Source organism: Carya illinoinensis, chromosome 13, assembly GCF_018687715.1.
Source record: "Carya illinoinensis cultivar Pawnee chromosome 13, C.illinoinensisPawnee_v1, whole genome shotgun sequence".
Classification (NCBI taxonomy): domain Eukaryota; kingdom Viridiplantae; phylum Streptophyta; class Magnoliopsida; order Fagales; family Juglandaceae; genus Carya; species Carya illinoinensis.
In genome coordinates, this window is record NC_056764.1 from 28,538,594 (window position 1) to 28,682,772 (window position 144,179).

Here is a 144,179-nt window from a genome sequence, read left to right on the forward strand (position 1 = left end):
GTTTTTCAATATATCATTTGAAATCTTTAAAGTAAATATTGGTGAATTAAAATTTTCATAATTTACATATCAATTATATATGTGAATAATTTTATTCACATAGTTCAGATACAAGTTTTATTTATTCTTTTTGTACTTGTTATGAATTATTGATGATATAATTTATCTTAGAATGGAAATGGAGCATCCCTGAAGGATCGCTCTAAATCAATAATTTTATTGAGTACCTCATAGTTTAAATGAGTGATACGTGTACCAAAAACTCATTAGGATTTATGCACCTGAAGTTGCATAATTAAAATTGTGGAAAGAATATATATTTAAATGAACGTCTCGAATATGCTCCTGAAGTAGCAATATCGAATATGCTCCTGCAATATGAAATGCAAACGTTCACAATATATTCTAAATTTAAATCTGGTCTTTCAGTGATTGGGCAAAATAATGAGTTTTTGATAAGAATTATTAATCACGTCTTACTAGATCTACATCATTCTCTGAAATGAATGATAATGAATTTATATCATTCTATTCCCTGAAGTGAAAAGAATGATGCGTTTAATTCAAATAAACTAAGAGATTGGACGTGATAATGAATATCTTTTCGAGTCAGAAGCTCGTATTGGAAAAGCTATAAGCTTTCTCTTTGAGATGATATTATACAATTATTGAATCAAATATTATGATGCATCAAAAAGTGATATGATTCAAAATATTTGTATCATTTATGGTTATCTTGATCATCCAAAATCAATTATGATAAGTCGAATGATTTTCATATGGACGTTCATAAAAGAACCAGAAGATTCTTTTACTATAAAGTCTTACCACCAGAAGTGGAAAGAAAAATTTGCTTGAAGCAAATAAGATGAAATTATTCGACGTTATCTTGATTATCATATGTGAACCAGAAGTTCAGATGATAATTAAATTTTGGATGCAATAAGATAAAAATGTCTCATATTCTAACTGCTAAAATCCCAGCGAGGATTGAAGTCCCTGTAGGACAATTAAGAAATTCAGCAGTCTGAAAGCATGTGAGACCTATTGATACAAAAGGTACTGCATTTCAAAAGAGAAAAGCACAAATAATTTGGTGCGCAATAAAGTCCATCCAAATTTTCTATATAAAATTCTCCTATATAAATCTCCTGAAGAGTGCCTCCTGAAGAGGTTTTTCATGAAAATGTCTTCCCTTGAAGAGGGACAGGTACCTGAAAATAACGAGATCTCGTTACATTTCATGAATATTGGAGAAATTATGGATAGAAATAAAATCGTTGTCGACAACGTATTTCCATATGAGATGGCAATTGACATTACCAGAAGTAATGATGAAAGTGAATTAAGAACCGTCAAAGAATACCGACGTAAAATATTAGCCAAATTTGAAAGAAACAATTCTTGCAGAATTGATTCACTAGTAAAATATGATGCATCAGGACTTATTGTCCAAACACCTAAAGAGGTGATGCTTATTGAATGTCAGTGGATATTTATAGAAAGGAAATAAAAATGTGATATATAAATCACGAGTTAGTTTCTCAATTCCTGCAGAATTGATATCACTAAGTAAAATGTGATAAATATGGACTTGAAATCCAAACACCTAAAGAGGTGATTTTTGTTAAATATCAGTGGATATTTATATACATGATATAAAAAGCCTGAAACTTTTAATATGAAAATGTGATATAGAAATCACAAGTGAGTTTCTCGAAGAAACAATATTGATATGATTTTAAAGTGGTTGAAATCATATTGAAATTTTTATTAGCTTGAAAGTTACCGAGAGTTTGGATATGCATGATTAACTGCATATTTATATGGATCATTGGATCATGATATATATATATGAAAATCCTTGAAAGATAGAAAATGTCTTAAACTTCTAATATGAATACATTTGGAAATATGTATTCTATCAAGTTTCAAAGATCCTTATATGATCTAAAGCAATCCAAACGCAAATAGAAACAAGCTATTATTACAGTTTATATATATGATTTAAATGTTATTGAGGCTCCAGAAGAGCTCATGAAACTGCACATATTTGAAATATAAATCTGAAACCTTTGCGGCTTCAGGAGGAAGATGGATGATGTTATTAATCATGAAATACCATCTTTTAAATACAATTAGTATTTCAGATTCATATTATGGGTTTGATAAGAAGTGTGCATTATTAAAGAAGAGATAAAATGAAGCACACAGAACATCTACCAGAAGATAGAAACACAAATATGAATATTTGTGAAATATTATTTTATTATCTTGAAGCAAGAATTACAGAAATTTGAGACACTTTGCCTCATTCTTCAAACGCTCTTGTTCTTCAAAAATCTGCATGACATCCCTATCTAAAGGGGTGGACAATCGAAAAGAAGATTTAAGTAAGGATTTTAAATTCCTATTCTCTTGCTTTATTGATTCTATCTTCATGTTGGACTCTAGAAGAAGTCGCTGAAGTATAGCAATATTCTCGTGGAGATTGTCAACTCCACAATTTCTGGATTGCAGTCGCTGAGAAAATACGACAATGGATGATGAGTATCGGGTACCGAGACTCACAAGCTCATAGATAGCTTCATTATCTGACCTATGAGTCAAATCATTATATTGCATGATAGCACCTGTGGTAGAAGCAGAAACAGCTGATGAACGAGGTGCAGAGTACCTCATATATTGGCCATGAGAAGATCGCTGAGCCATTGTAGGATAAGAATGCAGAAAGAGATTGCAGAGTAAAAATGCAGTATGATTACAGAAAAGTGAAGAAGATGAGATGCGAATGAAGATGGGCTGAATATCTCTTTTATAGAGAAAATTATGATACAGCATCTCTCGTGAAGTAAGAGAAAAGAGATGAAATATAGTTTCATAGCTCTGCGGCGTCTGACAGCTGCGGCGCTTGATAGCACGCCTGAGACCTACAGAAGAGTTGAAAATCCGCGGTGCTTGTCTAATCTAAAAAGGCTGGCCACCATTTTTATTAAAAAAGGAGGTTAGCGGTTTAATATTGATGAATTCTCCACTAACTGTGTTATTTACAAAAATTCCAGAATAGTACAACTTCAGAAGAGTAGTGATGAGCAGAAAGATCCAGTTGTGATTATTTTATCAACATGGATCAAGTCCACAGTTAGTTGGATGTACAAATGCAAGTTATCTTTCAGATACACACAAGAAGATCATTGCAATTCATGAGAAGAAAGTTGAAATTGATATCAAGAAGGTACGGTCAAGTAAAAATCTGGCAGATTTATTCACTAAAGCATTACCAACTGCAACATTTAAGAAGATTATGCAGAACATTGGAATGTGGAGGTTTGAAGACCTGTTATCATGCACTTTTCAGGGGAAGTAATGTCTTGAAGACTTGTGCTGATTGTACTCTTTTTCTTTCGCTAAGATTTTATCCCATTGGATTTTCCTTTGCAAGGTTTTAATGAGGCAATCCTAAAGCACTCGGCGATACACATGAATACTGTCACTACAAGAAAATTGACCTTTTGCGGCCAATTTATAGCGGCAAAAAGACTATTAGCAACCAAAATTGGTTGCTAATAGTCTTTTCGCCGCTATAAATTGGCCGCAAAAGGCCAATTTTCTTGTAGTGTGTACTTTTTTTCCTTCGCCATTGGTTTTTTCCCACAGGGTTTTTCCTTGGCAAGGTTTTAACGATGCATATTTTTTAAATATGGTCATCCAAAGGGGAAGTGTTATAAACTATCTTGAATTGTATGACCACATTTAGCTAGCCGTCAAATGCATAGTGCTAGTCGTCAAATGCATAGTGCATAGTACTAGCATAGTGAGCTAGCCGTCAAAAGCATAGTCCCCTTTGTACTCCTATATATATCGTTGAATCTTTTAAGGAATTCATAAGTTTGATAACAGATCAATAAGAGAATCTCTTCTCTCGTTCTCTCTCAATCTCTTGAAACTCTCTCTTTTTTTTCATTGAATTCATAACAAGAAAATGATTATTCTCTTCATTTCACTTGATATGAATCGAATAACTATAAACTAATAGGGGCATTTTGGTTATTTCACATTATGTTGATACGTGAAATGTCTTAAACACCCAATATTTTACGCTAAATAAACACTATCCATTTCACTTGATATGAAGAAGATTCCTGTCCAATGAAGACACTATCCATTTCACTTGAAGAGAATGCTTTCCTCACCGAAATCTCGTAATGAGGAAAAAAGAAAAAAAAGATGACTTTGTATGGTACCATCTCACTAAATTTGAAGATGTCGAGTGTGGGAAAAGAGAGATACATGAAATGAACCTACAATAGGAAAGTATTAACTCTTCAATATTAAATATTAATATATAATTTTTGTAATAATGTTTTTATCTCTCTCCTAAAACTGATAATAAGAATTTGAGAGTAGCTTCATCTGTATCAAAATAGCTTTTGCATGTAAGCTAGTTGTGAATAAGAATGGTGGAAGTGCAGCTAAACAACCACTTTGTGGCCCGCATGCGCCGCCCAAGCCATGCGCCATTTTAACATGCCGACGTGTTTTCCAGCTTTTGATCACTGCACACCTGGTACAGTTGGACTCGTCACCTCCAAATTTATTGGATCTTGGTTTTAATATTGCCCCTCATGCGTTGGCACCACTGCGTGCTCCTGCGTTGAGTTGCCATCAATCTGGATTAATGTCTGATTCTATATTTTTCATTATGTTACAGCTTTCTCTAACTGAAGATCTTGGAGAAAATGATCACGTGAAGATCTTTGCCAACAACTTCGAAATAAATTATTACAATCCTTCCTTCATGAATGTGGATCACAACCTCATTCAACAAATCCACCAATTAGATTTCAAAACGCTTTTATAGTGGTTCCCTCCTTTACAGCTTGTTCGAGAAACAATGGCTCAAATTCAATCTATGATTCTATTGGTTTATATTTAATGCCCATTTATTTTTATTTGCTCTTTTCGAATGCCTCATAATTTCTGTAATGGAGTATTCTTTTATATGATTTTAATGCAAGATTTGATTAGGAAACAAAGAAAGAAAGAAAACGACAAAGAAGCAAGAGCTCCTTGAGAATCAATTAACTTTAGAGAAAATCTTCTCATCGGCCAGTTCACAAATTGTACACCACACACCTAATATAGCAAACTGAGTTCATTAATTAAATATAAAAACACAAAAACTAGTTCCAGGTTCTCCGTGTTTTTGTGCCTCTGCGTGTAGAAAGTTGATGAAAAAATATAGTGAAAATGAAGCCAACCCAAAACTTAGAGAGAGAGAGAGAGCTTGAGGAGAGAGAGGACTTGGTGAGAGAGAGGGGGTTCAGTGAGAGAGAAAGCTTGAGAAGAGAGAGAGGCCAATTAGAGAGAGATGGGGTTCGATGAAAGAGATTGAGGAGAGAGAGAGAGTGCTCGAGGAGATAGAGGACTTGGTGAGAGAGAGCTTGATGAAAGAGAGAGGGCTCAGTGAGAGAGAGAGAGAGAGAGAGAGAGAGAGAGAGAGAGAGAGAGCTTGAGAAGAGAGAGATGCCGATGAGAGAGAGAGATGGGGTTCGGTGAAAGGGATTGAGAGAGAGAGGGGCGTGTATGGGTCCTAACATACAGAAGAAAAAGAAAAAGGAGGGAGTGCAGTATACAAGCTGATGTATAGCAGTGCTCTTAAATTTTATTCAGCTTGGATAAATTACTCATGAAGGTTTTAATTTTATTCAAGTATATATGCCTAATTACTAACATTGTATTTCTTAGAATATAATTTATATAATTAAGCTTATTAAATCTTTAATATAAATGGTAATTAAATATGGAATTAAAGTAGAAATTTTGAATTAAACCCCTAACTCCGATTACATTCTTTCCATTATTAGCTTAAGCTTTTGAGAATGGAAAAATCTATTTGTCATCCTCACACTTCACACACCACATTTATTTTAATTTTTTTTTCATTTTTTTTATAATAAATATGTAGCGTGTGGATGATAAATAAAATAATTTAATTAGTTTAATAAGAATAAAATAAAATAAAAAAAATAAAAAATAAAAAATAATATTTTAATATATAAAGTGTGTAATGTAGGATGATGTGTAGTATTTCTCTTTGAGAATCAATTAACTTGCATGGGACTCGCAGTACTTTAGTTACCCAATGACGTATTAATTCACATAATCCAATGATCATTAATTCATGTATGGACATGAAATTAATTAATTCAAACAAGTTCATGAGGAAAAAATGATGGTGATATTGATAACAACAGATTTCGCACGTGTTAGACGTTGCACTACTGAAAATGACGCAAGTACGTGTCTAGTGTTGAAACAATGATACTGAAATAAGTAACATATATGCATACATTTTCGGTCTTTTTAAGCTATATATACTAATTAAAGAACACAAAGACAAGAAAACAATTAACAAAGAGCATGTTAATTCGAATAGTTATAAATGTTACAGGATTCACTTTGTATATTTATCTCTCGAACTGTAAGTTCTAAAATTCGGTGAAGAAATCTAGATCCAAATCAATAGAAAACTCCACAAACGTCGTGAGTAATGCTCAAAGCTCAAGATCGCAATATTTCATATGAAAGTTGTTGGAAGAAGACAAGTGCACCAGGTCGAAGACAGGAGAACACCAAATCCTCAGAATACGATCTCGAGACTTCCACGATCCCACCTTAAGCCTCACCCTTGTGTCCAGCAGAACAGTTAATTCGACCTGTCCCCGCGATTTATCGAGCCTGAGCTCTCGAGATATCGACCTCGACAGCGAAACGTTCTGAGCAGCAAGCTTCACATACAACCGAGTCACATTCCGATGAGGTTGAAAGAAAGGATCGACGGCGCTGAAAGCAATGTCATGATCATCATAACTCGCCCAAACCTCGATGGAATCATAGTAGAAGGACACTCTGCGGTTTGGATTATAGGATATTATGGAGAAACCGAAGGTGGCAGTGAGGTGCTGGTCGTGGGTTAAGTTGAAATTATGGACAGAACCACCTTCGACGGTGAAAACGAGTCGTTTAGGTCTGATTACAAGCCAGGCGATGAGCACGGATATGGCTATCAGTATCATCAGGGCGAGCAAGACTATAGCCGTGTATCGCAGCAGCCTTTGGTGAAGGTGGCCGCGGCGGTGTCTGATCTGCTGCGCTGCTGCTTGTGGGGGCTGAGATATTGTTGGATCCGCCATTATCAAAGGTTGGTTTCTTGCGCTAATTAGCTTTGTTTGATGATCAAGCTGGCCGGGGCAGCTTGGTGCTGTTCATGTGTAATAATATAGAGAATCATGCTTTCGATCGCTTTGTTTCATTGGCATCGAAGGGTCTTTCTCTTTTTCTTTTCTTGCATGAAACTCAAGACATCTTAGGGATCAAGTTCTGAGCATCGACCCTTTGCATTTATAATTGCCTTCCCGATCGACTAATTTTGTTATATATATACTACGAAAATTTTATTTATAAGTTGGCATAAACAAGACATTTAATAAATTGTTTATATGACATAATTTAATTTTTAAAAAATATTAAATTTAAATCTTATAAATTAAATCTTATAATATAATTAATGTGCATGGTATACTTTATACTAGCTTAAAAATAGAATAAATTATATATATAATTCATAGTCGAGAAGAATGGGTACTCAAATATTGGACTTTGTTTGACTTGATTTTTAAACTTTTTTTTTGTCTAGTTTGGTTATACAAACTAAACTATTTCATCTCATCTTATATCTAGGGGTGTCAAATCGTGTTAACGGGTCGTGTTCGTGTCGTGTCAAATCGTGTTAACGGGTCATATAGGTCAACCCTAACCCGACCCGTTAAGCTTATCGTGTCAAAATCTCAAACCCTAACACGACCCGTTAAAAAAACATAACGGGTCGTGTCGTGTCAACCCGTTTTGACCCATTAATAAATATTACGAAATATGTTTTTTTTTTATAAATAAACAAATAAATTAAGAAAATATTACGAAATAGGTTAATACGACACAATACAACTCATTTTAAACTATTTATATAAATGGGTTGAATAGGCTTGAAATTAACCTTTTTAACCTGATTAAATTTAGCATAATTTTATATAAATGTTAAAATTACAATATCTATAAAAATTATAAAACTAATTATAAGTCCAAAACTACAATCCAAATAATAAAAATATCAAAATTGAAATTCTAATAATTTTATTTTTAGATATAAGGGTATAATTATAATTTTAACTTTCTTAACGTGTCATAACGGGTTATAACAGGTCAAAACGGGTTAACCCGTTATCAACCCATTAAGCAATCGCGTCTTAACGGGTCAACCCGTTTTGACCCGAACCCATTAAGGCTAAACCCTAACCCGCTATTATCGTGTCATGTTCGTGTTGGGTTAACGGGTCGTGTGACATATTGCCACCCCTACTTATATCATATAATAATTATAATTTTCTTAAACTTTCACACAAAATATAATAAACAATTCAACTTTTTTCAAATCTCAAAACAAAATTTACATTAAAAAATTATATTTTAATAATATTTTATTTAACTTTTCAATTAATTTTATCTCATTTCATTAGTAGGTTTTTTTTTTTTTTTTTGGGGACCCCCTCTTGGCGGCCTCCTTGTATCTTTGACGTTATTAATGCATCTTTTGATTGGAAAAAAGTTCCAATAATATTATTCTTTTCTTCCAACATGATCGAGTGTTGTTTATAGCTAGCTAGCTAAAATAATGTACAACTTGCCTGATCTCTGTTATAAGTATAGTGTTGATCAAACTGATCTCCATGCATGCATCTTGTTTTCAGAAGTATTCATGAATTTAGCAGCGCGCAGCGGAATCATCTAATCATCTATATATATATATATGGAAAGAGATACACATAATTGCCTCCATGCAGAAAGATGGAGTTTTGAATAGAATCCGTACGTATAAAAAAATGTACAAAATTCCTTCTGATCATCATCTTATCCCGTTAATGGGTCAAAATCAAGAAGATGTGAATATTATAGAACACATGCATTCCCGTATATATATAGAAAATGTGACTACATGAATTACAAATGAAACCTTCTCTTTTGTAGATCAGAAAGATCGCTAAAGTATGCCAGTTGGGCTCGGAGCCTCGGCCTCATTTTTTAATTTACAAGTATTTTTTTTTATATTTTATTTTAATTAATTTCTTTTGAAGATATTATGATTGCATTACTGGTTTACAAAAGTCCATTGATCGTCCATATATAAATTATACATGAATGTCCTTTTCAGAGGCCATATATCTTTCAGAAATATAATTATTTTTCCTTATTGATTCTTGCTTTGCCTCCAAGCTATTCTAAAACCATGCATGCATGTTGCACCCACTAATTAAAGCTTGCAGCTTTAAGATCTGAATTTCCCTCTCAATTGGCCTGGTATCTGAAGAACATGTCGATAGATAGGTCAATTGTACATTACAAGAAAAATATTACTTATTTGTTATTAGTTAATTACAGTAAAATAACTATTTCTAACTAAAATTAATTGTAAATAATCTTTTAATTGTAATAAATTAGTTACAAAAGTCTAATTTTCTTGTAGGAGCAGTACTTATATGTGTTTTGGGGGGGGGGGGGGCGGCTTCGTGAGCTCGATCCAATTCATCTGCCATTAATTCATTTATAACTTCATTTTATAATTTTTTTTCAGTGCTAGCTAGTTCTCCCAAAACCTTCCTAATTCCTTGGTAAGAAATGACCCAAACATGAAACATCTTTAAGGATCTCAAAGCCACCAACCACGTTGTAATTTTGTAGAGAGAGAATATAATTAATTGGTTCCTACCTATATAGCCTTGATCATTGATGTTCAAGGATTTCATGCCACCAAAAATTGTCATGCCGATCGATATACACCATGATATACAAAATACATTTCACTTATTAAGCATATTATTAGAGAAAAACGTTGAATGCAATCACCTAATACAAACGGCGCACGAACGGCTGTTGATGTGGCAACGCTATTTGCTTATAACTTATATGACACGCACAATATCACTTAAAATTTGCTAAGCAAAGCTGTAAAGGCTTGACTTTTTGAAAGCATGCAGGCATAAAGTCGGAGTAAATTTTTATTTTAGACTTTTTACTAAGCAATTGATGATCTATCTCCCATCTTTGGTTTTTTCTATTAGTTGTTAATAAAAAAGTATAAACTCCAAGAATTTTAAAACTAGATTATCTTGTAAATCAAATATTCTGATATGTCAACAACGCAACGAATATATCTTCTGAAGAACTCTTGCATGGTACATGAGTAACGACTTGATCAGAATATTGTAATTCTCCTCAAATCAAGTGAAAATGTTGTACATGCATATTGCATACTGATCAAGTGAAAAATGCTGTAAGTGCGGACCCCATATGCAAACAGCTAGCAGCTCTTGCTGGGAAGCCAAGTTGAAATGAGAATACCAATGCGCCCCCTGCAAGCAATTCTCTTCCATACTTTAATTAACGAAGTTTCCATCTTTTTATTTTGAAGGTAATTTATATATGATGAGGTTTAGATAATGAGTTTAATTGATATGAGAAGAGATGAGATAATAGTTAGAAGTTAAATAAAATATTATTAGAATATATATAAATTTTTAATATTATTTTTTTTCAAAAATTTAAAAAAATTTAATTATTTATTATATTTTATTTAAAAATTTAAAAAATTATAATGATTAGATGAAATGAGTTAAATTAGATTTATCTTGTTTGTTTATGCAGTTTATATGAAATGAAATAAGATTTTTTATTAAATAAAATATTTTTTTAATATTAATTTTATTTTAATATTTAAAAAATTAAATTATTTATTATATTTTATGTCAAAATTTAATAAAAATTATATAAAATAATTTGACTTTACTTAATCGAATCAGTCCGGATCATCGAACGTGGCTTAATCCTCGAAAAGTGAAAAAGCATCTTTACTGGTCAATTAGCAAGGAGATTCTCCTTGAGCAGTTTGAACCATATTGGAAGCAAACATCATGAATCGATATTGTAGTACGTACGAGATGGTGAGGAAACAGTCACTTTATGATGTTGTTCCTCCAGATGAGCATCGACATGAGAACCTTAAAAAAGTCACAACACAGAACTAATTTTGAATTAGGTATACTGTCTAATATGCCAAGGATCTATCTCCTCCTACATGGTGACCATGGTGCCCTCACCTAAAGCTATCCGTACGGTATGTCTTTTATATATATATATATATAATATTACTCAAATGCTTCCGACTTTCTGTCAATTAAAGGCATTACGGCACTGAGGAGAATATTAATATTGGGGATCAAAACTCTGCTTACCGCACCTTCTGTATCCATCCACTATGCCTTTATGACAACATGAAAGACATTGAGTTCTTCAGCTTTGCTTAAATTAAGAATTAATGGAGACATGTATAAAACAAAAAGCATAAGCAGAAAACAGTTCTTGAAGGAGTGGAGACCATTTGCCTTAGGCCCGTGTCAAGCACTTGCGGCAACCATATCATGCAAACCCGCTCTACTCAACTCTAATAGATGCGTGAAGCGAGTCGTCGTGAGTTAGCAAAATTACAATGAAATTATGTTTAAAAAATAATTAAAAAAATGTAATTTTCTTAAAAACTTTCTTTCTTTTTGACGATGAAACGTATTCACATGACCTTATACTCATATTACTCGTTAAATACATTAGTGAAGCACAGATGCATGTAAGAGAAAAGGTAAAAAAGAATAGGGAATGGACATGACCAGAAAAGCATCCACATGTACAGACCGTCGATCATAGAATGTGGGGCTGTGGCTTGTGGTCGACGCATATACCTGGAAGATTCGGACATTTTAGAAACCCACATGAGAAGAAACACAAATCTTCCACACTCACTCTCTTCACGCTTTCCTTTATAAAAGGCTGCTGCCACCCAGCTCTTTAATTCATGACCTGCACATCAAGCAACTTCATCTTCCTTCTTACACGATGATCATAATGAGTTTCTTTAGGCTTGCGAGTTACTTTTCTTAGCATTGGTGCCACCTCCACTATGTTATAGACCAACCAACAAAAGGTGTCCGGCCGATGGCTGCTTATTGGCCGGGTATGGGTCTAGATCAATGGGTGGAGGTGGCGGCTGAGAGAATTAAAAGTTGCATATTTCGTTGGGAGAAACGGGGTTTTGTTGGAATCCATCAGCCTCTCGATCTCAGGTATAGCCGCCCGGCCGGTTTCTCCGAGATCATCATCACTCCCCCAATGGGCAATTCCATCCTTTGGCATTTTTACACTTGCTCAAGTGTAAAAGAAATCTTCTTTTCTCGTTCCCTTAACAATCAATGGAATAATTAGTCTGTTAGCTTCTTCTTCTTCCCTTTTTTTTTAGTGGTTTTGTTTTTTCTTCTCGTAGATACGTACTTAGCAGAAGTACTCGAAATACATGATCTGGTGTGGAATCGAAGCTTCAAAATAATTAAGCATATATCTTGTATTGTATTGCTTGCTAGTAGTACTTCGCTGCAATATTTGATGGTTTGTGGTCATAGTTTTCGCAATGTTTTGATCATTTGCATAGCTGAACAAAGTGATCTATCTCAATATGGTACCAAAAACCCAAGTTTTCTGAGATATTGTTTTTTTTTTTAATGCAGAATTTTAGATGAAATTGGGGCATCATTTTGTAATCATAAAATTCGGAAGGAACCTTGTTCCTGTTTGTCTGTGCGCGCATGGTCTGCAACATATTTCTGGATTAATTACTCTTCGGTTAATCAGAAACATTTTGTTCTGATCATACACAAATTAATTAGCATCCGTTGCAATGTTGAGAGAGAGAGCCACAACAGTAGTCCCCAAGTAGGTAAGCTGGTAGCCAGCCATAATGATAATGAAGATGTACAGAAGTAGCAGCACTTTTACGTTTCCATCATAAGCCTTCGATTATGCGTTCGTTCAGTACTGATCACAACTTATTAGAGCCATCCAACTAAATTGATTAGCTTTTCTCACGTACGGAACATCATGTATATGAGTGGTATATACTACTGTATCCTTTCTTTTTCTTTCTATCCAAACAAGAATTATATTGATCAATGACGTATTAGAGCATTGGCAATGGGCTAGTTATTGCCAAGTCTAAAATAGAATTATAATATAATCTTTTAGCTATAATATGAACTCCTAGCTAAATTAGTCTATATAAGATTAACTATTTTAAATTTCAAATAATAATAAAATATTATATATTTTAATAATATTTGATCATTTTTTTAATATTTTACTAATCCACTTCATAAATTAATTAATAACTTAATTAAAAAATAAAATTATTATTTTTCAACTATTTTTTCCCTCAATCTAATTATTCAATAAATATATTTTGCAACTATTCACCCAACAATCATATATTTATGATCTACCTCATTTAATGTGAATTAATGTAAGTATAATTTTTTGAACTGTATCATGTAAGTATAAGTGCAGAAATATTAAAATATTCATTTGACCTCAAAATAGTCACTCTTCAAACATGGAGAGGTTCTAACATTTACTATAGCTAATATGTCAAACTTTCACACTATAGCTAGGCCAATGCAGTAGGTTTTTCTCACATTTCCATTTAATTTGGACTTGCATTGGTCAATGGCGAGGCCATTGCCAGTACTTTTAGTCTTGGATCTTGTTTGGATAATTAAAGTGTTTCATCTTATCTCATCTGATCATTATAATTTTTTTAAATTCTTACAAAAAATATAGTAAACATTTCAACGTTTTCAAATTCTAAAATAATAATAATATTAAAAAATAATATTCTAACAATATGTTATATAACTTTCATCTCATCTCATCTCACTATCCAAACAATACCTTAGAGTCTAGAAATTTCATATATTTCCTTTAAAAAAATAAGATATATTCTTAAAAAAATAAAATTTTTATATAAGTTTCAGATTTATTTATTTATTTTAAATAAAATATATAAAATTTGTACATCTTAAAATTGTAAATATCATTCTTGAATATTATTTGATGGTTCAGTAGAAGCAATTCAATGACTAATTAGTAGAAGGAAAAAGTAATATGCATGTTTCTGGATCATGTCATCCATTATACAGACAAGCTATGAATTAATTAGTTCTTCTCAATAACTCATTTTTCTGCTTTCTTTTGTATTTGTTTTAAGCTTTCCATAAATACACCACGAAGATCTCCGGCCATTATTTGTGAAGACCTGAATTAGCTATGTTTGGGTAGTGAGATCATTACAAAGAATATAGCTTTTTGCATCGATTTTTTATACATGGCAAAAGAATTGGATGCAAATAAAGAGTAATTGCTTCCAAATTATGGTTGGATGCACATTAACAGCGTGAGCTTCATAAAACCGCGTAAATGTTTTCGCTTGATCACTGCTCAACAGTGCGCTCGAGCTAACTAAGCAAAAGTTGAACGCAAGATCACCACTCGATAGGGCGCTCGAGCTAACCCAGACAGAGTGGAACGCTCGACCCTCGCTCGACAGGGAGCTCGAGCGAATCCAGACAGAGTAGAACGCTCGACACGCGCTCGATAGGGCGCTTGAGCTAACTCAAATAGAGTTGAACGCTCGATATGGAGCTTGAGCTAACTCAGTAGATTGGAACGCTCGACTTACGCTCGACACTGAGGATGATGAGGATGGTGGCAGTCCTACAGATGGTAATGATTGAGATCCTTTGCCAGTTGTGACAAAAAGGGAGAGTAGTACAGTACTAATTAAGTCATGAGAGCTTAGTACTAACTTAGGGGAGTGTTTTTGTGTGTAACACATTTTTTTGTACGGGAATAGCAGCGTTTGGTTTTATCTTTTGGGTTTCAGTATTTCATGTTAGCTGCTATTGTATGATTGATTGTCATTGGTGGTTTCTTTTTAATTGCTTAATGAAATATTTCTGGACATGAGTGTGATCTTGTCATGTATATTCATGAATTGTGGTTTGTGATTTGCCATTGATATTTTAAACATCAAAGACATTCGCTCAACTCTCTCTCAATAGGGAGCTCGAGCGAACTCAGACAGAGTTAAACGCTAGACTCATGCTCGACCCTCACTCGAGCTCACTCAGACAGAGTTACACGCTCAACTCCCGCTCGACATGGAGCTCGAGCAAACTTAGGCAGAGTTGGACGCTCGAACCTCACTCGACACTGAGCTCGAGCGAACTCAGGCAGAGTGGAACGCTCGACATTCGCTCGACCATGAGCTCGAGCGAACTCAGGCAGAATGTGCCGCTCGACACTCGCTCGACACTTCGCTCGAGCCAATGTTCCATATCACTTGGAATTTAGTGTTTTGAAGTGCCTCCTTTGATTGGATCTATAAATAGAACATCTTAGGTCTAGTACGATTGAAATCAACTTGAACGTCCCAGAGAATATTGGTTGAATCCATTATTAACCGTTAGGGACCATATGTACCCATATGAATGTTAACAAAAGGAAGCATACCACATTTGGGTGCCCTAAGCTGCTAGTCAAAATTAGTTTTGGGAAATCTCTAGCCAAACCCAAATTATAATATCTATTTGACTCTATCTAACTAGTTGGCATTGCAACTAAACTGAAAATGTCTTATAATCCTTTATAGATGGATAAAAGTTGGATGAGTTTGACTGATCGAGTTCAATCACCTGCATATGTCAAAGGGGTCAACTAATTTCTCACCACAGCACGAAGCCATGCTATGGGGCGTGATCGTATTCGGTGTCCATGTCGTATATGTTGTAATAATCTCTTCAGGCTTATACCTGAAGTGGAGAGTCACTTGTTCATCAATAGGATTAATCCAACTTACACCCAATGGATATATCATGGGGAGGAGGAAACACGACGTTGCAATGAATAGGATAACCAATTGGAGCATAGTGATGACGACAACTACATTGATGACATGGACCATATGCTAGATGACGTATGGGCGGGTGCACTATTTGATGAGGAGCAAGATGGGACTCCATACACAACTAACCCATCCATACCTGAAGATATATCACTGTCATCTTTTTCCCAATTATTGGATGATGCCTGACAACCACTTTTTCCCGGATGTACTAAATTTTCAAAACTCTCATTTGTTGTGAAGTTGCTACACATTAAAACCATTGGTCATTGGTCAATTGAGTCATTCAACATGCTGCTTACGTTGTTAAGGTCTGCCTTTCCTGATGCATTATTGCCACAGTCATATGAGGAGTCAAGGTTACTAGAGCGAGGCTTGGGCTTCAAGTACCAAAAGATACATGCATGCCCCAACGATTGCATATTATTTTGGAAGGACAATGCTGAGAAGAATGAGTGCCCTAGGTGTGGGGCTTCGAGGTGGATTTCAAGTACACATGGGATACGAGTCATCTCTCGAAAGGTTTTGTGTCATTTCCCGTTGACGCCAAGATTGCAGCGGCTATATGTGTCTACATAGATAGCAAGTGACATGAGATGGCATAAAGAAAAACGAGTGGCTGATGAATCTACCTTGAGGCACCCAACCGACTCTGAGTCCTGGAAGAAGTTAGATACATACCATAGTTAGTTTGCAGAGGATGCTCGTAATGTTAGGCTAGGATTGACAAGTGATGGCTTCAATCCGTTCAACAATATGGTGAAACCTTATAGCATCTTGCCAGTGATCCTCGTACCGTATAACTTGTCTCCATGGTTATGCATGAAAAATCAATTCTTTATGACATCCCTCATTATTCCTGGGCCGAAATCATCGGGGAATGACATTGACGTTTATTTGCAGTCTTTGCTCGATGAGTTAGTTAAACTATGGGAACATGGGGTACCTATATATGATGCATCCACATCAGAGACATTTGTGTTGCATGCTGCTTTATTGTGGACAATCAATGACTTTCCAGCATATGAAAATCTATTTGGTTGGTCAACTAAAGGAAAACTAGCATGTCTATCATGCAATGCGGGTACAAAGGCAATTTGGTTGAAATATGGCCGAAAGCATAGTTATATGGGACATCGTCGTTTCTTACCGCCTGACCATATTTGGAGATCGAGGAAACATTTGTTCAATGGTTAAGAAGATCACAAAGTGGGTCCAGCATCTTTAGTTGGCTCAGATATCCTTAGTTAGCTAGAACTGCTTGGGAATGTGCAATATGGTAAAACTCATAGGAAGAGAAAACGCACTGTTGATGAGTTGAACTAGACAAAGAGTAGCATATTCTTCAATTTGCCTTATTGGGCAACACTAATGTTACGTCACAATCTAGATGTTATGCATATTGAGAAGAACATCTCCGATAACATTCTCAGAACCTTAATGAACATTTCCGAAAAAACAAAAGATAATGTCAACGCACGGCGTGACCTAGAGATTTTGGGTATCAGAAAAGAATTACATCTTAAGCGTAATGGTGATCGGTTGACAATGCCAAATGTTTTGTACACATTACACAGAGATGAAAGGCATAAATTTTGTGAGTGGCTGTCGGAGGTCAAATTCCCAGATGGATTTGCTGCCAATATTAATTGTCGTGTTTCTATACGTGATTGCAAAATATCTGGGTTGAAAAGTCATGACAATCATGTGTTCTTACAACGACTACTTCCTATCGCAGTCGACGAGTTCTTAAGAAAGGATATTGCCTTGGCATTGATAGAACTGAGCAGTTTCTTCAAAGAGTTGGTTGCTAGGACACTGGATAAAAACCGTTTATTGCAATTGAAAAATGATATTGCCATCATACTTTGCAAATTGGAGATGATATTCCCGCCTTCACTTTTCGATGTGATAGTCCACCTCGATGTTCATTTACCCCGTGAGGCCATAATGGCGGGCTCTGGAGGATGTTCAGACGAAGTTCAATCGAGCAGACTGTAATATTGATGGTGGAGAAGAGGTGACTATAGATGGATTTTCAATTTTCAACCAAAAAGTTCGTCCCTTGGGTGTAGCCTTTAATGTGGCTTTAGATCCTAAACTGCTTAGCTCAGCAAGCTGGTACATTCTTCACAACTGCACAGAGGTTGGGTCCTACCTACAGTATGTACCCATAATTATCCCAAAGAAGCTGCTTAGTTTTTTTATGTGTCCCACGCATCGGGGACTATAAGTTCTCCACACTGATGGGTTAATTTTATGCAAAGAGCACTACGAAATATGTCAGCAATTGAACCCAAATTTAGCTGATCGCACGCATCAACGCGACTTTGAAACACGGTTCAAGCAGTGTGTAAGTTCTTACCATTTGTCTAATAAATTTATGACATCCCTCATTAATATAAACATTATGATGAAACTATAATAACTGACTTGGGAGGTAAAAAATTGCGATAGGTTAAATACCAACGTACACTCAACCCACTTGTTGTGTCCGAAGATCTATATGCGTTAGCATGTGGACCTGAAATGTGGGTTGCATCATACTCTAGTTGTATTGTGAATGGAAAAAGGTTCCATACGAAGCAACGTGAAGTACGACGGTGTGCTCAGAATTCAGATGTCTTGGTAACTGGTGACAATCAGACTAATAATTTAGACGTCTATGGTATTATTGATGACGTGGTGGAGTTACGCTATATGGGATGACGTCGTGTGTACTTATTCAGATGTTCATGGTTTGAAGTTGGTGATCAAAGACGAGGGGTTCGAGTGGATGATCATATGACTAGTGTCAACTTGGACAAGACTTGGTATAAGGATGAGCCATTTGTGTTGGCATGTCAGGCTTCCCAATGTTTCTACATTAAAGATCTAAGGGCTAAAAGTAACTGGTATGTAATGCAGGAGTTCACCAATAGGAATGTGTATGATATACCACCAAGGCCAACAATATCAGAAGATAATGTGGCCGAGCCAAGTGATGATGGGGCCTATCAAGACAACGAGTCATCATTTAATTACACACCAGCCCAATGTCTTGATGATGGGGAATATTCAGATGAGGAAGAATTTTCCTCATCAAAAGAGCATAGCTCAGAGTAGACTTTAAAAGGCTAGTGAATTGTCGTACGGTAGGTAAACTAATGTTTATGTTATTTTACAAGGCACATAGCAATTAGTTTTGAGGAAATAATTTCATTGTCATTAAATACATTGTAACATGTTGAATTTAATTGCACAAGTTCAATTATGTTGAACCCCTAATATACCATCTTCCTTATTCTTATATATGTTGATCTCAAATAGGCTGGTTTTGTTATGCTACAAGCTTGTGCATGCAAGAATAAATTCCTTTAGCATGTGTAAAGGATAAAATTGGGCACAGAATTCAGTTTGTGTTGGAATGATGTTATAGAGAACTCTAGTACTCAATTATATTATATAATTGAACTGGGAATTATATTAGTTGTACCACTGGGAGTTATTAAACTAATGTATAATTGCAGAATTTTAATCATTCATCTACATTTGTGGCAGTTCAAAATAAATTTAATCAATCCAAATATGGCCATATTTATGTATTATAAACTATTTTATATTCTTAGCAATTAGAGACAAGATTGTTGACAAAAAATAGTTTTTATTGCCACTTGAGCATTGAGGAGTTAAGGGTACGTGAGCCATTAACTAGGTTTGAAAGTTGGTTCCAATAATTGTCAATGTTGTAAATTATATTCTTATAAAAACAATTTCAGTGGCAGTGGCAAGTGTTGGCAAGCTGAAGTAATAACAGATGAGCCACTAATATGGACCAAGTGTCTATACTTCAATTGACTTAATTTGGACTGATGTGTTTAAAGGGCTGTTCGAGTAAGTGTATCTTAATTGTAATTCATTAGTTTGAGTGGAAGTGGCTGTGAATGTGTTAAAAGTTGAAGTACCACTAATATTGACCAAGTCATGTCCATAGTTTTGACTTAATTTGTCTGATGTGTTTACTTGGCTGTGATTAATCTCAATCTTATAAAAATAATTAGTTTTTATAGTGATTGGCTGTTAAAAATTGAAGTAATATTTTTAAGCCACTAATATTGACTAAGTGGCATAGGTTTGACTTAATTTGGGAAAGCTGAAGAAATATCTTTAAGCCACTAATATTGACTTTCAAGTCAAAGCATAGGTTAATAATAATTTAGGCTGATGTGATTTAAAGGGTTGATAGCAAGTGTATCTCGATCGTATTTCAACAATTTGAGTGGCAATGGCTGTGAATGTGTTAATCTGATAAAAACAAAAACCATGATAGTGGCTGGCTGTTAAAAACTAGTGCACTATTGTTAAGGGGCTAATATTGACTACGTTGACGTTGGTTGAACAAAATTTGGGTTTTAATTGGCTGTGTGGGTGTAGCAGCAGTTTGTGTTGGTATTTAATTGGCAGTTCGGTGTAGCTCTCAAGTGGGGGGAAAAGTATCCAATGTAGGGAAAACCAAAGTACAAAGGCTTTGAGGAGCAGGAGATGTACAAGCTGATATTTTTTATAAGAGGCAAAACTGTAAAGTCATATCACTCCTCAATACAAAAGCTAACATGCAAGAGTATCTCATGGGATTTACATAAGTGTATTCTCAGGACTTTCACCTGGGTAAGTTTCTGTGTATACTTGTCACTTCCTCTTCCCTCGCACCCACATATATTATTATATATGTTTCTTAATTAATTTTGAAATTAATGTTTCATATGTTAGATGGATTCCTCATCAACTCCAATTGATCTTGATAATGATGAACAAACCGTAAATTTGGGAGAGACCCAAACACCAAAACCTTCAAGTGCCCTTAGTAGTACTTGTCCACTTCCTAGGAAACGGAAGGGGAAGGACCCGTCAGTTGTTTGGGATCATTATACAAAAGTTGAAGGTTGTCCCGTAGATGATCCGAAGGCTAAGTGTAACTATTGTGGCAAGATTTATGCTTGCCACTCAAAGAGAAATGGGACTTCAACTATGCAAAACCACTTATCTGCATGTCCAAGAAATCCTCATAAACGCGGGCCTCTAGATAGATATCAACAAACATTGGCGGGTGAGGAAGTTGGAGAGAGTGATAGTAGCGTGGTAAAAAATCTTGTAACCCACAAATATAGTGAAGATGCAGTGAGGTTGGCCATTGCGGAAATGGTAATTAGTGATGAATTGCCATTTAGAATTGTTGAAGGACAAAGATTTAAGAAGTTGGTTTGGTTACTTGAACCAAAATTTAAAGTGCCATGTCGTGTTACAGTTGCAAGAGACTGTATGAAATTGTTTACATCTGAAAATGCCAAGTTTAGAAAGTTGTTTAAAGATAGGGAGATGAGAGTTTCATTGACTACTGATACATGGTCATCGATACAAAATTTGAATTATATGTGTCTAACTGCCCATTTCATTGATAATGATTGGAAGTTGAAGAAAAAAATCATTAATTTTTGTTTGATCCCTAATCATCGAGAGGATACAATTGGAAAATATATTGAATCGTGTCTCCTTGATTGGGGCATTGATAAGATATTTACTGTGACTGTTGATAATGCTAGCTCAAATGATACTGCAATTTCTTACTTGAAGCATTTTTTGACGGGGAATGTGTTGGGTGGGAAGTACATGCACTTGAGATGTTGTGCTCATATTTTAAATCTTGTCGTGAATGAGGGTTTGAAGGTGTGTAATGACGCCATCACAATGGTTAGAAATGCAGTTAGATATGTGCGCTCCTCCCCTGCTAGATTAGACAAGTTTAAGAAGTATGCAGAAAAAGAAAAAATTGATTGTAAAAAATTGTTGTGTCTTGATGTGCAAACCCGATGGAATTCAACTTACATGATGTTGGATGCAGCTGAGAAATTTGAAAAGGCTTTTAGGCGGATGGAGAGTGAGGATTACAATTTTCTATCTTACTTTAATGAGGAACACATAGGGCCTCCTAGAGCTGATGAGTGGGAGACAGTGCGGGTTTTTGTGAAATTTTTGAAGATGTTCTATGATGCCACTTGTCACTTTTCTGGGTCCCTTCATGTCACGGCAAATACAAGTTTTGTGGAGATTTGCATACTCCAAAAAGAATTGGTTAGGCTGAGTCAGAGTTCTAATAGTTGTTTGATGAACATGGTCATAAGCATGAGAACGAAATATGATAAATATTGGGGTTCATTAGATAAGCTGAACTTGTTGTTGTTGGTTGCCATTGTGCTTGATTCTCGAAATAAGTTAGGCCTTCTAACCCGCAACTTGAGAAAAATTTATGATGAGACTCGAGGATTACATTTGGTGTCTAGTGTGAGGCAGTTACTATTCGACTTATACGATGAGTATAATGCTACATTTTGTTCTAATTCGAGTAGTCGAGAACATGTGCCCGCTTCGACATCTATACCCTCAGTAGAAAGTGAAGAAGAGTCACAATTGTATATAGATTGGTATGAGCCAGATAACGAGATTGAATCAGTTGCTGCTAAAACAGAGGTGGATCGATATTTATCAGATGGTTGTGAGGCACTCAGTTCATCTTTTGATTTGTTGATCTGGTGGAGACAGAATGAGGTTAATTATCCTATACTTACAAGGATTGCACGAGATTTGTTAGCCATGCATGTTTCCACTGTTGCTTCAGAATCAGCATTTAGTACAGGAGGGCGTGTACTTGATCAGTTTCGGAGTTCATTGGCTCCGAAAACAGTTGAGGCACTTATTTGTACTCAGAATTGATTACGACATCCGTCGGCGCCAATTGATCTTCGAGAGACCATGGATAATGTGGAGAGTTTTGTAGTAGAATCTAGTAATGTATTCATTCAATATTAATTTATTTTTATAAGTTAATTTCATTTATTTATTGATTATCCAAATTTATTAATATTTGATGTTTAATCTTAATTTTTTTTTCATATTTATATAGAAATGAGAGCACAATCAGGCGTCACAACTATTGAAGATTGAAGACTTTTCGAATATGGAATGAAGAATTAAAGATCCAAGATTTTAATGTTTAATTTGTGTTAGTTGCTTGTTTATTACTTAAAACAATTTGTGTTGGTTTGTATTTGTATTTGTATTAAACATCTACTCATTTAGTGATACTTTTATTGATTACTTAGTAGTTAGTTATTAACTAACTTATTAGATTTTAAAGTATTATTTAGTAATTACTACTTACTAGTTACTATTATTAGTTTCTAAAACAATATTATTTTTTTTGTTTAAAACTAGTAATGAATTTTAAAAATACAAGAAGAAAAATTTAAAATATTGTGAATATTGACTAATAAATTCACTAGATTGAGTAGAAAAAGTCCAAAAACTTTGAAATGAGCAAAAAAAGCCTTCTGAAAAGGGGTCCAAAAGAGGCCCAAAACATTGGCCCAAACCGGTGAATCGACCGTGAACCGACTGAAATCGGTTCCGGCCGGTTCCAGCCCCTTGAACGGTCGGTTCTCGGTCGGCAAAATTAAGGGGAAATGGTGGTCGGTCGACGGTCAGTTCGGCGCAGTAGTAGTCAGTACCGAACCAAGGATGTCGGTTTTCGGGCCTAGATGCAAATGTCCATTCGCATGCAAAAAATATTTTTGCATTGAGTTATTATGGATGCGAATGGACAAACATATGAACTCACCTTTACTGATTGCATCCAACTATCCTATTTTGCATCGATTTATTATGGATGCAAATATCCATTCGCATCCAAACACATAGGTGGTTGGGATGAGTAATTCCAACCAAATTTGGGTTTTTTTCAACGTATCAAAATCGATGCAAAAGGTAAGGTATTAGCAACCATTTCATTAAACGGATACTAAAACTTAAAAATAACTAAATAATAGCATCCAACTGGCAACGATTAAAAATTGATACGAAAAGATATTTGCATCGATTTTTCCTAATTTTTGCAACCAAAACTTGCGATGCAAATGACCATAATTCTTGTAGTGGATCACTCAACCGCTATTTACTATTATTCAATATTTTATCATTATCTTTTTACTATTTTTCATTATTATTCACTACTATTTAATATTTTATTAATATTTTTTTATTACTATTCACAAATTATCTAAGATTATCTCAATACCCAAACTTATCTTAACCTCCATCGCATGAAACAGTAAACCAAGCCCTTCCCCGCCCAGCAAACAAAAAACTTAGTCAAATTCTTGTTGGAATGGGATAGAAAATATAATAGAATAAAAATTAAAAGGGAGAAGAGAGAAATAAATCAGAGAAATGAGAGAAAAAAGACTTCAAGAGCTACATTTTTAATATTCTCAATTGTGATTAGTCCATGTTTATAAAAAAATTAAATAGAAATAAGATAAAATAAATATTTTTTTATCACGATACACATTTTAATTTGATAATTATGAAAACTAAATATAATAATTTGATAATAATTAAATCAAATCGAGATAATAATCTAATCAAATTCTTAATTTGATATTATCTTAAATCCGTTGAGTGATGGCCGAATACACATATTTTGTTTCAAAATGCATATCCCACATTCAATGGCGTAATTCACATAGCCATAGTCTTGTTAAAGTCCCAAGTTTGGCTCTAGTTACCTTTTGGTTAAACAGATAAAATAAAATAAAATAAAATATAAAAGTTAAATAAAATATTATTTTAATATAATTTATTAATGTAATTTTTATTTTAAGATTTAAAATTTTTAAATTAATTTTTATATTTTATTTTAGAGTTTAAAAAATTATAATAATTAGATAAAAAAATATGAGATGATTTATGAAAAAAATCAGGCCAAAGGCAAAATATACGTACCTACATCTATCTTTCCTTAATTATTGGCTGATAAGATCAGGGGCGTCAAAGACTCATCGAAGGCATTCATTGGGGACAGATTCTCATATAGATCCCAATATATATCGTTAATTTCGAAACTTTCTTCATCGATGAGTACGTACTTAAGAAACGTATGTACGTATGCATGATGTCTTAATTTCTTTCTCAAATAATGTCTGATTTCTACGCTAGTTTATTAAGAAGGTGAGAAAAAGATGATGTTGATTGGAGTAGATTCTCTTTAATTAATTAATTTATTTTCTATTGCCTTGTTATTCTTCAATTTCAAGCTGGAAATTATAATCCCAAAAATGAAATACTGCATCAGGTCAAGCAGCTAATTGATCAAATGATACAAAAGGTTTTCCATAATTGGTGTTGAAAAATGATAGACAATTAATATATATTAGAGAAATGATAATTGCAGTCGTAGAGTATGTAAATGTCTCATTATTTCTCTAAAAAAATAATTAAATACGGAATTTACATAAAAATATTTTAATTTTTTAATAGTAAATTTCACATTTTTTCAAAACGATTGCGCAGTACTTACAAAGTCTATGACTGTATATAGCATTACTTTATATATTAATATGACATAATCAATTTTTCGCGATACTAAAATATAAATAATAAAATAACAATTTATTGATGCGCATCAAAATTATTTTTTAGAATGGTGCTACACCTATGTATAATTTTATGTATAAACTACAATATTATTATACCTTATTGAGCAACAATCTCATTTTATTAGTATTTTTTTTAATTTGAGTTGTAAATTAAATTTTAAAATTTTTTAACTGACAAGTCAATATGTATATTCATATAAATAAAATTATAAATATCAGTAGCATTTTATTACTTCTTTTATTATATCGATAATGCTGAATATATAAATTATATACGTAATAGTTACGCAAAAGTCGTCGCTATCACCAGGCTTCAATGGCCAATGCTTATGTTGTCTGATGGCGAATTAGGTCAGCTAAAATCTGAAACAATCTGGAATGACAATTGATAGCCAATAGGGGTAGGATAGATAGCCAATTGAGTTATAAGAAAATGATAAAAGAGGAGTTGGTCATCTACCTTTCTCTCCTCCACATTGCTCATCGTGTCCTTATCAGTCCCTTGCCATAAAATGGGAATGTTACAGCACACATACTTATATATATATATATATACACACAAACATAATATTATATATAAATTTTAAATAGATAAATTTTGTATAAGCTCTTTATAAAATAATAGGTCATACTAAAAAAAATAATTTTATTTTTCATTTTTCTAAAGTGAGATCCATACAAACAACATATGACCTAGTTTGGATTGAGAGATAAAATTAGATGGTTTTAAATTAAAGATAAAAGTGAAATAAAAATATTGTTATTATTGTTTTGAGATTTAATAAAGTTGAATTAAGATTTGAAACAGTTGAATTGTTTATTATATTTTATGTGTGAAAATTTAGAAAAGTTATAATGATAAAATAAGATAAAATAAGATGAATTGAGATGATATGAGATCACCTCTTAATCCAAATCAGGCTAAAGTAATGCTAGATAAACTTTTGTATACTTTTTATGCATTCTATTAATGTAATTAGCTGCATCAATTTTTTTTAATATGCAGTCAATCATATAAGTAAAGTGCACAAAAAAGTATATAAAAATAATTGTAAATTAAATTTTTGTATATCATATCCCGTTTAACAAGGATATACCATTAGTGCTAAAACATGGACATGTACGGCTACCCATTCGTTGGGAAGGGAAGGGAATGGAAGGGAAGGGAAGGGGGGTTTGGTGGCGGAACAAAAAAATCGTATTTGCTGAATAGATTGTACTGCTTCTGGGTGTGGAGTTTGGGTATCACAGAAAACATGCCTAGAAGGACCAGATCACTCATTTTAAACTTTACAAATTTTATGTGCAGTCACTTTTGTGTACTCTAATGATATGATTGGTTGTGTTTAAAAAAAATTAATCCAGCCAATCATATCAATGAAGTATGCAAAGAGTACGCAAAAGTAAATATATGTAACATTACGCTTTTAACCTTTAAGCAGCTTTTGTCTTGTTGAACATTTTAGGAAAATGCCAGTGTTCTCTAAATGGGTCTTTAAGAGTTAATTTGGGTAGTGAAATCTTCTGAAAATATTCCATTATTGGTTATTATTTTGACATACATTTTATTATTTTGTATTACTATTTAATATTTTATAATTACTTTTTCACTATTATTTATAGAATATTTAAAATCACTTCGCAACCTAAACGTAACCTAAAAATTAAGGGTGTCAAATCGTGTTAATAGGTCGTATTCGTGTCGTATCAAAGCATGTATATTATACTATATAGGTCAACCCTAACCCGACCCGTTAAACTTATCGTGTCAAAATCTAAAACCCTAACATGACCCATTAACATAACGGGTCGTGTTATATCAACTCGTTTTGATCTATTAATGAATATTATGAAATAGGTTAACACGACACAATACAGTCTGTTTCAAATTGTCTATGTAAATGGGTTAAATAAGCCCGAAATTAACATGTTCGACCTGATTAAATTTAGCATAATTTTATATAAATGTTAAAATTATAATATCTATAAAAATTATAAAACTAATTACAAGCTCAAAATTACAATCTAAACAACAAAAATATCGAAATTGAAATTATAATAATTTTACTTTTAGGTATAAGGATATAATTTTAATTTTAATTTTCTTAACTCGTCATAACAGGTCAAAACAGGTTGACCTGTTATCAACCCATTAAGTAATTAGGTCTTAACGGGGTCAATATGTTTTGATCCGAATCCGTTAAAACTAAATCCTAACACACTATTATCATGTCGTGTTCATGTTGGATTAACAGGTCGTGTAATATATTACCACCCCTACTAAAACTGCTCTTTAGTGTTTTTTTTAATTTTTAAAAAAGTTACCATTAGTGAATTTGTGTATTTCTTTTTAATATTAAAAAAAATACAAAAATACAATTAAAATACACTAAGAGGCAATTTTGGAAGCATATTTAGAAGGCATCCTAGCATCACCTAACAATTAAAGAACGTAGAAAATAAAAACAAAAACAAACATAATAGAAATAAAAGAAGGAACTTGTAGAGTTGAGGTATGCATGGTACTTCCCCAACTTTCACGCTCTCTCGTACTTCGGTTCAATTGACTAGCATTACAATGCAGAAGATTTAGAACAAGGTATACATATACATGCATGGAGAAATTATGTTATATACTATGCTCATATCTCACTCGCATCTCATTATATTAATGGATATTGCCTATTAATAATATAACTTTTTTTTCTCGAAAAAGTAAGATCAAGTTGATCCAAAAAGCATGGGGTAAAGTCACGCAAGTAAAGTAAGATTAATATAAAAGCATAGTATATAATAGCTATTTGTATTTAAATACTTGGCAACATTTCAACTCCCAAATTTGTTTTAGAATGAGCAATTCACCATATAAAAAAGTCATTTTTTTTCTTTTCAGATTGAGCAAGAATGGATGCATGTCATCATCCACATTAGATGTTTCTATAGTTTTTTCTTCCATGACAATGAAAAAGTTTTGGATTGTGATGGGGTTAACTTTATTACCAGCTTAGATTATATTCTATATGAGAGGGGTTAAGGTAGTAGGGTTTTATATGAATTATAAATAAATATTCCAAAATTAGGCCTCCTATTGATTATATACATATTAAAAACCATATCAAAAGAATAGCTGTTTTGGTTACATAAAACCAAACCATTTCACTTCATCTTATATAATCATTACAATTTTATTAAATTCTTACATTAAGTATAATAAATAATTCAACTTTTTTAAATCTAAAAATAAAATTAATATTAAAAAGTTATATTATAATAATATTTTATTCAACTTTTATTATAATAACTGTGTAACTAAACGAGACTAAATTTAGGCCATTCCTATATGAAAAATGTTTGGATATTGTATATGACTTTGATGTGATTGAAAATCAAAATCAAAGCTATCAATAAAATTAGAGATCGTCATCATGTATAAGATGGTTGGATTAATTTGGTAGTTCTTTTCCTCTCAAGGCAATTCAAAATTGCAAACCACTCTGGATAGAGTTAATTTGGTGAGAGTTTTGCGGTCTTCTTCATAGTTAATTGATTCTCTCCTCTCTCTAGATAGAGTAGGGGTTTTTTTCCTCTCGTCTCTCGTACGAGGCTTTCAGCATGGCGGATGCCTTAGATGAACTTTATGCAAGTTTGTCATTAATTGAGAAGGAGAATGAAGCAGTTTCAATGGAGATTAGCCGGCTGAGGGATGTTTTAGAACGTGGGGCGAGCTGTTTGATTATGAAGCTTTTGATCAAGAAGCATTATAATCATGAGGCGTTTAAGCAAACGATGAGGAAGTTTGGCATTTGGTCAAGGGTATGAAATTTCGTGATCTCAATTCTGAGTTTACGTTGGTTGAGTTTGATGGTATAAGGGATAAGCTCAAGGTTATGCGTGAGGGTCCGTGGTCTTTCGATAAGCATCTGGTTTTGTTGAAAGAATTTGATGGTAGGTTGTAGATTGGCAAGATAGATATGGTGCATGCTCCTTTTTGGGTCCGTTTGATTTACCGTTAATGGCCCGTAATGAGTACATCGGGAGATTAGTTGGGGGTGCATTGGGGGAGGTTTTGGAAGTCGATTTAGACAATGGTGAGATGGAGTGGGGAGAATACATGAGAGTCCGGGTTCTCATCAATATTTCCAAACCGCTTTTGCGTCAGAAGCGTATGATTGTGAAGGAGGGGGTGTCCTGTTGGGTACGGTTCTCTTATGAACGACTTCCAGATTTATGTTTTCACTGTGGTGTACTGGGTCATTCTTTAAATGAGTGTGAGGATATTGATGAAAACCAAGTTGACTCCCAGAGGCTTCCTTATGGTCCATGGCTACGAGCGGGATTCCTTTCTTCTCGTAGGGGTGGAGGACGTGCTTCTACAATGGCGGCTACGGCTACAACAGGGGCGACTACGGGTGCTCCAGTTGAGTCTAGGTCACGGACGGTTGCTAACAGAAAGGGTAGTGGAGGTCTACCCGTTACGGATTCAGGGGGGGTGAGAAATCCGAATTTTGAAGGGGCTGATATTTCTGCAAACAAAGAATCTTCATCTGTTTGACTATTACGCCGTCTGCGTTGAATGAGGGGGCTGCTGTTTTGGAATCTCCTGTGGATGAAGCAGGCTCAAATAAGGATGTGGTTGAAACGGTTGACTTCAATGTTGTTCAAGCGTATCAAATGGAAGATGGGCTTATGGATGTTCCGGTTTTGGAGGCCCCTCATATGTTTGTGGGCTTTGACTTTGGCCCATCGGGTAACAAAGGCTCACCAGGCGCATGAAGGCAGTTCGGTGACGGGTGATGAGGCAACTTCTGTTCTTCAGTTCGAAGGGTTTCCAAACCATGGCAAGAAGAGGAAGGGGATCCCAATTGTGGAAGCTGTTGCTAAACGAGGTAAACCCTCTTCTATTTCATCTATTTCGGTGGAGGTGCTTACAAAGAGAGCGGCGGTGGCTGATGATCAGCCCCGCCGAGCTCAATGAAAATCTTAACTTGGAATCTCCATGGGCTTGGGAACCTACGGAGCATTCGTACTCTTCGTGATTTACTCACGAGTGAAGATCCCAAAATTTTGTTTCTACAAGAAACGAAATTATCATCACGCCGGTTGGATTTTTGTAAGTTGAGATTGGGTTTTCGGTGTTGTTTTGGTGTTGACAGTGTGGGTCGAAGTGGAGGTTTGGCTCTCTTTTGGAAAGATGATATTCATATGAGGATGATTAGTTATTCTAGAAATCATATTCATGCATCTATTAAAAACTGTGATGGGGTGGAATGGTTGTTGACAGGGGTGTATGGTCATCCCGATAGTGGGCAGCGGTCTGAAGTTTGGAGGCTCTTGAAATTTTTGGGCCGTGGGGTTGTTTTACCATGGCTAGTTTTTGGGGATTTCAATGAAATTTTAGATCATTCTGAGAAATTAGGTGGAAACATAAGAAGTGATTTACAGATGAGGGAGTTTCGAGAGGTCTTATCAGATTGCCACTTGAGAGATTTGGGTTATGTAGGGCCTCCTTTTACTTGGAGTAATCGTAGGGGAGAGGAGAGTTTAGTGAAGGAAAGGTTAGATAGATTTCTTGTCAATTCTTTGTGGTGTGATATGTTTCTAAACCTTCGAGTAACACATGGAGTTGCAGCCTACTCCAATCACATTCCATTATGGTTGGATACTGAAGGGGCTTTGTTTAGAAGGAGGAGTAGGAGGTTGTTTAGATTTAAGGCTATGTGGGTGGGCGAAAATGAATGTTCTTCGATTATTGAGAGGGTTTGGTGCCAGAGAAATGGTCCTATTTCTATGGATTACATTATGGGAAGGATTTCTCGCTGTGCTACAGAGTTAGGTAGATGGAATAAGGCTTCTTTTGGAAATGTGCAGAAAAATTTAGCTATTGCTAAAAGGAGGCTTCAATGCTTAGAAGAGAATGACTCTAGATCAAATCTTCTAGAGGAACATAAACAAGCATGTCTTGAGGTTCAAAAATGGCTTGAAATGGATGAGTTAATGAGGAAGCAAAGATCTCAGGTGAAGTGGCTCAGAGAAGGGGATTGTAATTCCCGGTATTTTCATTCTAAGGCATCCACTAGACAAAGAAAGAATAGTATTATGCAGTTGCAAGATGAGTCTGGTCTTTGGCAAAGAGGGGATCGGATGGATGTCTTAATTACTGAATATTTTCATAATCTGTTCACTGCTGTAGATCGTGTGGATATGGAGGATGTTCTTTTGGGTGTTGAGGCCAGAGTCACTGCTGAGATGAAATAGGAACTGTTAAAACCTTATGTTGCTGAGGAGGTGGAGGTAGCTTTAAAACAGATGCACCCTTCTAAGGCCCCTGGGCCGGATGGTATGCCTCCTCTTTTCTTTCAGAAATATTGGAGTGTTAGGTAACTCCATCACCAATGCTTTACTTTCAGCTTTGAATTCTGGAATGTTTCTTAGTGGTTTAAACCATACTTTCATTACACTAATCTCTAAGAAAGCTTCTTATTCAAAGGTAGCAAATTTCCGTCCCATTAGTCTATGTAATGTGCTCTATAATATTCTCTCTAAAGTCATTGCAAATAGACTTAAGAGAGTTTTGCCGGATATTACCTCTGATTCTCAAAGCGCGTTTGTTCCTGGTAGACAGATTTCGAATAATGTTCTTATTGCCTACGAGTTGCTGCATTTTCTTCGTACTAAGAGAAAGGGTAGGAATGGGTTTATGTCCCTCAAACTTGATATGAGTAAAGCATATGATAGGGTGGAATGGCTGTTCTTAGAAAAAATTATGGAGTCCATTGGTTTGGATAAGAAACTGATTTTTTTAATTATGCAGTGTGTTAGAACAGTTTCTTTTTCTGTTTTAGTCAATGGAAGTCCTAAAGGCCCTATTATCCCTTTTTGGGGTCTTAGACAAGGGGATCCGTTATTACCTTATTTATTTCTTTTGTGCACGAAAGGTCTTATTTCTTTGCTGAAAAGAAATGCTGGTAGGGAAGAGGTGGATGGTATAAGGATTTGTAGAGGTGCTCCTATAATAAACCACTTGTTATTTGCAGATGATAGTGTCATTTTTTGTAAGGCTGATGTGATTACAAATGTGAAGATCCAATCTTTGTTGAACAAGTATGAGGGAGCTTCGGGCCAATGTATTAATAAGGAAAAAACTTCTATGGTTTTTAGCAAAAATGTGAATGATGACCTGAAAAGAGATATTATGTAGTTGTGGGGTGGCGGCTTTACACAGCAGTATGAGAAGTATTCAGGGCTGCCTCCCATGGTTGGGAGGTCAAAAAAACAAGCTTTTTCTGATATAAAGAAGCGAGTGTGGCAGAAGTTACAGGTATGGAAGGGGAATCTGTTATCTCAATGGGGTAGGGAGCTGCTCATAAAAGCTGTAACTATGTCTATTCCTACTTATGCCATGAGTTGTTTTTTGTTTCCTAAAACTTTGTGTCATGAGTTAGAGATGATGATGGCTAAATTTTGGTGGGGTGATCAATCTCGGAAAAATAAAATACATTGGTGTAGATGAGAGAAGTTGTGTGTTTCAAAATTCCAAGATGGGATGGGTTTTAGAGACCTCCATCTATTTAATTTAGCCCTTTTGGCTAAGCAAGGGTGGAGGCTTTTAAGAAATGAGGATTCTCTTCTTTACAAAGTTTATAAAGCCAAGTATTTTCCGAACTCAAGTTTATTTGAAGCCAAAGTTGGTGCTAACTCATCTTATGTTTGGAAGGAAATTTGGGAAACTCTTGATTGTTTGAGAAAAGGCTGTAGGTGGTGTGTGGGGAATGGGCAAACTGTTCGTATATTTAAGGATCCATGGTTACCGGAGTGTTCAAGTGTCTAAGCTTTGATAGAGGTTGATGAAAATTTAAAAGTTCATTCTTTGATAGATGGAAGCACAGGTTGGTGGAATGTTCATATGGTGAGAGCTCTATTCAATCCAAATTTAGTTCAAAAGATTTTAAAACTACAAGTTTCTGTATATTCTGAAGACTCTTTGTATTGGAGTCATGAAAAGAATGGAAGTTTTTCTGTTAAGAGTGTTTATCGAAATCTTCAACAGAATCAACATCTTTCAAATGGGCAGTCTTCTAGTGGCAGATCTGAGGCTGTGTTTTGGAAGTCATTATGGCATCTGAAACTTCCTAAAAAGATGAAGGTTTTTGCATGGAGAGTGTGTCAGGAGAAGCTTCCAACCTACCTAAATCTGAAGAAGAAACATGTATTGGATGATGCTACCTGTGTGCTATGTAATCAAGGTATGGAAGATGCTGCTCATGCTTTGTATTTTTGTTCGGAAGTAAGGAGTGTGTGGGGGGTTTTTTGTTCTCAAATGGATAACATGCAATCTGAGATCTGGCAATCTGAGATTTGTCCTTCTGGGATCTGGCAAATTTAGCCCGTGTAAGAGGGTCCGATTCTCTGTTGGCCAGATTTGTAGCTATAACATGGGGCCTTTGGGATAGAAGGAATAAAAGGATTTATGAGAATATTTCTATGCATATTCATGTGACTGTTAATAATGCTCTTTCTTTACAACAAGAATATGCACAGGTGGAGTTGTTTGATGTTTCAAATCAGAAGATTACTAAGGTAGTAAGATGGCATCCTCCTCCAAATGATTTTCTGAAACTGAATATTGATGGGGCCACTTTTCCTGAACATTCTATTGTCGGGATTGGGGTGGTGTTGCGGGATCAGTATGGTGAGGTTGTCGTGGCTTGTTCTAAGGTAGAGAAAGAGGTATCTTTTGTTGAGTTCATTGAGGCAGTTGCACTTCTTAGAGGGTTACAGCTGTGTGCTCAATGGGGTGTCCCAAAAATTATGCTTGAAACCGATTGTTTGGTTTTGGTTAATGCTTTGAATGAAAATTCTGTATGTTTAACAGATTTTGCATTTATTCTTCAAGACATACAAAGGCTTATGGAGGGATTTCAAGAAGTTAAACTTGTGCATGTCAACCGTTTACGTAATTTGGTGGCTTATTTTTTGGCAAGACATACTTGGTTGATTGATGATATTTGTATGTGGTGGGATTATTGTCTTTCTTTTGTTAATCAAGCTTTATGGCTTGATAAACTTGCTATTTGTAAGGATATTTTATTTGAATGAAAGGTTATTCTGATTATCAAAAAAAAAATTGCAAACCACTAAATTTTTGTGCAATCAAAATCTAGTTACATGGGTATCATTGACTTAAAACAATATTACGATTTAAGATTTATTAAACATTGATATTGTCACGTCCGCAAAACGAGATAAATATAAAACAATAGCGAAATTCTAATTACTTTTCTAGATTTTTTATATCTAATAAATATTTGGGTCAAACCCAAAGTGCATATACTAATGGGATGGTAAAATCAAAGGCAATATTCCACCATGATATGGTGTACGTCATCATATCTCCTACTTTTTTATTTGAATAAAGTAATCATATTTCATATTTCTTTCGGCACCATTAACAAGCATTTCCCGCCAGCTCCAAAATTTTGAACGTGTATGGCCAATCCCTCCTTAGCTAGTTTCCATTTTTGTATTATATAAATTAGAAAACAACAAACGAGTTAATTATGAACTCACTCCTTAAGTTTATTGTGGTTACATTCTTGGGTTTTAAGTAACTCTCATTTTAATTGATTTTTATTTTTTTGTTTGATGGAAAATAGATTTCATTTAATTCGATAAAACTGAATTGTTTTTTTTTTTTTGGTTTGATGGGAAATAGATTCCATTTCATTTAATAAAACTGAAATTACAACTATAACTAATAAATATAGGAAAAAACCTAGATTGCAAATTAAACTATTCATCTGTTTGGTACTTTCCCGTATACAAATTTCTTTGTAACGAGTATTGTCTTAACTTTTATAAGCTTTCTAATAACAAAACCTTCTGAGATATTAGATTCTATAAAACAGATATTTCAATTACGATTTGTTTGAAAATATAATACTCTGTAAAAATAGAGATAATCATCCCCAACCTCTAAAAGAAGAGAAGGAATCCGACCTTTATCCTCCAAAAAATGAGAAGGAAACCCACTCACTATCCTCCAAAAGAGGAGAGAAAAAATCATCTCTCATCCTCTAAAGGAGGAGAGAGTACTCCTGTAATAGACAACATGACCAATAGCCTTTAAAAAATATATATATATATTTACCTAACACACATAATGGAATAAAAATATGTAGGAAATATTAAAAAACAAAAATACAACAAAACAAAAATTTGAAATAATATTGAAAACTGAAAAAAAAAAGTATTGAGCAAGGAGACTATAGTGGCGCGAAAGACACGCGCCATGTTAGGAGTGTGCCGGATCGTTGATCTTGAAGCTACCGAAGTCTCTGGCCCCATAAACGCCTGGCGTGGTGACAACAGAGCTCTCTGTGTGGTGTCTTGTTGGGGCCACGCACAAACTTTGAGCCGCACGTGTGAATCACTCGTCGCTACTTTTGGTGGTCGCTAGCAACCAAAAAACATTAAACGCCGCTTCTCCATGCTTTGACCAGAATAACAACAACTAAAATACTAACTAAAAAATTAAACACATGGAGAAACATATAAAATATAATAAACAATTCAACTTTTTCAAATTTAAAAATAAAATTAATATTAAAAATTAATATTATAATAATATTTTATTCAACTTTTAACAAAATATTTTATTCTATCTTATCTTAATTGTATAACCAAACGAAGCCAAATTTAAGTCATTCCTATACGAAAAATGTTTAAATATTATCTATGACTTTGATGTGATTGAAAATAAAAATCAAAGCTATCAATAAAATTAGAGATCGTCATCATGTATAAGATGGTTGGATTAATTTGGTAGTTCTTTTCCACTTAAATCAATTCAAAATTGCAAACCACTAAATTTTTGTGCAATCAAAACCTAGTTACATGGGAGTATCATTAACCTAAAACAATATTACGATTTAAGATTTATTAAATATTGATAATGTCACGTCAGCAAAACGAGATAAATATAAAATAATAGCGAAATTCTAATTACTTTTCTAAATTTTTTATATCTATTAAACATTTGGGTCAAACCCAAAGCGCATATACTAATGGGATAATAAAATCAAAGGCAATATTCCACCATGATATGGTGTATGTCATCATATCTCCTACTTTTTAAAAGTATAGGAATTTATTTGAATTAAGTATTCATATTTCTTTCGGCACCATTAACAAGCATTTCCCGCCAGCTCCAAAATTTTGAACGTGTATGACCAATCCTTCCTTAGCTACTTTCCATTGTTGTATAATATTAATTAGAAAACAACAAACGAGTTAATTATCAAATCACTCCTTAAGTTTTTTGTGGTTACATTCTTGGATTTTAAGTAACTCTCATTTTAATTCTTTTTTCTTTATGAGAAATAAATTTTATTTCATTCAATGAAACTGAAATTATAACTGTAATTGATAAATACAAGAAAAAATCTAGATTAAAAGTCAAACTATTCATCTGTTTGAGATTTGCCAGTACACAAATTTCTTTATAATGGACATTGTCTTAATTTATATAAGCTCTTTAATAACAAAACCTTTTGAGATATTAGACTCCTTAAAAATAGAGATTTCAATTCTGATTTATTTAAAAAATATATAAGACTCTGTAAAAATAGAGATAATTATCCCCAACCTCTAAAGGAATAGAATGAATCCAACCCCATCCTCCAAATGGGGAGAAGGAAACCCACTAACTACCCTTAAAAGGAGGAGAGGGAAAATCATGTCTCATCCTCTAATGGAGGAGAGGGTACTCCTATAATAGAACCTTCTCCATGCTTTGACCAGAATAACAAAAACTAAAACTAAAACACCAACTAAAAAATGCAACACGAAACTGCATTTGAGATGAGGGACCTTCCTCTGCGGTGAATTTCGGTTTGGATTTCTAAAAAGAAGGTAGACTCTAAAAATATTTAGGACCGGCTCTGATTTTAATTCATTTGTTGATTATATCTTTCTTTAGTTAATTAATAGGAGAATCAACACGTGGCTTAGAGTACACGTGCGAGTTAATGAAAAGTTTACACATGAATATATTTCTATTACCCTGCTAGAACTTCAAATTCCATTCAAAATAATTTTAAATAACAAATAAAAGCGAGACAAAATTCAAATATCGGCTATCGATGGTGGTTATCAAACGTGTCTGGCTCTCGCGAACCATGGAAAATACCGGTCTCCGGCTAATGTCAGGCCATGCATTAAATACTAACGAGTGAGTGTAGTGACCAAAAGAGCATGTCAATGCCAAATTCAGATTCAAAAGTGGGGTATAATGTAAGAGAATTTTTTTTTTTTTATTTTTCTTTAATTAATTGAATTATTATATTCATCATTTATATATTATATATTTGATAAAAGAAAATAATAATAATAAATAAATAAATAAATAAATGTGACATGTGGTATTTAAAGATGATGAATATAATTTTTCATAATGTTGTAATGACACTACATTACTTTGTTCATAGAATACCCAAGCATGACCTTCAGCTATCCAATTATCATGATTATTTGGATAGAGAGATGAGATAGTTTATGAATAATTGTAAATTAGTTTATAAATACTGACCAGTGAAATAATTTGAATCTAAATAATGGAGTTTTTTCTTTGCTTCCTAATCATGGCAGAAACTTAATTGGATTAATTGTTGCTGCACTTCATCCATTTCCAGCATTGAACACTATAAATTAGTCGCCTAAAAACCTCCATACCCTGGAGACTTGATTTAGTTACTATTTATGGTACTGTAAAACAAAACTTGATTTTTGTATAAACAGAAGTTGGATAGCTTGTTCTAAAGGTTAGGCCCGGTTTGGATGGCCAACAGACATTTCATCTGTACCGTACACTAATTTTTCCTATTTAAACACATTATATTTCATTTCTAAATTTTAAAAATATTTCTTTAAAAAGAAGTAATGAACAGTATATAAATAGTGAAAAGCTAACACAAACCGTGTATGAACAGTATATAAATAGTGAAAAGCTAACACAAATAGTATATGAACAGTATATAAACAGTGTATGAACAGTACAATCTAACATGAACTGTGCGTAAATAGTATACAATTCGGCTACCTCATTAAATAGTGGGACTCACATATTTTTCAAATCTCAAAAATTAAAAACTATCTCATCTCATCTCACTATCCAAACATATATTTTTTTTATAAACTATTTCATCTCATTTTAACTCAAAAATTTTATTACTATTCAAAATATCTCATCTTATCTGAAATGTATATCCAAACAGGACCGAAGGATCATGTATTGATTTGTGATTTCTACAGTTGATGGAATAAAGGTCATGGAGGATGGGATTGAAACAAGTGGGTTTGACTCGTAACATAAATGAAGTTGAAGGATTGAGAATTTGCCTTAAGTTGGTTGATGTCTAAGTGAAGAGAAAGTGACATAAATATTTTACTTCCTTTTTGTAACACCCCGTTCTCCAAAATTATTTTTAGGTCTCATTTGGTTATGTTATTAAGATAAGATGAGATAAAAATTTTTTAATAATAATGAGATTTTTGAGTTAAGATGAGATGAGATAGATTGTAAAAAAATATGTGTTTGGATAGTGAAATGGGATGAGAAAGTTTTTATTTTTTAAGATTTGATAAAGGGGTGAGTCCTACTAATGATTGAAAATCATTTTATAATTATTGAATAATAGTTATAAATATATTAATAAAAAATTAACATTTATAATTAATTAAAAAATATACCATAAATAAATTTATATCTCAAAATATATATATTTTAATATTGGCCGAAATTACTCTACATTTCCATCAAAAATTAAAATGGTGGATTCTGGCAGCGGGGAAGAGGTGTGAATAGGGAGAAATAATGGTCTTGGAATGAGATGGAAAAAAAAGAAAAGAAAAGAGGATTGTAGGAATTGAAGAAGAAAATAGTGCTTTTGTACTATTTACTTAATGTTTTGAACTATTCATTTACTATTTATGTCAGTTTTGTATTGTTCATTTAAGGTTTTCTGTCACTTTTATATTATTCATTTAACTTTTTACTGTTTATATAAGTTATTAATTTCAAAACCTAGAGATGAAATAAAAACTCTAGACATACCGTTTGGTGAGGCAGACTAGATTGCCGTATAGCTTAGATGTTTGTATCTCATCTGAGCATTCAAACCAGGTCTTAAAATTTTTGAAGAACCGATGCACTACTAAACTTGATTTTAAAAACTTTTCCACCTAAAATGCTCCCTTTTTATACAAATGCTTCTATGTAGTAGTAAATATATATAATGTGTAAGCGTTTCTTGATAGCCTATATTGGACATCCTATTCATTATAAATGTGCTATAAGTATGATGTCAAAAATTCATATTCAAGTTTGAGATGACAGCAATTTATCATGTATATGTTTTTCTAAAAAAAAAATAGTAACTTTCCTCATGCAAAGTTATGGCATGAATTACATAGTACTTTTGATCCAAGAAAATGCATATTTCATTTCCTGACTAAAAATAATAATAAAAATGTTTATGAAATAAAAAAGGAAGTAAAAATGAAATCAAATTTTTGTGTGTGAAAACACGTAATGACTAATGACTGAACAATGATGGTACCGAAAAGAGAGGTAGATTGCAATGTCGTAATGCCAGAGAGGGGTGGGTTGCAATGCCAAATCGGTTCCATTAATAGTATGTTTAGTGGTGCCATTGATTTACAACTTGCTGTCATGGGTGGAATCGGGTCGAAAATATTGTTAACCCTAACACATGAGATGTAATAATGTGTCTTGACATATGGAAAGTGAAAATTGATTTGATGTTTGATTGAGACGTTTTGGATTTGTATGGTATTTCAAAAGAAATTGAATTATTGATATATGGTATAAGTGAGTATTAGACTTGTTTTTATATTTAATATTTTAAACGTTCAAATAATCATGAAAATGAAGTTGTAGAGTAGGACACTACTTAGGAAGGAGAGATTGAGTAGCATTAGGTTGGGTTATGTGATAGAGTTTGAGCTGGGGTTTTGTTACACAATCTGTCAACATCCCAATACTCTATTTTTTTTAAATTTTTATTATTTTATTTTTTATTAAATATTTAATATATAAATAATGAATAAAATAATTAAATTAATTTAAAAAGAATAAATTCAAAAAAAAAATTAAAAAATTATTAAAAAATTAAAAAAAGGTGGGATGTTGGGGTGTTGGGAGGTTGTGTAGATTTTTTCTTTGAGCTGTGATGTATTTTGTGAATTTGTTTTTGATAAATATGACCGATCTTGCTATGTATTTAGAAAAAGAAAGTTTCGTAAATGGGATAGGAATTTATACAGCGTATAAATAGTTGTTGCTTTGATGTGTAACTAATAGGATAATTTTTACATTTTGAAAGATATCTTATTTATTTTCAAGTTTTAAAGTTATATGATAAAGTCATTTTTATTAAATGTTAGATTTTATATTATTTATTTATTTATATATAAAACTATGAAATCTACCAACTTATTCAATCTCTAAGAATTTATTCAAAAAATAAAAATAAAAAATCTCTAAGAAGGAGTTGTTGTTACATATGTCTATGTAAAAAAGTTAGATCTAACCTAAAACAAGGTTGTTTGGATGATTAGATAAGGTAAAATGATTTTAGATGATTTTAAAAAAGTTATATTGTTTATTATATTTTGTATGAGAATTTAAAAAAATTGTAATGATAAAATGAAACAATATGATAGTATTTTTCAATCTAAACAACATCTTATTGTCTCAATTGTTTGATATCTATTCATTTCACCCTTTGCCACTTGGCCCTCATCCTTCAACGACGACATCATGCCACCAATACTTTTTGTTATTGTTGTAGATTCATTTGAGGTTGGTTTGGATAGAGAGATATTTTCATCTCATATTAATATCTAAATACTAGAAATATAAATATTTTTCAATTTTAAATTTTCAACTTCTTCAATTAATCATTAAACTTTCAAACAAAACACAAAAAATAATTTAATTTTTTTCAAATCTCAAAATAAAAATTATATTAAAAAATTATATTTTAACAATATTTTAACTTATAATATTTTTATTCAATTATTTTTTCTTATTTTTTTAAAATTCTATAAAATATTTTAATATAAATTCTTTTTTACTCATCTTATCTCAATTTAAATATTTTATTACTATTCACAATTTACCTCAATAAAATACGTCGTCCTCTTCGTTTCACTACTTGTATGATTGTATCTCCATATTCCTCTCTCTCACCCTCGCGGTAATATTCTTTTTCCTTGGTCTTTCTTCTCTCTCTCCCTCGTTGTAAATCGTTTCCTTTTATTTTTGTGTCATGTCTCCACCTCGCCCGACCGAACTCTCCGTCTCTTCATCCAATGCAAAATCTCTTTTTATCACTATGAATTGCAGGCTTTCTCGGCATAGGTTAAACTTATAGGCTTTCTCAACTCACACCATTGCACAAGTTCACGTGGCAAGAATGGAGTGAGTCGGTTGAATTTGAAATTTATTTGTAAATTTGAAGTTGGAATTGAAATTTTGTTGATCATAAAGGCTATATTTATTGTGGAATTGATATTGATTTCAATTTTGAAATCCAAATCCAATTTAGGATTTAGGGTCTCAATGAGATCCAAAAAATAAATGGCTTCATAATCGGCTCGATTACGTAAGGTTTGTTTGGAGTTATGGTAAGAGTTTCAAAAAGTGCTTAAATATTCTTAAAAGTTTTTTAATAAAAAAATTAAGTCGTTTAGGTGTTATGTATTAAAACACTCTTAATTTCAAATAAACTAAAAAGTACGTTTGAGGAAAAACATAATTTTGATACTTTTCTAAAACGTACTTTTCTCAATAATGCAGAACGTAATTTAAATTTTAAAAAGACTGTTAATAGACAAAAATATCCATATAACTTTAAGATAATTACAACTTTTAAACTTTCAAAAATATAATCATAATCTTTAAAAATTCAAATAATGGTCATTTCTACTTAATAAAATATTTTTTTAATTTATTTCTAAACAAACGTAACATGTTTGAAAGTACTTTAAACATATGGTTACTAAAAAGTAAATAACTTTTTAATAATAGAACTTATTACTTAAATTATAAACTATAAGTCCTAAAGTTATAAACTATATTTCCTACCGCAATTTCAAACACGCACTTAATTATTAGTGTTATTTAAAAATCTTTATACTACATATTATATACATTACATAATTTGATTCGTGATATTTAAATTTTAAAATTTAATATTTATATAAATAATATATTATAAACATTCAAATAGAATTATTCTTAGTCAAAAGTTGAACAAGGATGGGATGGATTGCAGCCCGTAATTGATATAATAAAATCTTATTTGCATTTTCTTCTATAAAAAAAACATTATATTTATATTTATATTTATATTTACACATATATGAAAAAGTAATGCTTTATATCCTTTCATTTATAACACTCACTTTGCCTAATTGACATGACACTACAATGTAGTACTGTAGCTTATTTAAAAAATTTTAAATACATATTAAAAATAAAATGGTGCAAAAAAAAAAAAATACATAAAAAGAAAGATTGAGACTCTATTTGGATAGTAAAAATATTTAATTTCGTCATTACAATTTTTTAAAATTTTTATATAAAATATAATAAATAATTTAATTTTTTTAATTTTTAAAATAATAATAATATTAAAAAAATAATATTTTAATAATATTTTATTCAATTTTTAACTTTTATTTCAACTCATATTATTTAAATTTATTATCCAAACAGGACTTAAAATTCTAAATTTTCTCTATTATATTTGAATTTTAAATTTTTTTAATAAGTCACGTGTCAATAAATTATGATAATGAGACGAAATTAGTGATATAAATTGAAGAAATAATAGCATTTCCCTAAGTAAAATAGAAAGGTTAATTTTTTTGGAAGACATAATCAATAGATTTTTTTTGAATGGAAACATAGGTAATAGTTTTTAATTCTAATGGAAAGATAGTTAATGGTAAATACTAGGATATAGGACCTCCAGTCGGAACACACAGAAGACAAAGATGTCGTCCCTCAGGGCTACTTTAGTCATTACGAGAGTTATAGGTGTGCTCCGTCTCTCCCGACTCCCAAGCCTCCTTCACCAAGGAAACCGACGTGTGTACACTGTCCCTTCCTATTCCTTCCCCCAACCAATCTTCCCTGTTTATTTCTCTGCAACCCTAACAGGTTTTCCCCTCTCTCAATCTCTCTCTTCTCTCTGTCACGAACATCCAAATCCCTCCAGGTTTGTTCTTTAATTCATGCCTTTTCGAATCAATATTCCATGTGTCTTTCTTATTATTTGTGTTATTGAGTTTTTCAAATCGAATATTTTCAGGGTTTGAATCGATCCGTGTGGGCTCATGGCGAACGGTACGGATTCTGAGGAGTTTGTGCTGCTCTCTCGGGTCCGGGCGGGTCACAAGCGCGAGTTTGCCTTCGCTTTGAAGGCGCAATCTGAGATCTGTGGGTCTCTGGGTCGGACCCGGTCCAGGAAGACCCGGAATGAAGTTTTGCAGACCTATACCAGGAAGAAACTCAAGAGGTCGGAACCGAAGGAGGCCAAGAACGACGCAGCAAGTGATATGAAGAAGGCCAAGGATTCGGAAGATCTGGGGGGTTCGATGAGCGAAGAGGAGGCCAAGAGTGACGTGGTGGACCTCGTGAGCGACGACGAGCCAAAGAGTCTCGTGGGTGAATCGGAATCGGTTGCCGAGAGGGGGTCCAAGGACGACACTTCGTTGCCCGTTCCTGAAGAGGAATTGAGAAGCGGAGTGGTGGAAATGGCTGCATATTCGGGGAAGGAAGAGGAAGAATTAAAGGATGATACCTGTGCTGCTGAATTGATGCGTGAAAAGGAGCGGAATGATAATCAAGAGAAGACGAGCGAAACGGGAATTGATAAAGCGAAGGAGGATTCGGGAAAGGACAAGTGGAATGAAGCAGTTTTGATAAATGAAGATCAGAAGGCGGGGGCTATTGCGCTGGAGAAGCCGCTAAGGCGTTTTACGCGGTCGGCATTGAAGCCGAGGGCCGAGGAGAAATTTGCGGTGAAGAAAGGTGTGGAAGACAGTGGTAAGAAGGTGTGTACAAACTCTCATGAAAGAGTTGGTATCACGCCGATTACCACTCCGCCTCCGTCAATTGAGATGATGAAATTGTTCAAGCAGAAGAAGTTTCCGTACAAGTTGAAAGATTTGCTTGAAACAGGTATTCTGGAGGGAATGCCGGTGACGTACATTCGGGGTGCCAAGGTATGTAATTCTAATATTTCTTGTTGGTACCACTTTCCTTAGCAATGTCCGAAACGTGTGTGCTATTTTATACGCATGATGTGTATTGGTTATGTGACTGTGTGTTGTAGGCTAGATTAGCTGGAGAAGCCGGGCTTCGAGGTGTGATTAAAGGTTCTGGGCTATTATGTTACTGTGATGGATGCAAAGGAATTGAAGTGAGTATACATTGTTATTCGAAAATAATGGTAAAGGAACCATTAGTGTTCCTGTGAATAAGTGTGTTTTATGTTGAATGTAGGTTGTTACACCCTCCTTGTTTGAGCTGCATGCCGGCAGTGCAAATAAACGTCCACCCGAGTATATTCACTTGGAGAATGGTAACACTCTCCGTGATGTTATGAATGCATGCGTAAATTCTTCTATGGATTCGATGGACGAGTTTGTTCGAAGTGTTATTGGTTGTTCCTCTCTAAAGAAGTCTGCCATCTGTCTGCATTGCAGAGGTTTCTTCTGCATCAAATTCGTTATGTTATAATGATACGTTCATGGCCGTATGTATTTTTTTCCTGATGATTTTACGATTTGGCTGTTTAACAAATTAGGGCCTCTTCGCAAAGCTGACAGTGGGAATTCAATGCTGCTGTGTAAATCATGTTTGCGGCTAAAAGAGTGCCGACCTATCCCTGCTCAAACAGCTGATGCTATCCACTCTGGCGGGCAAAGACGTAGCGAACTTATTTCGAAGTGGAAAGCTGATCGGTATGCTAGTTTCTTTCCTTTTGTTGTGCATATCTGTTTCATGTCATCTGGGTGATCTATCTGTCGTTGCGGGGCAGTTCTAGGCAAATCTTTGCTGTGCTGTTGCTAGTTGTATGATTGTGGTTTTGATCTCAGTGTTCTGTTATAGTATTGCTGCCAAACAGATTGGTGTTGCACCCAAAATTCCTGGGTTTCTTTTTTGGGAAGTGGCTTGTGATTGAACTGTGATTGAACTATTTTTAGTAACTATTTATCTGATATGTACCTGAAAATAAATATTTTGGTTTTGTATGTTAGTTTCATTAAATTATTCAAAACGTTTTTGTTCTCAAAATTTAGAATAAATTTGTTTAAAATGGAATTATGGTTGCGGTTGCCTAGGAGAAGTTTAACAGTCTTTTGGACTGAAACCTTTAGGAGAGAAAACAGATCTAGTTAAGGAGAAATAGATGCCTCACACGTGACCCTTGTAAGTTAGGACTTTGAATGGTGTTGAGCTTAACCAGAACACACTAAGTCTATGTTTCTACAATGTTTGTGTGACTGCTTGACTATTATAGGCACCCTTAAGGCCTACAGCTTCTTTCCCTTTTAAACTTGATATTGCAAATTTAGGCGACATTTATGTACTCGTACTGTTTATTTTTCTACGTTCTTGAATAAGGTATCCTTTTGTTATGATAAAAAAATATCCTTTGGCGAAAATGTTTACTTACAATAAAGGGTTTTAGTATTATAACATATCCTTTATTATAATTGTGCAAAAAAAAAAAAATAATATATACTTGATAAAAAGACATTTTCTTTGTGAAATTGATTTATAAGATGAATAATAACTTTTCTATTTTTTGGATTATTGCAGATCACCAAAACCAGTTTTGGTTCCAAAGTCATCTGACAGTGTTTTGAAGTGCAACACATCTGGAAATAAGAGTCAGGGAAAATTAACTAGAAAGTAAGTATCTACCTGGTGCTATATCTAAATGTGCAATTTTGGTGTTGAGTTTTCGCTGTTTCATAATGATTCTGATCAGAGATCTAAACTTTCAACTGTCTGCCTGACATCTTTAATAGGGATCTACGCTTGCATAAGTTGGTTTTTGAGGAGGATGTGCTGCCAGATGGTACTGAAGTAGCATATTATTCTCGTGGACAGGTTGTAGTCATAAAATTAGTGAACAATTTTTTGTTTTGATAAATTGGATTTGTCATTTCTGATTAGTGATATGCTTTGTGCAGAAATTGTTGGTCGGTTACAAAAAGGGATTTGGGATCTTTTGCACTTGCTGTGACTCTGAGGTGAATTTGCTTCTGCTGGAGTTAATGTTCTGTTTGAATTTCCCTGCTGGAGATTGATTTTGTGTAATCTTATTTTGCAGGTCAGCCCATCACAGTTTGAAGCTCATGCTGGTTGGGCCTCTCGTCGTAAGCCGTGAGTTTTTGCTCAAATTATTTGGGTGGTTGGGTCATATTATGTGGTCTTGGTTCCCAGTGGATGTCCAAAACCAATTGTTCACTCTTTTGCAAATTGGTGTAATTCTGTTGGCAAGACCTGTGTGTTTCAGGTCCACCTGAAGTTTTGGGAGGAATTTGGGAAACTGTCTAGAAACAAGTTGTCTTAGTTTTCCCCTTTTGCTGCTTCCTTCATTTGACTTGGGATAGTTTTGTGTTTCAGGTACCTTCACATTTACACATCCAATGGAGTGTCTCTCCATGAATTATCCATATCCCTGTCAAAAGGGCGGAAAATCTCTACCAATGAAAATGATGACCTCTGCAGCATCTGTCAAGATGGAGGGGATCTGTTGTGCTGTGATGGATGCCCACGTGCCTTTCACATAGGTGAGTTTTTGTTTTATATGTAAGTTGTGTAATTGGAACGTTTTCTGTGGTGGTGAAGATTCATTTACTTGGGATTTTCAATTATTATGTTCCATAGTCCTGAGGTTTATTTTGTGGAATATTTTAAGAAGAAAGGTAATATGTTAAAGACAAAAAGAGATAAAAAGTTAGGTTATAGGAGATATTTCAATGAAAGAAGTAGATTGACTATTGTATTCTCTATGTACAAATACATACATACATATTATGCACACAGGCATTAGCGCACACATTGTTGGTATACGACTATTTTTGAATTGCAAATATATTTTCTGACTTTTTCTTAAACGTACACTAGTTGAACAGTTAGGATTATTATTATAGCACCTACGTTCCTCTTTAGAACATTCAATCATATGAAGTCAGCATGCATATGTTCTTCCGGCTTAATTTTCAAGACTCTTTTAATCCTTTAGCTATTTTAGCTAGATGTATCTATTGTAAATGGCCTGTATACTTGGACAGTGCCTTTATACTCGTTTGTTAAACTATCTTATACATACATGTATATAATATATAATATAAAGAGAATGATAGCACCCACAAAATAAAAGACAAGGTACTTTTTTTATGTCCTCGGTTTCATGTAACTGTTCTTGTGAATGGGCAATCTTTCTTGTTCTAAAAATTTTTCACCGTTCATTGCACACAATTCGGGACAACTTTGTGGTTCAGCTTCTTCCAAGCTGCTCAACTTGCATTCATGATGTTAGTTATTTGGCCAATTGCAGAGTGTGTTCCTCTTCCGCGTATACCTAGTGGTACTTGGTACTGTAGATATTGCCAGAATTTGTTCCAAACAGAAAAATCTGTGGAGTGCAATGCTAATGCTGTAGCAGCTGGAAGGGTTGCTGGAGTTGATCCCATAGAACAGATTACCAAGCGATGCATTCGCATTGTCAAAACTCCAGAGGTCGACTTTGGTGGTTGTGCATTATGCAGGTTCAGTACTCACTATTCTCGTCTTATGTTTTTTTAGAACTTTTAATATTTTATTTATTTCTTGTTTAAGTTTTTATTACTGATTTTAAATTTGCACTTCAACTTCCCATTTCAAATACATATTTTTTATTCTATTTTGATGTTTTCAGGGGCCATGATTTCAGCAAAAGTTTTGGCCCTCGCACAGTTATCATATGTGACCAGGTAGTTTATATTCAGATAATATCTGGACTTTGTCAAGTTCTACTTTCGAAATATGCTTCATATTTCTATCTGTTTGTCTACCTAGCTAATTATGTGCACTGTTCCCTCAGTGTGAAAAGGAATATCATGTTGGCTGTTTGAAGGATCACAGTATGGAAAACCTTAAGGTGGGAATTTCTTTTCCTAGTATATTTTGCAGCTCTATTGCAGCCATGATTATTATTATTAAATTGTGATGTGCAAATGATGACATACTTGTCCAATAGGAATTGCCCAAAGGGAAGTGGTTCTGTTGCACAGATTGCAAACGAATTCATTCTACTTTGGAGAATTTGGTGGTTCATGGAGAACATAAGCTTCCAGAATCAGTTCTGAATGTTATAAGGAAGAAGCATGAAGAGAAAGGTTCACAGAATGAGGCTGACATTAGTATAAGTTGGAGGGTTCTTAATTGGAAATTGGCCTCTTCTAGTGAAACTAGACCGTTGCTTTCAAAAGCTGTTTCCATTTTTCATGTGAGTACTTTTCAATTGCAGTGTCAATATACTTGTGATTATCCGTACATATAAATACAAAAATTGTATTTTTCATTATAGTGCTCAACTGGAAGATTAAGTGATATGAAGTCAGCTTTGACAATGAGAAACTTGGTCACATCATTAATTCCGCTTACCTCACACAGTATTGATGCATGAAAAATGTTTGGTTCACAAAGATTTCTCACAAAAGTAAGTTTATAAGCTGATATGGCTTGTTGTAGTACATCAGATTGTAAAGCTCTTTTTACTTTAAAAGACCTAACGAATCACATCCAGCTATATTAGTTTGTGTACTTTACTTTTGTGAGATATATTTGTGAAGCTAGCACGTCTCTTGATGTATTGGTTATGCATTGTGTGTTTTTAACCACCTTGGTGCATTATGATATTCGGTTATGTTTTGTCATGAATAGAAATATTGTTTTATTTGTCAGCTTTGACAATGAGAAACTTGGTCACATCATTAATTCCGCTTACCTCACACAGTATTGATGCATGAAAAATGTTTGGTTCACAAAGATTTCTCACAAAAGTAAGTTTATAAGCTGATATGGCTTGTTGTAGTACATCAGATTGTAAAGCTCTTTTTACTTTAAAAGACCTAACGAATCACATCCAGCTATATTAGTTTGTGTACTTTACTTTTGTGAGATATATATGTGAAGCTAGCACGTCTCTTGATGTATTGGTTATGCATTGTGTGTTTTTAACCACCTTGGTGCATTATGATATTCGGTTATGTTTTGTCATGAATAGAAATATTGTTTTATTTAAAAACTCATCTGGTTTCTCATTTCAATTTTGTGCTTCAGGAATGTTTTGATCCAATAGTAGATGCTGCTTCAGGCCGTGACTTCATTCCATCAATGCTCTACGGGTGCGGGGTACCACCATGCTTTCCTGCGTTGTGTTGTACTTATTTAGCACCTTGTTGAATTTTATATCTATTGGTTTTGCAGAAGGAATATCCGTGGCCAAGATTTTGGTGGAGTCTACTGTGCAGTACTAACAGTAAAGTAAAAATCAGCCATCCGTCTTTTATCAAATAATGCCTTAGCATTGATATATTTTTCTGATAAATGTTTCATATAATGCCAGCCAATCAGTTGTGTCTGCTGGAATGTTCCGGATATTTGGGCAGGAAGTGGCAGAGCTTCCTCTAGTAGCAACAGATACTGATTATCAAGGACTGGTAATTTTGATCTAGTAGGAGGCCCTTATTTATTGGATGGTGGATCCTATTCTGACTTGATTAATTTTGTTCTTGTAGGGGTACTTCCAGTCCTTGTTTTCTTGCATTGAGAGGCTCCTTGGCTCCTTAAATGTGAGAAACCTTGTGCTACCAGCGGCCGATGAAGCCGAATCAATATGGACAAATAAATTTGGTTTTAACAAGTTAACCCAAGACGAGGTCCGTGCATTTTCAAATCTTCTATTTGGGGGACACAAAAAATTGTAAGATTTTAATGTGGATATCTGTTTTGTCTTGCAGCTTAACAACTACAGGAAACATTACCATATGGTGATATTCCAAGGAACATCAGTGCTGCAGAAGCCAGTCCTTGCTTCGTGAATTATTGCTACATTGGTGTTTGGAGTGCCTGGAAAAGATGTATAATTTTTTCTTTTTTTCCTTTGTGAAATTGGAGGAGCCTCTATTTTGATGCTTTTGCCCTTTGGTGTACAGATTCACAGAAAGTAGACATCATACCTCATCATACAAGCTGATACATATTCTATATATGTTATTTTTTGTAGCAGAGAAGAGAGGAGAGATTTTGTAGAAAACTAGAGCAGGGTTTTTGGAATTAGCTTCTAAAATTTTGAAATGTTAAATAGATATGAACTCGGAATGTGTGGCGCAATCCCTGATTTTGGCAATTTTTCGATCTCAACTTCTATAGTTTGGCTGTCACTGTGAATTATAACGAGAGGTGAAGCCACCACCCAAAGTGGAGAAACCTATCAATATTAGAGTGGCTGTCGGCCCCTAATGACTGCTTGGGATCGCCAACCGCCATTGATTGACCAAATTGTTGTACCGACTACTAATTGGCGGTTGTTAGCTGGTGGTGGTGGTAGAGGTTACTTTCATATGGAGCATATGAGGGACCAAGATATGGATTAGCAAATGCAAAATTGCATTGACCACATGATTGATAATTATAGAGATTTAAAGTTGATCACCGAAGCGGGAAGATTTAAAATTTGAAATTCAAAACACAGAAAAAAAAGGTAAAGAAAGAGAAAAAGCTCGGAGAAAAGAAAGTGTAAAATTTCGGATTATTAAACTGCCTCTAACGTCATAAAAAGGAAGCAAATTTACATTATGGCCCACCCCCCAACGAATCTCCCTAATCCCTGTGGTCCACGTTTCTCAACGTTTATAAAGTTCCCATTTTCTTTTGTTTCCCCAAATTCTCTCATTTTCTCTGTCTAATGAATATATAGTTAGCTTGGAGTAGCTTTGATTCCTTTCGTCTTCTCTCTCAAAAGGTAATAATTTAAAAATGCGATTTCTTTTATGTTGATTTCATCATCATCATCATCTTCTTCTCCTCCTCTTTGTTGTTTGTTTTTTAATAGCCGAGTTCGTGTGATTATTAGACAGGTCAATCGAGTCGCAAAGGAGTTATTTTGTAGGCAAAGTGTAAAGGACTAAGAAATGGGTCAGATCCAGTATTCCGAGAAGTACTTCGATGACACTTACGAGTACCGGTACTCTCTCTAATGAATTCTTCCAATTCTCGTATTTTTTTTTTCTTCCTTTTTCTCTATATTTATCTATTTCAAATTTTTAATTGATCTTTGGACTTTTTTGATTTGTGTATTTTGATTTTTTATTTATTAATGAAATCCGGTGAAATCTTGTCCTCGATTGTCCGTACAGGCATGTTGTGCTTCCCCCAGAAGTGGCAAAACTGCTGCCCAAGAATCGCCTCCTTTCTGAAGTAAGTAACTAGGGTTTCTGAAGTTTTCCCATTTTCCGTTGTTCCTTTGTTTTTTTGGCTAGAACCGCGTCATACTGCTACGTCATCAACTATATGCACGACGTCCACCGAAAAACGCTAAAATCAATGTTTGTGTTTTTGTCCCTGTGATTACTTACAGGGTGCCTTTTGAGGATTTTGCATTAGCACGTCCTCTCTCTGTTTCGAACCATGAACTTTTCTATCTAATTATGATTTTCAGTAAACCTACCGCTAGTATACATGTAGAGAAAATCTATTCAGTATCATATTTCTCATCATTCTCTTATCATCCCATGACGTGGCATTAGATAATAGGTTTATAAGTGAAATATAATAAATAATCTCTAATCATCTAATACCACATCATGGGATTATGAGAATTAGGGTGATGAATAGCATTACAAATACATGTATTGGATTTCTGACTAATTTTATTTTATTTTTGTTTTGTTTCTGCCATTATATTTAAGAATGAATGGCGTGCAATTGGGGTCCAGCAGAGCCGTGGATGGGTACACTATGCGATTCATCGCCCTGAGCCACACATCATGCTCTTCAGGAGGCCTCTCAACTATCAGCAGCAGCAGGAGAATCAGACCCAGCAGAATGTGCTTGCTAAGTGATTGTCGTTTCACGCAGTTTGCTTTTGATCTCTCAAGTCAAATGAATGAATGACTAAGGGGGATGGTTTATGTTTGCCTAAGAAATACATTTTGACGTTTGAACTAAGCTTTGTATCTGTGTTAATTCTCCTGTTAGGGGAATTTTATACTTCTCATTGCAGCTACATAGATATATGTTAGTTTAGCTCTAGTGTACTATTATGTTGTGGGTTTTGTTTGATGGTAGATCTTGACTGATAATGTTCCTTATCTGCTCTCTGGGTCCTGGTATTTCTGTTGTTGGAGATCATGAGATTACGATTGTATTCGTCTTAATACTTCTGGTTGTTGTTTACCTGTTATTTTTTCTTGGAGCTGTGAAGGAATACAACTTCTGTTAGCTGAATATGGTAAGCTTGACTACTATATACCACAAACTCTATGATTTATCAATGTTAACCATTATTTCTTGAATATATTTGGGGAGCTTTTATCTAGATTCTATATTCATTTGCTGTCAAATTGTTGGTATTTTTTCTTTTTAAGAAAAAAGAGGAAAAATCAAATGAGCAGTTTTATGTTGGAAATTTTCCCACTGTCTATGTATGCTACAAAAGCAGCATACATTTATTGTTGTTAATTATATATACTCTGCTTAGTTGGATTGAGTCTTGGATGGCTGGTATTTCACGGTATTGCTTGCTATGTATACAATAACCAGGATCTGTTTGCTGTAAGTTTTCTTGGAGCTTTTGATGTATTAATTACATGTGCCTCAATTATATTTGTGTTTGTTTTCGTCAGTTCTATGATCCATACATGAGACAGGCCATGATAGATTCCAAATATGGTGTTTCTGGTAATGATTACAAAATTGGTGGGTTAGAAACCAGAGACAATTGATTTTGGGCTGATTGCATTAACATGATGTCCATAATGATTCGATTATTTGGTTTTTCATCTGTCATAATCCTCTTTCTCGCTAAAGTAAATGTTGCTGAGCTATTTTTTAAAGCGGGTAGGAAAATGCTCTAGTTATCACATCTAGTTGTTTGTTCATAATCGAAGGTCTCTTGCAAGTTGCAAGACGATATATCAGGCAAAAGATAAATGCTTGGACCATAGAGAAATGTTACAAAGTTAATTTATAAAATTAATGTGGTTTGATGCAATAATTTAGCAAAATATATATGATGTTTTACACAGAATTATATTAATTTGTAAATTTGCTTATGTAAGGTTCTCGTGTAAAGGCAGGATTCTCTAGGCAAAAAGCCTTGAATCCATTTGACAAGCATATTTCGGAACGATTAGGCTTGTGGAGGTGTTTCTTAGGAATATTGTAATTAGATAAAATAAAATGTAAATTGATATGGCTATTCGAGGTGCCATAGGCCCCCAGTTCTCACATATGTTTGGGATGCAAAAGTGATCACCTTGCGGGAATTAGATAGATGCAGAAATAAAAAACCATTTATGCATGTTTACAGACTACTTCTGCACAGGCGCTACCCAACACTAATAACTGACCCACTTAATAATAACAACATCCGGCCCACTAATGGAGATTAGGTTAGCAGCTCTGCTAGGGACAAGCGGGGTCTGCAAGCGGACAGTAATTGGTCGTACGTAAGTGCTTATGTGGAAAAAAATAAAAATAAAACAAAAGTCAGAACTTTCTCACTCTCTCTCCTTCCGATTCTGCGTGAGTTTTCTTGCCGCTTTCTTTTGATCAGAAATGGTGAGAAATGTTAAAAATGCAACTAACGAAGTTTAGATATTGTTTTTTCGATTTTAGATCCTCTGCAAAAAGTTTCCTCTCTTTTTGATTTTAGATCCTTTGCAACCCAGACGATTTTTATTTCTCAAAAAATACACCAAGAGGCGAACAAAAAGGGGAACGAAGCAGAACCAAGGTAATTTTTTTTTTCAATTCCAGCAAATTCTTTCTTGCTATTCGTGGGAGTCACTGCGTTCTGCGATGACAAACTTTGTGGGTTTAAATTTTGGTGACTATTAGATTTTTTATTCTTGGTGGTTTCTAGAGTTGCGAAAATCTATTCTCCTTCTCGACGGTTTTTTTTTTTTTTTTTTTGCGTGGTGGCTGCGCACATCTGAGTTTGTCGACAGTTTCTAGTGATGATTGAGTGGTGGTCGACCACTTCTACAGTGCTGGGTAGTGGTTTCTTTATTTCTGGGCAGTGGCTCTCGATGCTTTTCAGTTGCCGTGGGTCATCTTCTATCGCGGGTCATTGGTTTGCCGCTGTCGGCATTCTCTGAGGGTGGTGGTGTGCGAAGGTCGAAGGATAAAATGGGTCTAAGGACTAAGAACCCAGAAACTACGCCGTTTCCATAAGGGGCTGCCACATCATCAAGCTGTTTGTGAGCCGTTTGCTCCTTGCGACTGCATCTACCATTTTTCTTAAGTTAGACTCCCGTTTGGTTATACAGTTCAGATGAGATGAGATGATATATTTTGAATAATAATGAATAAAATATTGTTATAATATAATTTTTTAATATTAGTTTTATATTTGGATTTGAAAAAGTTGAATTGTTTATTATATTTTGTATGCAAATTTGAAAAATTTGTAATGATTAAATGAGATGAAATAAAATTGTTTGATTTTTGGATAACCAATCCTGTTATGTTTTATTATTGGTAATAAAACATAGCAGGTAAATTGCTTAACTATCCTTAACATAAAAACTATTACTTAACTATCCTTAACAATAAGAACTAAAGACTTTCTTTATGTATTCCTTAGACAAACAACTATTAAGGGAGCCCATTCAGATTAGAATTTCAACACATAACAACACCCCCCTCCTTAGAGGATCTTATCCAAAAGGTCTGGGTAGCGCCGCCTTAGGTTAGATAGATCCTTCCCACATTGCCTCTTCCTCTGTCGTTGCTTTCTTGTATACCAACACTTTTACTCTAGCCTTATTCTCCTTTGAAGTATCTTCTTGGGTTTAGAGGCTAGAGTTCCTTCTTAGGTTACCACATGCAGCTTGTTCAAGGGTTGTAATCTATTCCCTAACTTCCTTTTAAGGCATGAAACATGAAAAATAGATAGAGATTTGGCCGGCAAAGCAAGTTCATAAAGTACCTTCCCGATTTTTCAAAGGATTTGAAATGGTTTGTAATATCGTGGTGCAATTTTGAGATTCTGGCACATGGATACAGACACCTATCAATACGAGTGTAGCCTGAGGTAAATCCACTCTCCTTCTTCATATTCTAGGTCCATATATTTCATATCGGCGAAAAGTTTCATGTTGGCTTGTGATTCTTGTAGGTTTTCTCGGATTAGGGTGGCTATGAAGTCCCGGCTCTTGAGCTCCTCATCTATTGCTTGTACTTTTGTGGATCTCGATTCATATGGCAACAACCGTGGCAATGGTTGGCCATATATTGCTTCATAAAGTGAGATCTAAGTAGAGGAATGCATACAAGTATTATATGCATACTCTACTAAGGATAACCAACACCCTCAATCCCTCAGCGTTTCACTAAAAAATCAAGTCAAGTAATACTCGAGCACCTTGTTTATTGCTTTTGTCTGACCATTCGTTTGAGGATGATAAACCGAGTTGAGTAAGATTTATGTGTCACAAATTATGAATAATTCCTTTTAGAAATGACTTATAAAAAATGGATCCCGATCACTAACTATGGTTTGGGGTAGGCCATGTGATTTAATACCATTCTCCATAAAAACCCTAGCCACAGTCACAACTGTGTATGGGTGGGTGATGGCCATGAAATGAGCGTATTTGAAATGGGTGAGTAACCCTTCAATAAAATCCATGATTATATCTGTCCAATTTTTTGAAGGAATTGGTAAAGGTTGAAGCAACCCTGTAGGATGGATGGTTTCAACCTTGTGCCTTTGACATACATCACATTCACGTACAAAGGGTCGGACATCACCCTATAATCAAGGTCAGAAAAACTCTCTTTTAATTCTAGCATGTGTTCAATGCAATCCTGTGTGGCCCCTAATGGACTACTATGGAACTGCTGATGGAAGGGTACCAAATATCAGAGATGAAGCCTCCCTTTGTAGAAGAGCAACTCATTTCGAACTTGGTAAAGAGTTGGGTCCAAGATCCCCTAATGGTAGTGGCTAATCAGTTGCTACAACTGAGGTTCTTGGGGATAAGTTTTCTTTGATTCTTCTATCCACTTTGCTTGTACTATATTGACTGCTTGAGGTTGCATTTTTTGTTTTGTTTGTGGTTGAGGGAATGGTTTTGGAAGGTGTTGGGTTGATTGAGAGTAGTGGTTGAATCTGGATGGTCAGATGTGTGTAATCTAGATAAGGCATCAACTACGTTGTTGTTTTTACCACATTTGTATTCCACTAAAAAGTCGTACCTTAAGAGCTTTGATATCCATTTTTGTTAGGCTGGAGTTCCCACTCTTTGTTCTAACAAGTGTTTCAAGGCTTGCTGGTTAGTACGAACCTTGAAAGTTTGCCCAATAGATAGTGCCTCCACTTCCTTAAAGCCATAACTAATGCCAACAATTCTTTTTGATAAGTTGATAGGTTCAGATTCTTACACCTGAGTACTTGTCTAAGGTATGCAATTGGCTGCCCTTCTTACATTAGAACATCTCTTAGAGTTTCCCTTGATGTATCACGTTTTACAATAAACGTTCTAGAGAAATTAGCTAAACTTAGAACATGAGGGTGCATCATAGATTCTTGTGTTTGTCAAAACCTCTCGGTCTAGGCAAAAGAGTCTTTATTCAAGGTACTTGCTATAAACTAAAATGTCATCAAAGAAAACCCACGCAAACTTTCTTAGATATGGCCTGAAAATTTCATTCATCAATCCTTGAAAAGTTGAGGGAGCGTTGGTAAGCCCAAAAGGTAGTACCAAAAACTCATATTGACATTTGTGGGTTCTAAAGGCAGTTCAAGGATATCGTCAGGATTCATCCTAATTTTATAGTATCCTGACCATAAATCAAATATAGAAAAAATCACTGCTCAACCTAATTCATCAAGTAATTTATTAATATTGGAGATTGGGTACTTATCTTTGATAGTGTCTTTGTTGAGAGCACTATAATCTAAGCACATATGCTAGCTACTGTCCGCCTTCCTTACTAGTAACATTGGTGATGAGTAAGGACCTTGACTGCTTTTTGTAATGCGACTGCGAAACATTTCATTCACCAACTTTTCTATCTCCTCTTTCTAGTAATAAGGATACCTGTAGGCCCATACACAAGTAGGTTTGGCCCCTTCCTACAGCTATATTTTGTGACCAAAACTTCTAGGAGGGAGTAATTTTGTAGCCCCATTCATAATTTGGAACCCGAATTCCTCTGTCGAGCATTTTTTAAGCTGGTTAATGTGGTCCTCTTCCTCGATACTCTTGCTGGGTGGTTGTATTCGTTGTAACTTAACAATAACATCACCGAGATAAAACTGCATGGTTGAGTCAAAAAAATTCCACAAGACTGAGCTTGGCCCTTTAGCCAATCAACACCCAATACCACCTCATATCTACCAAGTGTTAACACACAGGGATTAACTAAAAAACTGGCACTTTTGTAAAATAATATGAACTGTCTTACATAAACTAAGACAAGGAAAGGTGGCACCATTTGCTACTTTGGCTGTCAAATGGTCATCTACCATTGACAGTTTGGCCTTTTTTGCCACATATGGATTAATAAAATTATGAGTGCTACCGATATCAATTAAAATCGACGCCTAATGATGATTGATTTCACCTTGTATCCTCATGGTTTTGGGTGCTAGAGATCCTAATATGGCATGTAGTGAAATACCCAATAATTCTCCTATTTCTTCTCCTGTGGACTCCTTTGTTTGTATTACAACCAAGGTTTCATCAACTTCCTTAGACTTTTGTTCTTCTTGAATCCCCATTCCTTTTAATAGAAAATTCTCAGGTCTATTTCAGCTATGTCCTGGGTGAAACTTCTCATCACAATAGTAACATAAACCCTCTCGCTTCTTTCTTGTATTTGAGTGAGGGAAATTCTTTTATTTGGTAGAGTAGTTTTTTCTAGGCAAATTGGGTTGTGTGGTTATCAGTTCTTGTTTGTTTGGTGGTGTTGGAAGTCTTAATAGGTGCATGTAGTTTAAGTGTGGGGTTTTGGCTAGTGGTGGTTTGAGTTTGGGTTTTTGGTAGGAATCCTTGGGTACGGTGCAACACCACCTCCTCCTGTAATTTTGCTAAACCAAAAGTTGTAAAAAATGTAGAAGATTTAAACATAATAACAATAATTTTGAAATCATCCTGTAGTTCACTGAAAAAGGTGCTAATCCGATTTTAAAAAAAAAAAAGGTGCTATGCGAAACTCCTTTGTTATTCCATTGATTTTATTTGATGATGCTTCAAACTAAAACTGATGCTACTCCAATGTGCTGGCTTGCCTTAACTTTGTAAAGGCTTCAACTAGATCCTTATAAGCCGAGGGTCCAAATCTAACCTTTAGGGCTATTACAAACTCATTCCAAGTGGGAACTGTGATTGAGTCCATAAGCCAGCAGAACCAAGAGATCACCTTGCCCTCCATATGGAAAAAGGCTATCTGTAGCCTTTGGCCATTAGGTGTATGGTAGTAGGAAAAAAATTATTGGGCCTTAAGAACTCACTCAATAGGTTCTGACCCATCAAACTTAGGAAAATCTAACTAAAGTGATCTCGTATGTATGCTCTTATTTCTGTCAAGTAAAGGATTATTACTAACCTTAGTGTGCAAATTTGAGGACCCTTCACCTGACTGCTGATTCCTAGCTATAATTGTTAACTGCTTATAGCTGGATACCAAATTGTTGATCTGTTGCAACACTGCTTCTAACATGCTCTTCTGCCTCTTGTTCTTCTCTCAAGTGCAAAGTTTCTCCCTTCAATGTTGCCACTACTTTCAACAATTGGGCCTGACGAGTGCCTTTCGCCATGTCGCAGGAACACGGCTCTGAGACCAATGTTAGGAATATTGTAATTAGATAAAATAAAATATAAATTGATATGGCTATTCGAGGTGCCACATGCCTCCAATTCTCACATATGTTTGGGATGCAAAAGTCATAGCCTTCATTGATCACCTTGAAAGAATTAAATAGATACAAAATAACAAACCACTTACCCCCGTTTACAAAGGCCGAAAGGCACTACCCACTACAGTAGTAACTGACCCACTTAATAATAATAATGACTAGCCCACTAACTAAGACTTTGTTAGAAACCCTAGTAAAACATAACAGGTAAATTAATTGACTATCCTTAACATGAGAACTAAAGACTTCCAATACTTGTCCTTAAACAAATGACGACTATCAAGGGACCCCCCTTTAGATTAGGGTTTCAGCACAAAACAGTGTTTGATGTTGATATGCCACAATAAAAAATAGAAAACTCGAAATTGCTTGGAATACTAAAGAAAATTACTTAGCTCTTCTTTACTTGATAAGCAAATGACTTCATTATAATAAATTAATAATTAGCCAAAGTACACTAGGTGGGTTAGGGGCCCATATAATTGCAAACCTAGATGTTAAACACTTAACAAAGTACAAAAAGAAGATAGGAAACGAAGATTAGGGGAGATTTAGATAGCGAATTGAGTTGAGATGAGAGTTGAAAGTTGAATAAAATATTGTTAAAATATATTTTTTTAATATTATTTTTGTTTTGAATTTTAAAAAAATTGAGTTATTTATTATATTTTATTTAAAAGTTTAGAAAAGTTGTAATGATTAAATAAGATAAGATGACATGAGAAAGTTGTAGCATAGTTCCCATACTCTCTTGGCCAAAAAATTGTAGTACGATTTGAGAGAAAACCAACCATGAATGTGAGTTTTTTAGCAAATCTTAGAAAAAGTCGACCCAAAGTTTCTATTGTAATTGTGGAGGTTATTTGAGATGGGATTGTTTCAACTTTGGATCAATTGTTGCGGTTGCATAAGGTATTAGTAAGATAATGATAGGAGGATATGTAGACTTTGGATTTTAAGAAAAACAATAAGATAGATGAGAACAATTCATTGGCCTTAGAAGAGCACCCCCTTAAAAGATATCCTTGTGTGGGCTAAAAATTAGGGTTTTCCTGCAAATCTAGCTCCAAACTCTAGTGGGGGAATTGCATAGAAAGTAAGATAATGATAAATAAAACAACGGTGGATAGAATTTTTTAAAATAAAAGACATCTTATTGCAAACAAGTTAAGGAATTTGCTAAAAGAGAAGTGGTATAGAAACTATCATTTTATAACAAAATATTAAATTTTTAAATCCTAACATGTCAAGATAATAATCAACAAATTCTTTTAAAAAGTAACATTTTATTATGTAATTATACATAAATTATATACTACTTATATTAAAAAATGGAAAATCTAATTTCTTTTTGACAACAAAAACGTTTCCTTTTTGTATCATATTTTTAAGAGATTTGTAAGGAAAATATCGTTTCACAATAAAAGATTATATGTAATTATTTGTACATATTTATTACGCATTTAATTAATATGATTAATTGTATTATTTTTATTATTTCTAATTTTTTAAACTTTTTTTTAATTTTAATTTTTTTTTTTTTTTAATTTCTTCGGTTGGAATTTGCAACGAGACGAGAGCTTTTCTCCAATTGTGGGACGTGGAGGAGGGACTGGACTTCCTTACTAAATTGTGGACCTCATGTTTCCGCCATAACAAAACAAAACAAAAAAAGAAAAGTAAAAGAATTTCTTTCAACTAGCCAATGAGACTCGGACAACTATCGAACCCTCCATTGATTTCCCATCAAATTATCTACCGTTAAGCTCCTTTCACTTCTGGAATACCCAAAGATACGGACACCTCTCTCTCTCTCTCTCTCTCTCTCTCAGAGAGAGAGGGGAGAGTCATTTCAAACTTGCACGCAAAGCCTTGACCCCTAAAGAGAAAAAAAAAAGCTTCTCAAACACACCACAACCCCCCCCCCCCCCCCCCCCCCCCCCCCCTCTCATTGGAGTTAAAGAAGGAACAGGCTTTGCTTGGATTCTGCTGGTAGACACTACCCACTAAAAATAATGGCAGTGCTACTCCCGACCTCTGCTTGTGCTTCGTTTCTTGGACTATCATCACCATTATCGCTACCCAATAAATCCCTTAAACCCTCCTTTCCCATTCTCTCCAACGACATCCCGAGCCTCTCTTCAAGGAAGACACCGAGTGGCACCGCAAGTAGATATCTTTCTCTTCCACGTGTAGCTGCTCCTCCAACCGCACCAGCATCTCAGGAAAATCGAGAAGAAGAAGAAGGAAAATTCGTGAAAGAAGAGTATGGTGTTGAGGATGACTGCGGTGACGAAAGCTCGTCTGGAACCAAGTTCTCTTGGAGGGATCATTGGTACCCAGTTTCTTTGCTTGAAGATTTGGACCCTAATCTCCCTACCCCGTTTCAACTTCTGGGTCGAGATCTCGTGCTCTGGTTCGACAGGTCTGCCCGCGAATGGGTTGCTTTCGACGACAAATGCCCCCATCGCCTCGCCCCCTTATCTGTAACTTAATTTCTTACTTCACTCTTATTCTACGGTCCTATTTTTTGTGAGAATTGAAGTTAGGCTCTGTTTGGTTGCTAACACAATTGAGGATAAGGAAATAATTGAAAAATAAAACCTCACCCTATATTCGATTTGTTGACAAAAGAGAAAGAAAAAAAAAAAAAAAACTAATGAATGAATAGTATAGATGAATAACTAAGTAGATAGGGAAACTTAAGACATGTGTTGGTGCAGTGTCTCGCAAATTCATTTATAAATGGGGCTGTGTTTTTTTGTTTTCCTCCCTGTCGTTTTGGTTTCTACTTTCTAGAGGAAATCGTGCTTATTGGTTAGCGAAACGATGGAGTACATAAAATTGAATATAAATATATCTTTAATTCTTGTACATTCTCCACGAACGAGTGGGGAATTGGGTTCTTGATGGGCCTTCATGATCCTGAGGAGTTCACTGATTCTTAGGAAGGGCGGATTGATGAAGGCGGAAACTTACAGTGTTCATACCACGGTTGGTCATTTGATGGGTGCGGATCTTGTGTTAAGATCCCTCAGGCTTCAACTGAAGGTCCTGAAGCTCGTGCTACTAAGTCTTCGAGAGCGTGCGCTACAAGGTTCCCTACTATGCAGTCTCAAGGCCTGCTCTTTGTTTGGCCGGATGAGAATGGCTGGGAAAGAGCACGTGGCACTAAGCCTCCCAGGTGATCGATTCACTTCAGATCTACAATGTGTTTAAATATTTTTGTATTGATTTAATAATTGAAGTTGAGGATATAGGTTTGTTATGATATCTTAAAAGTTGCCAGATATAATTGATGGTAATGTGATGGACATCTTAATAAACTTGTGATGTTATGCAGGCTGCCTGATGACTTTGATAAATCTGAATTTTCGTCGGTGACAATTCAGCGTGATCTGTTTTATGGCTACGATACCCTTATGGAGAACGTCTCTGATCCTTCCCACATTGATTTTGCTCATCACAAGGTGTATACTTTTAATATTTTAAATGAAATTTTATTCTATGAATTACGGGATGAACTGGTTTGGTCTATGAATTAGGGGATGAATTTATGCAACTTTTCGCCAGTGTCGTGTGCTTTCATCATTTTAACAGTCATTTTTAATTCACTAATATTATCAAACCCGATTCTCATTCTGGATTTGTGCTTTCGATAACCAAACCACTTTTTAATATGTGAATATTTGCAACCAAGGAACGAATGTAAGAGCTTGGCTAAATTTGTACAGTGCTCATGGCTGAGTTTCTCTGTACTCTAATATTGAGGGAATTGTTAAATTGAAAGCTCATTTGAACAAAGACTTTCAGACTAAGATAGGAGAATGAGGTTCAAGCAAGAGGCTCCGGGTTTTGCCTACTCAGACAACAAGCACCATCTAGATGAAACAATTTTTTTTCCTTCTAATTCCTTTTAAAGCCTAACCAGTATGTAAACTCTGGTTCTGTAAGAGTAGAAATCAGTTGGTATATTGCTGTATGTGCCTGGGTAAATCTAATGCTAAGGTGCCTCAGTGCTTCTAATGCTTATCAGTCTGAGGAAAAAGTTAACTCTGCATATATGTTTATTACTTTAATTACTTGGTCAATTTGTGCTTTCTTATTGACCTTTGGTTCAGAAGTTTTTAAAAGTACAAGCATGTCTTTGGCAGGCCATGTTTGTCTGACAGGAATATCGTAGGGGAACTTGCTAATTAGAAATAATGGTTCATATCTGCACTCTTTATAATAGATAATGGATAACTTATTTTGTTTGGTAGATTACTCATGTACCCAAGGGAACTTGAACAGTAGACATCACCCACCACCCCATGCATGGGATGGGTGGAGTTGCCATTTGAACCAAAGGCCATTGACTATAATTAATAACTTTCCATGTTGCTTAAAGGATAAATATATTTTTACAGGTTACAGGAAGGAGAGATAGAGCCAAGCCTCTGCCTTTTAAGCTAGAGTCTAGTGGTCATTGGGGCTTTGCAGGGGCAAATGATGGGAACCCACGGATCAGTGCTGAGTTTGTTGCACCTTGTTATTATATCAATAAGTAAGTTCATCACTCCCACTTAAGTAGTTACAGATGACACTTAGCTTAGATTACGTGTTGTTAGCATGATCATAAAAAAAAAAAAAATGGTTCTTATATCTGGCTTGGTCCAAGCGTATAAAAAAAATGATTCTTGTATGTGGTTGCTTAGGAGTCTTGAGTGGCTCCTTAATTTCATTTTATAAGTTTGAAGTATCAATAACAAATATTTATGTAAAGAAGACCATGTGAGGCTTAAACATCAAGAGATTCTTCAATATTGCTTAAGGTCAATACCTCAAGGCTATCTCTTGAGCCTTCACTCTAAAGTTTATTATTAATAATTTTCTTTTGGCTCATTAGAGAGCTCTGGGACCTACAGGCTATACAAGAGGACATAGCTGAGGAGTTAATCCCAGGTTCTGTTTAAGACATCAAGAGGCTTAGTAGCTAAGCCAACTGGCGTATTTTGCTTGTGATTAATGAGATGCAGTGGAGGCTAATTTTCCTCTACTGTCTAGCTGTCATTCATAACCTTATGAAAAGTACATCTAGTTAACCAAGCTGTTACAATACCTAGTGAATTTAAAAGCTATGACGCACTACGATACCTAGTGAATTGAAAAGCTAATACGTACTTTCTTGTCTTCTTGATATCAGTTTCCCGAAATTCCCTTTTCAATTCTTAGATGCTAGAGAATTATTAATTTAGTTTTACACATCTGGATCCTACTCATACTTGCATTGATGTTTAACAGAATAGAAATAGATACAAAGCTTCCAATAGTTGGTGATCAAAAATGGATAATATGGATTTGTTCCTTCAATGTGCCAATGGCACCTGGGAAGACCCGATCTATTGTTTGTAGTGCTAGAAATTTCTTCCAGTTTACGATGCCAGGGCCTGCCTGGTGGCAGGTAAGAATTCTTCAATCATGCTACAATATTTAATTTAAAATTTGACAGCAATAAGATGGGTGATCCTATCATTTCTCTCTTTTAGTTATGATCTGACTAGAGCTTACTATTTTCTTATGTAAATGATTATAATTGCATCTTAAAATGTTTAGCAAACTTGGTATATTTCATTATGTCCTCTTGTGGAATAGACACTGTTGAATGTCAAGATATGGCAACATTATCTGGGAAGTGATTTGAGAGTTGGGACCTCCATATTTTGAGGTTTAAGATGATAAACTTATCTTTTACATTGTCTAAAGTGCTGAGAATAAATAATTTTCATTATAAGATGAAGGTGTTGCTGAAAGGCAGGTCAAGGTCCTTCATAATTTGTGAAGATTATATAATCTCATATCTTGAGTTCACACATATTAACTGTGAAGATTACATTAGCACTTATTTGGGATCAAGATAATTGGAGTATTAGAAAGAAAAGAAAATGGAAAAAAGTCCTGTCTCACCTCTGTGATTCGTGATTTTTTATGAAACACATCCCACCTTTGAGATTATTATGAAGTTAATTTGTCTCTAGCATCATCCTACCATTTAACATCATAAATAGGCTTAAACAAGAAGATGGGTTGCACATGAGCATAGAAATGTCAGACAAATGCCCTGCGGCTGCTGAATAGAGACTGAGTAGGAAGAATTAATTATTGCTGAATCTGATTTGATTTGAGTGGACGCTGTTCCTCGTCTCTAACCTATTGATGACACACTAGTTTGTCGTTTGGGCAAAGATGCTAAAATTAAGTTCACAAGTTGTTTTGTTTAAGGCAGTTTCAGTGCTTTGCTTACTCTTGGAAGACAGTGATCCTTGTCAAGAGGTTGTATTTTAGTGTCAAAGTTTGACATGAATGACTGAAAATGGGTGGAGACTCTGTATTGGGGTGGAAAATGTTTTTGATATATACATGCTTTAAAATCATCTGGCCCATTGTGTCCTCCTCAGGTGGGAAGGAGGAAGGAGTGAAGGACACTAGAATCTAGGGAATCTACAATTAAAGGAACAAGGGATGGGCTTTTGAGTAGGGTTGAGAAATAGTGCAGTTCTTGACGATGATATCATGTGGGGAATACCCTTAACAGAAAACTTTCTTACTGCTTCAGCTCTAGTTTTTACAAGGATCTGCAAGTGAAATGTGGCGTGGTTGTCTTGAGAATTCTAGCTCTGTAATTGCCTCCCAAGAGTATAAAAGTTACAATGTCGAGGTTGTTTTTCGGTATCTTCCAAAGGGTTGTCCACGATTTCTAATATTCATGGTTATGAGATACAGTTGGATGTATTAGAGTCCTTATTTACACGATTGCTGTTTTTTGTTTTTTTGTTTTTTTTTTGTTTTTCGTTAGTTCCATTAGATCAGCTTTACTGAATGAGGACCTTTTGGTGCTCAGCATGAAGGTCGATCATATAAGCCATTTTACTCCGCACGTGTGTGTGTGTGTGTGTGTGTGTGTGTGTGTCACCCACACCTATAATTTTTTTGATCGCTCGCCTACACATATAATATAGTTGCCATTATGTTCATAGAAGCAAATGTATGCTAGATGTGCTGTTATTTAGATTTAGCAAGTTGTATATATCCACATGAAGGAAGCTCGTCTTATCTTTCATTCCCATTTTTTGTGCTTATTTTCTAGTTATTCGTTTAATTTACTATGGTTCCATTTACTTTGTAATTGAGTAGTGCAAACCTTACCCTCAATATTTAATTTTTCTTTACGTTTTAAGGAGTGCTTGTATCGTTATAACTTGAGTTCCTCCCATATATGCATTGATGTTAGGTGGTTCCTAGATGGCACGAGCATTGGACTTCAAATAAGGTGTATGATGGGGACATGATTGTCCTTCAGGGTCAAGAGAAGATCTTTCTTTCAAAGACAATGGAGGGTTCTGTTGATGTTAATAAGGAGTATACAAAAATAACATTCACACCGACCCAAGCAGATCGCCTTGTCTTGGCATTTCGAAATTGGCTGCGGCGACATGGCAACAGCCAACCTGAGTGGTTTGGCATAAACAACGAACAGCCTTTGCCATCAACAGTTTTTTCAAAACGTCAGGTGTGGAAACTTATTTTCACTCACATTTTTAGAGCTCTCCCACCTTCCAGGGACAAAAATAATCTCTCTCTCCTCTCTCTCTAATCAAGGAAGAAAGTAAATCAACAAATACAATATAGACCTGCTATTTAGTTTGTAAGATGAGGCCAATACAATATTTGAATTTATAACAAGATGTGGGAAGACACTTTGCTGTCAGATCCCGAGCCCATCTTTTCTTATTCATTGTTTTCAGAAGCTATGAACAATAAAATAGACATGTTTCTAAGGTACATGAAGTACTTTCGTATATACAGATGCACGCTTGCAAAATATGCATATGTAGGCAGAACATGTTTGAAATAAAAGTTTAGTTTACAAATTAGAGAATAACTTAATAGAGCAGGATGTCCTGTGGGATAAATTGATGCTGCTACTGTTTTCATAGTTTTCTGCTTCCATCGTGTTTCGCAGATGTTGGATAGATTTGAGCAGCACACTCTTAAATGTTCATCTTGCAAAGGAGCTTACACAAGATTCCAGGCATTGCAGAAGTTTTTAATTGGTGCAACAGTTCTTTGCTGTGCAACTGCTGGGATCCCTTCAGATATGCAATTACGGATTTTCTTGGCTGGGCTTGCACTTCTTTGTGCTGGATTGGCCTTTGCTTCGCATGAACTACAAAAAAACTTTGTGTTTGTTGATTATGTACACGCTGAAATTGATTAGAAAGAGAGAAGATGATATGCTTGGGCACTGGCTGCCTAAATGCATAGGCATTAGAAACTACTAGTGAAATCAACCTTTGCCAAATATATAGAATCGATGCCAAAACCTGTACAGAGAATTTGTCATTCAAGTTATATGTGCGTTGTCAAAATGAGCTTGCTTACAGCTAACCTATTATATTGTCTTTGACATTGTTTCTGTTTTATTATTTAAACAGTTCGACATAGTCATTGACTTAGTTGCCTTTGTCAATTTTGCCGAGTACACAAAAATAAACTATCTCATCTATATAATTATTACAACTTTTATAAATTCTCATATGAAATATAATAAACAATTTAATTTTTTCTAAATCACAAAACAAAATTAATATTAAACAATTATATTATAATAATATTTTACTCAACTTTCAACAAAACATCTCATCTCATCTTATGTGAATTGTGTAACAAAAGGAGGGCAACAGGCAGATCATAAGATATTTTTGTAAAATGATAATATTCTTATAATTCTGTTTTATAGAAGTGTCCTCTATTTAAATAATTTAAAAAAAAAGTTGTATATTTATCATTTTCTTAACAAATAGCAGCCAGCAAGAGAGGTCTTAAAACTTTGATTAAAGGAACTTTAAAAAAGAAAAAAGAAAAAAGAAAAAAAAAATCAGCTTAACTATACGTATACATAACTGTAGGCCTGAGGCCTGAAAAAATTACAGGGAGCTAAACAGCTATCCTTTCGTAATCTTTATTAATGAAAACATGGTGCATCAGATACAGAACTTCCCCGCCAAATAATTGATGTAATGCAAAGAAATGGTACAAAGCAAATATCCTTAAGCCAGTGCCTCAAAATGAATGAAAACAAAAACAAAAAATACATCTCGTTCATTCCCTGCAATGGTTGACATAGATGCACTTAGAGAACTAATATGTGCCATGTCACTAATCAAAGTATGGCATCAAACTAATTATTTCTCATGAAAACTGTATGAATTTTGTTGTTTAAAATCAACAAGCTTAATGGAACCTGGACTACTGATTCCGTTAGATGCTCATCAAATGAAGGGTACCCTCTGTGGGATCAAAGCCATTCTGCAACATCTCTTCTAACCATCTCCCAGCCTCAGCTTTCTTGCCACGTTTTAAAAATCCATGTACTAAGATGTCATAAGTCCATCGATTAGGTTCATACCCTCTCTTACACATCCGATTGAATAACTCACAAGCAAGGTCCATATCCCTCCTGCTTAGTCTTCTCAACAACAAATTATATGTGTAGGTGTCGAGCGGGAAGCACTTTTCAATCAATTCTTCCAAGTTGTCAATATGTTGGCTCACAGTAACACGACCAGAAAATGCACCAACGAGCAGGCCAAGCATTGAAGTACCATAAGAGCTCTCATCCTGTACTTCTCTCAAACGAATCCAAGTTTCATAAAGCTCTTGAGTCTTCAAAGAATGGAACAAGAGTACATTACCGATAAAGGATGTTACAAGACGGCCGAATGTCTCCAAATCATTAATAAGGTTTATTGCAGTATCATACTTTTTACTCGAGCACAACAGCTGTATCAGAAACTCATAGCATTCAATACTAGGAACAATTTTATAATCCCTCATCTCCCTGAACAAATCCAATGCGATATCCACCCTGTTGACTTTGCAAAGACCAACAACCATGGCATTGTATAGTTTCCCTCCAATCTTTCTTCTCTGGCGCAAATCTGTAAAGAAATTCAAAGCATCAGAAATTCTTTCGCTTTTTAGATAACTCTGCAACATAAGAATGTGAGAACTCCGATTGGGCTCAACCCCACTTCTCCGCATCATCTCAAATACTTCTCTAGCCAGCTCAGGCCTTTTGGCATGGCCAGCTCCGTCAATAAAAAAGTTGTAAAGCTCACAATTGGGTTCATGATGAGACAACTGGATCTCCAATAATTTGTAAAATTGCTTTTCCGGATTTTCCATATCACACAAACATCTAATAACAGCTCTGAACAAGGCTCGAGTCGGGGTGTGACCTCTTTCTTGCATCTCAATAAGAAGTCCCGCTGCAATATCTCCCCTCTTTGACTCGTTAAAACCATGTATCAAGTTAAAGTAAGTATTCATCGTGGTAACTTGATTCATTCTGTTAAGTTCCCCATGTATTAAATACCCGTCTTCTACCCTCCTAGCCTTGCACAAAGCAGAAATAAACCTGTCGAATGTGTAAGTACTTGGCATCAAATCCCTCTGCAAGGCAACCATGAGCAACTCCTTCATCTTATCAAGCTTTCCCTCTCTGCACAAAGCATCAGCAAGCACAGAAAACATTTTCCTACCTGGGAAATAGCCTTGGTCAATAGAGTTTTTTAACACACGATATGCTTCATCGATGCTTCCATCACCGCACAGAGTATTGATCAAATAGTTATAAGCCATGCTATTAAGAGAGAGCCCAAATTCAAACCTCAAATTGTACAACTTGAGTGCAACATCAACCATCCCGGCTTTACAAAAAAAGCACAATGCTGCATTCATAGTGACCTTATCAGGGGATATCTGACCCTCCTTCATCTCCATCAGCAAATCACACATTTCCTCGAGCCGATTCTCCCTCAAAAGCCGACATAACAAAACATTGTATCGGAACACCTCAGGAACATACCCTTCCATTGACTTCTTGCTCCGAAGGAACTCCAAAGCCCCGTCTAACTTCCCAGCCTGAGCCAGATCCCTCATCCACACCCCATAAGCATTCTCCATTGGCACCATCCCCGACTCACGAAACTCCTCGACCAACTTCCCCGCTTTCTCAAACTCATTACTCTTACAAAGCGCATCCACAAGCCTGCTCACTCCATGGCCGTCCAATTCTCGTCCTTCACTCATCAACCCACGCAAGAAAGCCTCCGCCTCGTCCAACCGGTTCTGCTTGCAATAATTCTTCACCGTTATCGAATGAGTGATCCCATCCTCTAAACCCCGCATTTGAATCTGCTTAAGAATGACCTCAACTGAGTCGAAACAACTCTCCTCCACCAAAGCATTCAGAAGCACGTGATAAGCAAAAGAAGTCAAGTCAAGACCTTGAAACCGCATTCTACCAAACACTTGAAGCGCAATATCGGGCTTACCCGCGACGGCGTATCCCATGACCAAAGTGTCGTGGAAACGAACCCTATGAAAGTATCGCTGTGTCTTGTAGTTGTGGAGGAAGTCAAGCATGAGGGACATGAGCTTGGCCTTGGATAGGATTTTGAAGATAGCGTAGAAGGTGGCGCGGGTGTGGTGGAAGCCAGGCTGGCGGCCGGCCCAGTCGAAGAACTTGAGGCAGGAGAGGACGTCACTGCCATACGCGAGAACCTCCAACACGAAAGATTCGGAGAGACGGAGGCCAAGCTGAGAGAGAGCGAGGTCGGCGGCGCGGCGAGAGGGTAAATCGTCGTCAACCTGAGCGCCTAAGATGCCGAAGATTCGGTCCAAAAGTTGGTTGTTGTGGAGCTTGAACCAGTCCTTGAAGGAGGAGGCCAAAAAGTCGGTGGAAGCAGGGAGGAAGTGAGTGTTCTGGTTAGAACGAAAAGAAGCAGTGTAATAGAAGTGGGGATATAGAGACAAAGAAGAAGACAAGGATTGAGAGGTGGAGATCACGATGGCCAGTCGGGAGAGGAAAGCATTAGATTTGGCTACATGTTTCAGCGAAAGCATTATTGGGATTTCGGATTCAGACTCAGAATTTGGAGTTTCGCGAGAGAGAGAGAGAGAGATTGCAACAGTCAGTCTACGGCCACTGCTGCATATTAGTCAAATTCCCCATTGTTGAAGGTGCAGGATCTCTCTGCATCTTTCGCTCACTATTCCAACCCAAAGGGCCCTTCCCTTACAGAAACAAGTTCTCCATTCCTTCTTTTCCTTTTTCTGTCGCTGTCTAAAAGAAATTGAATGTTTATGTACGTACATATATATATATTCATTCTTTCTCCACTTCTTCATTTGATGGAGATTATTTTATTTTTTGAAAAAATATACGTATATTTTTTTTTCACCATCATCTCGTCATTTTATGATGTGCTATTAAATAATAAGTTTACAAATATAATAAATAGTTTCCAATCATCTAACACCATATCATGAGAAAATGAGAATTGAGATTACGAGTAACATTACTCTTTTTTTCCTTTTCTTATGCCTCCCAACCTTAGGTTTTTTTCTGTTTTTTCAAGGATGTCACATGTGATTATTTGATGATGTTGAAATCATTGGACATCTATCTCCATTACTTGAGCATTCCTTAATCATCGACTCAGGTACAAAATACCATCTCTTTTTACTCTATGATGTATTGATTTGTACCCGGATAGCAATACTTTAGAGAATGATAAGATTCAAAAAGTTTTTTTTTTTTTTCATTTTTTCTTATAACTAAGTAATATCTTGTGTTGAAAAAATTATCAGAAAACTTGCATTCAATCAAAAATAGGTAGATGATTAATCTCTTTTATATTGTTAGGGTAATTTCAGCTTCACCTCCTTCCTTTTCACACCAGATATGGTTCTTTCTCTGCTTGCTCTCCCATTACTGAAGTTGCAGCATTAGATCTATGATTTTCACTTACTAGAATCCTACATAAACCAGCTCCTGAAGAGTTAAAAACAACAATAGGAGTACCACAAATTTGTGAGAATAACCATGGTACTGGAATCAGTTGTGTAAATTTCATTCACATGGACTTGAAAAGACATTGGTAAGTAAATCATCATAGAAAGAGAGAAGAAATCTAGTTTAGCTACAAGAAGATGGAAGGGAAAAAACAAAATTGCATTTTCTGTATCCTAACATTGTAAATATCTAGTTTCAAACTTCCTGTTCCTCAAAAATGTATCAACTTGATCAAAAGATAGGTGGGAAATTCCACAAGGATGCAAGCATTTTATTCCATTTTCACCTGTGGATAAAACTACTTGCAATTGCTTTATCCCTTCCTTGTTCATTTGTAACAGCTTAAGAGTCTCTTTAATACAAGGAAAAAATGCTTGAGGCCGAGCACAAAAAGGCTGAAAAATAAAAAACAATGCTTGCATATCAGTTTCAAACCGACTGACCCCGCTCTCAGAAAATTGAATCTCATTTGTGAGAGTGGTGCAGGAAATGAAGCGATCAAGCCCTTCAGCCACACTTCTCCACAAATCCAAGAAGTCTTTTGGGTTAAGACTAGTCTTCAAAACATGAAGCTGACTTCTAAGAACGTCTAGTGCTTCAACGAAATCACTTGACACAACTAAATCCATGGTTGCAGGAGCCAAAGTTGCTTGCTTTTGCTCAATACGTTCCTTATTTTGGACATATTCCCATGAAAGATTTTCAAATTCACGAAGAATAAAAGAAATTATCTCCATGAGCCAATTGGTTTCGAGCTCTGACAAGTTTGTAATTTCTTTTCCAAAAAAGCAACTGGAGTCTATACTCTCCTCTTTGTTATGGAGGTTAGAATCATTTTCAGCAATTCTCATCTCCAGGATGTCTACATCATCACTCCACTCCTGCAGTTTAGATTCAACAAATCTGGCAGCATTAATTAGTCCGCATAATCTGACCAATGCATCGTCGTTAGAATTGTCAGGAGAGAATTCAGTTCTCTTGAACCGCAAAAGCAGAACTTCGAAGAAGTACCAGAGGAATTTGATCACAGCTGATCTGATAAATTGTAAACGTGGAAATGTTGCTGGCATAGTTTGGCATCTTTCAATCAATTGCCAGGCAATTTTAAGTGTAAATTCTGCAATGAATGGAGCTTTATGTTCTTCTCTAGTAGAAAGAAGATATTGATCAATGTCTGTGTTGATGTGCAACGCAGGTCCAGTTTTGTTATCGGTTTTCCAAGCTCTCTCATCTTTCAGTTCTGCTTTTAGTTTCTTACAAGCATCCTTGAGCTCTATCTTTGCCCAAAGCTTGAGCCAGTCAGGCCTATCAACAAATATCATTAATGCTGATATGCCTTTAGAAAGCCCTTCAAATCTTTCAGATCCTACCAGGAAGAGACAAGTTTCCAAATTTACAAGCGATTGCATACGCTTATCAAAAGCAACTATAAGGTCTATCAGATGAAGCCATGAAGTCATAACTTCAGATTTCGAATGTTTTTCCTTGTATCTTTCAGCAAGACGAGAGAAAATCCTCTTTGCTAAAAAACCAGACAGCATTTGGATCATTGCAGAAACCCAAGCTTCTTTAGCGCTACAACTTACCAATCGCGCTTCATCAATCAAAGGCTGCAACACATCATCCACTCCAGCAACAAAATCCCTCGTAATTTTATACACAAGAGCAAACATAAACTCAGGCTGATCAGCCCATTTCGAAAAGTGGTATTCCATCCGTGATGCAATGGGAGATACCAGTTCATCAATGGCCCAAAGCTGCATACTGTACTCTTTTCTTCCTAAAATATTTAGCTGACGTTCTTCCCTTCGCTTCTGCAGATGCTGCAAAGCACAAATAGCTACAAAGCTATGAGAATAACACTCTCTTTTGTTACCTTGCATGAGAACTAGAGGATTAGGGAGGCTAGATATTTGTGTGCTTTCAATTTTAGATGTTAAAAGTTTTGGTGGCCATCCAAGAGAAACAAGAAGGGCTCGGTGTTCGGCAAGAACTTGTGGCCTGAGAACACCCAAGATTTTATCTACTCTTGTATCAACACATTTCAAAATATTACACCACTGAGGCTGGAATTTTACAATGCTGATCAATACTTCTTCAATATCGTTCATGAATTTTATGGCTTGAAGCAACTTTTCTTGCTTTGGTTCAGAGTCCTGCATTCCAAAAACATCTGTGTTCAGCATTTGCACCCATCAACTAACCCACCATTTCAACATGTAACCAGGAATATTGAGGAAAAGGGGACAAAACCATTACAGTAGCAATTGATGAGTTTGAAAACTTTGCTGCAAACATGGCCCCAGAATGGCGACTCGTGGCACATAAAACAGCATCCTCGAGATCCCCAATCAGAGCCTCTAACCGTAGAGCAGTCTCTGAAATATCAAGAGGGTAATAAGCTCAGCCTCCAGCAAGGGGCAAATACAAAACGAAAATATACGCAATAATCTAGGCATAAGAATCAGACTACAAAGTCAAGCAAGATGAACCTATTTTTTCCCAACAGGTATGGAAGGAAGTAAAGAAAGACATACACCAACTGCTGGCTAATAATGAAAGAGGTGGAAGTGAAGACATAAGGATCTGTTCTCGTTTCGGTCTCTTTCTCTCTGACATGCACTCATACGCACAACGACAAAGTTGAACTTCAGAAATAATCTAGCATCATAAGTTATTTCGAATTATGGTATTTTTACTCCTGAAAAATTAAATACAACGCACGAGTTGTAAACGAGACGAAGGAATGTATGCGGGTGTATACAATGCAAATGAATGTGGCAAAAATAGATTGGCGACAACAATACTAGAGTTTGATAAGTTGATCACATACAGACTTGGAAAAACAGACAACGAAATCGATATTTAAAAAAATAAAAAGAGAGAGAGAGAGAGAGAGAGAGAGAGAGAGAGAGAGAGAGAGAGATGGAAGTCCCAAACTCACCAATATAATGGCGGATATTTTCTATTTGCCCGAGTTGCTTCGCAAGTTGAGGCAGCTCTTCGCCCAACATCTTCGAACGAAACCCTTCTACAGTCCAAAAAGAAATTAGAACAGTTTGATTTATAATAATATGAATAAAAATAAAGTAAAAAACACTTCAATCAATTTACTTATAAAAAAAAAAAAAGTAAAAATCAAAAGGAATGAAACCAAATAGTTGAGTGGGCATAGCAGCAGAAACGAACGAGGGAAAGTGCGGAGGCTGAGATTCTGAAGCTTAAGAGTGACATTATGAAGGGAGTTTCTGGCTGCAAATGAGCGAGAGATCCACGAAACAGCTCGTCCGGCGACGTTTCTTCCGAGGGCTCGAAGATCGTCGTCCAGATCAGCGCAGCGTTTGGTGAGTGCCGCCAAGAGATGAGGAGATCGGAGGAGTAGATCTTCGCGGGTTCGAAAATGTTCCTCAAGAAACGCGAATTGGCGTGGAGAGAGATCGCTGTATTTGGGCAAGGCCGGAACCACGGGAGGTTCCATTGAAACTGCTTGTACACTGAACTGAACCTCGTACTTGTATTATAACTGCCCTACAATGAACTGAACATCGTACTTTATAATTTTCAGCTAATTTTGGAGGAGGTCTCTTGCATTCGTACAAAGGACATAACCATAAAAATAGAAATAGTATATGAGATCATACATTCATTTTTAAAAAATAAATAAATATAAAATTTATATAAAAAAATTAATTTTTTAATAATAAATTTCACTCATTTTAAAAAAAATTATATAATATTTACACACTTCACAACTATATATAACATTACTCATTACTAAATATTATTATGATTGAGCTACTATGCCATAGCTATCGCTGGGCATGCCGTTCAAGTCAAAATATTTTTTTTCAAAATTTTTATATTTTTTTAATATATTTAAATATTTTTAAAATATAAAAAACATATTAATATATTAAAAATTATTTCTTTAATCATTAAATAATTTTTTTTTTCTGAATGGTACACTTGAGTGGGCAAATTAGTTTTTTCCATATTATTATTTGTATAAATAATTTTTATAATACAATATTATTACATTAATTTTTAAAATAAATTGTAAAATAGTTGTAAATGTATTAACATAAAAATTAATTCAGAAAAAATCATAAGAAATTATGTGTTGTTTTGAAAAAAATTTGAAGTCTTTTTTAAAATGTTAGGTTGTAAAGATAATTTTGAAATTGAAGTTTATAAATTTATGTGCTACTTTAAATTTACCTTACAAAATATAATGATTTATATAAAAAAAACTAGAACCGGAAGTATATAAAATAATTTTTATTTTATTTTATAATTTTTCAGTGGTCTGACTTTTTTCTTTTAAATATCCCTTTTTTCCAAACTTTGTCTTAGAGGATAAGTCAATTTTACGAGGATGTTATCATGGCACACTGAAGCCCTTATTTATGAAAATATTTTATCTCGTCTCATTATTATAATTTTTTTAAATTTTTATATAAAATATAATAAATAATTTAATATTTTTAAATCTTAAAATAATAATAATATTAAAAAATAATATTTTAACAATATTTTAATTAACTTTCATCTCAACTTACTATTTAAATATTACCTAAATGTTTTGTCGTGATTTACCCATGTGGGTATTTTATATATATATATATATATATCATTTGAGAAAGCTTCCAAAAGAGAGGTATGGTGGAGGTTGGTGGATGCTCATCACCTACTTTCATCTCCACTTTTTGTATAATAAATAAATAGAGTTTTATTATATACAAATAAAGTTACGTATTAATTTACATATTAATACTGATTTATTTATGTTTAAAATTTAAATTAATATTATTTTTAATAAAATTTATTTTTTAATTAATCATAATAAATTAATATATGTATTAATATACAATTATACTTCCAAACTAAATTTTTACAAATAGCCTAAAAGAACGAAACAACTGGATTGGCACAGAAGTTGGACTATTTAACATTGTTTAAGATTCCATTGTGGTGTTTGTCTGTTTTTAGACTTTAGGGATTGTTTGGTGGGATGGTGTTTTATGTTCAAATCACGTGAGTTGATTTGTGAGGGAAAGTTCTCTTTCATCGAAATCGGTGAAATATTTAGGTACTATTTAGTCGGTAGGTTGAGATTAAAATTAAAAATTAAATATAATATTATTAAAATATTATTTTTTAAAATTATTTTTATTTTAAAATTTTAAAAATTAAATTATTTATTATATTTTATATAAAAATTATAATAATTATATAAGATGGGTTGGAATCTAAACCTACACAATGCGGATAACTTGGACCCATCCCAACTCGGACTCGAACCAAACGCAAAGCCCATAGCTGACAAAGATATTATCCATAATAAAGGCCTGGCCATACTGATACAAACCCACTAGCAAAGAATCCAGTCCCTTTGAAATCCTCGTCAGCCCGACAGACGGACCCAGCTTCTCTTCCTTCCCTTCCCTTCACGACTTTCACCTCGGCACTGCGCACCCAGCACAATCAAGCTCCTCATAAACCGAGCTAGGGGGGGTCTCTGATGACGCTTTCTCCGACCCTCAAGCAAGGAGCTCGATGAAAATAGAGCCGGCTCTTTTGTCTCTTAAGAGGAAGTCAGATGAACCTGGTGGAAGCTCCCCTGTCCCTAACAAAAAACCCAACTCAGTCGAAGATGGTGAAGACTATTTGATCCCGCTCGACAGCCTCCAAATCACCATTCCCTCATCCACAGCACTTTCTCTGACCCAACCTCACCATTTGATGGTAACTGATACCATTTATGAAACTCATCTTCATTCCCGTTCTTTTTTGTATGTGTTGAAGAAAATTATTTAGGGGTTTTGTTTTTGTTGTTATTTTATTTTCTTGTCCGATGGGTTTCTGGGCTTGTTGGTTTCCTTTCTTCTTGGTCGAGCTTTATGCTGATGTGAGAGACAGTCGACAGTGTGGCTCACCAAAGTTTCTGCTTCATTTAGTTTGCTTGCTATATGTCTGGTTGTTATCAAAGATTTCTTGGCTAATGCACTTACCAAGTGAGTGTCTTTTTGGGTCTGAAAGGAAGCATATGCGTATGGGTGTATCTTGGCTAGTTTTGGGTTAAACTCAGGGATAAGAAGAAAAAATGTGGCGAATAAATTGATAGAAACATGCATTCCGTCATTGAGGTTTTCTGTTCTTATTAGTCTTTTTCGTCACTAGTTTGGGAAGCATTCATGGAATGATGGTGCCTCTTCAGTTTGTTCCTGACTTTAGATTATTGCGGAAGGTCTAGCTTTCTTCTCCACAATTTTGATTCAGTAGTTTTCCCAAAAGAAGTGTATGCCTATTGAAGCCCATTCGTACTGTGTATGAATGAGTCAAATGAATGTGGGGGTACCGCACCTCATCACTGACACTTCTGCTTAATTGCCTGTCTTTGAAGGAGTCAATCAGGCAAGCTTACAGCGTGATTGCCAACTTGAATGGGCTTTAACGGTAAAAAGAGGGATGGATGTCTCTCGTCCATTTTTGGACACGGGGACATCTAACAGATGATTCTCGCCATTATGGGATCCCCTGCCACCGACTTTAGTTTCTTGCAGAATTGCATTCATCCTGTAATAAATTAACTTCAACTGCCTTTATGATGTTTCGTTTTAGTAGTTATTTTTTTCCCAAAGAGTCCATGGGAAGGATGATAATAAAAGGATGATAATAATGTTCAGTATTTTTTAATATCATTAATTACCATCATAACGTGTAAGACTCTCCCTCCTTTAGGTTGAACAGAAGTACAAACAATAGTCAGGAAAAAACTAGCATCATTGATTGTTACTTGCATATGAACTACATATGTATGAGTTTTCTTGCACAATTACGATGGGAAACAAGTTTGAGATAATTTATATGCTTTGTTACTTCTACATACAGATGTTTATTATCATTATTTGTCAATATGCAGAGCGCTTTCTTTCCTCCAATGGAGGATGGAATGGAAGCACATATAGAGGTCGAGAAACCTACTACTACGGACTCTCATTTACAGTGGAGTCAGTGGCAATTGATTGATTCCATCCTACCTACAGGTGGGTTTGCTCATTCTTTTGGTCTTGAGGCAGCAATCCAAGCCCGCATCATATCAGGTCCCGAGGATCTCCGAACTTTTGTAATCCATGTGTTAGAGAATACTGGAAGCTTACTACTTCCATTTGTTTTTTCTGCAACAATTTCACCTGATTTGGAAACCTGGCAAAAACTTGACAGAACATTAGATGCAATGCTAACTAATGAAGTGGGTCGAAAGGCATCAATTGCGCAAGGATCAGCACTTATGAGGGTGGCTGCTGCTGTCTTTTCAGAAATCCCCTCTCTCAAGTCCATGAGAGATACCTCTGTAGGTTCTGGGGTTGTTGCTTTCCATCATGCTCCTATATTTGGGCTTACATGTGGACTTCTTGGTTTGGATAGTAGAACCTCTCAGAGAGCTTACCTGTTTATCACGATGAGAGATGTTATTTCTGCTGCAACAAGGCTGAATTTGGTAGGACCTATGGGTGCAGCTGTATTGCAGCATCAGATTGTTGTTCTTGCCGAAGCTATCTTGACAAAGTGGATGGACCGTACAGTTGAGGAAGCATGCCAAACAACTCCTTTGCTTGATACCGTGCAGGGTTGCCATAGTTACTTGTTTTCTAGACTGTTCTGCTCTTGAAAGCACAAATAATTGCATCAGCTTGTTGTCTTTGTTGTTCCGCACTAAGTACACAGCCTGCCTGAACTTTTTTTTTTTTTTTTCCTTTCTTTCTTTGGGGAAGGCCTGAAAACCAATTAATAAGCCTGATTTCACTTGTAGTATGCATTGAACGGTGGGTAGATGCCTTGAAATGTATTTACCTAATTTATTGTAACTTTTTCCCTGAAAGTGAATACTATAAACTGATGGGTGATTATTGACCATTTCCACTAATTTATTCCTAGTGTGTCTGTTAGATTTATTCAGGGTGGTGGGAATGAAAGGAAGTTTTTGTTCCTGAAAAGACTGGGGGAAAAGGGGGGGAGGATAAAGAAAAAATAAAGGGGAAAAAGAAGACTTTATATGTTTCTAAAACTGATACTGCAAACATATTCTCCCTTGTTTCAGAAAGGAAAACCAATTATGAAGGTCACTAGCCTCGCCTGACAAATGTTGCACTCCTCAATCAATGCACCGGTCCGGGCCCCTTCTCTGAGACATTCCTTCTGCATGGGGTTGTACTTCCTCTTTCGTTTTGCATAAATGCTTTTCAGTCACGGTATATGATCTTCATTTTTTTTCATTACGATTTTGTTAAACTATAAATGATGATACAAATAGACTAAAGAGGGAGTGAAGAGCCCATCAAAATACTGAAGTTGATAACTTGAGATAACCAAAAACTGGTAATGTAGCCAAAGCTTTGGTTCGAATCTATGTTCCTCGAGCAAGCTGAGGAAATTAATGACTGACAAAAGGAGGTTTTGAATGCAAATCCGTAGAGGGTTTACAGTATTATGGCATGAAGCCGCAATAGATCTAGTTTTTTCTTCCGGACAAAAGTGGAGAAAATAGAAGAGAAAAAGTAATTAAAACGTAGGAAAAAAGCTGGGAATCATGTTAGGCAACGTGAATAATGTTAGATACAAATTTCAAATATAAGTTTAATATATTTTTTTTTATAAAAATGTGGATTCTATTAATAAAAAATGAATTTTTTACACTTTTTCACGATAAGATCGACCTTTTTATAAAAGATTTGTCCGAGATTTAGATATTTAAAATTTATATATATCATTTTTCAAGCAGTAAAAACAAAAAGAGGCATTATTTACACCGTATCGAGACGATGAGCGGTTGTCACATGCATCTCTAAAATGAATTTGGTATGGAGGGCAGTCCCGGCCATGATTGGGCTTGGAAAGAGGGTTCCATTGACGGTGGGCAAAAGAATGAATTTGATTTGGCGAAGAACAGTAGATGTTGTCTCTAAAATGGAGGAAAATGAAGAAGGAACTCAAATGAAGTTCATAACCAAGAAATGAAAAGGTGACATTTTAGACTCATTTTTATGGTAGGACTCATTTTTAAAGAGGTTATTACGGGGTTTAAATCATCTCATCTCGTTTTATCTTATCTCAACATTCAAATACTTTTTAATTTTAAATTTTTAATTTTTTTATCTAATCATTATAATTTTTTCAAACTTTTAAATAAAACACAAAAAATAATTCAATTTTTTCAAATCTCAAAATAAAAATTATATTAAAAAATTATATTCTAATGTTATTTTAATTTTATAATTTTTTTATTTAATTTTTTCTCTATCATTTATCAAAAATCTATAAAAATTTTAATTCAAACTATTTTACTATTTTTAAAAAATTATCTTACTATTATTTACAAATTTTTTATTTTATCTGTATAACTAAATGAGATAACTTAGGACCCTAAATCTAGGCAAATCAATTTTCTCGTAAAAAAAAAAAATCACTTTTTCTTAGAAACCTCGAGGCATTGAATTGATTGAACAAAAAGAGATATTCGAAATTTGGGAAGATGCTATTAGGCCAAAAGTCACTAATGTTTCAGTATCTTAATATGGATTCTGTCTATTTTTCTTAACAAAAAATCTTCACAACCTCCCAACATCCTAATACTCCACTTTTTTTTTTTTAATTTTTATTATTTTATCTTTTATCAAATATTTAATATATAAATAATAAATAAAATAATTAAATTAATTTAAAAAGAATAAATTAAAAAAATATTAAAAAATTAAAAAAAGGTGGGGTGTTGGGGTGTTGGGAGGTTGTGTAGCAAAACCCTTTTCTTAACTCTTATTTTCTGATTTATTTAAAGCTTAATGCTTTAATGGAATTATATATATAAAAATAATGTTACTCATCATCTATTTTTTTTATCATTTTTTCATCATCTCATGATGTGACATTAAATGATATATTCATAAGTGAAATATAATCAATAGTCTTCAATCATTTAATATTATATAATAAAATGATGAGAATATGATAAAAAAAAAAATAGATGATGAGTAACATTACTTATATATATATAGTATATTATGAATTGGACTGTGTTTTTGATTTAGTAGGATATTTTAGAAAATAAAATAAAAAATAATGAGGTCCTATGGGCAATTGTATGCAACCTTTTTCTAAGAGTTTTACTATTTACAAGTAAAGTTGTGTACTAATCTGCATATCAATACTGATTTATTCATATTCAAAATTTAAATTAGTATTATTTTCAATAAAATTTACTTTTTACTAATTATATTAAATTGATGCACATATTAGTGCGGAGTTAGAAAAAATGTTATCATTTTGAAGTTTGGAATTCACGCGTACGAGGGAATTGCATTTTTTCTAAAGAAGTAATATGTAATAATAAATTAAAATATCTTTATTTTTAATTAAAATTATTCATTCATGGAAGTTAAGGGTAGGACTGTTGTTACTTGTTGGGTTCATTCAACAGGCATTGCTTTAAGCATGCCGATTATATGAAAACATTAAAATAATAGCTACTTGTGTGATACGTTCTTTACCCTACCAAGCATCTATTACGAATGAGCTCCGATATAGACTTCATCACAAAAATAAGAGTAACGTTGGGTACAATTCTATTATATATAATTATTTTTACGTATTTTTTATATATTTTATTAATATGATTAGTTAAAGTAATAATTTTATATTTAAAAAAGTGATGCAGCCAATCACATCAGTAGAGTGTATAAAAAATATATAAAAATAACTGTATATAGAATTTTTATTCATAATAAACAAGTCTTATGTATTTCATTTAAAAAAAAAAAATTGGAGCTCAATAATAAAAAGTTGATTTTTTTTTTCAAGTGAGTTTTAAATTTGTCAACTTTTTCAAAAAAAAGTATGAGACATTTGCATATTTTAAAACTATACAAATCATTTTCTCCAAAAATATATTTGTGTTGACTTCTTTATCTAACCTCTTCTTGATATTGTATATAGAAATTCAAAGCCATTACTTATAGTTTTTTAATGGAGCTTTCATTTTTTGCATGTGCTTTTTTCTCATTAAACTTTAAAAAAATTATATTATTAAGCGGGTGTGTAGAACACATTTAATAAAGTATTTATATGATATAATTTGATTTAAAAAATAAATTTTAAAATTTATAGTTTACAAATTAAATCTTATTATTAAGTAATATAAACGACATCTTCTATCCATCAAGTTAAAAATAGAATAACTAAATTTCATTTCATCTCAAAATCTATAGGAAATAACACATTTTGCATTGAAATTATCATTTATTTTTTCAACTTGAATCCCATCTTATCAGAAACATTTTCAAGTACTTATAAAAATAATAAAAAAATTTAAATTTATCAATTTTTGCCGATTTGCCACCATCAATAATCTACCATTAAGATTATTGCCATATGCTATTTTTATTTATTTATTGATTTTAACTCTCATTGATCTTGGGGTGGGTCAAGTGGTAATAACTTTAATTTTAGTGGTATAGTTTCTTCAAATTTGAGGTCCGAAACCCTAAGATGCAAATAATTTTTAGGAGCTATTAGACGAAAATTTTTCTCTTAAATTATTTGATATCTACCTAAGGAAAACTCATTATTAAGTGTCTACGCACCTCCAAGATTAACCAAGACACTTAGGAATTGTTTAGATAGTAAGATGATATGAGATGAGATGATTTTAAATAAAAGTTAAAAATTGAATAAAATATTAATAGAATATTATTTTTTAATATTATTATTAATTTGAGATTTAAAAAAGTTAAATTGTGATTTGAAAAAATTAAATTATTTATTATATTTTATGTGAGAATTTGAAAAAATTAAAATGATAAGATGAGATAAAATGAAATAGTTTTCTAATTTAAACATCCCTTTACTCTGGACACCACATTAAACAAGATTTAAATCGATTACAAAATAATAAAAATATAAAATATAAATTGACAATTTTGAAAGTTTGGATACAAACTAAAAAATATTGTAACTCGAAATATGCAAAATATATTAAGCAATGCTACATACAGTCGTGGAATTGCAAACGCCGCGCAATTGCTTTGAAAAAGAGTGGGATTTATGATTAAAAAGTTAATTTTTTTTCATGTGGATCCCATATTAGTTTATTTTTTTTAAAACGACTGCACGCCGCTTGCATAACCACGACTGTAAATATCATTTCTCATTTCAAAAGTATTAAAGATAGCCAATGTAATAAAGAAAATGAAAAAAATTCAAATAAAAGAAATATAGGGATAAGAAAAACTCAAATTAAAAAATAACAATAGAAAAAAAAAAGAATTAATAATAATTTAAAGAAATGGAAAACAGCATATGATGCATAAGTTGCTATTAAAGCGGTCTGACCTTAATTTTGGTAAAACTTTAGAGCTCCGTCTCCGGTCAAAATGGAATTCGTACGCGTCTTGACCCTACATCAAACCAAGACTCCAAACAAAGTAATTTTCTATTAAAAGTTTTTTTAATTGTAGATCTTTTTTCTCCCTACATAAATAAAATAAAAAAAATATTTGTAATTACAATTTCTCGTATAATATTTTTAAAAAATAAATTAATATAAAATTAATATGAAAAAATTACTTTTTTAATAATAAATTTTATTTTTTTAAAAAATAAATATATAATATTTGTATAATTTATAACTATATCTAATATTTTTTAATTAATTTATTTTTTTATAAATATAAATTAAAGTGATACTAAAATACATTAAAAAAAAAAAAATTCATAGTGAGACTATGTGGGCCTAATGACTTGATGGTGTAAAAGCAAGAAAAAATTAAGAAGTACAAAAAAAAGTGTGAAATATACTCAAAAAAATATTTATAAATATGAAGATGAAAAAAAGTAGCTGGTCATCTCTCCTCCCTTCTCTCTCCTACTTTTCCTCTCCTGTTGCCATCTCTTTTCTCTATTTGGCTTAGGTTTCTTCTTCCATTTTTTTTTATTTTTATTTTTGATTGTTTTATCTTTCATAAAATTCACCATTTCTTTCAGTTTCAGAAAAACATTCCCATTTCTCTTCTGCCCAGCTCTCACCTTCTCTCCGCGTCTCTGACTCTATGGTCGGATCCAACATTAATTTCTTCTTCACTGACTACGGTTAGGGTCAGGAGGTTTATACGTTTACACCTCTTTCTTGTTCTCCCTTTCGTTCACCACCTTCTTTTTTAGTCTTCACTTCTGGCTGGCGTTTTTTTTTTTTTTTCCAAGTTACTGAGGTGGGCCTTTGTTAACTGGATCTGGGAGCTTCTCTGTCGTTTGCTTTTCTGATTCTGTATTAAATTTGTCAGTGGTGGATCAAAATTGAGCTGAATGTGGGTTTTCAATTTGGCTTTTAATTTATTCCGCTGCTTGAACAAGGCTTGAGTTTGTGGAACTCTTTGTTAATTTTGGTGAAGTCCAGTATTTGAAGCGGGCTCCTGAGGATATATATATATATATATATTTAAAAAAAAAAAAAAACTGTTCTGCTTCAAATTTGTGTTCCTTTTTCTGGATTAAGTAAGGTTTTTCGGATTTGTGGGCACGGGTGTTTCAAAATCATCAGTCTCTGATACCACTCGTTTGAGCTCTGCAACTCCAGCAGTCTTCAATATTTCAGGTAAAAATGAAAAGAAGAACATTTCTTGCCAATTCTGTTCAGTATCATTATTAACATCATCTTTTGCAGTTTCATAATGATGGGACCTAGATAGGGCCCTTCCTTATTCATAGTAAGATAGGTTGTTATTATTGTTGTTATGATGATAGCACCGATAAAAAAACAAACAATAATAATAATAATAATGGAAGTAATTAATATTATTCTTGTAGTAGTTGTTGTGGTTGTTAGTGAAATTTTATGCTTGTCTCTATTAATGAATCTTATTCCCGTATTTGGTGTTATATTTGTCCTAAATTTGGACTAGGAAACTCAAAATTTTTAATGAGCCTAAAGCTACAAATTCACAGAAGCCAGTCCCTTCAGCATGAACTGAAAAGCAAAAATTTCATTTTCTTTTGTGTCTTTTGATATACGGGTTATGCTATGAATATTTTCTTTTTTTACTTTTACCAATGAGGCCCCTTATTTTTGTTTAAATTATTCAAGTTACCAATGAGGCCTCATATTTTTGTTGAAATTATTCAAGTGCGTTTGAGTTCAGCAGTAAAAGCTATTTTCAGTAATTGAGAAGAAAGTTCAAGATAGGTTTTGTCTTCCTTTTTCTGTAATCCCCTTCCCCTCCCCTCGGCTGGATTATTGCACTAGACCATTTCAAGTGTAATGCTCCTATGGGTTTTGCAAGTTATCCAATCTTGTATTCAATTGGTTCAATCCTTCTGAATTATGTTCTTATTTGAATTGTAAAGATTTTATGCTTTGTTAGGTTGTGACCAAGGAAAAAATAACATAATAAAGCTATTGTGTCTTAGATGTTCCCATTTTAGAACATGAGAAACCAAATCCTCTCGATTTCTTACATAAAATTTTAAATCTCATCTGCCAGTAAAAGCTTACCCATAAAAGCTTATATAAATTTTGCTGTCTTTTAGCAATAAGGACTCCCATTGTAGTGTAAAAGGTTTTGAAATTCGAAATTTTCTGCTAGGAAGTGTTGTAGCTACGATTTTGTCTTTGAATCCTTTTTTGGTTTCCAGCAAATCTTTGTTTTTGTTTTTTTTTTTTTGGGCCGGGGGGGGGGGGGGGGGGGGGGGTTCAGGGGAAGTTTCTCCTCCAATTATTGTCGTCTTATTGCTAGAATCTCCCTCCTTCGAATCTATTTCATGTTTATTCACAGCTGCTGTGACTAATAGCTCTTATCAGTTAAATCAGCATGTTCATGTTAAGAAATGCCAGATCACTTGCTGCATTTTTATTTATTGGAATGCTAATTTTCCTAATCTTTTAGGAATATTTAAGGAGATGATGGGCACAGCGAACAAGAGTGAGAGCAAAAAAATGTCTAAGGGTAACCGTGATTTGGTATCAGTTGAAGAAGCTAAAGCTGGAGGAAATGTAGAAGGAGGGGGCCCTTTGAAGAAAGGACCATGGACATCAGCAGAAGATGCAATTTTAGTGGAATATGTTAAAAAACATGGAGAGGGGAATTGGAATGCTGTACAGAAGCACTCAGGACTTTCCCGGTGTGGGAAAAGCTGCCGTCTTCGATGGGCGAATCACCTAAGACCAGATCTGAAGAAGGGTGCTTTCACGCCAGAGGAAGAGCGCTGTATCATTGAACTCCATGCTAAGATGGGAAACAAATGGGCTCGAATGGCTGCAGAGGTTAGTGGCACTTCTCCACTTTCAGTCTTAGTTTCCAATATATATATATATATATTCTCGTACTTATGCCCATTTGCTTTTACAAGTGAATGGTATGTTCGATTATAGGGTACTACACCTCATGCCCATGTTTCATGGGTGGAGTGGAATCTATGTCACATGATACAGCAAAATCTCAAGTCAATGGACATACAAGCATGTCTACACATTCAGAGATGCACAACCTATTTTAATACATTTGTACTTGCTACTTCGTAACAAGAAAAAAGATCTAGATTTATATTTACAGGCTTCAGTACATTCAGGCATGCATGTCATATACTTTTGTATATGTGTATGTTTACAGACTGATATTCGTAGAACAAACTGATATACGTGGGACTTTCAGTATTTGTAGCGTCACTTTTGAATTCTTTCCTCTTTTCTTCAAGAACAGAATGGTCCAAAGTTGAATCTATTTAGTTTTAAATTTGGAAGTAATGTTTTGGTTACTGCAAAGATATTATGTTGATTGGGGCATTGCTAAAAGCTTTCTTGCAAAATGCCTGTATAATTGGCTTGCTTTTAGTCTTATTCCGTTAATTTACTAGCCCAAATGATATACAGATGCACGAATTGATTATTTCAGAATAATTGCTCTTTTTTCAAGTTTTTTATTTGGGTATGCCATATGCCATATGATGACTTCATGTTTTGCCTATAGCTCATGTTTTATTATCTTTGTAAGCTAGTAATCTGCCAGTTTTCTTGCATAAGTTCAAACAAAGACTCTTTGGTAATTAGGGAAGCTGTTTCAAAAAAGTTTTCAAGAAAATTCAGACTACCATCGTTTTTGCCTCTTAGCAAAATTGATACTTTCTTATTACTTGATTTGATAATGAGGCAAAGCTTAAATCCTCTTTGTGTGAAGAGGAACCAGTGGAGATCATTCTCTGATGCCCCAAGAGGCGCTGTAATGGGCGCACGCTTGAAATCTAGGATTAGGATTGTCTTGAGGGCTAAAAGGTTCAGTTTCTTGGATTGTTTGTGATCAGAAAAAACGGAGAAACAACAAGGAAAGCAAGAGGAAGAGGCCTTGGTTCACACTAGGGTTTCTAGAACTCACTTCTTGGGGTTGAATGCATCACAGGCTCGTGTAACTGGCTGTAGAAAAATACCAGAATTTTTAATATTTTTATAACACAGTTACTTATGCTTTCATAGCGAAGCCCCTGGAGAACCATACAAATACTAAAATTACCACCCTGGCTTAACACTTGAGAAACCAATTTTGGAAACTTGGAACCAGCTAAAATAAAAGCTCCCAACAATCAAACAAGCTAGATAAATCCTAGGAGGGCCTTAGAATTCAGATTCCCATTTCTTGTAAACCTTCCAAACCATCTAGTTGGTCCTCCATCAGGTTATACTACTCTGGCTTAACACTTAAGAGACCAATGTTAGAATCAGCTAAAATAAAATCCCCCAACAATCAAACAAGCTAGATAAATGCTAGGCAGCAGATTCCCATCTCTTGTAAACCTTCCATTGGGTTAGTTTTCGGCACAATTTATATTTTTTATTATGTGCTAATTGATATGGCAAACATTCTGGTTTTCTTAGTTGTACACGATTCATCTGTTAGCTTTGGTTCCACTACTTTACATGACTTTTTTTCTCTCTACAAATAAGGTCACCTTTCCACGGTGAAAATTTAGTCTGAGTTTCTTTTGGTGTATTGCAAATCACACTGTCCATTCCTTGCAGCCAAAGACAGCTGTACGGTGATCACTGTGTTGACTATATTTCACTTTTTACCAGTCCTGCAACACTACATTACTTAATACTCCACATTCACTTCTTTCTAAAGGTCGTCACATGTGTTTATTTATTTATTTATTCATTGTGCTCATATGTGCAGAAATAGACTGACCTGTCAATCTTTCTCACATTCTTTGTTCTCTCCCTGTAACAGCTACCTGGGCGTACAGATAATGAGATAAAGAACTACTGGAATACGAGAATTAAGAGACTGCAGCGTTCTGGCTCACCAATTTATCCACCCGATGTGTGTTTTCAATTAATGAATGGGAGTGAAGACAATCACATGGGGACGTTGCCCACTGGGGACACACACCATCATGATCTCTTGCAGGGAGACAGTATTGAGATTCCAGTTGTCGAACTCAATAATTTACTCAATAGTGGGTATCTCTCTTACTCGCCAAAATTTCTTGATATTCCTCCAAGCAGCATGCTCAAACAAGGTGTTAGTTCTTCCCATACTTATGACATACTGTTCCCGACAATGCATCCCCTCAAACGCCTCCGAGAGTCAGAAACCCTGTTCCCTTGTTTGGACGGTAGTGTCAGCAGTGCTCTCCCAGTATTCAATCATTACATGGATTATACATGTGATATGAAGGCTGCTGAATCCTTAAACTTTTCTTCTTCATTTGATCAAGATCTTAACACCAATGACCAGTTACCTTTTGGTGGTCTTTTGGGCAGCCATGCCCTTTTAAATGGCAATTCTTCTTCTTCCGAGCCCATATCTGGGGCTATGAAGTTGGAGCTCCCTTCACTCCAATATTCAGAAACTCAACCGGGTAGCTGGGGCAAGCTTGCTTCCCCTCTTCCTTCGCTTGAATCTGTTGATACTTTGATCCAGTCTCCTCCAACAGAGCAGACTCATTCAGGTTGTCTTTCACCGAGGAGCAGTGGTCTGTTGGAAGCAATACTCTATGAGTCACGAACTTTGAAAGACTCGAGGAAGAATCCTCCCCAGGAAACTTTGGATATTTCAGTCATGCCTGATGTGAAGAAACGTTTGCCCATGAATCCCTGTGGGACGGATGGTGATCCAAATTCACCTTTAGGTCATTCTGCTGCATCAGTTTTCAGTGAGTATACACCTGTCAGTGGAAGCTCAATAGATGAACACCAATCAGTTGAAACCATGCTGGGTGAGAATGTTAAAAAACCATGCTGCATCACCTTCACTCTGTTAGATGAAATATATAGTTATGTTGATACATTTTTGTTTTCATTCTTATGCAGGATGTGATGCCATGCCTGAAACAGTTGATCAGGATCCAAGTCATTATCTCGTGAAGAAAGAAATTTCAAGTCAGATAGACTTTACCAGGCCAGATGCTTTACTTGACCTGTGTTGGTTTGGGCATAGGAATGAGCATTGATAAGGATTAGCTCATTCTTACAGATGCCATATGAGGCACTTTTGGGTGTGAATATAGCAATGGCTACTCCCAGAGAAACACTGTGGTTGTTATATTCAGAATGTGACTTAGATCTTGTGCACGAGACAAATATTTTCTTTCAAATTCTTGCAGATCATTGAAACCTTCATGGAACCAAAATCGTCTTTAAAACTGTTTGTTAGAGGGTACACATTGAACTATATGCTGTTGGGGGACAATTTTTATGGTATTTTATCGTACCTTCGCAAGTCATGATTATTTGTTCTTTGTTGCTGCCTTGGAAGATTTGGTTTCAATAATATTCCCAACGACATGTTCCAACAAAAAGGTGTGTGAAATTAGTTTTCCTAAGCGTATTGATTAGATTTTATGATGTTAACCTTCACTGCTTGGCAATTTGATGGTTTTTGGCTTGTTTTGGTATATATTCTTATGGCACTCAAGATATATTACCTGTTCTTAGTAATTAGAGCTCTTGGTGGAGCATTTTCTCAAAGCACATCATGAATGATGCTGTTGTGCTTGCATGATATGGTTTGCAGGCACACCTTCCTCAAACTTTGGGTGTCAAAATTCTAGGAGTTGCTGGAAGCGATTCTACTAATATTCCATAATCTGCTTCCTCTTCTTGCATTCCTTTTTTTACCGTCTTAGTCTGACATTACTCCTGGCTCATAATTGAGAACAAAACCGCATGGTTGATCTCAGATTGGCTTCTTTTCATTGTTTGCCTTAACAAGATTGCAATTCCAATCATGACCTTCCATAGATTGATCAGTGATTCAGTGGACATCAATTTCCAGAATTGTAACACAGTACACTGATATTATCGATCGGACAACACGTGGCTTTATGACTCCAGAACAAACTATTACTCTCGTTCGAGCTTCATCTTTGATGATTCTGGCATGCATCTGTAATGTAAGTACTGAAGCTGATAAAAGTAAGGCCTCGTATGAAACTTGGACTGAATTGAGAAGAGGCTAATTTTAAGCTGATGTAAGTACAGAAGCTGATAAGAGTAAGGCCTCATTTGAAATTTAGATTGAATTGAGAATAATCTAATTTTAAGCCGAGTTAACATTCAAACAGCCAACTTTCAAATTATTAAATTCATTTCAATTTAAAACTTCTTTATAAATGGGATCTACAATCTTTTTAAACTCAACATATTTTTACAAGCGGATCTATAATTTTTTTCAACTTCTCGTAAATCTATCTAAACTTATCTTAACATTTAAACATATTTAAATTTATCTTGACCATTTCAAATCATTATTTTTCATAAATAACTCAATTCATATCAAAATAGCTTAACATTTTAACTCATTACTATTCATAAAAATTTTAATCTAAAAATTCAACTTATCTTAACTTACCTCGACATCTCGATTCATTATTATTCGTAAAAATTTCGACCCATTAATATTCTTAACAAACTCAATTTATATCGACTCAGCGGATGACATAAATGATTCCTTGGACAAAAACATAATTGAAAGCTGGAAAAGTTGACTTATATATTAGAACTTAGAAGTCATTATAGTCAAGCCGGCGATCAGAGAAATTCAGATTGTCCGGGTCTGCGCAAAGTACTTTCTTCTTTCTTTTTCAGTAATAGCACTGGTCATTTTGACGAAGTCATACATCACTGTAAAGACCTGAATAAAAGGTCGATAAATCTATAAAAAATTGATAAATGCTAGTTCTACACGTATATTTTATATAATAAATTTTATAAATTGATGTAGTTTATAATAAAAATATTTATTTATAAAAATAAGTAGTAGAATTCATTGAATAGAAAAATTAATCTATTTGAATTAGGATATTGTGGCAGTGCTCAACACATGACAATCTTCATTAGCTTGAGCCAATGGATTTGGATTTCTTATAATTGAAGATAGACATATAAAATGATCCCACAACATTAAACTAGTCAATCTCTCTTCTTTATATTGATCTAGGCCTAGTTAAAGTTTGGGTAGAAACTCTAAGGGATCTAAATCTGTGGCGAACAATCTTAATTAATTATTAGTTAAATGGTTTTTAGGTACTTTGGAAATCATGAACATGATCATATCACATATATAATGCAGTATGCATGAACCCCCTTAGATTATCAAAGTCAAAATGTGCTCATGAAGTATAGCAATCCAACCCTGCAAGAAATTAAAACAAGCTTAGAAGGAACTGATCTAGAACTGATTTAGAACCCTAAACTTCTAGATCTCTGTGGATATATTGATTGAGGACAACGACGTGACAGAGGCAATAAAAATAAATATCAACAGGTAACAAAAATAGATGAGAAAATAAGAAGAACATGTACTTCATGTGGCTCCAAATATGGACTGACAACTGTTCTTAAAAGCTGCATGCAGCTAGTACAAAAATCCAAGAAAGGAAAAAAGCCAGCATTTGAGAAACTAATAGGCAGGCAGCTCTATATCTATAATACTTCCGAGATGGAGCAAGAGGCATGAGAGAAGAAAATAAAGTCCAAGTTGGAAAGGATGAATCATTGATCAGCCTTGTGATTAATCTTCCATAATATCACAGGGTTCGTTAAGATCAAAATCCAATATTCTTCGAATATTAGTACTACTCTGGCTAGCTTTTAGGGGCAATTCTATTTTAGGGGCAGACTGAGAGGCTTCACCTGGTGATTCTACTTCTCTCCAAACACATGATCTTATGTGCTCACCATCATCATGATCAGGAGCCCGACCCACATGACGAGAAGATGTCTTGTTTCTTTTTTTAGCTTTTTCAACTGATGCATCAGCAAATGATGAATCTCTGGATTGTCTCAGCTTCTTATCATTGGTGTGGATGGATCTATGACCACCCAAGGCTTGGAATGTTAAGAAGGATTTGCCACAATTGCTGCATATATACCCATTATCAGGAACCATTTGAGCAGTAGTACTCTTACTCAATTTCAAGGTTTCTTCAGGATCTGGTGAGCATCCCAACATCATTTTCCGACTCTTTCCTTGCTTCTTCTTTTTCTTCTTCATCTGGGTTTTAACTGGCACGAATTCGTCAGCACTTTTCTTTCTGTGTGACGATTGCTCTTCCATGAACTCTTGTTCATGATCCTCACCAGTCTCATCGCCAGTTAATTTGTTTCTAGCCTTCGATACTGGACCTCCTTTACATGCTTTAACAAGTGATCTCTTCAAACCTCTCCCTTTATTAAAGAGTGAGCGATCGATCCTTCTTTTCAAGGATGAGTCTGATAATCCAGATTTCTTGCATTCTAATGTAGCTTTCTTATTTGCAAGGTTTTTATGATTTACTGTCAGAGACGGCTGGCTTCCCCGAGATAGACACACGAGACCCTCGGCAGCCAAAGCGCAGCTACTACTTTCCATCGTCTCTCTCCTACGGTCAGTATTAGAGCGGGGAGGTCGAAACTTCAACAGATCGATATCAGAATCCTCGCTGCATTCCAGTGCAAAACTACTGTGATCATTATCAACTTTCTGGGAAAGTGGAGGTTCAATTCCCCTCCAATCTCTCTCAGGATGAGCCCTCATGTGCCCGGACAAAGACATCACAGATGGGAAATCCTTACCACAGACACCGCATATGCGACGTTGGTGATGATGATCTCCACCAATACTCAGATCCAAGCCCTTCCTGGCATTAACAAAGCACTTCCCTTTTGCCTTGTGACCACCTAAAGCCTTTCCAGACTTGAATATTCTACCACAAGAGGCACACGAGTGTTTTCTTGGAGCACCTTCATCATGGTTTTGAAGGCTCTCTTCTTTGGCTTTTGGTCTTCCATTAATGGAAGTAAACCCGTTGGCATTCCTAGTCTCTTCATGAGAAGGACTTTCCTGTCTATCTTGACACATCTGAGAATTAGCAAGAAAAAGAAAAACTACCAAGAAACTGCTATGCCGTGAAGAGAAGCAAACTCAAAGATCATATTGTTAACTAGTCATGGTTAATAAAAACTCTTGAGAAAATTAGGGAACTCAAAAAGAAATCATTTTTATCCCAAAAAAAAAAAAAAAAAAAAAAAGGAAAAGAAAAAAGGAAAAGGAAAAGATTAGCCATAGCTAGCTAGGGTTCTATAAGGCGATCGAGGTCTTGTATTACGAGAAAATCTCGCAGATTTTCGTGTCTTTTTTGAGAAACGTCCTGTACGGCCCTAAATAATATCATACTGATAATCTTAATTAAACCCAATATGGTATATATTATGAAGCATTATATACCTCTTAATTCATATTATATATAATATATGAGTTATTTTATATTCTGATGATAAAATTTAAAATTTATTTTTTTAAATTAAATTATATATATTATATAAATATTTTACTAAATGTGCTTTATATACAATAGAATTTAATTTCATAATATATAATAATATATATAGTTTACTACTAATTAATTATATGTAAATTATCAGTATTATTTGATATATAATAAGATCATCATTAACGCATCATGAGTACTGTGGTCTTTCATGATTAATATCCTTAATTTCGGTTGCTTAAGTAAGTTTAAAAATTCTGAAACATGCATGCTCATCACTTAGCTGAGTAGTAGCACTATGATCAGTACGTAGTAGAACTGGTTGACCTTAGAGATAATTAATATATATGAGTTTTGCCATACCGTCAGTTTGACGTATATATTTTATTGATATAATTGATTAAAATAATTATTTTATATTAAAAAAAATGATGCAATTAACTATATTAATAGAATATATAAAGAATATGTATTTCTTACACACTTCATTGATGTGATTGATTGCGTTATTTTTTTAATATAAAATAAATATTTTAGTCAATCACATCAACATAGTGCGTAAAGAATACACAAAAATAATTAGATGTAACAGATTTTTTTTTTAAAATATATATAGTTTCAGGATAATTCTCTTAATTTCATGCTTTTAAAATTTTGAAACAACAGTACGTACTAGCTAGCTACTATGATCAATACATGCCATATATTTTATTAAAGAAAAGTTTTATTTTTAAATAGAAAAATTTTAAAATTTGAATCTTACAATCAAATCTTATCATTTAAGTGATGTGGTCAATGGATGTGTACGTGTTCTATATACCGACTTGAAAAGAGAATAACTCTAAAAAATAATAGTTGCTTGAGTTGCTAATTCCATATATATGACAATATTTACATATGAAATTAAATCAAGAATCTAGCTAGGATATTGTATTGATCAATTCCAGGAAAAAGTGAAATTTTCTGTATATATATATGTATTGATATGTATATATAAATCTTACTTTCATTATTACAATAGATTTTATAAAATGCTTTTGGAAATATTAAATATTTCTTCTTTCATATAAGCTTCTATATAGGTACGTGCAGGTAGTAGATAGATCCCTTTCTTTTTATCAAAATTTTCAATTGAATGACATGATATTTGAATAAAAAATATTTTACCTTAATGGCTTTCAATTCTTAACATATATTATAAAGAATATTCTCATTCATACTCCTAATTTAAACTTTAGTAATTTCCAGATTGCCTTAATTTATATTTTGAAAAGATTTGTATAGAATTTATCTATCTGAGACTTATACCTAACTAATATTACTCATATATATATATAAACCTAGAAGCCTGTGCTGGCGGGTTATATATATAAATATATATATATATATATCGATGATAACAAATAAAAATATGAATTTTCTTCTATATATCGATCTAAGATCTTATATATCTTGATCGTGATCCTTTCATTTCTATGCATGGATGTACTTACATGATAATTCCTTAAAATATTCTTATCTTTAATTTGCTTCATAGAATATAACTATTTGTAGCTTGTTTTTATATGATCCGAAATTAAAAGATAATTAAACTTTAATTGCATCATTATCAAATAATTATTAATCTTGGGTCAAAATAATTTCTGTTATTTCTGTTATTTTGCTTTTCTTTATTTTGCACACAATTTAATTATTCATATATTTACTTAATATATATCATTATTCCCGTTAGATCTAGATCATGCCCATCAAGTAGTACTTAGTTCATGATCATGGATGCAGCATATGCCTAAACAGTATTTTCTTTTTGATAAGTAAATTCATTGAAGTTCATGCTGCAAGTATAAGAAAACTAATTAATACTCCTACCTCATAATTAAATCACCAGCTCCTAAATTAATTTCATGTTAAATATATTTATATATAATTCCTTTTACTGGCCTATTTGTTTGTTCTCAAGTTGACAGACTAGAGGCAGCTGCGACCACATGTCGACGTTGCGGGAAAAACAATCGCAGGGAAAAGGCAAAACTGTTGTAGTGGGCCAACTTCTTTGTGGATGAGCTCCCTTGCAAATGAGTCTCTTGGCTAAGTAAGAATGACATGATGATTGGAAACTCAAAAGCTCAAGGCTCAAATTAAAGGATTTAATCTTACTTACGTTATATAATCGGAGTACTAGCTAGTCCCAGTTTCTTTCAATATTAATGCTTTTTGTTGGGTGATTCTCAATTAATTTTTGTGCAAAAAATAAGATCAGCAAATTATAACAAGCAATATATATATATATAATATAGATGGTAGGAATTTGACCCCTTAATGACGGCATTAAAATGAGCAAAATTTAAGCATAAGCATTTGATGATCATACCATGAGCAGCAGCTAATTTTGAATTTTAATGAAAACAAAACGTTCCTGATCTTACTGCGCTTTTCAATCTCTGATTGAAGCTTTCTAGCAGGTGATCAAACATATTCATGATCCTCCATAAAATGAGGTTTATAATTGAGATCAAAACCCATTGTTAATCTTCTCGCACCACACTGATCATGATCAGTACTAGTGCTGGCTTCTTTTGGGGATGCTATTTTTGCAGCAGACGGGGTACTGTTGGCTTCTGCTGGTGATGCTCCTTCTTTCAATGGAGTTTCGGCAACTCCTACTGTCTGATACCATGATCTATGATTAATATTGGCACTGGTTTTCTCCTGATCCCCAGCTGAAGCAGCTTCATGTGATGATGCATTTGATTTTTGCATCTTGTCTTTGTTGTGGCTTGATCTGTGACCACCCAAGGCTTGGAAAGTGGGGAAGGATTTACCACAATCAGTGCATTCATAACAGTACGGCATCTTCTGAGTTCTATCAATCAAGTCATGATCAACTTCCTCCATTTCAGAATTCCTTATCAACGACTCTTCCCAACACTTTAAGGTTTTCTTCTTGTTCATCTTCTTTTGACCAATCTGATACCTATCTTTAAAGTGTTCATCTGGCATCCCACCTTCAGCAATATTCTTCTTCGCTATCTTCTTCTCTTCATCTTCCTTTCTGCCGGAAGTACCACTTCCATGAATCTTGAGTTTCGTCATCCTTTGTTCCTCTACCACTGCAGAAGCATCAACTCTTTGATCCGTGCACGAGACTGTCTTAAGTTTCTTCATGCTTTGTTCCTCTGGTACTACTGCAGAAGGATCAACTCTTTGATCCATGAACAAGACTGAATGTATGGGAATAGGTGAATCTTTTTCTCTAGAAAAAGACATGATAATCTCAGCAGCCCAAGCGCAACCAATGTTTCCCCGCCCTCTTCTGTCAGTCTGTGACCAGTTAGACAGAGACTTCAAGAGATCAACATTGGGTGCCATACGTTTATCTGTAGAAGTTATATTGTGATCATCTGCAGAATCTGATGTGCTTGAGCTAGAAATACTGTTTCTTCTTGACGGAAGTATAGGAGGCTGAATCCCCCTCCAACTCCTTTCAGGATGCAACCTCATGTGCCCGGACAACGATTGCATTGATTGGAAATCTTTGTCGCATATGCGGCATCGATAACCATTTATAAGATGATAATCCATTCTCAAATCAGCACCTGCTACACTTTTCTTGATGTTCTTTGAAAGCCCCACAGCTTTCTTTGTCTGAAAGTGTGATCTTCTGTGACCTCCCAAAGCCTTTCCACCACTGAATGTTTTGCCACAAAGGTCACAGATACGAAGGTTTAGATGATGATCATCACGAGTATCTCGACGGCTTTCTTTTATGGCTTTTGGCTTTCCATCTTGATCATCGTTGTCCAATATTGTTCCCGAAAAAGTGAACTCCTTCAACTTCTCCATCTCTTCAATAGGTACGTGACTATCTCCTTCAAACTGGTTTTCCTGTGCGTCAATATCCATTCGGGAAAGAAAAAGAAGAACAAAACAAGAATCACTCTAAGATCAGATAGAAGAAGGAGGGGGTACTTATGGAGAAGGTTATTTATTATCAAAGAAAAAAGAAGAGAATAGAGGTTGCAACTGTTGGTATTCTTAGAAGAAGTGGAAGAAGAAGAAGAAGAAGAAGAGGAGGAGGAGGAAAGAGCTACGAAGAGATTTGAGGTGAATATGAAGATGGGTATCTTAGCAGAGCAGCTATCAAAGAGAGAAGTCGAAAAGGAAAAAGAAGGGATAAGAGAATGTAAAAGGAAAGAATGAGATCTGAGAAAAGAGGGCATATATGTAGATCAGGGAGGAGAGAAGATCTTGGTCGTGTGAACTGTGACATGGCGAGAATCTCCGAAAAAACCTAGCCAGCCTCTCTGCATATAAGTCGGTCTTCATTAAATTTCCAAAAGTATAACAGATTTTTCCACTGCCAATTAATATTTAATTACTGCAATCAATTCAACTACGAAACCTTTCTGTGCCAAAGCTCTTAGGCTTCGGTTTCCAAAGCAATAATCCCATTTAAAGCTATTATATATATATATATATATATATTATAAAAATAATATTTGCAATAATAAGTACGCACTGTATAGTTATTTTAAAAACAAAAATTTTATATGCAGTCATTTTTGTGCACTTTTTTGTGCACTCCAATGATATGATTGGTTGGATATTAAAAAAAAATTAATCCAGCCAATCATATTAGTGGAGTGCACATGAAGTACGTAAAAGTGACTGTATGTAGCATTGCTCTTTTAAAAAAATAGATCGAGTAGTTACGGATTGATCTTATGTAAAAAAGTCTATTTTTTTAATAGTAAATTTTATTATTTTTTAAAATAATTATACGATATTTATATATTTTACGATTATATATGATCAATCACACCAATAAAATATATTAAAAATATATAAAAATAACTCGACATAAGTTATATATAAGTGCTAGCTTGAAAATCTTCAATGATTCGTGGCCGCTTCCTATGGAGGGGGGAAGAGGTGTTCTATCCCTTGCAAGGAATGTAGAATGTAACATATATAATTCTATATATCTAAAAATATGGGGTCCAAGCAGAAGTGCCCATGTCCAACCAAGGGATCAACCGTCTTCCTCAGATCAATTGTTCCAACTATCACAAAATGATCAATTTACATGGATGCGTGGCTGCCATATTAATTATGTGCTAGCAGTCTTCAATATGCGTGACGCCATGCACTGCCATTTGCCTAGATTTTTAAGCCTGTTTTGACTGGGTTTTGTAATTCCAGCCCTCTTCCTTTGGGTGGTGGCTACCTCTTTACTACATTTATTTTCTTTTTATTTCCCTTAATTTTCCTCATAATCTCTTTAGGCATGCAGGAAGAAAAACCCAATATCATGTTGCCATTCACACACCTTCAAATTTCAATATTCAAATTGCGATCTTTGGTTGGTTTTGATATCCATTGCATCCAACAAAACTTGCGCCATGAGCTGCGTGTGTGACCCATGTGTTGTCCACCTTGTTTGGGAAATAATCTGAGTAGTGACGTTTCACGATATTTTCTCAATTCAACATGAAACTCATCATGACGTGTCAACTTCCAATAAGTGAGTGAAAATTCCTCCCTTAATTAGAGCATTGGCATCAATTTATGTATACTTCTAGCTGTAATTAAATTTTGGCTAGAGATGACATCTTGGTTATTTTGTATTGAGTTATGTTATATCTAGTCATTTTTGCGTATTTTTTGTACACTTTACTGATGCGATTGGTTAAAACAATTATTTTATATTAAAAAAATGACGTAGCCAATCACATCAGTAGAATGCGTAAAAAATACGTAAAATTGATTACATATAAAATTTTTGTTTTCATAATTAAGTTGCCATCATGGGTTCTAAAAACTTGGTTAAATTATTAAAATAATATCTTTTAATATAATTTCTTTGTTGTATTATTTTTCATAAGATTAAGGCCTAAATTTGAGTTTGATGAGCAGGCTTATAGCAAAAACATAATCATCAGTACTAATGTACCATGCATAACCATTATGTCATAAGCACCAAACCCAAAAGCAATAAATAAAAAAAATCAAATATCTATGAAATGGGTTTCTATGCACGATTACCTTTGAATTTCCTAAAACTGAAATGTAAATTAATATTCATTGACAGCAAAATCAGGCTTCTTAAAATAGAAGTCGAATTTTTTGAGAAAAATAGGAAAAAAGATATTAAGAAGGAATATATAATACTATTAAGTAGTAGTTAAAGATAAGGCTTCGCTCTCTCCTCTCTTCGTTACTTATCTTACTTTTATCCCCAATCCTTTCTAATTCTCACCCACTCCGGAAATTTTATTTATTTTTAATAAAAGAAATTATTTTTCAAATTATATAACATTGGATATTAATGGTGATACGTCTTTATCACTCTTTTAAAGAAACAAATCAAATTACTAACAGATTAGCTAAATGGGACACTAGAGGTACACAGTTGTTATTCAATACTAGAGACAATCTTTCCAAAATTGTTAGGGGAGCTATTCGAATGGATTAAACAGGTTTATAAGTTATACAACATCAATAAAACTAGTATTTTTTGTTATTAAGCATGTTTTGTTATTACTTAGTCTTACTTTGATTGTAGGGTTTTGGTTAAGCATATACTTTTGTGTTTTTGACTTGACTTGTGTTTTGTGCATTATGGTAATTGGTTTCTTTTAATAGTGTTATTGAATTTCATTTTGATACCTGATTTTTAATTTTAGGATTATCTGTAACTCTCGATATTTAGCTGTAATCACGATTTTCCTCCGCCATAAGTGAGGACATTCAATAAAATTTAGCGTATTGACCTCTTAAAAAATGCCTAGTTGGGTGAGAAAAGGTTTTTAATAAAAATAATAGAATTTTTTACAAAAAATTAATTAATGCATCAAGTTGAATCACCTATTTGTGAAGGTTGTGTTGCAACGTTCTCCAAATATGGCAAATGGTCTTACATGATATGAATTTAATGTTTGTGTATAATCAATAGAAAAGTAAAGAATATAAATGCAAAAAATTGAAAACATAGTAAATCAATACAAATTATGGATGATGAGATCAAATAATCCCCTACCATTTTCTGTTATTTCTAAACAAAATATATAAAAGAGAGATACATATTAACTTTAAAATCAAAATCACATCAATTTCTCTTAATCATTACGTCTACAAATTAAGATCCAGAAAGTCAACCTCTTCAAATAAAAAGTAATGTGAGAGACATATAATATATATGCTAGTACGAATAAAGTGTATTCAAAGTTGTATCTATCATGAAATTAAATAATACCATAGAAATTAGACAAATTGTGAGAATTGATTATGGCTTTAAACCTAATTAAAATGATAGTAAATTACAAACAAAAAGGTAATTTTGAATTAAGAAAATAAAAAAACAAATGTACATATATGACTGGTAATAATAAATATATATCTAAGGAACAAAAATCACAGATAATTAAATTCATAAACAAAATAATGTACAAATATGCATCTTAGATGATCTACTAATATTAAATAGTAAATACCAACTATAAAAAAATACTTATATTAGGATGATGGTAGCTAAATCTTCTAATAATTGACACTCTATTTTTAAGATTTTGTAAAATTTGAGCATCTTGGTGCAGTGAAATTATTTTCGTGAAAACTTATTTTCAAGTTTAAGGATAGAGTACGTATGTCTAGTTGAATGTTTTGACATTTTTCTTAGTTTCTCTCCATTTTTTCCTCCATGTGGAAGACAAGAAAAATATGGAAATAAATAGTTACATTTATGTATTAACAATATTTGTGGTTTATATATGTTGATCACGTACACATCATGAATGGGTGACATGCACATACATGAATTACATATTAATTTATAGTGAATGCCAAAACTCATCAGTTCTGACATTGAATATGTATATGAATTTATGGAAAAATCACAAAACCTTGGAACTCAATAAAACCAATAATATTTCACTAAGTTCTCCACAAAATTTGTCGCATATATAAGCTAATCTATTCAACTTCAATAAATCAAATGACTTTTGATCTCAAAAATATTATCTATATTTTAACTTATCTATTTGATTAAAAGTTGAATAGAATATATATTATTTCTCTTACTTACCAAACTATTTCAATTATTCCAAGCTAATATTTTTTAAGAGATCATAACTATACACCATATTACAGACATAAAATGTGATTAATTCTTTAATAAGTTTTTTTATTCAAATTAATTCTTTAATTAGTAGAAGTGTTTGCTTAATTATGAGATAAATTGTTTTCAGCTTCGTGAGTATTATTGATGAGTAATATAAAGAGAGTGAGTCAGCTTTCACTCTTGTCCATTTTATTACCTTTCGCTTTTCTACATCATGCATTCAACATGCACATTGATTAATGTTGAAAGAAAAAACTGCATATAGTATACTTACGACCTACCTATCTAGCAAATGCCTTCATCTGAAAATTAAAATTTTGAAAAAGTAATAGCATATTTAATTAAAGAAAATGATGATTAGAAAGAAAGATTTGTCTGTCTACAAAACATGCAGACCCAGCATATAGGAGAATGTATTTATGAGATCCGTAGAGATTTATTTTATTTTATTTTTTATTACCCATCAGCCATCAAACAGAAAAGGCTTAAATTAAAAAGATTTTTTTTTTTCAACTTTAACCATATGCATGCATCCATCTTTCTCTTCTCCCAATGTAACAAACAAATAAAATAAAATAAAAGCTAATGAAATAATAAAAAAGTTAACGAAAATATAAAAAAAAATTACTGTAAGAAAAATATGATAAGGGAAGCTCTATTATCAATGGCGGTGCAATTTCATGAGCAGAACCCATAGCCACCACCAAATTAATTTATAATAATAATATTATTATTGTTTTGTATAAAAATTATAGTTAGTATGGAACAGCATGCAGGGCTCTTATAAATTCTTGGAGATATTCTATCAACAGATGCAGTCAAAAGAAATAGAATTTGCATGACTAATTTAGATTGCTTGCATTTCGTGTCAACGTAGGTCTCTTCCAGGCCACGAGATGATCAGCTGGCAGTCAGCCCCCACCAGTCCACCCAAAACACGAAAATAATTCGAATTGAAAGATTAAAAAAATATGAACAAAATAATTAGACGGATAAAGCTGCGTTATTGTCGGTCATTGTTAACAGTAAGATCAACAGGCTGGCTCCGAACTGTATTAGATAAACGTGTTTTAACAATCTTCTATTACTTTTTACAATTAAGAGAAAGAAACAAGTTGTTGGAAATTATTGATTGCATATAATATATTTATATTATTCAATTATCAAGTTAGTAAGTAGAACACACTATCTACATCACTTAAATGGTAAAATTTTATCTTATCTATAAGATTTAAATTTATCTTCTAATATAAATTATATATGTCACTTATATTATATGTGGTGTAGAGACCCTCAAATAGCAATGCTATATATGTGTCTGTATACATAGCTAAGAAAGGCAGCTGCCTAAAAATTACTGGGGTAACATGAATCTGTCCCATTAGCACAAAACTTAAAAATAAGAAAACCATGGTCAAATAACTCTCTCTCTCTCTCTCTCTCTCTCTCTCTCTCTCTCTCTCTCTCTCTCTCTCTCTCTATGAGAGATATTGGTGACTATAAAAATGTCACCTACAGGCATAATTGCCAAAGCTAAAAAGCCTACAAAAGCAGCTACTTTCAAGCCTAAACGTATTTTCCTCTATATTTTGGCTTTGGTTCTCTACTCAAACTAGAATCACCAGCTGCAGCCATCTGAGGATCAGCTGGACTAAAAACTGCAGAGTGAAGATTACCATCTTCTAACCACTTCAGATGATTCTCCCTGAATTCTATATGTTTCAGCTGAGCTGCCTCTGCAATTTCCTCAGTGTAGGGACCTATCTTCACCATGGTCAGTAATACACGGCTGTAGCGTGAGCTAAGTATCTGCTCGGAGGTAGCAATCAGTTTGAAACACGGGTGCTCTGGGTAATGGTGATCTTCTACATGATCATCTTCTCTTAATACAGGGTAAAAGAAAACAAGCCTGCCACCCATTACAATCATCCTAGCAGCAAGGTCAAGCAAATCGTGTACACACTCAACTAAGCTGTAAGCTGCGGTGGATGGTATGTGGTCTGTCCTCTTGTCATCAGGAACTGTATAAGGGTCAACGGTCCCCTTCAGCAGCTTTCGACCACCAGATTTACGTCCCCCAGCACGAACTCCATAAGGAGGGTCACAGATTATCGCATCAAATATCTAACATAAAAAACATCTGAATCAGCAGAGGACGCAGCCAACTGAATGAAAGAATCAAAACATGGAACTACAAGCTCTTATGCAGAAAGAAGATTCCTTGTTGACATGGACAAAACAAAGTAATGGCAAAATAGTGCATCTAGTGAATCAACAAGATCTATATTCAGCCTCCAAATTTTACCCACAATAAATCTGAAAGTCAAAAGTTATTTTGGAATACAAATAACTACGTAGCTATATGATTTAGTAAATCTGCTTCATACCACGTTATCCAGAAACTAATTACCTCAATATTACTTAAAATGGCAACTTTATAATCCCAGAAATAAGCTATTTTGTGGTTTTTACTGTCAAATTGAGAAATGTAAAAATAAAATAAAATTCAAGAAGAAACCATGAACTTGCAAGACAAACTTGTCAAACATTGCCATCTTCGAGATCAACAAATTGAAACATTTCTGAAAGAATGACCATCATTGGGTTTCACCAACCAAACTGCACAAATGTGATCATGTTATTCTGAATATTGAGAAAAGTTTACTCATTACTGTACTTTATCTGTGGGTGCGTAGCCATAAACAAAAGGACTGCAGTACTATCAGCAACAATCTTTCATGCTATCATCAGCAGAGAATCATTGTAAACAACAGACAACAATCCATAACAGCAAAACTGCTACTCAAGTATGGGACTTCCTAGACCTTAAGTTTTATACCAGGTCTCAGTTTGCCATGATCGAAGTTAATAAAATAGTTTTTTTTTTTTTTTTTCCACTTTTTTTTTATAGGTAACCAAAGTTAGTAAAAATTGTAGCATCTTTATGAATAAATAGAAGTCACCAGTTATAGCACGCCTATATTTTATTGGTTAAATGGGTATTTAGATATAATAGAAGGAGAATAGATAACAACAGCAGTGGATCCATTCAAAACTTAGAATAGCATTGCACAAAATAAATTAAGGATGCCTTTTCAGACTTAAATTTAACACACATATATTAAGAAACAGAAACAAACATGATAAAAATTTATACATGACACGAAAAATAAATTTTGCAAGGTATGACCTCTTTCAAACCAGGACGCCATGGAGGAAGATTATTATCTGCTCTCAACAGAGCAACTGGCATTGGTAACCCATACTGCAAAACAACATGGATGGTTAACCACAGCTGTAAACAGTTCTCTGCAGCAAAGGAAAAGAACCATAAATGCCAAAAAGTCATTGTAATTCTAAAAAATGAAAGAACTGGCTGGAATTATAGAACTAAAAGTGAAACCCTCATTATCGATTTTTAGTTGCCTCAAGAAATTTCAACATTCAAATTTTCTGTTTTGGTTGTCTGCTGCCGATTATAGAAAATCAAAGCATTTCAAAAGTACTTCGGTGAAAACAACTTTCAAAGCACAAAAGGTTCAATACAGTCGAGCACATTCACCTGCTTAAAATTACTCCAAACATTACAATCAGGGCCTCGCCCATCACGTACTACTCTAATATCAATGTCTGCACCCTGAAATATTCACATCAGTTCATATTGAAAGAAATTTATAAACATGCACATGGCTCAAGTAAGTCCTCCAAAGAAATAGTATCATTTTTTTTTAGATCAAGAAGAGCAAACCATTGTCATTGCTCCAAAGTGAGCTGCGGCAATAAGAATGCTACCGGTGCCAACAAAAGGGTCATAGACAAGTTTTCCTGGTGTGGCCAATGCTTGGTTGGCCATTAAGAATGCAATTTCTGCATCCATGGCAGTTGGGCCAAGATAAGTGCGACTTTTTAACTGATATGTTGGCAAAAGCTTCCTATCGGCACCTCCAACCTCCCGACCAAAAAAGATTCGTCTTTGGACGACTGGTGGAAGTCCATTATTGGTTCCATAGTCATCAGTTTCCATAAGCCAAAAATTATGGTCTGGATTTCTCAAATTAGCTCGACCCTGCAGCATAAAGGGAAGCAGCCACCACTTTCAATAACAATAACAAAAGACCACATAAATATTAGCATTTCTTTGATTGTGAGCAATGCGAATGACAAGAATTAAGTTACAAAGCAATATTGGCAATTCTCATCAGTGAAAATTAACTTTTTTTTCCCTATAAATATCTAGGCAAAAAGCAATTACCAGTAGAGTAAGACCTTACTACATATATAAGCCTGGTTGGGGCAGGTGGCCATAAAAGTTTAAGACACTACATGGTGCCAATGGAGTGTAAGATGAGCAACGGATGCCAAGAAAATGAATTGGGAGAAAAGATAAAACAGTGAGATCATCCAAAAGCTTTATAGCATCATTGGACAGATGGCCATAAAAGTTTCAGTTAGAAGAACGTAGCATAAACATTCATATAAAGCTCTTGGGAATGTGGCTGCACCTTGCTAATCACCCCATTCAACATGTTAGCCAGTGCTTTCGCTGATAGATTTAACAAACTCAACCATCAAGCTAATTGGCCTCAGAAATAAGAATATTTGAAGCTCGGAGAAACAAAGAAGCATTTAGTATCCTCTTAGAAACACCTTGTGAGTGAAAAACATTCTCATGAAATCTCATATAACACTCTCAATTGGTAGTGTAATAAAGCCAAATAAAACCATCAGAGCATGGAGTCTTCTCATTCACTACTTCATGAGTCCCCCCATTTGGTGCTCTGCAAGCAACCTCACCAGCCACACACAACTCTCAGCACCTATAGGCAGAAACGGTTGAATCATCCACTCATTATCATATTCTGCAACTTATTGGCATACTAAGGTTTGCAAATTTTAGGAATTATTTCTTCACTATGAAACTTCTATACCTATAGATTTTTTTATAGGACAAGATTTTCAAAATTAGATTATTGGAAACCACCACTATCATGGCAAAAGGAAGATATGATTTACAAGAAGAAGATATAATTGGGAATGTCTCTGAGTGCAAGCCACCTACCATCTACACTTTTATATTCCTTTCTGCTTGAGCAAGCAAGATAAACCATCACACAACTACAAATCTACAAAAATGATTTCATGCATATTGTAATTCAAAATGCCTCCAATTGATAAGTAAAGAAAATGATTAGAGGAAAAAAAAATGAAAAATCAAAAGAATACCACTTTTAAACTTCTATACGATATCACTGGTAGGTGTACACGATAAAATAACACATTGAGCTACCTTTTCCAGCTCCAGAAGGAGCTTTGAGGTCCACATCACATCAATTTCAACAAAGAAAACAGGTAGATTGGTGCCACAAGTAATTCTCCCATGCATAGAGCATTGGCATAATTTACTTCTAGCATCACCAAAATAGTATCTAAATGTCTCAAAATTTTGAACCTAGTTAATTAGCCACCTAAACGTTCATCGATTTTTCTTACAAGATAAATAACAAGTTATTCCCCATCTAATTTGTTTCTCAAGAAAGGAAGTTTGAAGGCCATTCAGTGGCTTCCTTTCTATGCAAGGTTTTGATTCTTACGCAATTTCAGTAGTGAGAATAGAGTGGAATATTAATGTAGATGCTCGAAGTGCATGTGTAAGTACGAAAGTGGAAAACCAATCGTGATGCAAACTCCAGCACATAACGAAATTCCAAAGTAGAAATAAATAATATAGAAAGGACAAAGACCATACCTTGAAAGGAATGTAAGAAAGTCCCTTAATACGATCATTTTGCTCTTGGAAGCTAATGACCTTCCCGAAGCAGTCAACAGTAATCTTGAATGTGCTTCCAGAGTCCAGGTATGGCAACTTCCTCTCATCTGGATAGCATCTTATAGACTCTTCCAGTCCCTCATAGCTACTCCCTTCTCCCCAAAGCTCATAAATTCCCTTCACTAGTATACCTACAATTTCACCAAGCTACGATAAATAAACTATGCTGTGTAATTGAACCAGCTTACTCTACCAATACAGAGGAAAACAAAAAACAATTCCTATAATCTAATCTACAACAAGTAAAGAAAAGAACAAGTAGACGTCGATGATTATATTGAGTACTTCTATTGGCGATGCTACGAGCGGCGTCCTCTGAAGGAAGATTGACGAAATGGAAGGGAGAGTCCGGGTGATGATGCTGGGGAAGCCTCCACTCCAAAGAGCTGCTTTCTTTGTTGTCACCATCGTCGTCTCCGAATACTCTAAACAGTTCCGCCAAAGATTCCACCTCCGCTTTCCTGTAATCCAGCAACCTGTGGTAGAACACGCACAGATACCACATTTTCTTTCTTCGAATTTGTGTGGTGTTGCTTCGAACTGTAATGGGCCGGAATCTTCAGAGGGATACTCGAAAACCCTAAACCTCTGGACCTGGCTGGGTGCGTGTGGATCCAACGACACCGTTTAGAGGAAATTAAATATATATATATTTAAAAAAAAAAAGCATTTTGTATAAAGAGAGTTTTGTTTTGTCAAATTGAGTTGAAGGAAAATGGTAACTTTGGTTATACAGATGAAATGAGATATTTTGAATAATAATGAATAAAATATTATTATAATATAACTTTTTAATATTAATTTTGTATTAGAATTTGAAAATGTAAAATTATTTATTATATTTTGTATAAAGATTTGATAAAGTTGTAATGATAAAATAAGATGAGATGAGATTTTTAATTTTGATTAGAAAACTGCTATATATATAAAGAGATTATATAAAATAAATTTACAAACTGATATAAACTTACTTTATAATGTACAACTTTATTTTGTAAGTGTTCATTATGTATGTGAGAAGAACATACTTTTTGAAAGTCGAACTTTAAAAAACTCACATATATCCTTTCTAACCTTGTCACATGCTTAAGGAATACATGACAATTTTTTAAAGAAAATGATAGATATATAATCATTTTTACAACTTTTAATACAACTATGTTCTAAATTATAGATATTTTTTTAAGGTAATTTATAAAAATAATTTCACTTTATATAAATAAATACTCTCATTTTAAATCATGATTGTATAAATGATTATACATATATCATTACTATTTTTAAATGGGTTTGACCCAATTTAGAGAAAAAGTCTGTAGAATAAAGCAACGCTAGATCATCCAAGTCTAAGCATGCAAGTCCGCTTAGGAAAAGTTAATGAGAATTTAACAAATCATTGATATGGAAAAAACAAAAAAAAAAAAAGAGTTGTAATTCAACTTTTTTTATTACTTTCATGGCGGAACGTTAGGTATTTCATACACATTAAAGAGGATACAGCACTCTGTTCTTTCTTCTCTTACTTAATAATGACATATATAAACAGTTCAAATGGTAGTAAGAGTCAATCGGAACTGGTTGGCCACAAAACTTTTTATCTTGGCGCTCAGGTGTGCTTGCCTGCTGCTGCCGTGATTCCCTAACCTTTGCCGGAACAGACAGCTCAGCATATTCTGCAATTTCCATTCAGGGTAATCCACATTACCCATCAAGTTCCTTTTTTGTTCAGTGCTGTTGTATTTGCTTAACTTTGGCTGGAACATAGAGCTGAGCATTTTCTCCAGACTTTGCACACTGTATTTCACATAATTGCTGGATGCACCATCTTGTTCATCAAAAGTCATGTGATCTTGCATGTAACTGCTATAAACAGGTAGAATAGCTTGCACTAAGTGTTCACACACTTTCTCCCTCAACTTCTCGTCGCAGATGATCCTGTTAGATTGCTTCTTATATATATCATCAAAAGCCTCATTAAATGCTTTCAGCCTTTCCATAACTGAATCTTGACCAGCCAATGTAGTCATACTCTTTTGGTTGAGAAGTGCTAGAAGCTTGCTCCAGCTCTCCCTCAAGTAAAGTTCTGCATAATAATCTGTATACTGCTCATGTCCTGTTAGCCAAGAGTCTCCCATCATGTCCCCGAGCTTCGTGCCTTTCATGTTGCATAAATGGAAGTGATTGTTCATCATGAAGAGGTAGGACAAGGATATATCCTCATAGACCTTCGACCATCCATCTAAATTTAGCCCAATTTCCTTCATTATGACCAAAACCTGATTGGAAATTAGATCCTCTCCATAACTCTCTTGTTTCCAGCTCTGATGGATCTTGAGTACCTGGGTCAAGATGGGGCTGTAATCATCACCAAGCAGCTGATTACAGTACTGAGTTATGAAGTTCACCAGTCTTGGAACACTGCCATCTGAAGGAGGAGAACTTCGCCTTTGCAGCTCCAATTGAAGAGGAAGTTGCCAGAAAATCTCACAGGCACCATTGACAATCCTTTTGACAAGATCCCTTGTAGAATTCTGGATTTCAGCGCAGTTTTCTCCACTGAAAAGCAGGTTGAAATCCAATCTCAGATTGTTCAAAGAAGCAAACATGTCCAATAGCTTCAAGAGTTTAATCGGATCCTTCTTACATTCTGTCACATGTTTCCCGAATTGGAGAAAAGCATGGATTCCGGACTGAGCAGCGATCTTTGCAAAGCACCTCATTGCAACATTTGATCCTATCTTTTTGAAAACATCATTGCAGAGTCTATACTCGAGCTGAAAAAGATGCTTCACAGCCAACACCAAATGCTTCTTCCATTGATCGATGTAACCCTCTAGATGCTGCACATCATCAAATTTTGAGATACGCATCTCAAGGTAATCCAAACCAAGAGTTTGAAGGCTTCGTTTAGCATTGGAACTCCGAGCATCAACATACACCGATATGCACATCTCAAGTTTGTTGTTGGAATTTAATCTTTCAATAATTGCCTGCAATTTGTCCATGACCGGCAATGGCAAAGATGATGATGCAATGGTACTGGAGGCTGGCTCCACGGTGAGGGTTGCTAGAGAAGCCAAATTAAGAGGAGCACTCCTTTCTGTCAGAAGTCGCTTGAATTCAATTCCAAGTTTTTCTAAAGCAGCACCAAGAAGCCCTCCACCAAGAAGGTCACGTTCCTCATTGGCCTGCAACTCTTGTAGAATTCTCAAGGATTTCTTCACAACAGCTAGGTACTTTTCATTGGTGACTGCGGCATCTTTCTCCACGAGTTCATTAATGCCCTCCAACCACATAATTGCCAACCGGCAATTATCAGCAAGAAACCTCAATACTTCTTCAAGCCTTTTCATGACTAAAAGGTAGTTGAAGAGATCAGAACATGGATCAGACACAAGTGACATCTTAAGCTCACGAGCGGTATAAAAGACCTTCAGAACTGCAGAAACAGGTCCTAAAGCATGACCAATGTGTTCTTTGCTTGCAGAAAATGCAGATTTTTGCACAGCGATGGATCTTGCTGCAGCTTCCCAAGATGGCAATCTTCGGTTAATCTTTTCCAGTCTCGGCCCCATCTCGTCCAGTGCAGAAGCAAAAGCTCGTGATTTCTCTATGTTAGTCTTCAACAGCTGCCTAGCAGTAACAAGACCCTCCATATTGTCCATTACCTCCTCGGCCATTGCCCAAAGAATTTTTCTTAGAATGAACCCAACAATTTCTGCTAATTAATGAGGATTTTTCACTCTTTATTTTTTATCATCCATTCTACTTTTTTTCACCAAACTCACCAAACAAAGTAAAAGGAGAACGCTTCTACCATATTCAAACCAAACCTTTACTTTCAAAACAAACATGGAAGAACCCGCAAGCCACCTAAGTAAGGCTTCCAAGTTTCATTGCCGAAACTGTAATCTTACGAAGTGGGCTGTCTTTGGTCCTTTTTCAGATCTCAACTGATTGGTGTAGGTTAGGCCCGGTCGTTGACAGTCGGAATGCATTAAAATGTTGACTTGCTTTTTTCGAAGTCGTTTCAAGATTTTTAGGAAAAACAAAGAAACGCTTAAATCTAAACATTGTGACGTTATAAAACTGAAATAATTATGAGATAGTAGTGTGAGTAGTTTTTACCATTTTTCTGCGATACACACACGCACACATACTAGTCGTGGACCACGCAGGTATAATTGCAATTCCAACAAAAGTATTTCTCTTTGTTAAATTATAATCCAGAAAGACTTCAGAAGTCAAGGGAACCTTTATCCCCACACATACCATATAGCTCCTCGTTCCAAGACAGCTGTGTTGCTAGATACTACGGAAACTCCGTCTTGTGTAGCTCATGATGCAGAGTCACCCGATACAGAGTACAAATATGGCCGCCGACCAACCATGCAAATCTCTTCCCCTCCACAGCATCGTTGACATCGTGATAATTCAGAGAACTAGTGATATTTTAGGATTCTTACATGTATTGCAAATTCTATGTACATTTCAAGATTATAATCCATTGACTTGTATATATTTATATATAAAAGTACTACAGTTTTATCATTATGGTTTGTTCAATTCGACCAAAACCTTTCCGTCCACATCCGTTTCAATACCAAAGGCTTTCCAAACTTCAAGAAAACCCTCTCTGTATCAAGAGCCCATTCGACTTTCAATCAGGACCAACTCAAACACCTGGAAAATCTCCCAAAAATGTGTGTGTGTGTAAAGGGCATATGGTTGGAGAAATAAACAATAATACAGTTAAATATTGGCGTAAATTTGTCTCATTGAGTAACCAGATTAATGTAGCATTGATTAATTGAAAATGGTTCAGTAATACTACATGATCAGAGAACGAATACTTGATCTAGATCTATGCTGAAAAACTCCTCTGCTTCTGGAGAGCCTGGTAACATTTCATCATACATTACTTGGGTCATGCGCCGATTCATCTCACCAGAGGGTGCTCTCTGGCCTGACGTTGCTTTTGGTGCTCTTTGTAGTCTGATGCTGTTATCACTCTTCACCCTCGATATTCCACATGAGGGCTTTTCCAGGTAGAATCCCCCGTCTTTTTTCATTTTCCTGTACCACATTTAAAAAAAGAAAACAATTGGATCAACATGTGATATATGCCTCCTAGCTAATACGTACGTATATTTTGATTCATCGATCGGTACCAGTTCAGAAACAAGAAGAACATTCGTATACCTGTGATTCCTAGCTCTCTCTCTCTCTCTCTCTCATGTTTTTCCTGTCTGGAACCAAGAAAACTAGAAAAAACATCGAACTGTTTTGTATAGGAGGCAATATCAAATGTTTTGCAAAATCAGCTAGCTGGAGAACTAGACAGACTACAGTGATCTAAAAAAAAATTGATGATTTTGCAACTCTGTGCACCGGATTACCTTAATTTAGTTTAGTAGCGAATCAAGTTGCGATTACCTTAGTTTAGTTTAGTAGCTAATCTGTTAAGATATAAAAATAATAATAAAATCTGTATCTTCCTATCAGCTTATTTTAGGATAAGTAATGATTTTATATAATATCAGAACAGAGATCTTGAGTTCGAATCCTGACTCTACACTTTATTTCTATTTAATTAAATATTTCAAGTGTTGGGCCATCCATTGAGAGAGAGTCTAACCCACATGTGACTTGTGAGGGGAGTGTTAAGATATAAAATAAATAATAAAATCTATCCCTTTCTATCAGTTTAAGCTTTTGGAACAAGTAGTGATTTCATAAAATCTAAGTTGTGATCATCTTTGCCTTTTAACATAATTGGAGATATAATATTGCAAATTAACTGTTAGTAACTTTTTATAATATGTAATATCATATATGTTTTCAGAAAGTTGGGGTCTTAGTTTACTTTTAGTAACTAACGTCAACATGTTTACAAGTAGACAATCATGATTTGTATATAATGTAAGGAAAAATGATATTTATATATCATCTTTTAAAGCTACATCAAATGATTGGTACATAAATAAAAGATAGCACATAGTGGAAGACTATGCAACATGCATGCTATCATCTTTCTTTTTAAGTAAATTATGTCATCATCCGTCCACATGGTGTTTAATTTCATCACCAGAAGATTCACATAAATTAAGGTTTATTTTGATGCTTTTTTCACCTGTCAAGATCAACCATGTTGCTTTTAAACTTCTGGCTGCTTTTAGAGTGACTGCCTTTGGACAAGGCCCTGCAGCCACCTCCATCTGAGATTTAACCTGAGATTTTAATGCATAGAGAGAGAGAGAGAGATCAGAGAAATCAATTAATTAGCTCTTTAAAATCCCTTAATTCATTTCTACGTTTGAAAGATTGATCCAAATGTAGGTAGCATATTGTAGCAGTACCTGGTTTTGTTCATACATTTTGGAAATCTCAGCAATGTCCGAGTTGTCGTGATACTTGTTCTTCATCCTACTCACTTCTCTTTCCAGGAATCTCTCGTTTGCTCCGAATATTGAGCTGGATCCCACTCTGGTTTTAAATCCCACTGCAAAGAAAGGGGAAAAACATAAGAAGAACATAATAATGAAGGAAAAAATAAATAATATACTAAAAAAAAGTGCAGCAGAAGAGAATAGGGGTGTAACCGGTCCGGTTCGGTCCTGTTTTGTACAAAATCTAGGACCGAACCGGTAGGCACCGGTTTTGCATTTTTCAAAACCGATTACGCACCGATTTTCCTCCTAAACCGGTATTCCGGTTTTACCGGTTTCTGGTCTGGTTTTCCAGTTTTAATAAAATACAAATTTTTTATAAAAATTATGTTTAAAAGAAAAAACTGATTTAAAAAATTCTGTTTACCATTTATAAAAATCTGCTTTGCAAAAAAAAAATCTGCTATGTAAAAAAATTCTGCTATAAAAAATCTGGTTTATAAAAAAAAAAATCTGCTATGTAAAAAATTCTGATATAAAAAATCTGCTTTATAAAAAAAATATGTTATATAAACAAAATTCGCTATATAAAAAACTGCTATAAAACAAAAACTAATATAAGAAATCTAGTATAAAAAAAAAATCTGCTATAATCCTATATTAGACGATTAGTATTAGTATATATATATCAGTATTAGTTATAGCTATATAATATATTAGATAATATAATAGTATTAATATTAGACTATTAGTATAGCTATATGTTAGTGTTAGTTTTGATGATTTAGTATAACTATATTAGTATGAGTATAACTATAATCTATATTAGAATATTAGTATTAGTATATATGTGATTGTTTTTTATGTGATTAAAAATTATATATAATATAAAATATATTATATATAATATTAATATATAAATAGTACCGGTCCGGTCCAAAACTAACCGAAATCGAAATCGGACCGGTTCCGGCCGGTTTTTCATTTATGAAAACCGGTTCCGGACCTAACCGGTCCAAAACCGGCACAACTGGTCCGGTCCGGTTTGGTCCAAGCCGGTTTTCCAGTTTGTCGGTTTTTTTTTACACCCCTAGTAGAGAGCGAGAGAGCTAGCTATTCATTGCGTTTTACTTGTTATATATTCTACATGACTTAAAATTCTTGCGTGGCTTTGCTTTTTCTCCTTCTTTCAAGCTTCTTTAATGGAATAAAGACATGAACTCTTACACTGCCATTTGCTTCCCATGAAAGATAACGTACTTGGATTTTTAACCTGATGAAGGACTACGAGTAGGGTGACCTTATCTCCAGGTTTCAGAGATAAGCCGTGCAGTGCCCACCTGATGATGCTTGAATCAACTTTTGTTGATGCATCTTGGATCACCACCACTTGTTGAGTACTGTGGAGTCTGGTCCACATCGCTTGAGCAGAGGCATTGGCCGCTTGAACGAAGTCAGACGGATTCGAACGCTCGATGTTAGCTTGACAGTGAGCTCGAGCGGATGCGGAAGGAAGTTTCGCTCAAGCGGAGGCATTGACCGCTTCAGCGAAGTCAGGCAGAGTTGAACGCTCGATGTCAGCTCGACAGTGAGCTCGAGCGGATGTGGGAAGGAAGTTCGCTCGACGTGCTGCTCGTGCGAACATGCATTTTTAGGGTTTTTTCGCCGTTTGACCATATATATGATTATTATATCATATGGTCGTACTGTAGAAATACTGTGGACGTACAGTGATTGATCCATCATTGTAGTGTGATATTCCTCAATAATAAAATCATTTGCAGCTCCCGTGGATGTAGGCAATTTGCCGAACCACGTAAATCTTGTATTGTGTGTGATTGTTTTTCTCGTTCCATATTCTTTTTTAATTTATTGTCATCGTTTTTCACAACAATTGGTATTAAGAGCTAAGGTTCAGGCCTGAGAAAAAAACGATGGCTGGAGATGAATTGAAGGCATCGGGGATCGAGAAGCTTGATGGCATGGATTTTGGATACTGGAGGATGCAGATAGAGGACTACCTCTATGGGAAGAAACTTCATCTTCCACTATTGGGAAAACAACCGGAAAAGATGGATGATGCTAATTGGAACTGTTGGATCGATAGGTTTTGGGGGTTATTCGATTAACCCTGTCGAGATCCGTTGCACACAACGTCATCAAGGAGAAGACGACTGTAGATCTCATGGCGGCCTTTTCAGGTATGTATGAAAAGCCGTTAGCGAATAACAAGGTACATTTGATGAAAAAGTTATTCAATTTAAATATGGCAGATGGTACGTCTGTTGCACAATATCTAAATGATTTTAATACTATCACAAATCAATTGTCGTCTGTTAAAATTGAATTTGATGATGAGAGACGTGCACTGATATTATTGGCTTCACTGCCAAATAATTGGGAAGCCATGAGAATGGCTGTCAGTAATTCTGCTGGTAAATCTAAATTGAAATATGATGATATTCGTGATTTGATTTTGGCTGAGGAGGTGTGCAGGAAAGATTCAGGCGAGATCTCGGGGTTTGAGTTCAGCTCTAAATGTTGATTCTCGAAGGAGATAACAAGATAGAAACTCAAATAGAGGAAGATCAAAATCAAAGTACAGAGGCAAGAGCAAGTCGAGGCCTGGTCAGCAGGCAACTTGCTGGAATTATGGCAAAGCTGGCCACATAAAGAAGAACTACAAAAACCCTAAGAAGACCGAGAATGATAGTGCTAATGTGGTAACTAAAGAAGTACAGGATACACTATTACTTGCAGTTCATAGTCCAATTGATGACTGGATACTGAATTCAGAGGCTTCCTTCCATACATCTTCTCACCGGGAGCTAATGCGAAACTATGTTGCAAGTGATTTTGGGAAGGTGTATTTGGCTGATGGAGAGGCTTTGAACGTAGTGGGGATGAGAGACATTGATATTGTACTCCCTGGCAAGAACAAATGAACCTTGCAAAAGGTTAGGCACATTCCTGAGTTGAAGAAGAACCTCATTTCTGTTGGGCAGCTCGATGAGTGTGGTCATTCAGTAGTGTTCTCAGATAGCACCTGGAAGGTCACAAAAGGGGCATTGGTACTGGCTCGGGGTAAGAAAACTAGTACACTATATATGACTACTGATTTGATTAAAACTATTGCTACTACCATTGCAGAGAGCACAACAGATTTGTGGTATTGCAGGCTTGGCCATATGAGTCAGAAGGGTATGAAAGAACTTCTGTCTAGAGGCAAGCTACCAGAACTGAAGTCAGTTAATCTCAGTATGTGTGAGAGTTGTGTTATGGGGAAACAAAAGAAGGTCAGCTTCTTGAAAAGTAGCAGGACGCCTAAGACAGGAAGACTGGATCTTGTGTACACAGATGTGTGGGGTCCTTCCCCAGTGGCATCTTTTGGAGGTTCTCACTACTATGTCACGTTCATTGATGATCATAGTAGGAAGGTATGAGTTTATTTTTTGAAGCAAAAATCTGATGTATTTAATGTATTCAAAATTGGAAAGCCATGGTTGAGACAGAGACAGACTTAAAATTGAAATGTTTGAGGTCTGACAATGGTGGTAAGTATGTTGATGGTGGGTTCAAGGAGTATTGTGCATCTCTGGGTATCAGAATGGAGAAGACCATTCTTGGGACACCACAGCAAAATGGAGGTTCTAAGCGTATGAACAGAACCATTAATGAGCGTGCTAGAAGCATGAGGTTGCACGCTGGACTACCACCCACTTTCTAGGCAGATGCAGTCAGCACTGCCGTTTACTTGATAAATAGAGGGCCATCAATTCCACTAGATTGTGGACTGCCTGAGGAGGTTTGGAGCTGGAAAGAGGTCAAATTTTCTCACCTTAAAACTTTTGGTTGTCTTTCTTATGTGCTTATTGATTCTGATGCTCGTAGTAAACTTGAGGCTAAGTCAAAGAAATGTTATTTCATTGGCTATGGAGACGAGGCATTTGGCTATCGTTTCTGGAATGATCAGAGTCGGAAGATCATAAGAAGCAGGAATGTGATTTTCAATGAGAAAATTATGTACAAGGATAAGTCTAGTACAGCTTTTGTAGTAGCTCCTCAGGAGTCCAAGTTTGTAAGATTGGATGACCTACCAGAGGTTATAATGCAGCGTAGAGATGTGAGTGATGGGGAGAGTGGGTCCAGTGCACCCATTCCTATTATTCCGCAAGCAGTTTCAGAACCGTCCACTCTTACAGTTGCAGTTCGCAGGTCAGTTAGGACTATACGTTCTCCACAGCGTTTCTCACCTACTTTGAATTACATTCTGTTGACAAATGGTGGAGAACCGTAGAGTTATGAAAAAACCTTGCAAGATAAAAATTCTAACAAGTAGGAGCTGGCCATGAAAGATGAGATGGATTCCCTGTTAGGGAATCAGACATGGGAGTTGACAGAACTTCCACCAGGGAAGAAGGCATTACACAACAAGTCGGTGTACCGGGTGAAAACTGAGCATGATGGCAGTAAGAGGTACAAGGCCAAACTTGTTGTAAAAGGCTTTTAGCAGAAGCAGGGTATTGATTACTCTGAGATCTTTTCTCCTGTGGTGAAGATCACAACCATCAGGATGGTACTGGCTATGGTTGCTACTGAAGATTTATTTCTTGAATAATTAGATGTGAATACAGCTTTTCTTCATGGAGACCTTGAAGAAGACATCTACATGCACCAGTTTGAGGAGTTTGTGGTACAGGAAAAGGAAGGTTCAATTTGCAGATTGAGGAAGAGCTTGTATGGCCTGAACCAAGCTCCTAGACAGTGGTATAATAAATTTGATAACTTCATGCACAATGCAGGGTATATTAGATATCAGGCAGATCACTGTTGCTATGTCAGGCACTTTGACAATTATTATATTATTCTGCTGTTTTATGTGGATGACATGCTTATTGCAGGGGCTAGTATTGATGAGATCAATAATCTGAAGAACCAGTGTCAGAGCACTTTGCAATGAAGGATTTGGGAGTTGCAAAGCAAATCCTTGGCATGAGAATTGTCAGAGATAGAGTCAGAGGTACGTTGAGACTCTCACAGGCTGAGTATGTGAAAAAGGTACTCACTAGGTTCAATATGGACAAGGCCAAACCAGTTGGCACACCCTTGGGCAATCACTTCAGACTCAACAAGAATCAGTCACCTGAGTTAGAGGAGTAACAAGATTACATGAGTAAGGTTCCTTATGCCTTAGCTATTGGTTCACTTATGTATGCTATGGTTTGCACAAGATCAGATATTGCCCATGCAGTGGGAGTTGTGAGTAGATATATGAGTAACCCAGGAAAGCAACATTGGGAAGCAGTGAAATGGATTTTGAGGTACCTAAAGGGCTTCTCAGAAACCTGTTTGTGTTTCTCTAGAGAGAGCTTGGAGGTGTAGGGCTATGTTGATGTTGATCTAGCTGGAGATATTGATAGCAGAAAGAGTACCATGGGCTTTATTTATACACTTGGTGGTACTGCAGTGTCATGGGGTTCTAATCTACAGAAAATAGTTTCTTTGTCTACTACAGAAGCTGAGTATATTGCAATGTCAGAGGCGGCAAAAGAGATGATATGGCTACAGGGCTTCTTGGAGGAATTGGGTAAAAAGAATCAGAAATGCACTCTCTATAGTGATAGTTAGAGTGCCATATTCTTTGCCAAGAATCCAGCATTTCATTCCAGGACCAAGCACATTCAGATCAGGTATCACTTCATATAATCATTGTTAGATGACGGATAGTTGTTATTTGAGAAGATTTGTGCAAGCAAGAACCCTGCTAATATGTTGACAAAGGGTGTTACACTTGAGAAACTGAAGTTGTGCGCAACTTCAGTTGGTCTTCTAGCATGAAGACAGGGGCAGTGAGTTGCAGAGGTAGAGGATATCATGTTTGAGGAAGACGGCGATACAGTGAGTGTACCAGTTTCCAAGTGGGAGAATTGTTCAGTACTGTGGAGTCTAGTCCACACCGCTCGAGCGGAGGCATTGGCCACTCGAACAAAGTCAGACAGATTCAAACGCTTGATGTTAGCTCAATAGTGAGCTCGAGCAGATGCAGAAGAAAGTTTCGATTGAGCGGAGGTATTAGCCACTCGAGCGAAGTTAGGCAGAGTTGAATGCTCGATGTCAGCTCGACAATGAGCTCAAGCAGATGTGGGAAGGAAGTTCGCTCGACGCGCTCTCGACATGCCGCTCGAGCGAACATGCATTTTTAGGGTTTTTTTCGCCATTTGACTATATATATGATTATTATATCATATGGCCGTACTGTAGAAACACTGTGGACGTATAGTGATTGATCCATCATTGTAGTGTGATATTCCTCAATAATAAAATCCTCTGCAGCTCCCGTGGACGTAGGCAATTTGCCGAACCACGTAAATCTTGTGTTGTGTGTGATTGTTTTTCTCATTCTATATTCTTTTTCAATTTATTATCATCGTTTTTCACAACACCACCCTCTGAGCTTCCATGGAAATGATTTGATCTTTTTTGAAACACTCACTACTTAAGGAAAAAGGGTCATGCGCATGCCCATTTAGGCTGGAAATTAATGAAGCATGAGATCAATACAGAATGTTAAGAATTCAACTCTTGTATTTCCGTAACTTGAATTGTACATTGAGAATGGTCAAAATAAATAGATACAAGAACAAATCTATCTAAGGTAACTAACTGAGTATGGTATGATTTACAATTACAAAAGTAACGGCAAATGCCCAACTTGCTTAAAAAATGGTGGAAGAGATCATGGCCCAATGCTTTGGTGAAGATGTTAGCAACTTGCTCATGGGAGCAGGTGTGAACAACAGTAAGGAGTCCGGACCGAATTTTATCATGAACAAGATGACAATCAATCTCAATATGTTTAGTGCGTTCATGGAACACGGGATTAAGAGCAATGTGTAAAGTAGATTGATTGTCACAATAAAGGCTGATAGGCTCGGGATGACAGATACCAAGATTAATGAGGAGCTGTTTCAACCAAGTGAGTTCGCAGGTGGTGATGGCAATGGCGCGATATTCAGCTTCAACGGAGGACTGGGCCACAATAGTCTGTTTTTTTGTATGCCAATAAATGGGACTGGAGCCAAGTTGAACAAAATAGCCTATGGTGGAGCAACGAGTGGTGGGGAAACTAGCCCAATCGGAATCAGTATAGGCAGTAACATGAAGAGTGTTGGAGGAGGGGAAGAAAATGCCTTGTCTGGGACTGCCTTTGAGGTAACGAAGAATTTGAGTGGCAGCCTGCATGTGAGGAGCACAAGGAGCGTGCATTAATTGACTGAGAATGTTCACTGCAAAAACAATATCAGGACGAGTAATAGTCAAGTATATGAGATGGCTAACAAGTCGACGATAGGGAGAAGGATCTGAAAGGAGAGAGCTGTCGTGATTGGTGAGCTTAAAGTTTTGTACCATGGGGAAGGAAGTGGTCCGAGCACCGAGTTGTCCACTATCAGATAAGATTTCAAGAGCATATTTGTGTTGGTTGAGGAATATGCCTTGAGATGATCAAGCAACTTCAAGACCAAGAAAATATTTAAGAGAGCCGAGATATTTTGTTTTGAAGTGCGTGGAGAGAACACGTTTGAAGACCTCAATTTGAGAGCGATCACCGCCGGCGACCAAAATATCGTCGACATATACAAGAACAAGAGTAACATTGGTAGAGTGACCAAGGTGAATAAAGAATAATCCGCTTGAGATTGAGAAAAACTTGCATCGAGAAGCACAGTAGTTAGTTCAAAAAACTAGTTACGGGAGGTTTGTTTAAGGCTGTAGAGGGATTTGCGGAGGCGACAGACGTGAGTCTCGCCTTTCAAACAATAGCCAGGAGGAGGAGTCATGTAGACTTCCTCATCAAGGTTGCCATGTAAGAAGGCGTTATTGACATCAAGTTGGTGAATGATCCACTGGCGAGAAGCAGCAATAGCCAATAAACACAGAATGGTAGTCATTTTGGCAACGGGAGCAAAAGTCTCATGGTAGTCAAGGGCTTCAACCTGAGTGTAGCCTTTGGCGACTAGCCGAGCTTTGTATCTTTCAACGAAGCCATCTGCTTTAAGTTTAGTTTTGAACACCCATTTGTAGCCAATGGGTTTTTTGCCAGGAGGAAGAGACTCAAGTGTCCAGGTGGAATTAACTTCAAGAGTGTGAAGTTCAGTAAACATGGCGTCTCGCCAATGGGCATGACTAGTAGCAGCAGAATAAGAGGTAGGGTCAGCAGAAATAGTGAGAGCATTTAAAAAAATAAGATGAGAAGGGGAGAAACGAGAATAAGAAAGAAAAGTAGATAAGGGGTGAGTAGTACCTGAGGTTAATGCAACAAGTGAGGATGTAGTGGACTTGGTGTGTATGGTCGGGCATATATAGTCCTGAAGATATGCGGGTTGAGTAGTGGTGCGACGAGGACGAGAAGGAGAAGGAGGAGGAGGAGGAGGAGGAGAGGAGTCAAAAATATTAGAGGTAGGGGTAGAGGGTGGTAAGATGGATTCAGGGACGGGGAGAGGAATAATAGGGAGAGGTGTAGGTGAAGGAATAGAAACATTCTGGAAAGGAAACTGATGTTCGTGGAAAGTGACGTCTCGAGAATAAAAAACAACCTAAGTGTCTAGATTATAGAGTTTATAGGCTTTATGAGTGCTAGGATAACCAAGAAATATGCATTTAGAGGCACGGGGGGAAAATTTGTCACAGGAAGCATGGAGAGTTTGGGCATAACAAAGACAGCCAAAAACACGTAAATGGGTATAGGTGGGTGGGATAGCAAAAAGAAGTTCAAAAGGAGATTTATTTTTAAGAAGGCGACTGGGAGTGTGATTGATGAGATAGGCAGCGGTGAGTACACATTCACCCCAAAATTTCAAGGGTAAGTGAGCTTGAAAGCGCAGACTACGAGCAACATTCAGGAGGTGCCGATGTTTATGTTCTATAATACCATTTTGTTACGGAGTTTCAACACAAGTACGTTCATGAAGGATGACGTGATCATGAAGATAGTTTTGAGATTTATAGAAAGGAATTCTTGGCCATTATCAGTTCTAATAATTTTAACCGTGGTTTGGAACTGATTTTTGATAAGGGCAAAAAAATGCATGAGATAAGTGTATGCTTCAGATTTATAGTGCATGAGATAGATCCAAGTAGTACGAGATAAATCATCAACAATGGTAAGAAAATAATGACCACCACAAATAGAAAGAGTATGATAGCTACCCCAAATATCACAAAAAATTCTAGTAAAAATCATGGTACTGTTATTAATAGAAACGAGAAAAGGGAGTCTAGTGTGCTTAGAACGAGCACAAATATCACAATCAGAGATAACACAGGGATTATTAAAAAGACTAGGAATAACTAAGCGAGAAGGATGACCTAGACGTTGGTGCCATAAGATCTTATTCACAGTAGTCTGAGTGGAAAAGGCAGTAATGGGTTGGGGCTGATACACATAAAGTCTATTGCAAAGCTCACCCGCTCCAATAAGCCTCATCGACTGTGGGTCCTAAAAAGAAACAGTAGAAGAAGAAAAAGAAATAATGCAAGAATTAGTATTTGTGAGTTTGGGAACAGAAAGGAGATTAAATAGGAATTGAGGGACAAAATAGACATTATGCAAGGTAAGGTGTTCGGCCAAAGGACAGGTGCCGATTCCCTCAATGTTTATGACATGCCCATTTGGTAAAGTAACTTTCTGGTCATAAGAGAGGGGAGACAGAGTTGAGAAGAGCCGTCGATCATGGCATAGGTTGTCGGTGGCACCACTATCCACCACCCAATCGGAGCGGCTATCAAAGGGAGGAGAGGAAGAGACTTTACCCATGAAATTTGTAGAGGAAGGAATCGGTTGAAGCAGATCAAGTAATTTTTGGTACATCTCATGGGTCAAACCAGGAAGTGGAGAAGAGGTGGAGACTTGATGAGCTATTGACGCCGAGGTTGAGGGTGGTTTTCCGAGGAGAGATGGCCACTGCTTGCCACGGGTATCACGGCCTGCTGGGTAACCGATTACATGCCAACAACAGTCACGGGAGTGACCCATTTTTCCGTAGATAGTGCACTGCATGGGCTGTTTCGTTGGTCCACTAGAGTGAGCAGCAAGGATGTGGGCATCCGTCGGTGGTGGCCTGAGGTGGAGAAGACGTTGTTGCTCTTCCTGAAAAAGAATAGAAAAAATTTCTGTGATGGGGGGAAGGGTTTCCATGGCTAATATTTGGATTCTGAGTTGGGAAAATGAGTCATTGAGGCCAAGAAGAAATTGGTAAACTCTTTCATCTTCAACTTGTTGCTGCAATTGTTTGAGGTCGTTGGTTTGCTATAGGTGACTAAGTTTATCCCAGATTTGCTTGATTTGATTGTAATAATCATGAACAGAGTGATTGTGTTGCTACAGGGAAGATAACTCACATTTGAGCTGGTATATTCTAGCATTGTTGCCTTGACAAAATCTAGACTGGAGATCAAGCCATACGGCTCGGGGATCGGTATGGAATTCAAGGGAGTTGGCTATGGAGGGACTGATGGAATTTAGGAGCCAGGTAAGAACCCTGTCTTTGGTTTGGTTCCGTTGTCTATAATCTGGAGAAGAGGTTTCGGGTGGGAGAAGAGTGCCATCGACAAAAACTAGTTTGTTTTTTACATTAAGTGCACGGGTCATGGCTTTTTGCCATTTGGGAAAATTGTCACCAGTGAGGAGACTGGAAACAAGTATGAGGCTAGGGGAGTCAGAGGGATGGAGGATATAGGGAGAGAGGACAGTGGAAGAAGAAGAAGAAGAAGAAGAGGAAGAAGAGGCCATGGGGTCATGGATAGGGAGGGATCTTGTTTAGGCTTGATACCATGTTAAGAATTCAACTCTTGTATTTCCGTAACTTGAATTGTACTTTGAGAATGGTCAAAATAAATAGATACAAGAACAAATCTATCTAAGGTAACTAACTAAGTATGGTATGATTTACAATTACAAAAGTAACGGCTAATTTCTACTAAAATCATGGTGTTAAATAAATGGAGGAGATATTGGCTTGATTTATGGAAGTGTGCTGTCAATATAGAAAGAGGCCGATTTTGGCAAAACTTGATTAAGCATCATGAGCCAATCTTCAATCTTTCTAATTTCTTTTGTCTTTTTATCTCGGTTTTGCTTAGTTGTAAGAAATTCAAATCATGTTAAAAAAATAAGCAAAAATATGCTACGATTTAAGGAATAACTCAAAAATCATTGGTGACTAACACAAGGTGATTTGAAAAGAACAAAATGACATGCAGAAATCATCATGCATAACTTGCATGCATATATATAAATACATAGCTCCAATATGTGTCTATAAAAAGTGTAAGATTGAACAGGAATAATCGTAATGAACATAGGAATTATATATAGAGATCAGTGAGTGATGGACTCCAGGATTATTGCACCTTTCAAGAGTTTTTTCAAGCGCGCGGATATTCAGATATCCGGATATCCGGAAAGGAATGAGAGATCAATTGGTTTTAAAGGTTCAAGCTATTGTTAGAAACAAAGCTGAGCATGCATGTTCGGTCCTTGTTACTACGTAAATAACTAGCCAGTGCATGCAAAAGGACAATGAGTTGGGGGGAAACTCTGATGTCTGATGTTTTCTTAATTTGAGAGTTTTCTATTTGGAATTACAAGTTCAAACAGGAATCCAAAGTGCTCCTATATATTATATATGTTATCGATCAATTCTTTACACATTTTCTGTGCAATATTTTGGTTTAAGCTTTTGTCTTGACAATATGATAATTTTGTATTCACTTTGAAACTTCCTCATAATTGCAAGGTCTTTGAGTTTGGTTTTTCTCTTTTTTGTTTTTTTGCTTTTTGTTTTATCTGACATACATATATGGCGCCTTGTTATCTATGAAGAACAACTCGATCAAGCATTAATAAAGAACCCAAATTAAATTATGATTGCCCCAGGAAGATTCTTTCAAGAGAGTCGATGATCTAAACAATCTGAATTCTATACTTAATATTGGTATAGAGAGTATCATGATTAATTAATTAACCTAGCTAATATCATCTGCCACATGACCTTATTTTTTATTACTTAGTTTTTAGGATATATGTCAGATTTAGTAAAAATGGTGATGGTCGATTGTGAACACAGCGTAAATGGAAAGAAAAACAGAGCAAGGAAATTGAAACAGAGGCAAAGGAAGAGAATAAATTCTGCATAAAAATTACTTGCTTCTTTATTTTGTACAGTAATGAATTTATAGAAAGAATCGACTAAGCTATGTAATGAAAAAGTACTGAAATATCCCTAAAGAAATAACAAATTATTTGCTGGAAGTTTATTGGGAATTCTGTTGCATATTCCTTAAGCCGTTTGGCAATGTTGCAACTGGTATATCATTCGGTAATATCCCCTGCAAGATGGAGAAGAGATATTTTCTATTTCCATCTTGGATATCAGAAATAAAAATTGTGAGGATGAAAGGGCCTTTGTAAATACATCCACAAGTTGAGAAGAAGAACAAATGGAGCAAGTCCGCATAACACTAGCTTGTATTTTGTCGCGGATGAGGTGACAATCCAACTCCATATATTTGGTGTGCTCATGAAAATTCGGATTCTTGGCAATGTGAAGCATGACTTGATTGTCACAGTACAAATCTATTGGAAGAAGAATGGAGAGGTGCAAATCTTGAAGTATATAAGATAACCATTGCAATTCACATGAAGTTGTTACTATGGCCCTATACTCAGCCTCAGTAGAGGAGCGAGAGACAACTGCTTGTTTCTTTGATCGCCATGAGATGAGTGATCGTCCAATAAAAATACAAAACCCTATAACTTAGCGACGTGAGTCTGGGCAAGAAGCCCAATTCTAGTACGAGTATGCATGAAGAGTAAGTGAAGAATGGGAAGGGAAAATAAGGCCTTGCCCAGGAGCATTTTTAATGTATCGTAAGACTTGATAGGTAGCATGAAGGTGAGTTGTAGTAGGTATTGCAATACATTGGCTCAAGTGCTAGACTAAATAGCAAAGATTGGGCTGAGTGATAGTGAGGTAAAGGAGTCTACCAACTAAGCGCCGATATGGTAGTGGATCTGAGAGGGGAATGTCATCATCTTTGCAAAACTTGAGGTTTTGATCCATTGGTAATTTCAGGGGTCAAGAACCAAGTGAGCCAACATCGGCTAAAATGTTAAGTGCATATTTACGTTGGCAAATGGAAATTCCTTTGGATGAGCTAGCGACCTTAATGCCAAGGAAGTAATGGAGATTGCCACGAGACTTAATTCTGAAGTGATCATTGAGAAATCCTTGAAGAACTTCAATAGACTCCATATGAGAGCTGGCGACGATAATATATCGTTGCCATAGATAAGAAAGGTAGTGAATGATCCATTTTTAAGTTGAGTAAAGAGGCAATAGTCGGCTTTGGACTGCCAAAAACCAAAAACAAGTAAATGGTTAGAAAATTTTTGGTACCATTGTCTCAAGCCTTGTTTCAAGTCGAAGAGAATTTTGTTGAGGCGACAAACTTGGGATGAAGAAGATCCTTTTGAAAAACCAGGGGTTTGCACATGAATATTTCTTCATCTAAATCGCAGTGAAGAAAGGCGTTTTGAACGTCGAATTGCTTGAGGAACCAGCCTTGAATTGATGCAGCAGCTAACAAAGTTTGGATAGTGGCTAATTTTGCAATGGGTGAGAAGGTTTCAGTGTAGTCAAGCCCTTCTTCTTAGGTAAAACCTTTGGCAACTAAGCACGCCTTGTAGCGCTCAATTATGCTATTAGAGTGGTATTTGATCTTAAATATCCACTTGCAGCCAATAGCTCGCTTGCCAAGAGGCAAGTGTTGTTGAGTTCAAGAGCAGCTATTTCAGATCGCATAGCCTCACACCAGTTAGGGTTTTTAATAGTTTCACCATATGAAAAAGGTTCATCAGGGGATGAAATGGCAGATGCAAAAAAAAAAAAAAAAAAAAAAAACAAAAAGAATGAGACAATTTGTGAAAAGAAAGAGTGGCAGATAGACGAAAAGCTTTACCAGGTTGACAGGGTGCTGCCGCAGACAATGATGAAGAAGGATCATTAGGAACATGGGCCACTTGTAAATGAGAAGAATCCATTGTTTGTAAAGGAGGTGGGTTGAGTAGGGAAGGTCAGATGTAGCTATTGAGGTGGACATGAGTGTTGCGTGTTCGTGTGGAACGTCAAAGTGGCAGTGGTGGAGATGGTGAAGGTGTTGTTGGAAAAACTTGAGGTGCTGAGGTTGTTGGAAGTGGTTCGGCATGGAGATTTCCTTGGGCCATGGGAATGGTGCAGGTGGAATTAGGGCTAGGCAAGTAGAAATTAGGAGATAGTGTTGGGGTTGAGAGTATGTCTAGTTGGGGAAGAAGGGAGAGAGTGTGAAATAGGAAGAGTGTTTCGTGAAAATTAACATCTCGGGATATAAAAATTTGATGAATGTCAAGGTCAACTAACTTGTAACCTTTGATGTCAAAAGGGTAGCTGAAAAATGCACAATGTCTACTACGAGGATCAAACTTGTGATGATGTTGGAAAATAGTTCATGCAAATGCGAGGCAGCCAAAAACACATAAATGTGAGTAAGAATGTGGCTTATGAAAAAGTAATTCATAGGGTGTTTTATTCTTGAAAAGGGGAGTGAGAATTCAGTTGATCAAATAAGTGGTGGTAAGGAAACAGTCGGACCAAAAACGTAAAGGGATTCGAGATTGAAATCGAAGAGCACGAGCAACCTAAAGAAGCTATTGATGCTTGCGCTCAACTAGGCCATTTTGTTGGGATGTTTCAACACAAGATTTTTGGTAGATAATGCCTTGATCGGAGTTGAAATCAACCATGAAAAACTCTGGTCCATTGTCACTACGCAGAATTTTTATGCGAGTGCTGAATTGATTTTCGACTAAGTGGCAAAAAGACTTGAGACATGAGCGTGCATCTGATTTCTTTTTCAATAAATAGACCCACGTGCATTGTGAATAGTCATCAACAATCATGAGAAAAACATTTACTACCATCATGTGCAATAATGGAATGGGGTCCCCACCAATCACAATGTATAATGTCGAAGCAAGAAGTAGTAGTATGGGTGCTAGAAGTAAAAGGTGAGCAAGATTGTTTGGCAAGAGGACACACTAAACATGGTAAAATATGCTTTGTATTCATCTGTTTGAGTACATGAGGATCATAAATTAACTGCATACGGTCATGTGGTGGATGACCTAAGTGATAGTGCCATAAGTCATGAACACTTTCAGCAGGTTGTACAGAAGCATAAATGTAGTTTTGTGAAAGAAAATTTTGGGATAAAGCGTTGGTTAAGGCTTGAGGAGAAATTGGATTGTAGAGGAGGTGATAAAGCCTATGTTCTTTGCTACCCTTCCCAATCATTGTCTAAGGAGAAAGGCCCTGTATAAAACATGAAGTAGAAATGAATATGAGACAACAATTTAATTCATGTGCAAGCTTACAGGTAGACAACAAATTAAAACTAAAAGATAGTACACATACAACGTTATGGAGGAGAATGTTGGCTGTCACTTGCACGGTACCAATATGGGTGACAACGGCAATTTCTCCATTGGAGAGTTAGACAGTTTGTGAAATAGTGGCAGTGATTATGGTGAGAAGGGATCATAAACAGATAATTCATCCCAAAGAGATTTAAGTTTACCGTAATAAGTGTTTATTGAATTGTCATCTTGGGTAAGAGTTGCCAGCGTCTTCTTAAGTTCGTAAATGCATGGTCCATTTTATGGTGAAAATTGTTCTTGTAACTCAGTCCATATATCATGGGTATCATTAACAAATGCAACAGAGGATCGAAGAGGCATGCCAATGGAATTTTGCAGTCAAGACACAACCATGTCGTTGCATCTTTCCTAGATCTCAAAAATAGGGTCATTAGGTTTTGATGGTTGGGTCAGGGTTCCATTTAGGAACCTGAGTTAATAAAACCCGAGTTTGTTCTTGGCTCGAAGGGCACAATGGATTGATCCAAACAATTTAGAAATATTGGTAAAGATCAAGCTAGCTAGCCAACGATAAACAAGATCATGTTTGTTTTTTTTCCCTTAAATCGAGGAATTAAAAATGAATTAATTGTGGTAATTGAGAAGTTGATCTAGTGTTTTTGGGGCCGAACTAAATTTTGCTAAGGGTCAAACTGAAATTTTGGGAAAATATATGTATGCATTTTTTAAACAAAAAGTATTAACAAATATACAAACGAAATATTAAGCTTATATTCAACTAAAATCAAAATATAAAGCTTATATTAGGTGATGGAACTCAAGAGTAAGTGCTTGGAGCTATCATCTACCAATTGATCAAGATGTGTTTGGCGCACTTGTTACTTCTTCATGATTTTTAATATGCACCTAGTGTTCAATATAATCTACTTTAAGTTAATTCTATATTGGAACTTGGTTTTATTTTTCACTTTGATAGCTCTTAGTTGGACTTTTATTTGGATAGGATTTTGTATGAATATGGTTTTCTTTTGAATGGTTTCTTTATGTTGGATTTAGATAACTCCTCATTTTTCTTTTATAGCTTCAAATGATGATGACGTTATTTCTAATTCATTAAAATGATATGCTAGACTAGGCCACATAGGAAAAGTTAGACTAGCTAGAGAATGCCTATTAGCGTCTCTTGCTAATGTAAGCGTATATGTGTATGAGTCTTGTTTAGCTCAAAAAGCTTGTTGAAAGCTTTTAGAAAAGACTTTTAATGCATCTTATCCTTTAGAGCTAATCCATTTTGATATTTGTGGACCTATGAACGTGAAATCACGCCATGACGCCTCTTATTTTCTCACATTTAGAGACGACTACTCATATTTCAATTATGTGTATTTGATCTCCCATCACTTTAAAACATTGGACAGTATCAAGCACTTTGTGATTAAGGTTGAGAATTAGAAATAAATGAATTTAAAAATTTTATAAACTGATCGGGGTCGTGAGTATTTATCTAAAGAGTTTGAGGGACTATGTGAGCAAAATGGAATATTCAGGCAATTAACAATTCTTGGTACATCACAATAAAATGGTATTGCAGAAAGGAGTATTCCTACCATATTGAAAATGGTTCGATTAATGATGGTACAAGCTAACCTACCAATATCATTTTCAGAGATGCTCTTCTAGCTTATGTCTATATTTTAAACCGTGTGCTTTCTAAACCAATTCCTTCAACTCCATACGAATTATGGAATGACATAAAACTAAATTTGGAACATTTGTGGCCTTGGGATTCTATGGGTTATATTCACACCACTTCCCATAAATATGAAAAACTTGATCCTAAAGCAAATAAACATATATTCATAAGATATTCAGAGAGCTCAAATGGTTATGTAATATTTGGTGAACATCCTAACAAAGGCATGACAAAAATAGAGTCACGTGATGTCATATTTATTGAGACTAGTTTTTCCAATATTGGTGAAGCAAATAAAGATCTTGAACTTTTTTAGTTGCAAAAACTTGAGTTTGTTACACAATCTTTTGATGATGGTAGAGATTTATCACATCCTAGAGGCACAAAATATAGTGTGAGTGACTTACATCTTAGTAAGAGTGTACCACTAGAAAGTGACTCACAAGAGTCTCAATAATGTATAAGCAAATGTGAAACTATTCCTCGTCATCATTTTGAGATTGAAGAGGAATATTTAATGTGTGCTTTGCGTGACCTTGATTATTCTTATAAGGAAGTACTAAGTTCACATGCTTCAAATAAATGGCTGGCCTCTATGAGAGATGAGATGAGTTCTACGAAAAAGAACTAAGTTTGGTAGTTAGTTGATTTTCCACCTAGATGCAAATCTATTGAAAACAAATGGGTTCTAAAAATTAAGCAACAATCAGATGGATCAATTAATAAGTATAAGGCCTGACTCGTGGTGAAGGGCTATACCCAAAGAGATGATATAGATTATGAGGAAACATCCTCTCTTGTGGTGAGATTTGTTTCCATTCACCTTATTCTAACTATAGTTGCACATCTAGATTTGGAGTTTTTTCAAATAAATGTGAAAACTACATTTCTCAATAGAGAACTAGATGGGGAGATCTATATAGATCAACCTGTTGATTTTGAGGTTGAGAGACAAGAGTACGAAGTATGCTGGCTGAAACGTTCCATTTATGGCCTTAAACAATCATATAGATAATGGTACTTCAGATTTCATGAGTTCTTCACTTCAATTGACTTTGAGATGCTAGAAGACCATTTTGTGTATGTCAAACGTACAAGGAAGAGTTTTCTGATTTTGTCTTTGTATATACATGGATAACATCCTATTAGCTAGAAATGATATGTAGATAATTGTAGTTACAAAAGAGTGATTGTCATCTACTTTTGAGATGAAGGATATAGGTGAAACAAATTATATACTGGGAGAGTTAATATTTCAAGGGATCGATCTAGAAAACTTCTTGATTTGTCACAAGAGCAAAGTTTTGAAATTTTTTCCGTACCGGCCAGAATAGCCAGAATTTTTCATTCCGGAACAGTAGCCAGAATTGAGAAACCACATATTTCGTACTTGCTCAAATTCCAGACAGTTTAGAGCATTTCGGTACATTCCAGCCAAAATATATATTCCGATCTGAAATTGTATATGGGATTCTGATGGATGGTATTTTTGTAATTAAGCTAAAGGACATGGACAGATATGTAATTTTCATTTTTTCTTCTTTACTTTATGATTCTTGATCTCCTGAGTCCTGAAAACCCCTTGCCCTTTGCCTTTTACGAATTCATTTCTTCCTCTTTCAAAATTACTTTAGTCTTTAGTCTACTTCCAGCCTTCCAGAAATTACAATCCAGAATCACGGATCACCATCAACTGGGAAGCCACACAATGCCATAGATCCACCGTGTCAACCTGCAACTCCACAACGCCGCGAGTCTTGGCCTGCAGTGATGAGTCACTGCCACCTGGTCTGCAACTCCTGTCAACACAACTCCTTTGAGTTGATCACTTGATCTGCGAGTATTAGGATCGACTCTCAAATCTTAGAAAATTTAGATTTTCAGGGTATTGAATATTTAGATAATTTAGTTTTGCAGGTATTAGGTAATTTAGATTTAAATTTGGTAGAATCGTAGATAGGAGTATATACTATATAAATCAAAGTTTTTGATTTGTTATTCTTGACTTATAAATCTAATTTTTTTTTTTTTGTATTATAGTATAGGAGTATAAATTTTTTTGAGAAATGATACAATATAGATCTATTTGTTTTGCTCTGTTACACACTTGACTTATAACTTATAAGGTATAAATTTCTGTTTTGGTAAACTTGCTATTGTTGGTTCTTGAGAATCATTGATCAATTTTTTTTTTTTTTCATAATGTAGGAGTATATGAATGTCTAGTTATTAATCAAGTAGTGCTGCATCAAATACACTTGCTCTTGCTAGAACAGAGGATCCAACATGGGCCCATGCACGCGTAGTGCCAAGGGCAAGAAATAGTACTTAATGTGTATATTGTAGCAAAACTATTAGAGGTGGTCGAGGCACGAGATTGAAGTATCATCTAGGTGGGATTTTGGGTGATGTAGAATTATGTAAAAAGGTCATTGATGATATAAAATGGCAAATGAAGGAGTTGGTCAACGAAATAAAAAAAATATAAACAGAAGAAAAGAAAATTAAACTTAGAGATTGGAAGCCCTATAGATTTACCATATCTTGATGTTGATGATGATGATGAGAGAGGGATTCAGGGACACATTCATGGTTCAAAAGGGAAGGGGAAGGAGAAAGTAGGTGGAAAGTCAATGAGTGGATTTAATAGGTTTTTTGCTCCAAGAACAACTCCTGGGTCTCAACCTTCTATTAAGAGTGCTATATGTTCAAAGGAAAGGATTGACAAAGTAAAGATGGCTATAGCAAATTGGTGGTACGATGCTAATTTACCTTTCAATGCATCTTAATCTAAGTTTTATCAACCAGCTATAGATGCCTTAGCGGCCATTGGGTCAGGATTCAAGGTCCTTATTTACATGAATTGCGAGGAATTCTATTGAAGAATTTTATGACCAAGGTTTATAATTATCTTTTAGATATTAAAACAATTTGGAGGGATAGTGGTTGTTCACTAATGGCATATGGTTGGACAAACTAGAGACAACAACCAATAATTAACTTTTTAGTTTATTGCCCCAAAGGTACAATATTTTTTTAAGTCTATTGATACATCAAGCCTTAGAAAAGATGCTGAAATATTATTTAAATTTTTATGAAGTTGTTCAAGAAGTTGGGGTTGAGATTATTGTACAATTCATAATGAATAATGATGCAAGTTATAAGGTTGCAGGAAAAAAGTTACAATAAAAGTACGGCTCTTTCTTTTGGTCTCCTTGTGTAGCGTATTGTATAGATTTGATGTTAGAGAATTTTTGTGATCACAGGCATTTTCCTATCATTGATCAAATTATAAAGAAGGCAAGGAAGATAACGAAAATGATTTATAACCATGCTTGGGTTTTGGCTTTAATAAGAAAAGACTTCACCAAAGGTCGTGATTTATATCACCCTACAATCACAAGGTTTGCTGGTTTGCTACAAATTCTTATAAGTATCCAATGCTTACTTTTGTTTAAGAAAGAGTTTAAACAAATGTTTACTTGTGATAAGTGAGTCGTATCAAGTTATTCTAAAACCAACATAGGGATTGAGATAGTCGAGATTGTTTTAGAAGATAGAGAGTTTTGGGCTCAATGTCAATTTATTGCACAACTCAGCGAGTCTTTGGTTCGAGTACTACGACTTGTTGATGGGGACAAGAAGCCTACAATGGAATACTTGTATGATGCAATGGAGAGAGCCAAAGAGAATATAAAAGCAAGATTAAAGAACAAAGTGACTGCATTTATGCCATTTATTAGGATCATTGATGCTAGGTGGGATAAGTAGCTTTATAGTCCATTACATGCACCAAATTGTTTTCTTGACCTTGCAATTTACTTTAACCCTTGCTTTAAAAGTAAAAATAAAGTTTCAAGAGGGTTTATGACTTGTGTTATAAAGTTGGAAATTGATCCTAATAAGCTAGATGAGATCATTCAACAACGTGACTTGTATAAGAATGCACACAGTGATTTTGAACAATTTTGAGCAATCCGCCAGCGTGAAAAAATTAATCCAGGTAACCTCAATATCATTTGTTAAATAATGTGAATATATATTTTAATTCTTTTATTTAATTTTAAGTAATAATTTATAATTGTACTTTTGTTGTTGTTGCGTGGTGGGGTACTTTTGGAAATGAGGTTCCAATTCTTCAAACGTTTGCAATTCGCATATTAAGTCAATGTTGTAGTGCAACTGGCTGTGAAAGAAATTAGAGTACATTTAAGTTTATTCATTCAAAGAAGAGGAATAAATTAGAGTATAAACGTTTGAATGATCTATTATTTGTTTGTTATAACTTGAAGCTGTGTGAGAGGTAAAATTTTTCAAAATAATGGTTTTTATTATTGAAAAATATGTTACATTTTCACTTACATGTGACTTCTATTTTGACAAAAACATAAAAAGGGGAAGAGATGCTTTGTATCCCATCAATCTTGAGCACATTGACTTGATAAAAGAATGAGTAGGTGAAGAATCAAAGCTTATTGAGGGAGAAGACTTGGATTGGGGAAGTATTGAGATTTATGAACTATTAGCATCACAAAATTTGGAAGATGGTGATAATGTTCGTCTTAATGTTGTTGATGATGGTGGTGACATTGAAGAAAATATTTTTGATGTTGTTGCGAATGTTGATTCTTTTTATCTCATTGATGAAGATGAATGATCATTTCTTTTAGAAGTTGGATTGAGAACTTATGATATTTTATTAGGTTTTATTAATATCTGTGTTTAAGACTTATATTGACAATTGAGAAATATTATTAAGTTTATCGTGTATGTATGCTTTTTAAGATTTGTATTGGCTTTATTTTGGAATATGTTTATTATATATATAATTTATTAATATAATATCTATTCTAAAACGGTACACCAAAATGTACCAATACCGAAATATTCCATTTCAATGCCTCAACCGGAATGGTCTCTAAAACGGATTTCAAAACATTGCTCAAGAGACTTACATTTGGAAAATCTTAGAACAATTATGTATCCACAACTCCAAAGTCATAGACCCTCCAATTGAGAAGGGTTATACAATGAGGCTAGAACATTGCCTTCATCTAAATATTCAACAGAAGTCAACATAGAAGGCAACATCTTTCCATGTATATTCTAGATAGTTCAGTTTCTTTCTAGAATTAAAAAAACTATAAATATGTCCAAACAACACCATCATTGTAGTTTCTTCAAAATATTTTTTGTCCAGATCTACTAAGATAGTTTCCCCACTCTCATTAATTATAACATAAAAAAAAAATCAATTATATTCAGGAATTATATTTTAAAATACTAATAACCATCACTTTCAATGCCCAAAATATTTTAAACACCAATGTAAACACCAACCTCATATTTGAACCAATGGATCCAATCTTTGAGATAAGTTGTTAGTTGTATTTCCAAGATCCCTATATAAAAGAAAATAAACCATAAAAAATGGAGTTAATAAATTAAAATATAAACCAAAATATTTTTATATTACTATACCTAGGGGAGGCAATATGTGACACTATTTGTAAACAATGAGAACTTTGGATAAACAAAAGAATTTAGTTATGAGATAGTAGAATTACGGATAACTTGGTTATAGAAGCACAAGAAATAAATTTGAATAAGTTAATTGAAGATATAATGGAGTTGAACATTAACAAGAGCAATGAGGACGCTATATCATCTTTTGTGGGTTCATAATTTGTTTAGATTTGTATGTGTATTATCATATTTGGGATTGTACTATTATTATTTACAATGTACTATACAGTATGCATGGCTTTGTGAGTTTGTTACTTTGTTTTATTGTTTATCATATATGGTATTGTTGGGATTTTCATTTTAATTTTGGTATATTTATTTTTGGATTGTAATTTTGTAATTTTAGTTAGTTTTATATTTTTTTATAAACATTGTGATTTTAATATTTATATAAAATTAATAAAATCAAACGAGTTAACAGGTCGTGTTTGTGTCCATTAATATACACGGGTTAAAACGGGTCATAACAGAGCGTGTCGTGTTAATATTTTCGTAGGATTGACTAACGGCTCATAACAGGTCGTGTCGTGTCAATCTGTTATCTTAATGGATTGTGTTAGGGTTTAGGATTTTGACATGAAATCCTTAATGGGTTGTGTTCAGGTTGACCCATTAACTATAATGCACATGCCTTGATACGACTCGTTAACACGATTTGACACCCCTAACTATACCTCACTAAAGGATAGTTGTTCTTAGCATAACCATCAGTCTTGCAAATGCTACAATGTCTTTTCTTTGAGGCTTGAGTCTCTTTCAAGATCTTTACAGGATTAATGATTTTGGTTGTCCTTTTGTTGTCACCAATGTAGAATCCTGTAAAGATTTCGAAAGATTTGATACAATTTATGATCTTAACATATAGGAATCATTCATTGACATGTCTTTATCTGTTAAATTTTTTTCTTGAATATCTTTAATCAAGAGCAACTCTTTATGGATCTTGTCTAAGGCAAGAGAAAGGTTGTTCAATTTCTATACTAATAATGAGCCAAGTTCAGTAATATCATAAAATTGCATCATAAACTTGCTTTTTTTTATCGTCGGATCATCCTGTATCATTAGAATTTGGTATGTTAAGAATAGCTTGACTCTTAGTATTGATTGTCCATCTCACTAGAATATAAAGATGCGGCAACATATTTAATTTTGATTTCTTGCCAAGGTCACATAGGATATGACTACAAAGAATCTACACAAACTCAAACATATAACATGTATATATTACCTTCACTTCTCTACTCTTCAAAGTCACATAATAAGTAGGCTTTTCTTTACCATGCAATGCCACTCCATACATCTTTCTTTCACTCTCTTTGTGATATTTGGTTGATTTGTACTGTTGGCTATTGAATAGCTTATCTTAGAAGATCATGAAAGACTTTTTTGTATAGACTAAGGCCGCATCTTTTTCAATTTTGTGACATGTTTTCAGAATTGCCCACGTCAATTTTGTTTGCGCGTCCTTCTCTTTCTCCTTGAAATAACTTGCATCTAAGACTTTATAATATTGATGCACAAAATCACTTATCAACATGCTCAAATGAACATAATTTTTGAAGAATTTATTTATGCATTTGCTCCTTTAAGTTGTTGACATACCAGCACAAAACATGGTTTTACAGCACAAAACAAGTAAGTCAAAACCCACTTATCCCATTGACTATAAAAATTTTACAGCTAATTATTATCTACTAGACCATATTTTGCTATATTGAATTTTATTCCTACTCGAGCACATTGGGCATTATTGTCTTATGGATATAGTGATGGAACTCTTTTTGAAAGTCTGGAAACTTGTTATATACATGTGTCAAATGTTTTAAATTTTTTTGTAAAATATGCAATACACACAACCTATGAGTTATATTTGAGAATACCTCTACAATGGCCTTGGTCATTGCCTTATCATCATTAGTAATTATGGTTGAAAGGGTACACCCAAGCATTGTCTTTTGTCATGATCTCAATAACCAAGTATAGGATTCAATTGTTTCTTTAACTAACAACACACAACCAAACATTATAATTTAGTGATGATGGTTAATTCCTAAAAATGACACAAATGACATCTTATAAATATTTGTTAAGTACGTCACATCAAAAGTGACAATATCTCCAAAATATTGATATGCAGCTCTTGATATTGCATCTGCCCAAAAATAATTTTCCATATACCCATTCTTATCAACTTGCATAGAGTACACAAACTCGAGTTCTTTACACTATCGATCAAGAAAGTAGACAGATAACCTTTGTGTATCTCACTTTTCAAACAATTTTCTTCTTTTATTTTCTAAATAATTTTTGACGTCCTTACCAATACAACTAATGTTAAAATCACTATCCGATTATTTGTTCAACAGGGACATTATCTTTCTTGTCAGTACACTATACACATTCAAAATGAGAATAAGTTTTTTTTGGACACGTGTCATCCTCTATGTCAATGGAACAAATTAGTATTACTCGGTGTGAGTAGCTCATGGTTGTGTTCAAGTACAAACTTATGTACTGTCTACCTTTTACCTTCTGTTTTTATACACATTGTTGCTTTATACCCAAGTTTTTATACACATTGTTGCTTTATACCCAATTTTTGTGTCCGTAGGTTCTTTTTGTTTGCGATAGGGTTGTACACAAACTGAAGAAACCGGATGCCACCGATGTGGACCGACTGGTAGTATTAGGAACCAACCAGAACTGGTGGAGAACTGGTCAGCATGCGGTGGATTTTTGAAGAAACAGACATTCAGCTGTTTGGTCTCGATTTGAAGGTGGACTGGACTGTTGAATCGACCGTTGATATAATTCTAATTTTTTTTAAAAAAATAAACTGTACTCAAAACGACACTGTTTCACTTAAGTTTAAGTGGAACGACGTCATTTTACTGCTATAAGTATACAACACATTATTGAAAAGATGTCATTTGGTATTAAATCGAACGGTGTCATTTTATTTAAAACGTATGAAAAAAATATATGTCTAAAACGATGCCCCACTTAAACTTAAGTCGAACAGCATCTTTTCGAGGTCGTTTTCTTCCCAGGTCCCATACCTTCTTCCCCGATCGACTTTTTGCAACTCTCTCTCTCTCTCTCTCTCTCTCTCTCTCAGAAGAATCTTGCATCTACACAAACCGAACACTGACTGAGAGTGGCCAGAGAAGCCATAGTCGAGACGGCCAATTTTCCTCCTGTTCATCTACTAGTTGTGGTCAGTTGCCCCTTCATTTTTTCAAACATCGGTCGGCTTCAATTTTGTCCAAAAACTATGCCGAAGATGTCAGCTTTCACTCCTAGTTTGCGACTTTCACGCCAAAATCACTACATTGAGCAAACATACTCTACTCTAATTAGTTTTCTATCCTTTTTTGATAATCGAGTGTGGTCGGTCCTCATTGCAAAACCTCTTCGTCTTTCATACGCATTGTAAAATGCTTGGGCATCTTTTACCTCATCAAATTTCTTCCCAGCGAATGGCTCAAAAAGGACTTCTATTGGAAGTGGAAACTACATTGACTCCATCTCCCACATTGACTCCATCTTCCATATTCACATCATATTGTTCTTCCACGATTTCAACCTCAATACTTTCATCTTCAACTTCTGGATAGTTTGTATTCATCATTATTTCAACTTTATCACTATCTGAACTCGACATAAGATCCTTCATTACAATATAAAACAATGACATATCAATTAATAAAAATAACACTGCCAAAATACTACCACAACATAAAACATTAACATTGACATAAATAGAAATCACAAAAGTTAAACAGTTCTTATACACATAACCGGCCTTGTGGAACTAGCTTGTTGTCAGCTTCTGTCAGTAATTAAAAAAAAAAAAGAAATAAAACAAAAATGAAAACAAGAACCCTTCGATGGAAGAAGAACCAGCTATGAACAACAACTGAAAAAGAATAGTTGAAGAAAGTAGAAAGGACTGGATTGAAATAGAGAAGGAATGATTGCGACAGGAGGAAGAAGGAAGAATGAGACTAAATCATTGTATATATCACAATTTTTATTTTCTCTTTGTGAATGTTTTCACCATTTTATACGAGTTTGATTTGAAGCAAGCTTCCTTGTGGAGACGATTTAGGAATTTTATTCTTAATTATTATACGACATCCTCCTACACTTGGGAGAGCCTTTATGCTACTCAATTTTGAAAGTCAAGTTTTTGGCATCATTGCTGGGGAAAGTTGATTGTCTTAAATTTAAACTTGTATTTTCATCTTTATTTTGACTTTTTTATTCATTGTTTAAAAAAAATACATGTTAGCCTGTTATCCCATTTGTTTAGCTGTTTTTCTTTAGGGATATTGAGTCTAAAAAACCCACTTTTGAATGAATCATTCATTTTTGTTTTTGTTTCATTAATTTGTTTTAAACAAAAAAAAAATTATTAGTGTGTGTGCATGTGAGAAACAATATTTTGTCTTAATGCAATATGCACTGATAGACACGTGATTGACACACACTCCATTTCTAGCATTTTGTGAATTTTGAGTATCTTGGTGGAGTATTTGAGTGGAATTATTTTGTGAAAATTATTTTCAATTCTAAGCATATCGCATTATTTATGATGTATCATATTTTGTTAATAAGTGATTTTAAACACCAAGATGATATATTTATTGCGATGAGAATTATTAAGATTTATATAAAATGAATGGCAAGTTTTGAAAGAACATTTTGCACATGCTTGTACTTGTAGTGTTTTTCATTAATGTTCATTGATTTAATATAGGATAAGTAAACTACAGAATTACGCAGCATTTTTCAAAAAAAAAAAAACAAACAAAAAAAAAAAGAAAAGAAAAGAAAAGAAAAGAAGAAGAAAAAAAAAAAAAAAAAGAGAAGAAGAAGATGAAAGCGGGTAGCTTTCCTAAATAAAGGATTAGAAACAGTTATCCAAAACTTTAGGAGTTGAATGTTCAACCTTTTAAACAAATTTGGCATGAAAACCAATAACAAAATAATTAAATAATTAAAAATATATTGATTTCTAAAAGTATAAAATATGCAATAATGCAGCTCAATCACACCCCCAACTAGCTAAATATAGTTGGCGTGAAAACTGAGTTGCTCAATTGCTAATATGACAGAGTCACACAATAGCTAAAATTACTATGGGCAGACAATTGCTAAAATAACACCACAAGGATCTTATAAGAAGTTACAAAAGTGGGTTCCCATATTACAGTACATCACAGTACATTTTTTTGTACAAACACAAGAAAATATTGCATTCACAACAATCCTACCAATTAACATAAAATGAGTATGACAAAGTCCCAGTACACCTAAAGTTGTATGCCTGAACGCTGCACTTCAGCTTGTTGCTTCAACATCTCGAGTACGGAAAAGTCCCATCATCCAACTGAAAATTTGGCACAGTTGCACAACGAAATTGAGGAACTTAAATGCCACAAATATACATATTGCTTCCAGCCATAATACCTTGGACAATTGCTCCATCATTTGGTCATTCATATCCCTCTCCCTGTATATTTGGTCGTTCAACATCTTTCTCGCCTTTCTTCATGCTTTTTTTTGCCTTCATTCCATCCATTAATCATTTTTCCTGAAATCAAGAAACATAATTATAAGCTTGACTTTGAAAGCAAACCAGAGAGCTAAAACACAAGAAAGAATGGCCAAGATCAAAAAAACACTCAAGGAGCTACTGAGGTGAATTTTAAATGCAATAATTGGGTAATAAACTCTTCCAAACCTAAAATCCTTCTCATCTATATAACATACAATTGGGAAAGTACAACATAAAATATATTTGATCTTGTATAAAATATTCCTCAAGTATTCTAAAATACATTATTGATGAAAAAACA

The 144,179-nt window shown here is 34.9% G+C and overlaps 12 protein-coding genes across 14 annotated transcripts; 6 read left to right on the forward strand and 6 right to left on the reverse strand.

The window, feature by feature from the left end:
- Nucleotides 1-6,411: 6,411 nt before the first annotated feature.
- On the reverse strand, nucleotides 6,412-7,381 carry LOC122292724 (uncharacterized protein At1g08160-like). The gene has a single exon (XM_043101206.1). It carries the CDS (start codon nucleotides 7,194-7,196, stop codon nucleotides 6,558-6,560), a length of 639 nt encoding a protein of 212 aa, XP_042957140.1. The 5' UTR covers nucleotides 7,197-7,381; the 3' UTR covers nucleotides 6,412-6,557.
- Nucleotides 7,382-33,262: 25,881 nt separating this feature from the next.
- On the forward strand, nucleotides 33,263-34,455 carry LOC122291107. The gene is made up of 2 exons (XM_043098755.1): nucleotides 33,263-33,602; nucleotides 33,743-34,455. Exons 1-2 carry the CDS (start codon nucleotides 33,263-33,265, stop codon nucleotides 34,453-34,455), a joined length of 1,053 nt encoding a protein of 350 aa, XP_042954689.1.
- An 8,988-nt stretch (nucleotides 34,456-43,443) lies between these two features.
- On the forward strand, nucleotides 43,444-50,845 carry LOC122291743. The gene is made up of 19 exons (XM_043099678.1): nucleotides 43,444-43,664; nucleotides 43,758-44,673; nucleotides 44,784-44,870; nucleotides 44,954-45,158; nucleotides 45,258-45,414; nucleotides 46,277-46,369; nucleotides 46,489-46,570; nucleotides 46,654-46,713; nucleotides 46,794-46,846; nucleotides 47,090-47,256; nucleotides 48,027-48,237; nucleotides 48,387-48,441; nucleotides 48,552-48,608; nucleotides 48,708-48,956; nucleotides 49,793-49,857; nucleotides 49,940-49,996; nucleotides 50,079-50,172; nucleotides 50,251-50,391; nucleotides 50,473-50,845. The coding sequence occupies exons 2-19, from the start codon at nucleotides 43,783-43,785 to the stop codon at nucleotides 50,551-50,553; spliced, it is 2,805 nt and encodes a 934-aa protein (XP_042955612.1). The 5' UTR covers nucleotides 43,444-43,664; nucleotides 43,758-43,782; the 3' UTR covers nucleotides 50,554-50,845.
- Nucleotides 50,846-51,316: 471 nt separating this feature from the next.
- On the forward strand, nucleotides 51,317-52,824 carry LOC122291744 (cyclin-dependent kinases regulatory subunit 1). 2 transcript variants are annotated; one of them, XM_043099679.1, is made up of 4 exons: nucleotides 51,317-51,476; nucleotides 51,588-51,698; nucleotides 51,871-51,931; nucleotides 52,423-52,824. In XM_043099679.1, exons 2-4 carry the CDS (start codon nucleotides 51,646-51,648, stop codon nucleotides 52,573-52,575), a joined length of 267 nt encoding a protein of 88 aa, XP_042955613.1. In that variant the 5' UTR covers nucleotides 51,317-51,476; nucleotides 51,588-51,645; the 3' UTR covers nucleotides 52,576-52,824. The 2 variants fall into 2 exon arrangements, with proteins under 2 accessions (XP_042955613.1, XP_042955614.1); XM_043099680.1 differs by having other exon boundaries at nucleotides 51,328-51,476; nucleotides 51,592-51,698.
- An 8,708-nt stretch (nucleotides 52,825-61,532) lies between these two features.
- LOC122292272 (pheophorbide a oxygenase, chloroplastic-like) lies at nucleotides 61,533-68,098 on the forward strand. Its single transcript, XM_043100525.1, has 7 exons — nucleotides 61,533-62,089; nucleotides 62,552-62,787; nucleotides 62,947-63,073; nucleotides 64,013-64,149; nucleotides 64,887-65,046; nucleotides 66,874-67,152; nucleotides 67,606-68,098. Exons 1-7 carry the CDS (start codon nucleotides 61,619-61,621, stop codon nucleotides 67,858-67,860), a joined length of 1,665 nt encoding a protein of 554 aa, XP_042956459.1. The 5' UTR covers nucleotides 61,533-61,618; the 3' UTR covers nucleotides 67,861-68,098.
- A 476-nt stretch (nucleotides 68,099-68,574) lies between these two features.
- Nucleotides 68,575-71,778, reverse strand: LOC122292270 (pentatricopeptide repeat-containing protein At1g71210, mitochondrial). The gene has a single exon (XM_043100521.1). It carries the CDS (start codon nucleotides 71,550-71,552, stop codon nucleotides 68,904-68,906), a length of 2,649 nt encoding a protein of 882 aa, XP_042956455.1. The 5' UTR covers nucleotides 71,553-71,778; the 3' UTR covers nucleotides 68,575-68,903.
- A 757-nt stretch (nucleotides 71,779-72,535) lies between these two features.
- Nucleotides 72,536-76,074, reverse strand: LOC122292271 (RINT1-like protein MAG2L). Of its 2 annotated transcripts, XM_043100524.1 has the most exons (5): nucleotides 75,694-75,739; nucleotides 75,449-75,535; nucleotides 75,042-75,205; nucleotides 74,764-74,882; nucleotides 72,536-74,660 (listed from the first exon to the last, which is right to left on the reverse strand). In XM_043100524.1, the coding sequence occupies exons 4-5, from the start codon at nucleotides 74,800-74,802 to the stop codon at nucleotides 72,678-72,680; spliced, it is 2,022 nt and encodes a 673-aa protein (XP_042956458.1). In that variant the 5' UTR covers nucleotides 74,803-74,882; nucleotides 75,042-75,205; nucleotides 75,449-75,535; nucleotides 75,694-75,739; the 3' UTR covers nucleotides 72,536-72,677. The 2 variants fall into 2 exon arrangements, with proteins under 2 accessions (XP_042956458.1, XP_042956457.1); XM_043100523.1 differs by lacking the exon at nucleotides 75,042-75,205 and having other exon boundaries at nucleotides 75,694-76,074.
- A 1,817-nt stretch (nucleotides 76,075-77,891) lies between these two features.
- LOC122292273 (urease accessory protein F) lies at nucleotides 77,892-80,421 on the forward strand. Its single transcript, XM_043100526.1, has 2 exons — nucleotides 77,892-78,249; nucleotides 79,427-80,421. The coding sequence occupies exons 1-2, from the start codon at nucleotides 78,061-78,063 to the stop codon at nucleotides 80,174-80,176; spliced, it is 939 nt and encodes a 312-aa protein (XP_042956460.1). The 5' UTR covers nucleotides 77,892-78,060; the 3' UTR covers nucleotides 80,177-80,421.
- Nucleotides 80,422-85,402: 4,981 nt separating this feature from the next.
- On the forward strand, nucleotides 85,403-91,263 carry LOC122292992 (transcription factor GAMYB-like). The gene is made up of 4 exons (XM_043101585.1): nucleotides 85,403-86,146; nucleotides 87,435-87,811; nucleotides 89,766-90,756; nucleotides 90,851-91,263. Exons 2-4 carry the CDS (start codon nucleotides 87,449-87,451, stop codon nucleotides 90,988-90,990), a joined length of 1,494 nt encoding a protein of 497 aa, XP_042957519.1. The 5' UTR covers nucleotides 85,403-86,146; nucleotides 87,435-87,448; the 3' UTR covers nucleotides 90,991-91,263.
- Nucleotides 91,264-93,288: 2,025 nt separating this feature from the next.
- LOC122291108 lies at nucleotides 93,289-99,192 on the reverse strand. The gene is made up of 2 exons (XM_043098756.1): nucleotides 98,079-99,192; nucleotides 93,289-93,868 (listed from the first exon to the last, which is right to left on the reverse strand). The coding sequence occupies exons 1-2, from the start codon at nucleotides 99,190-99,192 to the stop codon at nucleotides 93,552-93,554; spliced, it is 1,431 nt and encodes a 476-aa protein (XP_042954690.1). The 3' UTR covers nucleotides 93,289-93,551.
- Nucleotides 99,193-104,696: 5,504 nt separating this feature from the next.
- LOC122292590 (tRNA (guanine(10)-N2)-methyltransferase homolog) lies at nucleotides 104,697-109,848 on the reverse strand. The gene is made up of 6 exons (XM_043101019.1): nucleotides 109,521-109,848; nucleotides 109,155-109,366; nucleotides 107,157-107,474; nucleotides 106,971-107,045; nucleotides 106,599-106,673; nucleotides 104,697-105,532 (listed from the first exon to the last, which is right to left on the reverse strand). Exons 1-6 carry the CDS (start codon nucleotides 109,738-109,740, stop codon nucleotides 104,975-104,977), a joined length of 1,458 nt encoding a protein of 485 aa, XP_042956953.1. The 5' UTR covers nucleotides 109,741-109,848; the 3' UTR covers nucleotides 104,697-104,974.
- An 811-nt stretch (nucleotides 109,849-110,659) lies between these two features.
- Nucleotides 110,660-113,188, reverse strand: LOC122291383 (exocyst complex component EXO70A1-like). Its single transcript, XM_043099077.1, has one exon. It carries the CDS (start codon nucleotides 112,913-112,915, stop codon nucleotides 110,783-110,785), a length of 2,133 nt encoding a protein of 710 aa, XP_042955011.1. The 5' UTR covers nucleotides 112,916-113,188; the 3' UTR covers nucleotides 110,660-110,782.
- Between the last annotated feature and the right edge of the window lie 30,991 nt (nucleotides 113,189-144,179).

Coding starts and splice junctions, on each gene's coding strand:
- LOC122291744 (XM_043099679.1), top strand. CDS start 51,646: ATGGGTCAGATCCAGTATTCCGAGAAGTACTTCGATGACACTTACGAG. Junction 51,699..51,870: donor GATGACACTTACGAGTACCG/GTACTCTCTCTA, acceptor TTGTCCGTACAG/GCATGTTGTGCTTCCCCCAG. Junction 51,932..52,422: donor AGAATCGCCTCCTTTCTGAA/GTAAGTAACTAG, acceptor ATTATATTTAAG/AATGAATGGCGTGCAATTGG.
- LOC122292270 (XM_043100521.1), bottom strand. CDS start 71,552: ATGCTTTCGCTGAAACATGTAGCCAAATCTAATGCTTTCCTCTCCCGA.
- LOC122291743 (XM_043099678.1), top strand. CDS start 43,783: ATGGCGAACGGTACGGATTCTGAGGAGTTTGTGCTGCTCTCTCGGGTC. Junction 44,674..44,783: donor CGTACATTCGGGGTGCCAAG/GTATGTAATTCT, acceptor TGTGTGTTGTAG/GCTAGATTAGCTGGAGAAGC. Junction 46,571..46,653: donor CATATTATTCTCGTGGACAG/GTTGTAGTCATA, acceptor TGCTTTGTGCAG/AAATTGTTGGTCGGTTACAA.
- LOC122292724 (XM_043101206.1), bottom strand. CDS start 7,196: ATGGCGGATCCAACAATATCTCAGCCCCCACAAGCAGCAGCGCAGCAG.
- LOC122292271 (XM_043100523.1), bottom strand. CDS start 75,982: ATGGAACCTCCCGTGGTTCCGGCCTTGCCCAAATACAGCGATCTCTCT. Junction 75,536..75,693: donor CAGCCTCCGCACTTTCCCTC/GTTCGTTTCTGC, acceptor TTTGGACTGTAG/AAGGGTTTCGTTCGAAGATG. Junction 74,661..74,763: donor CAAACTCATCAATTGCTACT/GTAATGGTTTTG, acceptor TTTGGAATGCAG/GACTCTGAACCAAAGCAAGA.
- LOC122292272 (XM_043100525.1), top strand. CDS start 61,619: ATGGCAGTGCTACTCCCGACCTCTGCTTGTGCTTCGTTTCTTGGACTA. Junction 64,150..64,886: donor CCTTGTTATTATATCAATAA/GTAAGTTCATCA, acceptor GATGTTTAACAG/AATAGAAATAGATACAAAGC. Junction 67,153..67,605: donor CAGTTTTTTCAAAACGTCAG/GTGTGGAAACTT, acceptor CGTGTTTCGCAG/ATGTTGGATAGATTTGAGCA.
- LOC122292992 (XM_043101585.1), top strand. CDS start 87,449: ATGATGGGCACAGCGAACAAGAGTGAGAGCAAAAAAATGTCTAAGGGT. Junction 87,812..89,765: donor GGGCTCGAATGGCTGCAGAG/GTTAGTGGCACT, acceptor TCCCTGTAACAG/CTACCTGGGCGTACAGATAA. Junction 90,757..90,850: donor ATCAGTTGAAACCATGCTGG/GTGAGAATGTTA, acceptor ATTCTTATGCAG/GATGTGATGCCATGCCTGAA.
- LOC122291108 (XM_043098756.1), bottom strand. CDS start 99,192: ATGGATATTGACGCACAGGAAAACCAGTTTGAAGGAGATAGTCACGTA. Junction 93,869..98,078: donor CACTTTCCAAGCCTTGGGTG/GTCACAGATCAA, acceptor TAACATTCCAAG/CCTTGGGTGGTCATAGATCC.
- LOC122292273 (XM_043100526.1), top strand. CDS start 78,061: ATGAAAATAGAGCCGGCTCTTTTGTCTCTTAAGAGGAAGTCAGATGAA. Junction 78,250..79,426: donor CCCAACCTCACCATTTGATG/GTAACTGATACC, acceptor GTCAATATGCAG/AGCGCTTTCTTTCCTCCAAT.
- LOC122291383 (XM_043099077.1), bottom strand. CDS start 112,915: ATGGCCGAGGAGGTAATGGACAATATGGAGGGTCTTGTTACTGCTAGG.
- LOC122291107 (XM_043098755.1), top strand. CDS start 33,263: ATGGTGAGAGCTCTATTCAATCCAAATTTAGTTCAAAAGATTTTAAAA. Junction 33,603..33,742: donor CTGTGTGCTATGTAATCAAG/GTATGGAAGATG, acceptor TGGCAAATTTAG/CCCGTGTAAGAGGGTCCGAT.
- LOC122292590 (XM_043101019.1), bottom strand. CDS start 109,740: ATGTGGTATCTGTGCGTGTTCTACCACAGGTTGCTGGATTACAGGAAA. Junction 107,046..107,156: donor ACTTTGGAGCAATGACAATG/GTTTGCTCTTCT, acceptor TGAATATTTCAG/GGTGCAGACATTGATATTAG. Junction 106,674..106,970: donor TTTGGAGTAATTTTAAGCAG/GTGAATGTGCTC, acceptor GTTGTTTTGCAG/TATGGGTTACCAATGCCAGT.